The sequence below is a fragment of the Oncorhynchus nerka genome, linkage group LG3 (assembly GCF_034236695.1).
Source record: "Oncorhynchus nerka isolate Pitt River linkage group LG3, Oner_Uvic_2.0, whole genome shotgun sequence".
NCBI lineage: Eukaryota > Metazoa > Chordata > Actinopteri > Salmoniformes > Salmonidae > Oncorhynchus > Oncorhynchus nerka.
This window is the reverse complement of record NC_088398.1, coordinates 1,411,939-1,555,284: the sequence shown is the minus strand read 5'-3', so window position 1 is coordinate 1,555,284 and position 143,346 is coordinate 1,411,939. Positions and strand designations below refer to the sequence as shown.

The window sequence follows — 143,346 nt, the reverse complement described above, 5'->3', positions numbered from 1 at the left end:
TTTTTTAGATTGGTAAATTAGTCTAGCGGCCATCTATCTAAACTTAGCAATGATGGTTGAATACTGGCCAGGGGGCCCCCATTGATTTTCTTAGTCAATCTTATTCAGATATCATATTAAAAAGGGGTGTGGGGGGGTATGGATTTGGGTGCGCACACCCTTGAGCAACTGCGACCCCTCATGATGAGTTCAGATTGTTTATGACCCCCACCACCATGAAACTTGCCCATCTTTTCTGGCATGGGCACTCTCACCCGACTCCTTCTCCCTGAACCCCTGTCCACCCTTCTTCAGTCTTAAAAGGCAGTCAAAAGCACTTGTGGGATACAGACTGAGGGTACTGCCTCACTCCACCTTACACGCTCCGAACCACATCAGCTGATTGGCAGATGTTCCTGACCAACCGCGTGTGCAGGTATTTAGACTGTCTGATGAGCACTTAACTAGGTAAGGCCCTCCACTAATGAGGAGAATCCTAAAATTGTTTTAGGTTTTTCAGTAACAAATGTATGTTTTGTAGAGGTCCAGATGTGTTGGAATCCATTTTGATTATATGAAACATTACTAAAAAAAAATCTCCTAATATTTACATGGCTGAACTTTTTCAATAAATGTTTACAGGTGTAGATGAAGTGTGGTTATGCTTGTAGCTCAATCATGAATATCTGAAGCTCGTTAGTACAGGTTACCCTGTATTTGTTATCATCTGTTGTTAAATAAACAAATAGCATAAACAAATGTTATTATCAATGTAATTTAAATGCATTACTTTTATTTTCTTTATTATTTGTTGGTTAGATATATGACATTTAGAAATGTGTCACTTCAATGCAATTTCTTTTTCCAATCACTAAAGTCATATCAGGAAACACTAAAGTTCATTTACAGTGTGTTACAAATATATCACAAACCTAATAAATATACATGTCTTCTTTTCAAAAGTGAGAGATTTAACTGAAATTATTATTTATTTAGTCCCACAACAAGAACAAAATTCTGATTATTTGCTTACCTTAATCCAACATTAATCATTGACAATTTACCCCCATTAATCCTATTGGCTTTTCTGTGCTGCAGTTTTCCAACATTCTAATGTCTTTTGTCACAGCATTTACAATATGTTGACTCATAGTTATGCCTGTAAGAACTAACTCATGAAGAGGAGTCTGTAGTATTACTTTACTCACACATTTGGATAACAATATCCTTTAAATGATGTTTAAATCATTTTGTCTGGTCTAAGCAGGTTATTCAGTAATGTAATAATTATTCCAGGGGTTTGAACACTCATGTCTGGAACCATGTTGTGTAAATCTGGTGCTCCCAGATTTTGAATTTGTTACAATCAGTTCATATGAAGAATACTTTTAGTTTTGTGTGTTTTAGTTTTTTGTTTTCACATTTTAGTAAAGAATGTAGCGTCTTTTAAAAGAGTGTACAGCAATCGGATCCCTTTTTACACGGTGAGACAAGAAAATTAATTATTGCAATAAAACATTAGAATTTTCTTTCTTTTGGTACCTGAGTTATCCTTGTGTATTTGTCTTCATTTTTTACATGTGTTTTAATACAGCAAGTCCTATAATCAAGATGAATTTAGACACTATACACATGCAAATACACACACACATACAAATACACACACATGCAAATACACACCTTTATTTGTGGAAGACAGATATACATCAAATATAAACTCAACTCAATATTCCATTGGATTTCTCAGGTTACAATGAGCTTTCAAACCACAAGGTCATCTGAAGTTCCTGAGGTCTCAATAGGAACATACTCTTGTGCATTGAACATAATATTATTCGGCACTGTCACACCCTGATCTGTTTTCCTTGTGCTTGTCTCCACCCCCCTCCAGGTGTCGCCCATCTTCCCCATTATCTCCTGTGTACTTATACCTGTGTTTTCTGTCTGTCTGTGCCAGTTTGTCTTGTTTGTTCAAGTCAACCAGCAGTTTTGTCTCAGCGCCTGCTTTTCCCCAGTCTCTCTTGGTTTTGACCCTTGCCTGTCCTGACTCTGAGCCTGCCTGCCTGCCTGACCACTCTGCCTGCCCCTGACCCTGAGCCTGCCTGCTGTCCTGCACCTTTGCCCGACCTCTGGTTTACTGACCCCTGCCTGCCATTGACCTGTCTATTGCCTGCCCCTGACCCTGAGCCTGCCATTGACCTGTCTATTGCCTGCCTCTGACCTGTCTATTGCCTGCCCCTGACCCTGAGCCTGCCATTGACCTGTCTATTGCCTGCCCCTGACCCTGAGCCTGCCATTGACCTGTCTATTGCCTGCCCCTGACCCTGAGCCTGCCATTGACCTGTCTATTGCCTGCCCCTGACCTGTCTATTGCCTGCCTCTGACCCTGAGCCTGCCATTGACCTGTCTATTGCCTGCCCCTGACCTGTCTATTGCCTGCCTCTGACCCTGAGCCTGCCATTGACCTGTCTATTGCCTGCCCCTGACCCTGAGCCTGCCATTGACCTGTCTATTGCCTGCCATTGACCTGTCTATTGCCTGCCTCTGACCTGTCTATTGCCTGCCCCTGACCCTGAGCCTGCCATTGACCTGTCTATTGCCTGCCCCTGACCCTGAGCCTGCCATTGACCTGTCTATTGCCTGACCCTGAGCCTGCCATTGACCTGTCTATTGCCTGCCCCTGACCTTGAGCCTGCCATTGACCTGTCTATTGCCTGCCCCTGACCTGTCTATTGCCTGCCCCTGACCCTGAGCCTGCCATTGACCTGTCTATTGCCTGCCCCTGACCTGTCTATTGCCTGCCCCTGACCCTGAGCCTGCCATTGACCTGTCTATTGCCTGCCCCTGACCCTGAGCCTGCCATTGACCTGTCTATTGCCTGCCCCTGACCTGTCTATTGCCTGCCCCTGACCCTGAGCCTGCCATTGACCTGTCTATTGCCTGCCCCTGACCTGTCTATTGCCTGCCCCTGACCCTGAGCCTGCCCCTGACCTGTCTATTGCCTGCCCCTGACCCTGAGCCTGCCATTGACCTGTCTATTGCCTGCCCCTGACCCTGAGCCTGCCATTGACCTGTCTATTGCCTGCCCCTGACCCTGAGCCTGCCATTGACCTGTCTATTGCCTGCCCTGTTGGATTATTAAACTGTTGTTAATTCGACGTTGTCTACATCTGGGTCTTACCTTCAAACCTGACAGGAAGAGCCCTGATAACACAGTGACATTGTACACTCCTGGAAGCACTTCTCCTTCATACATCATAGGTTACCTCAAACATCTATACAGTATTTTATTTAGCTACAGTAGTTATTTATATTCCTATCAAGACATATATACAACCATGAATACAGCAACATGAACACCTACATCTAAATAACCTATTTGTTTGATAATAAATGTACAATAATATAGGTAGTAATGTATAGGACCAGATATCCAATATCCCTGGACATGAAGTCTAATTCCTCTTTTTTGATTGTTTATGCTGAACAGCACTGGTTCAACACTTCATGGATGTAGTTCCTTATATTTTAATGTTATTTTGTTTATCTCATTGTGAAGCTGAAGGCCATATCCACATTTAGAGAACAATACCAGTTTATAATATTTTTCTAAGAACATTTAATTTGAATGTCCATCTTCTACTTAAAATGTTACCTTCAAACTCAGGCCAGACTCCTCTCTGATTTCAGAGAGCAGTTTGACCACAGAAGGCTGTTTCTCTTGTTCCATGTGTATCAAAAGACTCCGTCTTTGACGGCTAACACTAAGGACTGTGCCTGTCTTCTGGATTCTGTGCTCCATGTACTTCAGACACAGGTGGAGTAGAGCTGGGGTGAGGGGGCATTGATGCTTTAGTTTTTTTTCGTAACCGCGGGAACCTTCAACCATTGGGAGTAACTTCCACAAGATGCCCAAGTCCTCAGGAAGCACCTGCTTTAGGATTGTGAAGTCTCTAGGGGGAGACTGAATTATGCCAACAGACTTCAGTGCTTTTTTAAAGAATTTCCAACTAATCGATAGTTTCCTGTCCAGGAAAACTTTGCATGGCAAGCTCTGTGGTGGTGTCTTGCTCCTTCCTTTGAACGAGGGTGCTAGGTATATCTGCAGACGGTTGGCAAGTATTGTGGCAAATATTTTGTACTTTCGGTTCAGTGACATATTGAATCCCTCTGGTATTTTCTTCTTCCTGAGTATTCCATTGTATTCATGCTTTAATGTCTCTGTTTCCATGAGGTCCTCTTCCCTTGATCCATTTGATGAGTTGGTAAGGGATTTCATTGCCACAAGGACTTCTGCCCCACTGATTCTTCCTGCTCTTCTGTCTAATTTGTCTCCTAACATCCTCAGGTTTTGATGAACATCTGTTAACATGCGTCTTATTTTAGGAACGAGGATCTTCAGAGACACAGGGTTGTGATCTGAAATCCCTGGGACTGTGTGAATCTCACAGCTCTGGCAACATGGGGCTTTGTCCTGTTGCATGAAGAACATATCTAACCGGGAGTGGCTGGTGTTCTGAGAGCGAGTGAAGGCTTGTTCATTTGGGTGTAGACTTGCCCAGATGTCCACTAGATTCCGTGAGGAGATGAACTTTTCCAGATGAGGCCTCAAGGCTGTGTGCTGTCTATGTTCAGATGCAGAGATCCTGTCAAAGTCAGGGTCAAGGACTGTGTTGAAATCCCCTCCAATCACTAAGATGCCTGTTATCATCTCCTGAAGATACTGGGACAGCCTCCCCAGTACTTGCTTGTCTTCCTTATGATTGTACACATTCACAAGAGTGAAGAGTTGATCATACATCTGACAGAACAGGACAATGTAGCCACCAGCGTAATCTTCATCATGGCAGATGTACTGATAGTGTGGTATGTCTTTATTCACCAGTATGGCCACTCCTTTGCTCCTCGGAGAGTAAACGGTAAAGTAAGAGGTCCAACCTCCCACTTCATTTATCTCATTGTAACCTTTAGGTCCAATATGAGTTTCTTGAAGGAAGATTACATCAGCTTTCTGTTTCTTGCCAAAGTTCATTATTTCAATCAACTTATTTGGGAGGCCTTTTGTTGGTTTAACACCACAAGTGTTCCAGGTGATGATAGAGAGACTATTTCCTGTAGATTGTGCCATAGTTCTTGGTGTTGCTAGGTTGGATTCTAAAACATAAAGATATCAGTTTGAGTTCATAATAAGCTGCTTTAAATCAGACTTTCCTCCTGCTAACCAAAAGATTCCACCAGATTCAGCAAGTACTTGCACGAGTACACACACAATTCACATGCTTTTCTTCAGAGATGTAAATATCTGCTTCTCTGCTTGTTACCTTACACATTAAATAATGGTCAAGTTCTACAGAGTTATCTCACCAACACATAAAAATATCATAACCTCACCTGTGTAGCGCTGATCCAGGTGTGTCTTCTCTGCCGTGCTGTATGACCTCAGATACTCAGGTGAGTCTATTTAAATACATGTAAATACAGTGGGGCAAAAAAGTACTTAGTCAGCCACCAATTGTGCAAGTTCTCCCACTTAAAAAGATGAGAGAGGCCTGTAATTTTCATCATAGGTAAACTTCAACTATGACAGACAAAATGAGAAAAAAAATCCAGATAATCACATTGTAGGATTTTTAATGAATTTATTTGCAAATTATGGTGGAAAATAAGTATTTGGTCAATAACAAAAGTTCATCTCAATACTTTGTTATATACCCTTTGTTGGCAATGACAGAGGTCTTCACAAGGTTTTCACACACTGTTCCTGGTATTTTGGCCCATTCCTCCATGCAGATGTCCTCTCGAGCAGTGATGTTTTGGGGCTGTTGCTGGGCAACACGGACTTATAACTCCCTCCAAAGATTTTCTATGGGGTTGAGATCTGGAGACTGGCTAGGCCACTCCAGGACCTTGAAATGCTTCTTACGAAGCCACTCCTTCATTGCCCGGGCGGTGTGTTTGGGATCATTGTCATGCTGAAAGACCCAGCCACGTTTCATCTTCAATGCCCTTGCTGATGGAAGGAGGTTTTCACGCAAAATCTCACGATACATGGCCCCATTCATTCTTTCCTTTACACGGATCAGTCGTCCTGGTCCCTTTGCAGAAAAACAGCCCCAAAGCATGATGTTTCCACCCCCATGCTTCACAGTAGGTATGGTGTTCTTTGGATGCAACTCAGCATTCTTTGTCCTCCAAACACGACAAGATGAGTTTTTACCAAAAAGTTATATTTTGGTTTCATCTGACCATATGACATTCTCCCAATCTTCTTCTGGATCATCCAAATGCTCTCTAGCAAACTTCAGACGGGCCTGGACATGTACTGGCTTAAGCAGGGGGACACGTCTGGCACTGCAGGATTTGAGTCCCTGGCGGCGTAGTGTGTTACTGATGGTAGGCTTTGTTACTTTGGTCCCAGCTCTCTACAGGTCATTCACTAGGTCCCCCCGTGTGGTTCTGGGATTTTTGCTCACTGTTCTTGTGATCATTTTGACCCCATGGGGTGAGATCTTGCATGGAGCCCCAGATCGAGGGAGATTATCAGTGGTCTTGTATGTCTTCCATTTCCTAATAATTGCTCCCACAGTTGATTTCTTCAAACCAGGCTGCTTACTTATTGCAGATTCAGTCTTCCCAGCCTGGTGCAGATCTACAATTTTGTTTCTGGTGTCCTTTGACAGCTCTTTGGTCTTGGCCATAGTGGAGTTTGGAGTGTGACTGTTTGAGGTTGTGGACAGGTGTCATTTATACTGATAACAAGTTCAAACAGTTACCATTAATACAGGTAACGAGTGGAGGACAGAGGAGCCTCTTAAAGAAGAAGTTACAGGTCTGTGAGAGCCAGAAATCTTGCTTGTTTGTAGGTGACCAAATACTTATTTTCCAGCATAATTTGCATAATTTCTGGATTATTTTTTTTCTCATTTTGTCTGTCATAGTTGAAGTGTACCTATGATGAAAATTACAGGCCTCTCTTGTCTTTTTAAGTGGGAGAACTTGCACAATTGGTGGCTGACTAAATACTTTTTTGCCCCACTGTATATGCCTGCATCCACACCCACATCTGCATCATATCAGCACCTATCATTAGATACATGTCATTGATAAGACGTATGTAATGCCACCTGTAAAACAGAGATACATAGTTTATTTAAGTTTCAATTTACAATCCAGGTTTTGAACAACTACCTTTAGTTTTGATCAAGCACATTATACGTCATTGTTGAAGTAGGAATTACTGCCAATGTCATCAAATATTACTATTATCATATATCATAATTATTACTCATAATTATGGCATCAAATACTGTCACGTCTACTCTCGCTCCTCCCCTCTGGCATTCGACATCGCCGGTCTACTAACCACTGGTCCTGGCAACCCATCTTTATACACACCTGCGTCTCATCAGTCAGATCAAATCAAATCAAATTATATTTGTCACAGGCTTACTTAAAAGCCCTTAACCAACAATGCAGTTTTAAGAAAAAAATACCTATAAAAATAAGTAAGTAAGTAAGTAACAAATAATTAAAGAGCAGCAGTAAAATAATAACTGCGAGGCTACAGAAAATGAGTCAATGTGCGGGGGCACTGGTTAGTCAAGGTAATTTAGGTAATATATACATGTAGGTAGAGTTATTAAAGTGACTATGCATAGAAGCTGGGGGGGTTAGAAGCTGTTAGAACCCTCTTGGACCTAGATTTGGCACTCCGGTACCGCTTGCTGCGCTGTAACAGAGAGAACAGTCTATGACTAGGTTGACTGGAGTCTTTTACAAACTTTTAGGGCTTTCCTCTAACACCGCCTGGTATAGAAGTCCTGGATGGCAGGAAGCTTGGCCCCAGTAATGTACTGGGCCGTACGCACTACCCTCTGTAGTGCCTTGCGGTCGGAGGTCAGGCAGTTTCCATACCAGGCAGTGAGTCAGGATTCTCTCGATGGTGCAGCTGTAGAACCTTTTGAGGATCTGAGGACCCATGCAAAATCTTTTCAGTCTCCTGAGGGGGAATAGGTTTTGTCGTGCCCTCTTCACGACTGTCTTGGTGTGCTTGGACCATGTTATTTTTTTGATGATGGGGACACCAAGGAACTTGAAGATCTCAACCTGCTCCACTACAGCCCTGTCGATTAGAATGGGGGCGTGCTCTGTCCTCCTTTTCCAGTAGTCCACAATCCTCTCATTTGTCTTGAGCACGTTGTGGGAGAGGTTGTTGTCCTGGCACCACACGGCCAGGTCTCTGACCTCCTCCCTATAGGCTGTATTGTTGTTGTCTGTGATCAGGCCTACCACTGTTGTGTCATCGGCAAACTTAATGATGGTGTTGCAGTCGTGCCTGTCCATGCAGTCATGAGTGAATAGGGAGTATAGGAGGGGACTGAGCACGCACCCCTGAGGGGCCCCTACGCACACCTGGTTCCAATTCTCCCTGATTAGTATGTGTATATATGTGCCCTCTGTTTCCCATTGTCCTTGTCGATTATTGTCCCATGTCCGTTGGTCTTGTGAGTACCTGTGCTCTGTTGTATCGGCTTTTGTGCTACATGTTATTGTGCACTTCCTATTACAGGTCTCGTCACATGTATTATTTAGAGGTTTACACCTCGCTCTTTTGTTTGGGTTACATCCCTGTGTTATATATATATATATATATTTATTTTGGTTTCGTCCCCGTCGTTTTCATGACGTACTTTATTTCCCTGCTGACCGGATGGGCGTTGGAGTGGGCTACGACCATCTGGAAGAGAGGAGAGGAGGAGCTGGGTTACTATGAGGGGTTCATGGCTCTGTTCAGGGGGGGTTGTCGACCATCAACTGGAGGGCAGAGAGGGGGTGCGCGCCTACTCCAACTACGGCAGGATGGCCAGACCACGGTGGACTACGTGGTCCTCACTCTAAGGGACTTGTTTGCAGTTCCTACCGCTTCCACTGGATGTCACCAGTCTTTGGAAATTGGTTGAGGTTATTCCTTTGTGTAATGAAGAAGTACGGCCATCTTGAATCAGTGTAACGTTATGTGTACTGTTTGAGAGTTGCGCAAGACTAGAAAGCATGCTTGAGTTTGTTGTCCACCTGTATTGAAAACAGATAGACCCGTCATCAATTTGATCGATTATTAACATTTAAAAATAGCAAAAGTTGTATTACAAAAGTAGTTTGAAATGTTTTGGCAAAGTTTACAGGTAACTTTTGAGATATTTTGTAGTGACGTTGCGCAAATTGGAAGCTGTTTTTTTCTGGATCAAACGCGACAAATAAATGGACATTTTGGATATATATCGACAGAATTAATCGAACAAAAGGACCATTTGTGATGTTTATGGGACATATTGGAGTGCCAACAAAAGAAGCTCGTCAAAGGTAAGGCATGATTTATATTTTATTTATGCGTTTTGTGTTGCGCCTGCAGGGTTGAAATATGCTATAATCTCTTTGTTTACTGTTGTGCTATCATCAGATAATAGCATCTTCTGCTTTCGCCGAAAAGCCTGACGTGTTGGCTGGATTCACAACGAGTGTAGCTTTAATTTGGTATCTTACATGTGTGATTTAGTGAAAGTTTGATTTTTATATCATTTTATTTGAATTTGGCGCTCTGCATTTTCCCTGACTTTTGGCCAAGTGGGACGCAAGCGCCCCCCCTATCCCAGAGAGATTAATTAGACATTTGTGGAATTGTTGAAAAACAAGTTTTAATGACTCCAACCTAAGTGTATGTAAACTTCCGACTTCAACTGTATGTACAGCAATAGATACATAGGATGGCCTTGACTAGAATATAGTAAATAGTGTGTAAGTATGAAAAAACGTCCCTTTTTCAGGACCCTGTCTTTCAAAGATAATTTGTAAAATTCCAAATAACTTCACAGATCTTCATTGTAAAGGGTTTGAACACTTTTTCCAATGCTTGTTCAATGAACCATAAACAATTAATGAACATGCACCTGTGGTACGGTCAACAAGACACTAACAGCTTACAGACGGTAGGCAATTAAGGTCACAGTTATGAACACTAAAGAGGCCTTTCTCCTGACTCTGAATAACACCAAAAGAAAGATGCCCAGGGTCCCTGCTTATCTGCGTAAACGTGCCTAGGCATGCTGCAAGGAGGTATGAGGACTGCAGATGTGGCCAGGGCAATAAATTGCCATGTCCGTTTTGTGAGATACCTAAGACAGCGCTACAGGGAGACAGGACGGACAGCTGATCATCCTCACAGTGGCAGACCAAGTGTAACAACACCTGCACAGGATCGGTACATCTAAACATCACACCTGAGGGACAGGTACAGGATGGCAACAACAACTGCCCGAGTCACACCAGGAATGCACAATCCCTCCATCAGTGCTCAGACTGTCCGAAATAGGCTGAGAGAGGCTGGACTGAGGGCTTGTAGGCCTGTTGTAAGGCAGGTCCTCACCCGGCAACAAACCCACCGTTGCTGGACCAGACAGGACGGGCAAAAGGTGTTCTTAATTGATGATTCGCAGTTTTGTCTCACCAGGAGTGATGGTCGGATTCACATTTTCGTCGAAGGAATGAGAGTGACACAGAGGCCTGTACTCTGGAGCGGGATCGATTTGGAGGTGGGGGGTCCGTCATGGTCTGGGGCGGTGTGTCACAGCATCATCGGAATGAGCTTGTTGTCATTACAGGCAATCTCAACGCTGTGCGTTACAGGGAAGGCATCCTCCTCCCTCGTGGTACCCTTCCTGCAGGCTCATCCTGACATGACCCTCCAGCATGACAATGCCACCAGCCATACTGTTCATTCTGTGATTGATTTCCTGCAAGACAGGAATGTCAGTGTTCTGCCATAGCCAGCGAAGAGCACGGATCACAATCCCATTGAGCACGTATGGGACCTGTTGGATCAAAGGGTGAGGGCTACGGCCATTCCCCCCAGAAATGTCTAGGAACTTACAGGTGCCTTGGTGGAAGAGTGGGGTAACATCTCACAGCAATTACTGGTAAATCTGGTGCAGTCCATGAGAAGGAGATGCACTGATGAACTTAATGCAGCTGGGGGCCACACCATATACTGACTGTTACTTTTGATTTTGACCCCCCCAGGGACACATTATTCCATCTCTGTTAGTCACATGTCTGTGGAACTTGTTCAGTTTATGTCTCTCTATTTGATGTGTTTGAAATGTTGTGGATCTTAATGTTTTTCCTCATAATCCTGGACTATCGGACCACCATTTCATTATGTTTGCAATCGCAACAAATATTCTGCTCAGACCCCAACCAAAGATCATCAAACGTCGTGCTATAAATTCTCGGACAACCCAAAGATTCTTAGATGCCGTTCTAGACTCCCTCCGCCTACCCAAGGACACCAGAGTACAAAAATCAGTTAACCACCTAACTGAGGAACTCAATTTAACCTTGCGCAATACCCTAGATGCAGTCGCACCCCTAAAAACAAAAACAAATTGTCATAAGGAACTAACTCCCTGGTATATAGAAAATACCCGAGCTCTGAAGCAAGCTCCCAGAAAATTGGAACGGAAATGGCGCAACATCAAAATGGAAGTCTTCCGACTAGCTTGGAAAGACAGTACCGTGCAGTATCGAAGAGCCCTCACTGCTGCTCGATCATCCTATTTTTCCAACTTAATTGAGGAAAATAAGAACAATCCAAAATGTATTTTTGATACTGTCACAAAGCTAACTAAAAATCAAAATTCCTCAGAGAGGATGGCTTTCACTTCAGCAGTGATAAATTTGTGAACTTATTTGAGGAAAAGATCATGATCATTAGAAAGAAAATGAAGGACTCCTTTATAAATCTGCATATTCCTCCAAAGCTCAGTTGTCCTGAGTCTGCACAACTCTACCAGGACCTAGGATCAAGGGAGACACTCAAGTGTTTTAGTACTATATCTCTTGACACATTGATGAAAATAATCATGGCCTCTAAACTTTCAAGCTGCATACTGGACCCTATTCCAACTAAACAACTGAAAGAGCTGCTTCCTGTGCTTGGCCCTCCTATGTTGAATATAATAAATGGCTCTCTATCCCCCGGATGTGTACCAAACTCACTAAATGTGGCAGCAGCTAAAGCCTCTCTTGAAAAAGCCAAATCTTGGCCCCGAAAATATTTTTCAAATTTCCTATTCCTCTCAAAAATCTTAGAAAACCTGTTGCGCAGAAACTTACTGCCTTCCTGAAGACAAACAATGTGTACGAAACGCTTCAGTCTGGTTTTAGACCCCATCATAGCACTGAGACTGCACTTGAGAAGTTGGTAATTTACCTTTTAATGGCATCAGACCAAGGCTCGGCATCTGTCCTCGTGCTGCTTTTGATACCATCGATCACAACATTCTTTTGGAGAAATTGGAAACCCAAATTGGTCTACAGGGACAAGTTCTGGCCTGGTTTAGATCTTATCTGTCGGAAAGATATCAGTTTGTCTCTGTAGATGGTTTGTCCTCTGACAAATCAACTGTAAATTTCGGGGTTCCTCAAGGCTCCGTTTTAGGACCAATATTGTTTTCACTATATATTTTACCTCTTGGTGATGTCATTCAGAAACATAATGTTAACTTTCACTGCCATGCGGATGACACACTGCTGTGCATTTCGATGAAACATGGTGGAGCCCCAAAATTGCCCTCCCTGGAAGCCTGTGTTTCAAACATAAGGAAGTGGATGGAGGCAAATTTTCTACGTCTAAACTCGGACAAAACAGAGATGCTTGTTCTAGGTCCCAAGAAACAAAGAGACCTTCTGTTGAATATGACAATTAATCTTGATGGTTGTACAGTCATCTCAAATAAAACTGTGAAGGATCTCGGCGTTACTCTGGACCCTGATCTCTCTTTTGACAAACATATTGTTTCAATGACAGCTTTTTTCCATCTACGTAACATTGCAAAAATCAGAAACTTTCTGTACAAAAATGATGCAGAAAAATGAATCCATGCTTTTGTCACTTCTACTGTAGGTTAGACTACAACAATGCTCTACTATCTGGCTACCTGGATAAAGCACTAAATAGACTTCAGTTAACGCTAAACACGGCTGCTAGAATCTTGACTAGAACCCCAAAATTTGATCATATTACTCCAGTGCAAGACTCCCTACACTGGCATCCTGTTAAGGTAAGGGTTGATTTCAAGGTTTTACTGCTAATCTACAAAGCATTACATGGGCTTGATCCTACCTATCTTTCCGATTTGGTCCTGCCGTACATACCTTCACATACGCTACGGTCACAAGACGCAGGCCTCCTTACTGTTTCTGAGCAAACAGCTGGAGGCAAGGCTTTCTCCTATAGAGCTCCATTTTTATGGAATGGTCTGCCTATCCATGTGAGAGACGCAGACTCGGTCTCAAACCTTTGTTTTTATTGAAGACTCATATCTTCAGCAGGTCATATGATTGAGTGTAGTCTGGCCCAGGAGTGTGAAGGTGAACGGAAAGGCTCTGGAGCAATGAACCGCCTTGCTGTCTCTGCCTGGCCGGTTACCCTCTCTCCACTGGGATTTTCTGCCTCTAACCTTATTACAGGGGCTGAGTCACTGGCTTACTGGTGCTCTTCCATGCCATCCCTAGGAGGGGTGCGTCACTTGAGTGGGTTGAGTTCATGACGTGATCTTCCTGTCCGGGTTGGCGCCCCCCCCCCCCTTGAGATGTGCCGTGGTGGAGATCTTTGTGGGCTATACTCGGCCTTGTCTCAGGATGGTAAGTTGGTGGTTGAAGATATCCCTCTAGTGGTGTGGGAGCTGTGCTTTGGCAAAGTGGGTGGGGTTATATCCTGCCTGTTTAGCCCTGTCCGGGGGTATCGTCGGAACGGGCCACAGTGACTCCCGACCCCTCCTGTCTCAACCTCCAGTATTTATGCTGCAGTAGTTTATGTGTCGGGGGGCTAGAGTTAGTCTGTTTATATCTGGAGTATTTCTCCTGTCTTATTCGGTGTCCTGTGCTCTCTCTAATTCTCTCTCTCTTTTTTTATCTTTTTCTCTCTCTCTTTCTCTCTTTCTTTCTTTCTCTCTCACTCAGAGGACCTGAGCCCTAGAACCATGCCTCAGGGGTACCTGGCCTGATGACTCCTTGTTGTCCCCAGTCCACTTGGCCGTGCTGCTGCTCCAGTTTCAACTGTTCTGCCTGTGGCTATGGAACCCTGACCTGTTCACTGGACGTGCTACCTGTCCCAGACCTGCTGTTTTCAACTCTCTAGAGACAGCAGGAGCGATAGAGATACTCTGAATGATCGGCTATGAAAAGCCAACTGACATTTACTCCTGAGGTGGTGACCTGTTGCACCCTCAACAATCACTGTGATTATTATTGTTGACCCTGCTGGTCATCTATGAACATTTGAACATCTTGGCCATGTTCTGTTATAATCTCCACCCAGCACAGCCAGAAGAGGACTGGCCACCTGGTTCCTCTCTAGGTTTCTTCCTCGGTTCTGGTTTTTCTAGGGAGTTTTTCCTAACCACCGTGCTTCTACACCTGCATTGCTTGCTGTTTGGGGTTTTAGGTTGGATTTCTGTACAGCACTTTGTGACATCAGCTGATGTAAGAAGGACTTTATAAATACATTTGATTGATGTCGGGTTTGAAAGACTTTTCATACACTCCCTCATGTACCATAGTACAAGCAGGGGTTGAGGTTTCATAAACTGAACTCAGAATGTTGTTATGTTTAGGTCTGCTTGTCTAAATGTAGGGAACAGGATGTCATTGGGGATACAGTCTGTCTGGTTTATATGATTAGAACCTCCTTGGCATTTTAATAGACCCTCTTATTCATAGCAATTTACATGAACAATTAGGGTTAAGTGCCTTGCGCAAGGGCACATCAACATGTTTTTCATCTAGCCAGCTCAGGGTTTCAAACCAGCAACCTTTTGGTTACTGGCCCAACACTCTTAACCACTAGGCTACCTGCCATCCCGGTTTGATATTTGAAAGGTAAATAGCAGCTTGTCGACTCCAGCCTGCTGCTTGATTTGCCTGACGGGATTTCCATAGAGGTGCTCCTCCCTCACTCTCTTTACATGCAGATCAGTATGTGATTTGCATAGACTCCTAAGTCTCGCTCCTCTAATTCTCTTTCTCCTTCTCTCTCTATACTCTCTCCCTCCTCTCCAGGTGATTTCAAACCACTGAGAATCCATTCATCCTGTGTGTTCAGCATCCCTCTCAGGACATGGAGTTGAATCGCTCTCTCATCAGCAGTTCGACTATTAGTTGTGCCTGTAAGCACTTACTCATGAAGAGGAGTCTGTAGTATTACTTTACTCACACATTAGTGTATCAATATGCTTTAAATACGTTTAAATCATTTTATCTGGTCTAAGCAGGTTATTTAGGAATGCTATGATTATTGCAACGCTGTAAACGCTGATGTCTGGAACCTTGTATAAATCTGGTGCTCCCAGATTTAGAGTTTATTACAATCAATTCATAGGGAAAAAAAATTAGTTATTTTTGTGTTATGTTTTCCAAATTTTTGTGAATTATGTAGTATCTTCTATGAAGGGTGAACTGCAATCTGAGCCCTTTTATACAAGGTGAGACGACAAAATAAATATGATTGCAATAAGACTGTTGAATATTCTTTCTTCGCTATTTGTACATTTTCCTGGTTTATTTCCTGGTGTCTTCATTTTCTTCTTCTTTGTTTTACTTCATCAAGTCCTATAATCAAGAGGAATTTAGACAATACACACACATGCAAATACACACCTTTATTTGTTGAAGACAGACATATTATGTACAATGTATGTTCATAACGAGACCTCACGGACTTCAGATTACCTTTAGGTTTCAAAGGCCATTTGTATTTAGGGGCGGCAGGTAGCCTAGTGGATAGAGCATTGGGACAGTAACTGAAAGGTTGTTGGCTCGAATCCCTGAGCTGACAAGGTAAAAATATGTTGTTCTTCCCCTGAACAAGGCAGTTAACCCACTGTTCCTAGACCATCATTGTAAATAAGAATTTGTCCTTAACTGTCTTGCCTAGTGAAATAAAAAAGTATTTGTATTAATCATGGGTCTAGGAGAAATGAAGGCAGTGATATACATTATAATCCCATTTAAACATGAAAATAAATTTTACAACAGATTTCACAATATATTAAGTGTGTACCCTCAGGCCACTATTCTACAACACACAATCCAGGTGTATGTGTGTAACCTGAGAAACTCAATGGTATATTAACCTGAGTTTATATTTTATGTACAGTCGGCAGAACCCTGATAAGACTGAGACATTGCATACTCCTGGGAGCACTTCTCCTTGATACATCATAGCTCATACTGTCACGTTCTGACCTTAGTTCCTTTGTTTTGTCTTTTGTTTTAGTATGGTCAGGGCGTGAGTTGGGTGGATTGTCTATGTTAGTTTGTCTATGATTTTCTATTTCTGTGTTTGGCCTGGTATGGTTCTCAATCAGAGGCAGCTGTCAATCGTTGTCCCTGATTGAGAACCATATTTAGGTAGCCTGTTTTCCATTGTGTTTTGTGGGTGGTTATTTTCTGTTTAGTGTTGTACCTTACAGGACTGTTCGTTGGTTGTTTATTGTTTTGTTTTCAGTGTTCATTAAAATATTTAAAATATGAACATTTACCACGCTGCACCTTGGTCCTTGTTACACATACATATATATAATATAATACAGTAATATGAGCATGTTTTAAAGATACACTTACATATATAAATGTATACATTTATATAGGATGTAACGTATAGCACCAGATATCCAATATCCCTGGATATGAAGTGTAATGGCTCTTATTTCATGGTTTATGATCTCATCTGATGAAATGTTAGTTACAGATAATACATGCTCTTTAGGACTGGTTCTGGGTTTGACCTTCACTTAGCTACTGTATCTTCTTAGTGGCTTTTATGAACTGATGCAACTAGTATGGAGGGCAACATGCTATGGTTTAAAATTCTTCATCGCCTCATAACGCACATTGTTGAATAGAAGTTATTAATGAAAGCATGCTTCTACATTATAATAACATTCAGAGCATTTTTTTTGTTGCCTTATTGCCAGATTCTGGCATAATAGAAATATCAGACAACGTATTAAAAGGCAGAGAACAAACCAGAGAACTTTAAAATTAAGTTTTATTTCATTTTATTATATTAGATCATTAGAGATAATTAGAGTTAGATAATATTTCACCAATTCATAAATGCAGGATACATGTCGCCCTCTGGCTGCGTTTAGACAGGCAGCCCAATTCTGTATTTTTTTTACACTAATTGGCCTTTTTTGACCAATCACGCTAAATCTTTTCACATCAGATCATTTTCAGAGCTTTCAGTTTTGATAATTTAAAAAAACATTAAATGCACTATACATAATGCAGGTTCAATGCTGTAACAACATAGAACAAAACCATTTAAAAAAGTCCTTTGATGGTAGTACTGCTTATCACATATTAACTGTCATTTATTCAAATTACTTTACTTTTATAAAATATTTCAAAAAATAGCCAACATTCGGTTAATTGCGCAGCACTAGTGACCAACTAGTGAAAAGACAAATTAGTTGACAAAATAACAGAAGTAGGCTGCCTGTGTAAACGCTGCCGATGTGGAATTAGTCAAGTACCATCAAACACTGTGTCCTTAAACAACATAATGGATTTTTAACCAATCTAACCTTTTCATTCATGAGCTACACATCACTAAGTATGTTTACACAGGCAGCCCAATTCTGATAATTTTCCACTAATTGGTCTTTTGACCAATCACATGAGACCTTTTCACGTCAGATCTTTTTCAGAGCTGATCTGATTGGTCAAAAGACCAGTTAGTGAAAAACAGAACCGAATTTGGTTGCCTGTATAAACGTAGCCTAACACAAAGTAGCCACAGAAGCCTACACCAGTGGTGTGTATTCATGGATGCCATCTAAAAAAAAACACTAAAATAAAATAAAAACAAACAATCATGTATCTTTAGTCTCTCTGTGTTTCATAATTTTCCTTCAATTCGCAAGAGGCTGAATATATCTTACAGGAGAAAGCATCCGAGCGAGCGAAACAGTGTCCCTCTGTCTCTCTACGTGTAGGCCATCTATCTGATGCTGTCTGGTCCACACGAGTATGAAATTGTTGCCGCCGTAACATTGAAGGCAAGGGAAGCCAGCGAGCATCTGGACTCCCTTGACTAAGAAAATATATTTTAAAAAATAGCTAATAGGGCCTCCCGGGTGGCGCAGTGGTTAAGGGTGCTGTACTGCAGCACCAGCTGTGCCATCAGAGTCCCTGGGTTCGCGCCCAGGCTCTGTCGTAACTGGCCGCGACCGGGAGGTCCGTGGGGCAACGCACAATTGGCCTAGCGTCATCCAGGTTAGGGAGGGCTTGGTCGGTAGGGGTGTCCTTGTTTCATCGCGCACCAGCGACTCCTGTGGCGGGCCGGGCGCAGTGCTAACCAAGGTGGCCAGGTACACGGTGTTTCCTCCGACACATTGGTGCGCGCTGTGTTAAGAAGCAGTGCGGCTTGGTTGGGTTGTGTATCGGAGGACGCATGACTTTCAACCTTCGTCTCTCCCGAGCCCATACAGGAGTTGTAGCGATGAGACAAGATAGTAGCTACTACAACAATTGGATACCACGAAATTGGGGAGAAAAAGGGGTAAAATTCAAAAAAATAAAATAAGAAATAGCTAATCAGCGTTGAGCTAAACTGAGCGAGCTCAACTGTGAATGGTCCTGGCGCACCAAAAAAAGTGTCAAATGAAGCCAGCTTGGATTTGGCATCACTCCTATCAAATCCCATTAAAAGCACACGTCATTGACAGAAAAGCTTGAATTGTTGCGCCTCGTTGTTGTCCTCCAGTGGCCAGCTAGCTAAAATTGTCCCTTTCCTAAATTAGCCATGGATAGAGATAGGGATTTGGACTTGTGGTTTTACTTAATTCTCTGTACTGGCCAATGAGTATAACGATGATTCTGACATTGTTGTACCCTTGGCCTGAGAGGATGAGTTCAATATGTAGCTAGATGTAGAAGGCTCATGTTAACTAGCTAACACTGCCCATGAATGGAAGTCATGCTAGGGAACAAGTATTTTAGCCAGGTAGCCTAGGACAACAAAAAATAAAAGTATGTAGTGTATGACAGTCATAGACTGTTTCATCCACATGAAAGAGAGGAGGATGGCATTGGAGTTTCTCTACAAGTAGGGTGAGTCTTGTGGTAACTCTGTGGTTCTAAATCAATAGTTGTTTAGTGGTCCGGAAATGTCAGAAACATTAACTTGCTTGACCATGCTGTAGGGGAAAGGGGGATACCTAGTCAATTGTACAACTGAATGCATTCAACTGAAATGTGTCTTCCACATTTAACACAATCCGTCTGAATCAGAGAGGTGCAGAGGGCTGCCTTAATCGACATCAACGTCTTCAGCACCTGGGGAACAGTGGGTTAACTGCCTTGCTCAGGGGTAGAAAGGCAGATGTGTACCTTGTCAGCTCAAGGATTCAATCCAGGAACCTTGCGGTTACTGGGCCAATGCTCTAACCACTAGGCCACCTGCCACCCTGTACATCATGGAACTGTCTGTTACTGTACATGCAATATGCTTTGTGGACTTCACTGGACAGGTTGCTATTCGGTTTTGTGATAAAACAAAGGTGTGGTTGAATCTATTCTGCCACTGTGTCTTCTTAGTGTCTCGGCCTTATGCTTATATATCACGGTGTCAAGGCATATGAACTAACAGGTTACAGAGAAAACAACACAATTATCACAACACATAGGTTGTAATATGGCTTTTTTCGAGGGCTTGGCTTCCTCAGTGATTTTACCAACGTACCGCTACTGGCCTATACTAGCCTTGAAGCGGTATCTGCCGCTAATCTTTTATTACAGAAATTATCACTCTAAGCCCTGATTTTATTCTGAATTTCAAGAGGAGTTTCAACAGACTTTGGGATATCTTATCCCTCTGTCTAGTATCCCTCATATAGATCAGGATTCCCCTTCTATGGTGGCAGATACTGGTGACCCAGTCTTTCTTAGATATCAGTACAGCAAGGTGTGTCAGTGAGAGCATGAGGATGGCTTGTGTGAGGGGACAGCCCGATCGCAGACATTTTATGCCGCCCGGAGTTTCTTTATTTTCTTTAATGGGAAGCAATTCCTTCAGCACCTCTTGGATACTAGAAAGCTTTATGGGCTCCAGTTTCTCCATCAGGGAGGGCCAGTTTATTAACTGTAGCACTTTGTTAAAAGTAACAATGAAACTTCTGTCCTTACACCTTATTTTTGTGCTTCAGATGAAAAATTATTTTGGAAAATATCAAGTAGTCAACATTAAAAAGGTGCTGGTTATTTTGGAAGAGCAAATGTTTTAATTGTTTAGTTATTGATTGTATCCAAGCATTAGATTGTAATTTATCTTTATGATCTCTGTCATTGGAAAGCAAAAGCGTTTGTAGTGGTCTGCTTTTAAAACATCTGGTGTTGGTTGTCCGGAGTTGTACAGGATTTCACGGCCATCATAGGATGCCGTTAGTGCTTCAGGTAGGCAGAGCAGAGAGAAACTGGCTCATGATCTGAAATCTTTCATTTTTTTTCCTAACTATCCCCTTGTAATTTCTACATCTTGCATATTTCACAACTGTGAACATGAAACTGCAGTCTCTTGAATAAAAAAAGAGTCTAATCTGGATTTGGATTCTGAGTTACCTTGGTTTCTCTTTAATTCTACATTGTTCTTTTGAGAGCGAGTATATTGTATTATCCCGGGGTGCCATCTCCTCCAGATGTCCACTAGCTTCAGAAAGGAAATTAATTCTTCAAGATAACATCTAAATGCTTTGTGCTGATGATTATCTAACGTGGAGCTCCTGTCACTTTTAGGGTCTAGCACTGTGTTGAAATCTCCTCTGACCACTAAGGTTCTGGGAGCAGTGTTTTCAAGATACTGACCCAGTCTCTTCAGGAGTGTGTGGTCATGATCCCCCTTTTACCCTTAGAACAGTCTCAATTCGTCAGGGCTCTACATACTGGACTCTACATGTTGACTCCAATGCTTCCCAAAGTCATGTCAAGTTGGCTGGATGTCCTTTGGGTGGTGGACCATTCTTGATACACACAAGAAACTGTTGAGTGTGAAAAACCCAACAGTGTTGCAGTTCTTGACAAAAACCAGTGGCCTGACACCTAATACCATTACCCGTTCAAAGCCACTTCAATATTTTGTCTAGCCCATTCACCCTTTGAATGGCACACGTACACAATCCATGTCTCAATTGTCTCAAGGCTTAAAATCCTTCTTTAACCTGTCTCCTCCCCTTGATCTACGCTGATTTGAAGTGGATTTAACAAGTGACATCAATAAGGGATCACAGCTTTCACCTTTATCTCATTGCGGATGTTGCCTATAATCCATGGCTTCTGGTTGGGGTAAGTACTTACGGTCACTGTGGGGATGACGTCATTGATGCACTTATTGATTAAGCCAATAACTGATGTGGTGTACTCCTCAATGCCATCAGAAGAATCCCGGAACATATTCCGGTCTGTGCTAGCAAAACAGTCCTGTAGCTTAGCATCTGCTTCATCTGACCACTTTTTTATTGACCAAGTCACTGGTGCTTCCTGCTTTAATTTTAGCTTGTACCCGGGAATCGGGAGGATAGAATTATGGTCAGAGTTGCTAAATGGAGGGCGAGAGAGAGCTTTGAATGTGTCTCTGTGTGTGGAGTAAAGGTGGTCCAGAGTTTTTTTCCCCTCTGGTTGCACATTTAACATGCTGATAGAAATTTGGTAAGACGGATTTAAATTTCCCTGCGTTAAAGTCCCCGGCTACTAGTAGCGCCGCCTCTGGGTGAGCATTTTCCTGTTTGCTTATGGCGGAATACAGTTCATTCAGTGTGGTCTTAGTGTCTGTGGTGGTATGTTGACAGCTACCAAAAATACAGATGAAAACTCTCTAGGTAGATAGTGTGGTCTACAGCTTATCGTGAGATACTCTACCTCAGGCGAGCAATAGCTCGAGACTTCCTTAGATATCATGCATCAGATGTTATTTACAAAAATACATAGTCTGCCGCTCCTCGTCTTACCAGATGCCGCTGTTCTGTCCTGCTCATACAGCGTATAGCCAGCCAGCTGTATGTTGATAATGTTGTCGTTCAGTCATAACTCTGTGAAGCATAAGATATTACAGTTTTGAATGTCTCATTGGTAGTTTAATCTTCCACGTAGGTCATCGATATTATGGAAGGAAGTGGGGGTTTATTCGATCGCCTACGAATTCTCAGAAGGCAGCCCGCCCTCTGGCCCCTTTTTCTCTGCCTTCTCTTCACGCAAATGACGTGGATCTGGGACTGTTCCCGGGAGAGCAGTATATTATTCACGTCGGGCTTGTCGTTCTCGTTAAAGGAAAAAAAGGATTCTGCCAGTCCGTGGTGAGTAATCGCAGTTCTGATGTCCAGATGTTCTTTTCGGTCATAAGAGATGGTAGAAGCAACATTATGTACAAAATAAGTAAAAAGATAGGTTACAAACAATGCAAAGAAACACGCTCTCCGCAGCCGATGTGAGTAAGACCTTTAAACAGGTCAACATTCACAAGGCCACAGGGCCAGACGGACTACCAGGATGTGTACTGCGAGCATGTGCAGACCAACTGGCAAGTGTCTTCACTGACATTTTCAACCTCTCCCTGTCTGAGTCTGTAATACCAACATGTCTTAAGCAGACCACCATACTCCCTGCGCCCAAGAACACTAAGGTAACCTGCCTAAATGACTACCGACCCATAGCACTCACGTCTGAAGCCATGAAGTGCTTTGAAAGGCTGGTCATGGCTCACATCAACACCATTAATCCAGAAACCCTAGACCCACTCCAATTTGCATACCACCCCAACAGATCCACAGATGATGCAATCGCTATTGCACTCCACACTGCCCTTTCCCACCTGGACAAAAGGAACACCTATGTGAGAATGCTATTCATTGACTATAGCTCAGCGTTCAACACCATAGTGGCCTCAAAGCTCAGCAATAATAAGCTAAGGACCTAGGGACTAAACACCTCTCTCTGCAACTGGATCCAAGACTTCCTGACGGGCTTCACCCAAGTGGTAAAAGTAGATAACAACACACACGCCACGCTGATTCTCAACACAGGGGCCCCTCGGGGGTGCGTACTCACTCCCTGTTCACTCATGACTACAAGGTCAGGCACGACTCCAACACCATCATTAAGTTTGCCGATGACACAACAGTGGTAGGCCTGATCACCGACAACGACAAGACAGCCTATGGGGAGGAGGTCAGAGACCTGGCCGTGTGGTGCCAGGACAACAACCCCTCCCTCAACGTGCTCAAGACAAAGGAGAGGACTGTGGACTACAGGAAAAAGAGGACTGAGCACGCCCCCATTCTCATCGCCGGGGCTGTAGTGGAGCAAACAAACATTTTCCAAGCACACCAAGACAGTCTTGAAGAGGGCACAACAAAATATATTCCCCCTCAGCTGACTGAAAAGATTTTGCAAGGGTCCTCAGATCCTCAAAAGGTTCTACAGTTGCACCATCGAGAGCATCTGGTTGCATCACTGCCTGGTATGGCAACTGCTCGACCCCTGACTGCAAGGCACTTCAGAGGGTAGTGGGTACGGCCCAGTACATCATTGGGGCCAAGCTTCCTGCCATCCAGGACCTCTATACCAGGCGGTGTCAGAGGAAGGACCTAAAAATTGTCAAAGACTCCAGCCACCCTAGTCATAGACTGTTCTCTCTGCTACTGTACAGCAAGCGGTAACGGAGTGCCAAGTCTAGGTCCAGAGGCTTCTAAACAGCTTCTACCCCCAAGCCATAAGACTCCTGAACATCGAATCAAATGGCCACCCAGATTATTTGCGTTGCCCCCCCCTTCTTTTATTACACCACTGCTACTCTCTGTTGTTATCATCTATGCATAGTCACTTTAATAACTATCTACATGTACATACTACCTCGACTAACCTGTGCCTCAGCACATTGACTCTGTACCGGTACCCCCTATATATGGTCTCGCTATTGTTATTTTACTGCTGCTCTTTAATTACTTGTTACTTTTATTTCTTATTCTTTTTCTTTTTTTTACTGCATTGTTGGTTAGGGTTAGTAAGTAAGGAGTTCACTGTAAGGTCTACACTTGTATATTCGGTGCATGTGACTAATAATATTTGATTTGAATAGATCTTCTGTCAGCTTGGCCACTGCTATGCTTTTTGAATGAAATACAGTGAAGAAAGATTTCCAACCCGGAACCTCCTCTAAAAGACTGCCATCCTCAGGCCCAACGTGTGTCTCCTGTAGAAACGCTACAGAAGAGTTTATATCCTCCAGCTGGTCTAGTACAGCATTCAGTTTCGGGTCATTATCTGAGGCTTGTCTGCGGGGTTTGATACCACAGGTGTTCCAGGTGATAAAATGAAGAGTAGACCCTGCTAAAGGGAGACTGATCGTTCTCTGTCTCTGATGAGGATTCCGATGAGTTCATATAAATTGATGAGTGTTTTATGAGCGATGGTTGAGGTTGTATTTGTGTCAGATCACTGACCTAGGTTGTTTAGCACCTTCTGGGCAACATGACGAAAGGAAACCGTTGGAGAAGAACAATATCATGGGGAGGAGAGGGACGTGATGTAATGTTGACATGCTGTTCGGTAGATCAAGACGTATATATTTATCCAGTAGAATGTATGAAAACTTGACTACAGAGCAGTGGGAAAAAATGCAGTGGATAAAGACAGAGCAACACACCTAAATGACACACAGCAGCTAAATCAGAATTTATCATTCAAGTAAGCATTACACACAGTATAGTGATGTACAGTAAGCCAGCCTTCTCGGGACAGAGGCCAGTATATTATTAACATCCAGATTTTAATATCCATATATCCTCAGAAACCTGTTAAATGAAATCCACAAATAACTCAACCAAAAATGATTGGAAATGCATAGACATTGTGCTATGAGTATTGCAGCTCCCTTGAGCTATTGTCCAGACTATAGTTTTTGTTTTCTTACAATGTACACACATCCCCCCCCCCCCTTATCTCTCTCTCCAAATGCATATAACAATCTTTTTTTAAACCCATCGTAATTGTTTGGTCAAAAACTCTATAATACATTATAAATATAATTGTAAAGTTTGTGTGCCTTCCCCTAAATAGCATATTTCTCTAACCCAGTGAAGGACTCACCTGAGTTGTTGATCCAGGTGTCCTCCCTGCCGTGCTGTATGACCCGTGATACCCAGTGAAGGACTCACCTGAGTTGTTGATCCAGGTGTCCTCCCTGCCGTGCTGTATGACCCGTGATACCCAGTGAAGGACTCACCTGAGTTGTTGATCCAGGTGTCCTCCCTGCCGTGCTGTATGACCCGTGATACCCAGTGAAGGACTCACCTGAGTTGTTGATCCAGGTGTCCTCCCTGCCGTGCTGTATGACCCGTGATACCCAGTGAAGGACTCACCTGAGTTGTTGATCCAGGTGTCCTCCCTGCCGTGCTGTATGACCCGTGATACCCAGTGAAGGACTCACCTGAGTTGTTGATCCAGGTGTCCTCCCTGCCGTGCTGTATGACCAGTGATACCCAGTGAAGGACTCACCTGAGTTGTTGATCCAGGTGTCCTCCCTGCCGTGCTGTATGACCCGTGATACCCAGTGAAGGACTCACCTGAGTTGTTGATCCAGGTGTCCTCCCTGCCGTGCTGTATGACCCGTGATACCCAGTGAAGGACTCACCTGAGTTGTTGATCCAGGTGTCCTCCCTGCCGTGCTGTATGACCCGTGATACTCAGGTGAGTCTCTTTAAATATGGAAAGTTGTGTGCAACCATATAAACCTCCACACCCACTTCTGTGTCATCAGATACTTTGTATTGTTAACTGTTAAAGCTCCATTACAGTCATTTATATGTCTATGTTGCATCTTACATGCTTAATGGGCAGACAAGTATGTCGTAGTGTTTTTAGTTTAGTTTGTTTCCTGAGAAAATGGCAAGACATTCTTTGAACACAAGTTCAGTGATATTTGTATTTAATTAGTTGTATAGATGTGGATAAAACGTCTAACATGTGAAGCCCCTACAGTTATTACTGGATAACTGATTATATGATTTCATAGATGAACAATTCAGTTTTAAGAAAAATAAGTGTAAAGAAAGAATTTGCTAAATAAACTGAAGTAAATCATGTAAATTAAAAAAGAAAAGCAGAATATGTTATTGTTGAAGTAGGAATTACTGCCAATGTGATCAAACAATTAGTATTTATTAAAGCCCCTTTCTTGTATTTTATAGAACATCTCACATTTATGTTTCTTAAACCTTTAGAAGAAATGCAAATCTGCAGGGTTACATTTGTCTCTGTGACTTTCCATTGTAAGGTGTAGGAGAGTTATATATAGTTATATTCTCCGATATTCATTTCACATTCCCACTAACTTCAAAGTATTTCCTTTGAAATGGTATCAAGAACATGCATATCCTTCCTTCAGGTCCTGAGCTACAGGCAGTTAGATTTGGGTTATGTCATTTGAGGAGGAATTGAAGAAAAAAAAAAGTCTGATCCTTAAGAGGTTTTAACCAACATCCACCTCTGGGTCATACCATGATGAAGATTAGTCATATGGAATTCCACCCAAACATAAAACAGATCCATATGAGTTTCTATTTTTAATCCAGGTTTTGGATCACAACCTTTTAGATTTGGTCGAGCAAATGATATGTTATTGTTGAAGTAGGAATTAGTGCCAATGTCATCAAATAATAGTTAAAGTCCCATGTCATTTATGGAACATCTCACATGTATGTCACTTAAACCTTTAGAAGTAAAGTTCTTGTTCTCTCTATTTAACCCTCCACAGTGTGAGGTGTAATGTAGAACTGTTGAATCCATTGTTTTGAGGGGGTGGGGAAGTGTGGAGTTCTCTTTTCTCTTGCTTTCAGAGTTAAGGAATGTCTCATGAGAATTGTGTGTGAACACTCAGACAAATGACATTATTTTCCTACAAGTTTAGTGATGGCAGAGCAGGATGTACAAGATAACTGGGTTATTATCTCATTATGATTCAATTAACCGTCTTGAGGTCCTGCCTATAAATTCACTATTATTATTGTGTCTCAAGTGTTACATGTACTTCTGTGATTCCCTTCACTTATTACATTAGAAATGTTGTTGTGTCATCCCTGTCTTGCTGTATGACCAGTGATACTCAGGTGAGTATCGAAGGTCGTGTGAAGCCATATAAACATCCACACCCACCTCTGCATCATCATGTTAACTGTTAACCCTGTGAGACCTAATGTTGCAAAAATACAATGTTTCATAAATTGCATCATGTACCAGTCCTAAATTAAAAGATTATGTCAAACACTACCTAATGCATCTCCTTAGACACAGATGTATCTCTTAGTAGTATTTGTTTTGTGTTGGTATGATTATTGTGGCATCCGTAGCCTCTGAAACGTTAGAAATTGTACTCTAAACTGACACCTCACTGGTCCCCAACACAAGCATATGTTGTAGGCTATCTATGCAAGTGCACTTGAAACATGTTTCCTGTCTTCTCAAGATATAATAATTATGTAGAAAAAACAAGTTGAGAAACAAACATTCTAAGCCAGAGCTAGCGGTGGTTTTGTAAGTGTTGTAAAAACGCAACATTGGGCTTAAGGTGTTGCTAAACTAAGCCAGGGCCACATTCATATGTTGATAAGTTACAGGATTGTTTCCCAACTCTCTCTTTGCGGCCCACACAGACATTTCACATCTTTGTTTTAATCCGAAACTGGGACACCTGTTGCAATTAGTGAACTAATCATCAAGCTTTTAACTAGCTGAGTCACATGTGCCAGTTTAGGACTAACTAGAGTCTATTTCTGCAGGCCCGCGGAAATCTAATTAGAAGAATAAAAAGTCCCCACCAAAATCCGTCAGTTTAAGCTGGAGATATCAGTTTTTTATACATGGACACCTGCTCGTCGAACATCTCATTCCAAAATCATGGGCATTAATATGGAGTTGGTCCCCCTTTTGCTGCTATAACAGCCTCCACTCTTCTGGAAACACTTTCAACTAGATGTTGGAACATTGCTGCGGGGACTTGCTTCTATTCAGTCACAAGAGCATTAGTGAGGTCGCGCACTGATGTTGGGCGATTAGGACTGGCTTGCAGTCTGTGTTCCAATTCATCCAAAAGGTGTTCGATGGAGTTGAGGTCAGGGCTCTGTGCAGGCCAGTCAAGTTCTTCCACACCGATCTCGACAAACCATTTCTGTATGGATCTCGCTTTGTGCACAGGGGCATTGTTATGCTGAACCAGGATCAGGCCTTCCCTAAACTGTTGCTACAATGTTGGACACTTAGAATCGTCTAGAATGTCATTGTATGCTGTAGCATTAAGATTTCCCTTCACTGGAACTAAGGGGCCTAGCCAGAACCATGAAAAACAGCCCCAGAACATTATTCCTCCTCCACCAAAATTTACAGTTGAGACTATGCATTGGGGCAGGTAGTGTTCTCCTGGCATCTTCCAAACCCAGATGACGCGTGATTCATCACTCCAGAGAACGCGTTTCCACTGCTCCAGAGTCCAAAGGCGGCAAGCTTTACACCACTCCAGCCAACGCTTGGCATTGCACAGGGTGATAACAGCACACACTAAACATCATAGTTTACCGGGGCAACTCTAGCAGGGCAGAACTTTAATGAACTGACTTGTTGGAAAGGTTGCATCCTATGACGGTGCCACGTTGAAAGTCACAGATCTTCAGTATGGGCCATTCTACTGCCAATGTTGGGCTATGGAGATTGCATTGCAGTGTGCTCGATTTTAACCAGTGTAAGGGAATTCTGCCCTATGTGCACACAAGTGACCACAGGAAAACGTATTTGATCAGAGGTTAGTATGTTTAATGAGGATTGCGACCCGGAGTTTAAACTTACAGCAATTTGCAAGCAAGACACTCAGTTCAAAAGATGCTGTTTTCCCTTTTTATCCCCTACTGAGGATCACCCCGCCCAGGGTGATGTCCCTTAACTTTAACACCATATAAGCTCCTAATTAATAGTTGCTAATACAAAGATGTTTCTGCTAGTCGGAGTTCAGCTTATTGTTATTTGCAGTTTGTTTAAACTATGGAAGAAGGATTGGGAAACTAAGACATGACTTTTGTACAGTTGATCTCTTCATGCACTTAAAATCTCTACCACTGATTCTTAATCTCAAGATAAAGCAAAACATGAATCATTGTACTTTTGTAATTACAGGTAGAATTGTAATGTACAGATATCATAACATTGCTTACACCAGGTATGCAGTTTTTATTTCGACTGTCGTTGAACACTTAACCAGGTGAGGCCCTCCATCAATGAGGAGAGGCTTAAAGCTGGTGTTTGTTTGAATGGAGGTTTTTATTTCAGTCAACACTAAACACCCTCCATCAATGAGGAGAGGCTTAAAGCTGGTGTTTGTTTGAATGGAGGTTTTTTATTTCAGCACAGTAAACACTCTGCTTTAGGTGTTTCAGTTAAATGTTGATATTTAGAGGTCCAGACATGTGTTGGCATCCATTTTGATTATTTGAAACATTCTGAAAAATCTCCACATTTTTACATGGCTGAACTTTTTTACAAATGTTTACAGGTGTAGATGAACTCAGTGAAGCTATGCTTGTAGTTCTACCAACAATAACTGAAGCTCTTTAGTACAGGTTACCCTGTATTTTCTTAAGTTATAAAATATATATTTTTTATCGTCTGTTCATTAAAACAAATAACATAAATGACTTACATTTTATTATCAATGCAATTTAAATTCATTATTTTTATTGTGTTATATCTCTTTATCTATTGGTTAGATATGACATTTATGAGTTTTACTTCCATTCAATTTCATTTTCCAATCACAAAAGTTATATCAGGGAACACTAAAGTGCACTTACCGTAGAAGTGTGTTAAAAATATCATAAAAATATACATGTTTTTTTGTTTTAAAAAAGTGCATGGGAGAATTAACTGAAATTATTGTTAATAATTACTTTACACACACATTTGGTTGTCAATATTCCTTAATGACAGTTAAATATTTTTTTCTGGTCTACGCAGGTTATTCAGGAATATAATGATTATTCCAGGGGTTTAAATACCTTGTTGTATAAATCTGGTGCTTCCAGATTTAATATGTATTACAATCAGTTCTTAGGAAAGAATAGTTGTTTTGTTTTTTCATTTTCAAATTTTTGTGAAGTAGGTAGCATCTTCTATGAAGAAAAGCTAATTATGTTATTGTTGAAGTAGAAACTACTGCCAATGTCAAACAATTATTATTTATTAAAGTTCCATTATTGTATTTTATAGAACATCTCACGTGAATGTTTCTAAAACCTTTAGAAGAAAGGCAATTTGGAGGGTTACATTTGTCTCTGTGACTTTCCATTGTAAGGTGTAATGTATAGTTGCGGCATCCTTGGTTTTGAGGAAGTCGGGCGTGTGAATTAAAAAATATATATTTTTGTCCTCCTTTCAGATTAAAACCTCTTGCTTCTACTCGGGACGCTTGCGTCCCAACTAGAGCTCTGGAAATGCAAATGCGCTACGCTAAATGCTAATAGTATTAGTTAAAACTCAAACGTTCATTAAAATACACATGCAGGGTATCGAATTAAAGCTACACTCGTTGTGAATCCAGGCAACAAGTCAGATTTTTAAAATGCTTTTCGGGGACAGCATGAGAAGCTATTATCTGATAGCATGCACCAATACACTACAACACAAAGGCCACGCAGGGGACGTAAACAAAATAATTAGCATTTCGGCGTTACACAAACCGCACAATAAAATAGAAAACAGTCATTACCTTTCACCATCTTCTTTGTTGGCACTCCTAGATGTCCCATAAACACTATTGGGTCTTTATTTCGATTAAATCGGGCCATATAAAGCCAAGATATCGTTATATGTAGACTGTGTGATAAACGAAAAAAACAGCGTTTTCACAACGTAACGTCATTTTTTAAAATTCAAAAAGTAGACGATAAACTTTCACAAAACACTTCGAAATACGTTTGTAATGCTACTTTAGGTATTAGTAAACGTTAATAAGCGATAAAAATCATCAGGAGGCGATGTAAAAATCATTAGCTGTCGTCTTGGAAAAAATTTCACGAGAGAGCTCTTCCAAATGATCTGGGCGGAGACTGGAGGTAAGTGGTTCCCCTGATTCGGTTCAACCAAGAATCAAAGATGATTCAATTCACAAGACTCTAGACAACATGGGGATGCTGTGGGAGTTGAATCCTCGGTCTTATCTAATTCGGCTCACTGTGAACAATTGCTGGAAGTGGCGCAAGGATATTTATTTCCATTTTCTGTGATCAGGTTTTCCTGCGCTTTCTGATGTAACGCACGTTATGTTATAGCCACAGTCGTGATTTAACCAGTTTTAAAAACGTCTGAGTGTTTTCTATCCACACATTCTAACCATATGAACGTACTATATTCCTGGCATGAGTAGCAGGGCGCTGAAATGTTGCGCGATTTTTAACAAAATGTTCAAAAAAGTAGAGGGTAGGAGCAACAGGAATTGTGTGGTCTTCTGAGAATGTGTGAACACTCAAGGACAAATGACATTATTTTCATATAAATTCAGTAATGGAAGTGCAGAATTTACTAGAAAACTGGATTTGATTCTTGATTCAGATATGATTAAATTAACTTTCTTGAGCTCATTTCTATAAATTCACTAAGTTCTCATGTGTTTGTTTAGTCTTTACAGGGACAATGGAGGATTAGTTTGTCTAAAGTGGTAAATGTTATTTTGTGATTATCTTTACTAATCACTGAGACAATGTTGGTGTGTCGTCTCTGTTGTGCTGTATGACTGGTGATACTCAGGTGCGTCTCTTTAAAGATTAAAGGTTGTGTGCATCCATAAAAACAGCCACACCCACGTCATCAGATCTTTTGTATTGTTAACTCTTAAAGCCACATTACAGTAATTGATGTTTCTGAAACCTATTAGGAGCATTTATAAATATTTCCTCTTCATTTGACTTTCCAGTGGGTTTTTGAATAGCTTAACTTTATTTAGAGCAAATATGAGGTATACTATTAATCATGCTGAATTAATAGACTGACAGGTGTGTTGTGATATTTTCTGTTTAAGTTTGATTTCCTGAGAAATGGCAAGACATTCTTTGAACACACGTTCAGTGACATTTCAATTAGTTGTATAGATCAGTGTCTAATGTTGTGTTCATAACCAAGTCGGAAGGTGGTTTTTACCATGACGTCATTTCTATAACTTCAAAAAGCTCGTGTTTGTTCAGTCTTTACAAGAACAATGGAGGACTGTTACACACAAACTGACCAATCGTTGAAGACGTTCTCAAGTACATGCACAATCAAAGACTTCTCAGCCCCATCTAGGCCGGTCACTGAGCCGTGACAATCTGAAGGACGTTGCAATTAGCAACTTCTGGATATATTTTGCTGTGTTAATGTTCTCAGTACAAAACATGAACCCCACAAATCCAATCTTTGAATTTTCTCATCAGTTTCAGAAAACTGGTATTGAATCTGTAAGCCATGCTGCATTTACTTTGAGTGAACCCTGTGATGTCTGGTTTGAAAGTCTTTTCAGAAACTCCTTCATGTACCCCAATACAAGCAGGGGTCTAGGTTGTATTAAGTGAACTCAGAACTGTGTCAAACCTGAGAGTATGAGAATACCTTTATGTGTAGAAACCAAAGCTAGACACTCGGTCACACCTCACATGAGACGGTTCAAAGAGCTCTCTCTCCCTCTTCTTCTCTCCCTCTCTTCATCCCCTTTAAAATGTGACACTTTGATACTGAACATCACATTTCCTGCATTCTGGTTGGTTGACTTTACATGCCGATCACTTTGTGATTTGCATAGACCCAAAGGTCTCGGTCCTCCAGATGATTTCTAACCACTGAGAATCCATTCATCCTGAGTGTTCAGCATCCCTCTCAGGGCGGGGAGCTGAATCGCTGTCTCATGCTGCCTCGTCTCCTCTTACACAGAGAGCCAGCATGCAATTGGATTAGAGACGTTCCTCTATAGAACACAAACACTATCTGAAGAAGGCTTACATCTGGAGACGTTAAGGCAATAACTCTCCACCAAATCAAAGTCTGTCAGATGTTTTCACACCTTTTCCACATAAACAGTGATCTAAAGTCAAGTTGTATCTGTTTTTCATGGCATCTGTTGTGTAAATGGCTGTTCCACTGGATGTCATAAGGTGAAAGCACCAATTTGTAAGTCGCTCTGGATAAGAGCGTCTGCTAAATGACTTAAATGTAAATGTAAATGTAAATAAATTCAGCAATATGCATTATGGGAAATCTGCAGGCTCCATCCCAGACAAATGGGAAAGATTGGCACCATCTAGCTCCTGTTTATGAGATGGTAAACTCTGAAAGTTGAACATTAAAGACTAGAGGGAATAAGGGTCAGCAGGGGAGAGGGAGTGATGAAGGAAAGGGAGGGATATGAGGATGGAGGAGAGAGAGGGTATGGGGTAGATCTTGGGGAAGAGGTGGACACCTGCTTCTCTGAAATAATTACATACTGAACACGTGCCACACACACACACACACTACATTTGTAATTGACAAGCATCTTAACCAATATAAAGTAATCACTCCAAATATACCTACATCATATTCCAGACAATCTCCTATCAAGTCCCACAATCTAACACCATTACCTTTATAATTGTAATATCTCATCTTATTGTCGCTCTTATTAATAATAATCTCATCACACCATAACACCCAGACCAGTGAAGTTGGGGGACACGGGAGTGAGACAGTGCAGAGAAGGTAATTGATGCTGTAACATTGTGTGAGGCCTGGGGAGGCCTCGTAAGCGACCCGCTTGATTAGATTGGCCTGTATCGATCCCTGCTGCCGGAGCATCGACTAATCTCTTGGCGGGGAGAGGGGAATCGATACGCCGGAATTCAGTCACACTTGAAAACAGAAAGGGTAATTTATTGTAATCAAAAAGCTAAATGAAAAACGTGAGAACAACGCTCCCGTGAGGTTGGACACTGAAACTACATCTTAGACCTACTGTAAAATGAATGCTGTCCCATCCTGAATCAACTGTTCTGTGTGAGAGAGAGACGTATTTAAAACCTTTCTTCTGCATGTTTTGCTTAAATTGCACAAATATTTCCATATAATTAGGAATTAGAATAACAGAATGGACATAAGGTCTTATGACACCATAAAAGGTCAGCCATTTTGGTCAGGGAGTCAGTCAACCATGTCCAAGCCAGTGTGATGTGAAGGTAGTGTAAAACAATGAATTTGAAGTTTATCTGCACGTTATGTTTAGTAGCTAGCTAGGCAACCAGCCATTTTAAGTGGAATGATTCAAATATTTGTTCTAATTAACTTCCAATAATATTCCAAAAAAGTTTAAAACTTTTCAGCAGATGTGGCATCACCTAGGTGGGTGCTACATGTTGGGCAGTGGAGGAGCAGTAGCTATGGAGGAGTGGGTCCTATGGAGGAACTGATCGTAGGAGAAGCAGATGTGGCATCACCTAGGTGGGTGCTACATGTTGGGCAGTGGAGGAGCAGTAGCTACGGAGGAGTGGAGGAACTGACTGTAGGAGAAGCAGATGTGGCATCACCTAGGTGGGTGCTACATGTTGGGCAGTGGAGGAGCAGTAGCTATGGAAGAGTGGGTCCTATGGAGGAACTGACTGTAGGAGAAGCAGATGTGACATCACCTAGGTGGGTGCTACATGTTGGGCAGTGGAGGAGCAGTAGCTATGGAGGAGTGGGTCCTATGGAGGAACTGATCGTAGGAGAAGCAGATGTGGCATCACCTAGGTGGGTGCTACATGTTGGGCAGTGGAGGAGCAGTAGCTACGGAGGAGTGGAGGAACTGACTGTAGGAGAAGCAGATGTGGCATCACCTAGGTGGGTGCTACATGTTGGGCAGTGGAGGAGCAGTAGCTATGGAGGAGTGGGTCCTATGGAGGAACTGATCGTAGGAGAAGCAGATGTGACATCACCTAGGTGGGTGCTACATGTTGGGCAGTGGAGGAGCAGTAGCTATGGAGGAGTGGGTCCTATGGAGGAACTGACCGTAGGAGAAGCAGATGTGACATCACCTAGGTGGGTGCTACATGTTGGGCAGTGGAGGAGCAGTAGCTATGGAGGAGTGGGTCCTATGGAGGAACTGATCGTAGGAGAAGCAGATGTGACATCACCTAGGTGGGTGCTACATGTTGGGCAGTGGAGGAGCAGTAGCTACGGAGGAGTGGGTCCTATGGAGGAACTGACCGTCAGAGAAGCAGATGTGGTGTACTGATGAAGCACTCTAGGCCTGTTTGTCAGACTGTCTGTTTCTCTCTGGCTCTACCATCGATGCCCCCTCCCCTGAAGCCACACTGCCTTTCCAATCCAAACTGCCTTACCGCCCAGCCTTTCTCCTGAAGCAACACTGCCGCCTTTCAATCCAAACTGCCTTAAATTCCAGCCTTTCGTCCGAAGCCAAAGGAATATTCAATCTCCATCTCTACCATCTAAATTTGTTGTTTGCTTATTCAGCTTTTTATGCACTGACATTATTTTCTGTAAAGAAAAGCACTATAAAAGTTCAATTATCATCAATTATTATTATTAATATTCCATACAAACAATGCAATCAATCCACAGCCATCCACTAGCTGGACTTAGAAGAGTTGTAAATGTAACAAGTATGAATAATGCATCATATTATAACACACAGCTTTCCAAGAAAACAAACATTGAAACATTTATGGTCTGTTTGCATACATTCTGGAAGATATACAGAAAATGTGTATAAAACCTACATAAATTGTAGGCCTAATTATACAGTAATTATATAACAATATTCTGGAACTTTGAGGGTTTATGACATAGCCCCTCTTGTAATTTAATAGGATCTCTATGGGTATGTCTTTGTCGTGGTATCACAGATGCATGCCTGTTTGAATGTAGATTAGACTACTTTGCAGTAGCTATAGTTCTTTTTAGATTGCACCATATACATTAAGGCCCATATGGATGAAATCACATCAAGCGATAGCAGACACCTGCATAGCTGATGTTTTGGCATGTTGGAGGTGGAACTGGGATGGACCAGTTAAAACAGTGAACAGCTGCTCTTGCGATCATTGTCACGAAGCCACACCCCCACCCCACTCACGTTAGAAGTTCAGAACCAGAAAGTGTAGGCTATATAGAAATAGACATGCTCAAATTGAAAAATCATGAAATGAAATGAGGTTTTCTATCATCCTAATTAAGGTGTAGATCAACCTACATCTCACACTCCAGTGTTCCAACAAATCTGCATGGGATTTCTGTTAATGCAGCTCTGTGCAGCCAATGCATGGGATTTCTGTTAATGCAGCTCTGTGCAGCCAATGCATGGGATTTCTGTTAATGCAGCTCTGTGCAGCCAATGCATGGGATTTCTGTTAATGCAGCTCTGTGCAGCCAATGCATGGGATTTCTGTTAATGCAGCTCTGTGCAGCCAATGCATGGGATTTCTGTTAATTCAGCTCTGTGCAGCCAATGACAATGTCAACTTTAGGTGTAATGCCAGGAGCTGCTTGTGGATTTACATTTTAGTCATTTAGCTGATGCTCTTATCCAGAGCAATTTAAAGGAGCAATTAAGGTTAAAGCGCTTTACTCAAGGGCACAGACAGATTTTTCTGAACCAACAACCTTTCAGTGACTGTTCCAATGCTTTAACTGCTAGGCTACCTGCCAAAACAAGCGCTGTGCAGATGTCGGCTAAAAAGGATCTGATAAAATAAACCCTCCCCTAAACCGGACGATGCTGGGCTAAACCCTCCCCTAAACCGGACGATGCTGGGCCAAACCCTCCCCTAATCCGGGCGACGCTGGGCTAAACCCTCCCCTAATCCGGGCGACGCTGGGCTAAACCCTCCCCTAATCCGGGCGACGCTGGGCTAAACCCTCCCCTAATCCGGGCGACGCTGGGCCAAACCCTCCCCTAATCCGGGCGACGCTGGGCTAAACCCTCCCCTAATCCGGACGATGCTGGGCCAAACCCTCCCCTAAACCGGGCGATGCTGGGCCAAACCCTCCCCTAAACCGGGCGATGCTGGGCTAAACCCTCCCTAATCCGGACGACGCTGGGCCAAACCCTCCCCTAAACCGGGCGACGCTGGGCCAAACCCTCCCCTAATCCGGACGATGCTGGGCTAAACCCTCCCCTAAACCGGGCGACGCTGGGCCAAACCCTCCCCTAATCCGGACGATGCTGGGCTAAACCCTCCCCTAAACCGGGCGATGCTGGGCTAAACCCTCCCCTAAACCGGACGATGCTGGGCCAAACCCTCCCCTAATCCGGACGATGCTGGGCTAAACCCTCCCCTAAACCGGACGACGCTGGGCCAAACCCTCCCCTAATCCGGGCGACGCTGGGCTAAACCCTCCCCTAATCCGGACGATGCTGGGCCAAACCCTCCCCTAATCCGGGCGACTCTGGGCTAAACCCTCCCCTAATCCGGACGATGCTGGGCCAAACCCTCCCCTAATCCGGGCGACGCTGGGCTAAACCCTCCCCTAATCCGGGCGACTCTGGGCTAAACCCTCCCCTAATCCGGACGATGCTGGGCTAAACCCTCCCCTAATCCGGACGACGCTGGGCTAAACCCTCCCCTAATCCGGACGACGCTGGGCCAATTTTGCGCCGCCTCATTAGTCTCCCAGCACTTCCCATGTGCCTCCACTGCAGTATACAAATATGCTATAATATACACTGCCAAAACATTAAGAACACCTGCTCTTTCCATGACATGGACTGACCAGGTGAAAGCTATGATCCTGTGTTGATGTCACATGTTAAATCCACTTCAATCAGTTTAGATGAAGGGGAGGAGACCGGTTAAAGAAGGATTTTTAAGCCTTGAGACAGATTGTGTATGTGTGCATTCAAAGGGTGAATGGACAAGAGTAAATATTGAAGTGCCTTTGAACGGGGTATGGTAGTGCCAGGCGCCCTGGTTTGAGTGTTAAGAACTGCAACATTGCTGGGTTTTTCACACAAGTTTCCTGTTTATCAAAAATGGTCCACCACCCAAAGGACATCCAGTTAACACAACTGTGGGAAGCATTGAAGTCAACATGGCATCCCTGTGGAACGTTTGACACCTTGTAGAGTCCATGCCCCAACCAATTGCAGCTGATCTGAGGGAAAATGGAGGTGCAACTCAATATTAGGAAGGTGTTTGTCGTGTAAAATCGTGAACAGAGGAATATTGTTAAAATGTACAACAGAATAATTACTCTCCCTCCCCCTCTCTCATCAGCACCTTCATAATCTTTTGCCAATAATTAATCAATAAGTAAACTTGTGACAGATTGATATTTTATTACAAACCATATAAATCCATATCTTTAGATTCTAAGCCACTCAGACATACACTCAGGCACATGTTTTCCATTCAGAAACACACACTTTTCCTTCAAAATTCCCTGATTCTGCGATCAGTCTCTGGTTCTTTGTCTGTTCCACTTTCCTCCATCTGTTCCCTCTTTCTTTCACTCTCCACGTCCTTCCTCCCCTCCTCTCTTCAGAAGTTGCCTGTATGTTCAGTTTTGTCTAATGGTTAAGGTTGGGATTTGAGGAGGATATGCTGATCCTAGGTCTGTCCCTACAAGCATCTCTTACCAGGAGCCCCAAACAGGAAGGGCGGAAAAAAGATCAGGACATGACGTTACAAACAAGGAAGTGACATCATTCACGTGAGTCGCGCTCCATTTCCTCATTCTCCAAGTGGTGGGCAGGTCTATAGCGGCTCACGCCCCTCCCATCCACCACTTGGAGGGCGGGGTTTCGGCAGGTGTTGTCCATGCTGCCCAATGAGGTGTACCTGTCAGGAGACGGACAGAGGACTCAGTCAGAGACTAGGACGGGGGAGTAGACAGTGAGAGGAAACAGAGAACATGCTTGATTAAGGTGTGTATGTCTTCTTACCCTTTATCATATAGAATACAGTAGGGCACATATAGAGTCCTCAGGAATGACCAGATATCATGATACGTCCAGTCCTGATGGAGAGAGGGAGGGAGACGAGAGAGAGGGAGGGAGGGAGGGAGAGAAACCAAGAAAGAAAGGGGAGAGAGAGACAGAGAGAGACAAGAGAGAGAGAGAGAGAGACAAAGAGAGGGAGGAAGAGAGAGAGAGAGAGGGAGGGAGACAAGAGGGGGGAGATAAGAGAGAGCATTAGAAGTATATCTCACCCGCTCAGAAAGGGAACATTGTAACATCATGTCTCACCAGCAGGGGGTTGACCCTCATGTAGTCCGGCCATCCAGGGTCAGTGAGACACATGGGTGTGAGTGTGTGTGAGTAGGGGTCACTCCTCCTGGTGCCCATACACACAGCTCTCAGCTCCGGCCTCCTCTCCTGTACCTCACTCAATGCCTGCCGAATACTGCCCTCCACTGAGAAAATCTCCAGGTCATATCTATGGGAGACAGGATGGAGCTCTGCTAAATAGTGAGCCAAAGTCTCTGTATAATAATACTGTAATACATTTTATTATCAGAGTTTTGCTCAAACTCAAAGATGCAATGCAGATCAAGCTACAACCATACACAGACCTGTTGGGGACAGAAAAAAAAGTACATAGCTAACAGAGGTGCAGCATATAGGGATTGAGGAAACGACCTAGCGATGCTAACGCTAACTACAGAGACCGATAGCTTACCTCTTTATTGTGTCCTGGAGGAATCTCTCCATCTCTGGGAAGGGAGAGACGATGCGAATGTACAGAGCCTTTACCTTGTCCTTACCCTCCGGATACCGCCTGTGAGGGAGGGGGGGAGAGAGAGAATAAATACGAGGTAGATTTTCCCAGTAAACAATCAATTCAGACAGGAGAACACAATATGGGTTAAAAGTCACATATCGTCTCATTCCTTCATTCTGTGTAGACAGAAAACTGTCTATTGCCTTCTCTCTCTCTCACCGTTTCAGTGCAGCGTAATATAGATGTAGAAGAGCAGTGCAGTCTTTGCCTCCATTGAAGCCCACACAGATCTCCCCTGCCGAATACTGATCCAGAGCAGTCTCTATGGTCTTCAGAGCGTTTGCCACTTTATCACCCAGTGGTGTGCCTATGGGAGATGGAGTTCATACAGACAGTTGGAATCATGGGAAATGTAGTCACTGATTTTTTATGGTTATTCTAGCTGTCCGTCCCTCCACCACCCTTCCCTCCTTTGCTCTCTCTCACACACACACACACCGCTGTTGGCCAGTGTGTAGACCTCCTCAGTAGCAATGGACACAGGGTCCGTGACCAGGGGAACCACACTGCCTTTGGGCATCTCCTCCAGCAGCTGAGCCCGGGCCTTCTCCACCTCCTCAGAGCTGTCTGAATCCAACACCAGCCTGACCCGGTGGTAGTTACTGAGCCAGTCAGGGTAGGAGCCCAGAGCCACCCTCTTCCCCCAGCCCGCCTGCAGGCGGGTCAGCACCGGGGCGATCAACGCCTCGTCTGCATCCACAAACACCTACAACACAACACGGGGAATACATAACATTATAGTAGGCATCCATTGCAGCAGTGGTCCTGTGCAGGCTTTGCTCCAGCCCAGCACAAACACAGCTGATTCAGCTCATCAAGGTCTTGATTAGTCCATAACTTGAGTCAGAGGTGTTAAATCTGAGATGGAACACAAGCCTGCACACCCTGTGGGTCTCCACGACCAGGAGTGAAGCGACGTTTGTCTGTTGAAAACGTCCTGTCGACTGTATTGTAGTGGAGTCAGATGGTTGGTCACCTCACCTCTCGTGTGTGGAAGGTGGTCCCTGAGCCAGCGAACAGGTGCTCCAGACCGTTGAAGGCTCTCTCCAACAGAGACGGGATCCCAGGGAAGATGTAGACGTTATGCACACTCACCTGGGAATGTCAGAGACGGAGTCAGAACCACGACCAGCATGACATCAAGCATCTCCAGACTCTTAAAGCCGGTGGCTCCAACGCACTCATATCTCCTATCATTCAAATATATTTTACCTGGTTTCAGACACTGACCATCAGGTAGAACGTTCATGTTTTCTACATGATATTATGTTACACCACAGCGTTGAAGTATACTCATTTCTGATTGGCTAGAAGGGCATTCTAGAATGGACATTAAAACCAGATAACTGGACAGTTGGAAAAGATATCGGGACGCCTTGCAATCAGTGCGCAATATGCGCCTACACATGCAGACCGTACTTGTTACAGGAAGCTAAACCAACAACTACACAAACTGAAATTGGATAAACTGTAAACGCAGGTCCAACGAGAAAGAAAAAAAACTTCGCTAGCTGGCATTGATTTGTTTTTGCAGAGACATGTTTTGGAGCATCTGATGACCTAACGTGGTGAGTGATGAACATGAATCTCTCTGGACCAATGTTCCCTCTAAACTGTGCATGTGCACAGGCGCGACACAGAAATATCAGTCTGCACAGAAAAGCACGAAATTGAATTTCAATTAACTTTCTATAATTTTTCCCACTTAGTTAACACTATGAATGTTTCCCTTTACTGTGGGAATTGTGATTGAATCAACACAATATTAGCCACTTTCAATGCAACATACTTAGTATCCAAAACTAATAACTATGCAAGAGATTTTTTGTTAGGCAGAACGCATCGGAGTAGGATTCTGTTGAATTGACATGCACTACTCAGTCCTTACTCTACACAGACCTGTGGCATAACCAATCAGAGCAGCAGTAGCCTATATGCAAATAGACCATTGCCATATATGGATCTGTACAAAAGCTGAAGAACATACGCACATCCAGGTACTATTCGCAGGTGAATTTATGGAAAACGCTGCACACTGCTCCCAAACAGTTTCACTAAGTGATGTCACTGAGTACTGCCCCTATATTTAGGACCTTCCACCCCCACATGGGATATGGAAGCCCGATGAAGACTTAAGGGAACGTTGTTATGAATAAAATCACCTGGGAGCCTGAGCAGCAGTGTGCGGCGTTATCCTTTTTGTTTTCCATATATGGATCTGTGCCATTCACTTTGAACTGGACTGTTTACAGCATAAGCAGTCGTGAGTAGATGAGCTTGTTTTGAGATCAAAAGTGTGAGCTGCCTTTAGCCACTTGTGCACATTTGTTCATATCCTCCGCTAGTTGAGTTATTAGTCCAGTTATAGATCATTTGTAGTCAGCAATGGGGGAGTGGTTGCTTCCTACAAGAGCACAACATGTGTACATGTCTAGACATCTTTGATATGCAAGTCAGGTAAAGAGCTTGTTTTGTCTTAAAGGGGCAGTGTTGTGTTTTGAGACCGGCTTGAATAAGATAATTAGCCAATAGGCAGAGGGAAGCATAATTTGTTTAATTCTCTGTAATAATGGTATGGGAATAATAATGCATTTTATTTTGTAAAGTGGTTTCTTGCATTAAACAAAGGGTATATAACAAAGTATTGAGATAAACTTTTGTTATTGACCAAATACTTATTTTCCACCATAATTTGCAAATAAATTCATTAAAAATCCTACGATGTGATTTGCTGGATTTTTTTTCTCATTTTGTCTGCCATAGTTGAAGTGTACCTATGATGAAAATTACAGGCCTCTCATCTTTTTAAGTGGGAGAACTTGCACAATTGGTGGCTGACTAAATACTTTTTTGCCCCACTGTAGCTAGCTTCTAGCCTAGTGTTTGATATGCAATACGATCTCCTCGTAATGAACAGTGTCGGGTGTCCTGACGAGAAGGCAAACTTTTCTAGCTATGCCAGGCAAAGTCGGGCATTACCAGCTCATTGTTATCGATTTACTCAAATGAAAGTCACTAGAAAACATCTACTTTGCTGTTATTCTGGCTGAAAAGTTTGTGACTGTGTTAGCCATAGCTAGGGATAAGAACGTTGGCAGTGAGCATGGCAACGGGACAAAGAACAAACAACTGGGTCACGTCCATAAATATCGAACTAATCATAACGAACAACTGGGTTGAGTCTGTAGCAACCAAAATAGGAGTATGAATTTGCTTATATAAGTGAAAATATAAAAAAAAAACATTTTATTTCTACTGGTAAATGTGTGCTTAGTATTGTTTTCATTGACAAATGTGGTATAAGCGGGATAAACAGCTTAAACAAAATAAACTTTGCTGTTATTCGGCTGCAGAGGTCGGGACTGTGTTGCTGTAGCTAGTTGGCTCCGCCTCATCCCGCTCTGCCGTCCATTGTTTCCAAGGTAATGTACAGAACGTGGGCGTTTATCCCTTACATGTTAAAGGAATCACATGATGCATTTTGCATCATAATGATGATGTGGCAAGTGACGTTTTACTTCTTGAAAGTCCAATATCTTGACTTGACTGCTAACATTCAAAGAATTTAGGGACTGTAATCAACAGTGGACTAATGAGGAAAAAATACCCAAATATATTTTTTGTTTAACAGTAGTCAGCCACTGACCAGTGGGTAGCGTAGTGGCTGTCCAGTCTGAGGGTCAGTGCCGTAGTTGAGCTTGGCCGAGCGGGGGACCATGGCTAGCTTCATGGCTGCATTCTCCCTATCCACCACCCCAAAGAACTCCTCCACCAAACGGGCCAGCTCCGGGTGGGCATGCAGTTCCTCCTCGAACGCCATGGCAACACCCTCGAAGGTGACGTCGTCGTGGGTGGGGCCTATTCCCCCAGAGGTGAGCAGGTGTGTGTACTGTGGGGCCAGGAGGGCCACCTCCTTAGAGATGACCTCCTGCTGGTCTGGGATTACTGTGACACGCTGGACACACACTCCCAGCTTCCTCAGAGCTCGCAACAGGAAGGCGCTGTTAGTGTCCACCGTGTGACCCTGAGAGAGAGTGGGGGCGTAGAGGGAGGGAGAGAGACTCTTTAGATTAGCTAACTCCTAAGAGATAGGGACTTGGGGAGGAGTTTCTTTTCAGAGATCAGGCATATTCCACTCAGTACCAAGTAGAGGTCCACCGATCGTGATTTTTCACAGCCGATACCGATTATTGGAGGACCAAAAAAAAGCCGATACCGATTAAAATCGGCCGATTTTTATTTCCTTATTTGTAATAATGACAATTACAACAATACTGAATGAACACATTTTTAACTTAATATAATACATCAATAAAAATCCATTTAGCCTCAAATAATGAAACATGTTCAATTTGGTTTAAATAATGCAAAAACAAAGTGTTGGAGAAGTAAAAGTGCAATATGTGCCATGTGAAAAAGCTAACGTTTGAGGTCCTTGCTCAGAAAATGAGAACATATGAAAGTTGGTGGTTCCTTTTAACATGAGTGGTTGGTGGTTCCTTTTAACATGAGACTTCAATATTCCAAGGTAAGAGGTTATCGGTTGTAGTTAATATAGTATTTATAGGACTATTTCTCTCTATACCATTTGTATATATACCTTTGACTATTGGATGTTCTTATAGGCACTATAGTATTGCCAGTGTAACAGTCAGACTGCCATCGCTCAGTCAGACTGCTCTATCAAATCATAGACTTAATTATAACATAACACGCAGAAATACGAGCCTTTGGTCATTAATATGGTCGAATCCGGAAACTATCATTTCGAAAACAAAACGTTTATTATTTCAGTGAAATACGGAACCGTTCTGTATTTTATCTAACGGGTGGCATTCCTAAGTCTAAATATTCTTGTTACATTGCACAACCTTCAATGTTATGTCATAATTACGTAAAATTCTAGCAAATTGGTTCGCGATGAGCCAGGCTGCCCAAACTGTTGCATATACCCTGACTCTGTGTACAATGAACGCAAGAGTAGTGACACAATTTCACCTGGTTAATTTTTATTTATTTGATCTTTATTTAACTAGGCAAGTCAGTTAAGAACAAATTCTTATTTACAATGACGGCCTAGGAACAGTGGGTTAACTGCCTGTTCAGGGGCAGAACGACAGATTTGTCAGCTCGGGGCTTGAACTTGCAACCTTCCGGTTAATAGTCCAACGCTCTAACCACTAGGCTACCCTGCCGCCCCAATAATATTGCCTGCTAACCTGGATTTCTTTTAGCTAAATATGTAGGTGTAAAAATATATACTTCTGTGTATTGATTTTAAGAAAGGCATTGGTGTTTATGGTTAGGTACAGTCCTCCAACGATTGTGCTTTTTTCGCAAATGCACATTTGTTAAATCATCGATTATATGCAACGCAGGACACGCTAGATAAACTAGTAATATCATCAACCATGTGTAGTTATAACTAGTGATTATGATTGATTGATTGTTTTTTATAAGTTTAATGCTAGCTAGCAACTTACCTTGGATTCTACTGCATTCGCTTCACAGGCAGTCAGTCTCCTTGTGGAGTGCAACGAGAGGCAGGTTGCAAGATTGGATTCCCCGAGCTGACAAGGTGAAAATCTGTCGTTCTGCCCCTGAACAAGGCAGTTAACCCACCGTTCCTAGGCCGTAATTGAAAATAAGAATGTGTTCTTAACTGACTTGCCTGGTTAAATAAAGGTATTTTCAAAATTATTATAATAAAAAATTTAAAAAGTCTACTAAATTGGCACCCAAAAATACAGATTTCCGATAGTAATGAAAACTTTAAATCGGCCCTAATTAATCGGACACTCGGATTAATCGGTCGACCTCTAGTAGCAAGCCCCCATCTCCAGTATCACCTTGAGTATCTCGTCCCCGATGATGAGGATGGCTGCTGTGACAGCACCCCCATTCCGTTGACAGGAGGTACCGCAGCTCTGGTGATTCTGGGCCATGGTTACAGTGGTGACCTGGACCTGGGCGGCCACTCGCCTCACAAGCACCGCTGCTCTACTCAGCCTGGACACAGCCTGCAGCATCCAGACCTGAGACAGAAAGAGTGGGGGAAGAGAAACAACTAGAGAGGGAGGCAGGGAAGGAGAGAGACATGGAGGGTGAGTTATGGAGTAGTAGAGGGAGAAAGAAGGGGAGAATGCTGTACATGCTTGTTCCAATAAGATCAAAATGTAGTCATTGGACACCAATAAGGAGAACAGCTGTTTGTCATCTTATTTGCATAAGACGGGAGGGTAGATCAGAGGAGTGTTACACAGGATTTCACCATAAATTATTGTCCAGTTAGCAACCTATTCTATTTGAAATCCAAGCATTAACTTGATGAAGTTATGGTGGCTGAAATGTATGTTGCTGTCTAAGTTCAAGATACATGTCTGCTGTAGTTATAAGCCACCTGCCTATCGAGAGTAAAGGGTGATTTCACCACGGTCACTCGGCGAGGAACAAGCCAGCCCCATCCACAACCATTGCATTGGACCAGAGACGGAAACATCCCACTCGCAAATTTTTTGACGGTTCATATTAGGTCAATGAACTAAGCAAACCAGATCTAGCAGCTAACCCTAAAGCAGACCGGAACTATGACAACTGTTTTCAAAGGTAAACGGCCTGCGTAAGATATCTTCATTTATCCACCATATTTGATTAGACATCATAGGCTAACAGCTAGCTAGATACCCCCTGCGCAACGTCTGAATGTAAACATGATCATTAGTTTAATGGCAACGTAATACACTTTCTACTGATTATAATGTATCTCTGCTGTGACAATAGATAGTAACAATCATGTGTTTGATAACCTGTGTAATCAACAGACAAGTGCTTACCCTAAAGTCGCATACGTCCTCGTTATGTATTAGCCGACAAAACTGCATGCCCTTCAAACACTGGGTGGCTCTGGCGAGCCAATCAGGAGCAGTAAAAGTGCCATCTCTGAATCCAAAAAGCCAATGAGCTGTATAAGAAGGTGGGACGGAAATTGACCACGCTATTTGTGTAGCGGAAGTACAGGGTGTGCAGTGTTCCACTGATATCATGTTTTGTCTAGAAGGGATACAACTTTTTTTCGTAGTAGGTTTAGTATAACGTGAGCAGTAGGTTATGAGAACTAGGTCAAGGTTAGGAAAAGAGTTAGGACTAGCTCAAATAAAAAATACTTTTGATGTCAAATGTCACAACCTTATCTCTTCTAGACAAGACCCTGATAACATACACCCGGAGTATGCCTACAATATTATTTTATGATTATAACATTATTATTATATTAGCCTCGACCAAGCAAAACACGTGTTTTAAGCCTATCCACAACAGAGATTACAATTCTTACATTGATGTGTGATAAACCATAAGAAAAACAATAGGTAGGTGGTAGAATGTACCCTTTGTAGATATGCAGACAGTCTTTTGTAGCTGGTAGAGCATGGCGCTTGGGTTGTAGGTTCGATTCACACGTTGGACCAGTACAATTAATATGCACTCACTACTGTAAATCGCTCTGGATCGTCTCATAAATTTAAATGTTTTTATTTTCTAGTACTGTCAAATACAAATATTAAGCTGTGCGTGTGCGAATATGGTATCTACCAGCAGAGGACTCCATTGAACAGTATTCACTATGCATAAATGACTGGTCTTCATGGAATTATCTAGAGTATAGGCTATTTATCATATTTTAACTATTCAATAAGGGCCTATTCTATTATTGAACAGGCAAAACAATTGAATAGAGTTGAGTTGTTGAGTTTAATTGAAAAATGGGATAGAATAAAATATAGGACTGTGGAATATAATTGAGTGTAATAAAATAGAAAATAACGGAATATAATAAAATACAATATAACGTTATTTGGCCTCAGTGATCCAATCATAAACATTATGATCTGCTATCCTGGTTTGTTCTCGTGCTCCTCGGTCAAGAAAGTTGTAGCCTATAACGTAGGCATTACAGTTGCACTATGCAAATAATAATGTGTGACTCAATAAAGACTGTGTGTATGTGGTTTAATGTCAGTTTACTCGGTTATACCGTAGGCTGGATTGTTATTGTGGGAAATTATCGTTTTTCGCAACCCCTTTCTGTCAAGGCCGCTCAACCGCGGGCCAGGTGCAGAGAACCACACAAACTGAGTGGCACTAGCGGCCAAGGCAAATGACATTACCATTTGTTCGCGGAAGTGGCTTTTTTGTGTTGGTAGAAAGGGGGCGGTGGGGGAGGAAAGGAAGAGAAACTAAAGAAGAAAGTTTCAGCCCTCTTTCTAAAGAAATTCATATGCACACTGTACGACAGCTGGCGTTTTGAACCTTCACATTCAGCCACTTGTGTAATTAAGTTAGAGGTAGGCCTACGGGACAACAACAGCTGGGAGAAAACAAGAGGCACAAAAGGGACAAGGAGGAAGATAGCTGGTAAGTTCTCCTGACAAAAGTTCACCACACTTCTCTGGGCATGGTTTGGGCTTGAATATTAAGGGCTGCGTGTTGTAACGTTTTAGGACATTGGAATACTAAAGCAATAACATTGTCTGACAGATGAATATTATTTGCTGTAGGCCGAGTGTAGGCAACCTAGGCTATTACTTTTGTTGTGCCATCTGTTCGATGTTGGCGAAACAGTCGTGCTAAAAAAATAACTCGTCTAGTAAGACTTCTGAGTTCAGTTTGGCCGTACTACGAAAAAATGTATCGAGTTATTGTAACATTGCGAAATATAGCCTAGAGATACAAAGTAACTAGCATAGGCCGCACATTAAACATTGTATCCATTCAACAGAAGTCGCAAATAGCCGTGTTGTCACTTTTGGGTGTTTTCAAAATCAAGTGGTTTGCTGCATAGGCTACTAGAAATAGTCAGTTCTGTAGGCCTGGGTCCCTGGGATATCATTACTTTCCTCACAACAAGTTGTCCAACTCTGTCATTTAAACTGTTCTGGTAACACTTTATAGACCTACATGAGTACTAATACTGTAACAAGAAAAGTAACCGCACTGTTTGTATTGAGGTGTTGTTTACGTACTACTATAGCAATATGCGGTTTTGTTTGTTTTTCTACACGTGGAACAGGAACTGACCACTATTCCGTTTATGTAAACTCCACAAGGCCTACTATGCAATGGAAACTATGCTACTGTTCTTACTATGTAAAAACACGTTAATGCAAGGCTATTACTAAATGAATCCCAGTGTTACCGCACAGGTTTAGAGAAACCGAATCTAAAGTCTTAGACTAAACAGGCTGGTTTTGGCTTTCTGTAAATGCTCTAGTTCTTTTTCAGCGACCTAATCAGAAGTTCACATTTCTGTGATGTGCAATATAGATCATTAGTATATTGTCAAGATGGCATTTTCATGGAGATGATTTAATGTTTCAATAGGTCTAGGTTCTATATTGTCATGGAAGTGACAAGACAACAAGTGACAAGACAACAATGATAATTTAAATAATCTGTAACAAGCCCTGACTAAAACAATACTCTGTAGTTGGATACGTGCCATACTGTCACGTCTCTCGTCAGACGGCATGGACCAAAGCGCAGCGTGGTAAGTGTCCATGATTTTTATTGATCAAAACACTCGAACAAAGTGAAAAAATGAACAGTTCTGTAAGGCAAATAAACTATACAGAAAACAACTTCCTACAAAACTGTAAGGGTTTTCTGGTGAAAGAGAAGCGGACCAAAAAGCAGCATGGTGGTTATTCATGTTCTTTAATTTATAAAGAAACTACACATGAGATAACTAACAAAAACAACAAACGTGAGAAAACCTAAAACAGTCCCATCTGGTGCAAACACAGAGACAGGAACAATCACCCACAAACACACAGTGAAACCCAGGCTACCTAAGTATGATTCTCAATCAGAGACAACTAATGACACCTGCCTCTGATTGAGAACCATACTAGGCCGAAACATAGAAATACTCAAATCATAGAAAAACAAACATAGACTGCCCACCCAACTCACGCCCTGACCATACTAACTAATTACAAAACACAGGAAATAAAGGTCAGAACGTGACAAAAACACAGGTGGAGAAAAGGCTACCTAAGTACGATTCCCAATCAGAGCCAACGGTAGAGGGCTGCCTCTGATTGGGAACCACACTCGGCCAAAAACAAAGAAATAGAAATAAAGAAACTAGAATTCCCACCCTAGTCACACCCTGGCCTAACCAAAATAGAGAAAAGCCTCTCTATGGCCAGGCCGTGACACATACAGAACATTCAACAACAAGCTGTGATGCTGGGCCCTTCATAAGCATATGATTCGGGCTGCATTGGTGTGGCCAGAAACGTAAACACACACAATTGTTATGGTTACCTACACCTCAGTCTGAGATGGGACTACTGTTGTTAGACAGCTGGCCTGGTCCTGAGCCCTATACTACGTATGTGGTTTGAGGAGTTGGCGAGGTCACTTTGGTCAACTCTGAGTTCAACTCGGGATAACTGGTACCACGACAGTGGCTCACCTTTTAGCCAGGTACATTTCTATGGCAACAAATCCAGAACTAACCTGCACCTGGGCAGGCTTACTCAGGGTTAACTCCATGTATCTTGAATGAAGTGTCACGAGTTAAAGACCAATAAAATCAAGTAAAACGTGTGTATAACTTAATACGATTATTATATCGATAGGAGTGGGGGAAAGGTGCTCGTGTATTGATAAGCACACTAAAGAAGTTATTAACTATAATGAAATAAAGACAGCCCTTCAACGAGCCTATTTTACACCACAGCCTGCTGAATGTGCAGCATAACTCTTTTCATTTTGCACAAATGAAGACGTGGCACTGACTCGCCCATGGATGGATGTTTCAGCCTTGTCTCAATGAAAAGTTTGGCCTTCCACCAGACACGTGTGACATGCATGCACAGTTACAAGCCTGCTAGAGTTAGCAGCAGGCATATAAGCAATATCCACTGTTGTAATACGGATGAAGCCTGAGCTGGAATGTGACTAAAGCTGGCTAGCTTTGGAAAACCCTGAGTAAATCTAAGTTTAATCATAGTATACCACTCTGATGGTTTGGAGACACCCCAGACAGACAGGAGTCAGGGATGGAGTGGATAGAGGTAGGCTTGTGTCTGAACAGACTGCTTCATAATATGCCCAGCTCCCATATCACACTCTCACACACTCCTTAAACTCACTGTCAGTGGGTTATCTCTCTGATGGTGACGAAGAGGAGGAAGGCTTGACTGACTGCTGCATGGCTGGGCCTGGGGATAATACACTCTGAGAGACAGACATGTCAGTGATAGAAATGTACACACACACACACTACCAACTAATCAATTAATCTATCTGTCAATCAAAGACATCCTGTCTGACAGAGCTTCACAATCCACCTCAGACCCTCTCAATCAAACCGGGTCTGCCCAATCTAATGCAGACCCTCTCAATCAAACCGGGTCTGCCCAATCTAATGCAGACCCTATCAATCAAAAGCAGAACCAATCAGTCCTGTCTGTGTGATAAGCTTGGCTGGGTGATACCTTTCCTTAACTCCCTTTTGATTTGTCAGACAGGTGTGTGTATCTCCACTCAAAAATAAGTGTGTGTGAGCGCGTGCACATATGCATGTGTGCGGACGTGTGCCAGCACTTAGTTCCAATTGGCAACAGTCTTGGATTTCACTCAGCGTCAGTTTGTATATCAATATGAGGCTATGTCTGACATGTAGCTCACTGCCAGAGAAAAAGCCAAGCAGCTGGCTAGATACTGCTCTGTTTTAGCTGGCTAGATACTGCTCTGTTTTAGCTGGCAAGATACTCTTTCAGCTGTTGTGAGCAGCAGCTTATCTGCATCAAGAAGAGGTTTTGTTTCCATGGTTTTAAGAACATTCATATGTATGACCTTTGACTTATTTGGGTCCTTCACTGTAACACTTAATTGTGGACCCAAATAGTTTTCAGTGTGTGTGTGGAAACACTGTAGGAGCAGTTATCTGGGTCTCAGTGTGTGGTTGTCCGTCCCTTACAACGTAGCGGAAGAGATGGTGATGCCTGAGCTCCACTTCCTGCCCTGCAGCCCTGGTCTGCCTCCTACTCACTTCACATAGACACTTAAGACTACATGCTGAGCTGCAGACAGATTCACTCCCACATAGTTTACATTTAAGTCATTTAGTAGTTTAAATGTAACTAAAGGCCTACTAGTATTTACTTGATGCACTTAATAACTGTAAATGGCATATATAATAATCAAGTCCCAAAGTAATCATTATGATACCACTATTCATAGATTCATAGATTTTTTTATGATACAAAACAGGGAGCTTTATCAGGGTTGCACATGCTTCGTACTCAGGCCCGTCATATACTGGTGCTTCCTGTCGATCACATTTGATCAGCACATTTAGAGAGGGACATTCCTAATGTCTGATGTTATTAACAGGAGTACATATGAACAGGGAGCGAATGGAACTCCTGTCCACTGAATGGAAGCGAATGAAATGAATAGAATGGTTAGCTCCCGTACTTCCTGGTCTCCTTTATGACATCTCTGTGCCTAATCCTGTTTTCTGCCATCCTAGGTTCATGGCATTGGGCCTGTGTGGTGTGCCCTCTGTGTGGGAGGTTTGTGAGGTTAAAAGGGAACTGTTTCAGTCTCACATCCTGCTCTGGCCCAGAGGCTACAGTTTCCAGGGATTACTTATTGTTTCTCTGTAAAGTGATACACTCTAAGAGTTCCCTATGGTGTGCAGTCTGTGTAGTGTTACACACTAATAGTTCCCCTGGCTGGCTGGCTGAGCTTGTATTCAGAGCAGTGGTGAAGGAGTTCTCTGTCTACCATATCAGTATGTTTGTGAATAAAGTGATACGACTCTGAGTTTCTTCAGTCTTTGTGCTGTTGTCTTGAATTATCCAATTTATTTGGGCCATAACTTGTGTAGGGTAGGCTATGAGTCAGAGCGAGTCTGTATAGATTTGGACAGGACAGATCTGTCCTGTGTGTTGTAAAGTATTGGTCTCCGTTAAGGCCTGTTGTTCTGGACAGTGAGGTGTGTGCGCGTGCGTTTGTGTGTACAGCATTTATGGGGCCCTGTAGAATTGGTTAATATTCATCAAAGCAGCAACACAGAAGGGAGAGGGACATGGGGAGAAGAGATGGAGAGAGACTGATGGGAGATATCTTGTTATTCAGTCAATTCTCGCAGTCACTGCCCTGAGAATTTTTGATTGATATATATATGACAGCTTTGCACACTCTTAGTGAAGACATCAAAACTAATAACACCATTATTCTACAAATTAGAAAATAGTAAAAATAAAGAAAATAATGAGTAGGAGTGTCCAAACCTTTGACTGGTACAGTATATACATTTTTACACCCAGGGTAAAACACTCACTAGTCAATTATTAGGTACACCCATCTAGTACCGGGTCCGACCCCCTTTGCCTCCAGAACAGCCTGAATTCTTTGTGACATTCTACAAGGTGTCGGAAACGTTCCACAGGGATGTTGGTCCATGTTGGCGTCATGTGCTCATGCAGTTGCTGCAGATTGACAGTGGTACATACATGCTGTGAACAGCCCGTTCCATCTCCTCCTAAATATGTTCTATTGGGTTGAGGTCTGTGGACTGACCCGGCCACAACAATAAACTGAACTGGCTGTTATGTTCCAGGGGATGTTTCCACTCCTCAACTGTCCAGTGTTGGTGACCGCGTGCCCACTGGAGCCACTTCTTCTTGTTTTTAGCTGATAGGAGTGGAACCCGGTGTGGTCAGGACAGGGGGCAGGCAGAATGAGAATGTGTGTGTGTTTGAGTAGCTAAGTAATTGAGTCGGCAATAAAACAAACTTTACCTTCAGACTGTCTGTCCTTTTTTAATAGCCAGGCAGCGGCACACATTCCAGCAAATAAACACCTGTTTCAAATAAATGCTGTGTCTAAATGTAATTGTTTACGAGTGAACTTCAGTGAGTACAGTAAAGATAAAGGAGAGTCATGGATGAGACGGCAGTGTGGTTTGACATGGTCGGCTCAACTACGGTGGATACAAGAGGTGCTGAAACGTGAAATCGGGGGGTGTATGATGGGCAGGCTAGTCTTTGCGTGTCTGATCTGTGATGGATTTGTTATTACAATGTTTATACTGGTCACAAACAGTGTGGTAGTCTTTTCAACATTTTATTGAGCAAGAGCTGTGTGCGTTAAGGAAATAGACGCCTGGCTGGATTAAAAGCCTGTCTCTAATAAGCGCCGGTGGTGTTCAGTGATTAAAGCAAATAAACGCCTGGGATAGTAATTGAAGTTTTACAGTATTTGGTATTGAAGGATAGAGGAAGGGACAGACTTGGAGAACCTGAGAGGAAAAGAGAACATCAATGAGAGACAGAGCAGACAAAAGAGAAAGGGAAACAGAAAGTCTAGGAAGGAGAGTGGACAGAGTTAGAATAAAATGAGGAGAGAGGAAGGGAGAGCGAAAAAGAGGGCGAGAGTTTCAGGTTGTTTCCCCCTATCTGTTTCTCTCATGTAGAACTGTTAACTGGTCTGGTCGGCTGGTTGGGCCTGCTGAAAGCCTGGCTAATCTAATGTCCACATCACCCCCTAATATACGCTCAATAACCTGAATATTTCTGGACATGTTCGGTCACATTCACATCACCTGACAGGTTATATGTTGTGCGTGTGTGTAAACATATGACTGATTTTGGGAAGGAAAGCTGTTGTCTGTATTTATTTGACTAGTCCCTGAAAGTAATTCCTTTCATTCCACAATGTGTGTCTGAACATGCTCAATATACACTCACACACACACAGTCTTTGGTATGTGGGGATACAAAAAGAGCTTGCCTAACGTGTGTGTGTGTGTGTACCTTTGCGCTCACCTGAACAAGGAGGTCACATGACTCTCTCCACAGTTGATCCTGGGAGCAATGCATGCTCCAAGCCAAGTGTTTGTGAGGGGGATCATTTAGGAGAACTATGATTCGCTACATGTACAACACTCAGTGATTGGTTAAGAGTGTGTGTACTAGAGGTCGACCGATTATGATTTTTCAACGCCGATACCGATTGTTGGAGGGCAAAAACAGCCGATGCCGATTAATCTGCCAATTTTCACGTCCATAAATATCGAACTAATCATAACGAACCACTGGGTTGAGTCTGTAGCAACCAAAATAGGAGTATGAATTTGCTTATATAAGTGAAAATATCAACAAAAACTAAAAAACATTATTTCTGCTTAGTATTGTTTTCATTGACAAATGTGGTATAAGCGGGATAAACAGCTTAAACAAAATAAACTTTGCTGTTATTCGGCTGCAGAGGTCGGGACTGTGTTGCTGTAGCTAGTTGGCTCCGCCTCATCCCGCTCTGCCGTCCGTTGTTTCCAAGGTAATGTACAGAACGTGGGTGTTTATCCCTTACATGTTAAAGGAATCACATGATGCATTTTGCATCATAATGATGATGTGGCAAGTGACATTTTACTTCTTGAAAGTCCAATATCTTGACTTGACTGCTAACATTCAAAGAATTTAGGGACTGTATCAACAGTGGACTAATGAGGAAAAAATACCCACATATATTTTTTGTTTAACAGTAGTCAGCCACTGACCAGTGGGTAGCGTAGTGGCTGTCCAGTCTGAGGGTCAGTGCCGTAGAGGGAGGGAGAGAGACTCTTTAGATTAGCTAACTCCTAAGAGATAGGGACTTGGGGAGGAGTTTCTTTTCAGAGATCAGGCATATTCCACTCAGTACCAAGTAGAGGTCGACCGATCGTGATTTTTCACCGCCGATACTGATTATTGGAGGACCAAAAAAATCCGATACCGATTAAAATCGGCCGGTATTTATTTATTTATTTGTAATAATGACAATTACAACAATACTGAATGAACACTTATTTTAACTTAATATAATACACCAATAAAATCAATTTAGCCTCAAATAAATAATGAAACATGTTCAATTTGGTTTAAATAATGCAAAAACAAAGTGTTGGAGAAGTAAAAGTGCAATATGTGTCATGTAAGAAAGCTAACATTTAAGTTCCTTGCTCAGAACATGAGAACATATGAAAGCTGGTGGTTCCTTTTAACATGAGTCTTCAATATTCCCAGGTAAGAAGTTTTAGGTTGTAGTTATTATAGGACTCTTTCTCTCTATACCATTTGTATTTCATATACCTTTGACTATTGGATGTTCTTATAGGCACTTTAGTGTTGCCAGTGTAACAGTATAGCTTCCGTACCTCACCTCGCTCCTACCTGGGCTCGAACCAGGAACACAACAACAATAGCCACCCTCGAAGCAGCATTACCCATGCAGAGCAAGGGGAACAACTAGTCCAAGTCTCAGAGCGAGTGACGTTTGAAACGCTATTAGCGCGCACCCCGCTAACTAGCTAGCCATTTCACATCGTTACACCAGCCTAATCTCGGGAGATAATAGGCTTGAAGTCATAAACAGCAGAGCTGCTGGCAAAATGCATGAAAGTGCTGTTTGAATGAATGCTTATGAGCCTGCTGGTGTCTAAGATCGCTCAGTCAGACTGCTCTATCAAATCATAGACTTAATTATAACATAATAACACACAGAAATGCGAGCCTTTGGTCATTAATATGGTCGAATCCGGAAACTATAATCTCGAAAACCAGACGTTTATTCTTTCAGTGAAATACAGAACTGTTCCGTATTTTATCTAATGGGTGGCATCCATGAGTCTAAATATTCCTGTTACATTGCACAACCTTCAATGTTATGTCATAATTACGTAGAATTCTGACAAATTAGTTCAGAATGAGCCAGGCAGCCCAAACTGTTGCATATACCCTGACTCTGCGTGCAATGAACGCAAGAGAAGTGACACAATTTCACCTGGTTAATATTGCCTGCTAACCTGGATTTCTTTTAGCTAAATATGCAGGTTTAAAAATATATACTTCTGTGTACTGATTTTACGAAAGGCATTGGTGTTTATGGTTAGGTACACGTTGGAGCAACGACAGTCCTTTTTCGCGAATGCGCACTGCATCGATTATATGCAACCCGGTACAAGCTAGATAAACTAGTAACATCATCAACCATGTGTAGTTATAACTAGTGATTATGATTGATTAAGTTTAATGCTAGCTAGCAACTTACCTTTGCTTCTTACTGCATTCGCGTAACAGGCAGGTTCCCATGAGGCAGGTGGTTAGAGTGTTGGACTAGTTAACTGTAAGGTTGCAAGATTGAATCCCTGAGCTGACAAGGTAAAAACAAGGTAAAAAAAAAAATCTGTCGTTCTGCCCCTGAACAAGGCAGTTAACCCACTGTTCCTAGGCCGTCATTGAAAATAAGAATGTGTTGTTAACTGACTTGCCTAGTTAAATAAAGGTGTAAAAAAAATGGCTAAATTGGTGTCCAAAATTACAGATTTCCGATTGTTATGACAACTTCAAATCGGCCCTAATTAATCTGCCATTCCGATTAATCGGTCGACCTCTAGTGTGTACCATGTGCGCTTTGGTGTTTTTAGGGTTACAGACACTCACAGGCAGTCAGTGTTGTCCCATGGAATACGTGGTAAGAACTTGAGAGACACACACAGGCATATGGGTTGCTGGTTGCGCCTCCCACTGTCAGTATCTCCCTGTTGTAAAGGACATTGTTTATTTGTCTGTCTAAGCCATTTAGAGGTGTGTGTGTGTGTTACTGGTATAGGGCCTGGTGTGGGGTTGCTGGGTGTGCATTCAACAATCACTCTGTATACCGCTGTGATCTGTATGGTGAACGGTGTCATCACACTGTGGGTGTGCGTTCAACAATCACTCTGTATACCGCTGTGATCTGTATGGTGAACGGTGTCATCACACTGTGGGTCTGCGTTCAACAATCACTCTGTATACCGCTGTGATCTGTATGGTGAACGGTGTCATCACACTGTGGGTGTGCGTTCAACAATCACTCTGTATACCGCTGTGATCTGTATGGTGAACGGTGTCATCACACTGTGGGTGTGCGTTCAACAATCACTCTCTCTGTGGGCAACACTTTGTAACGCTGAGGTGTTGACGTGGGTTCTGTTGTTCTCTCCCTGATTCTGTCTCTCTAGCGGTTCTGCAGTTCTAGATCTTCTTCTGTGTTTCTGTCTGAATCTCGGTTCTCATCACTGGAAGTTCTCACTTGGTCCACTGATCACTTTGGTTTTCTCTTTTCTTTCTAAGACTTGAAGAATATGTATCTTGACTGCCACATCAAGTGTATTGTTTCTGTTGTTACTGTCCTGTTTGTGAGATAATAACCTGTTCTTTACCAGCGGTGAACTCGTGGTACAGTAGCTGCTTGGCATTGCCAGGTTAAATGTCCATATTTGGCCGTATACATCAATGTTATTCACAATGCCCTCAAATCAGCCTGCATCTCTGGTCTGTGTGGTCTGTCTGTCTGGTCTGTCTGGTCTGTCGAGAGAGAGACTCTCCCCTCCCTCTCTTCCTCTGTCTGTTTCCCTCCTTTTTTCTCTTTCCCTCCATCTCAATTCAATCCATCTCTCCCTCTGGTTCTCCGGTTACCAAACAGGAATAAGGGGGAGGAGCCTTTTAGAGGGGAAACAGCCCATTTGGGCTCTACTATTACATTTACATTTACATTTAAGTCATTTAGCAGACGCTCTTATCCAGAGCGACTTACTATCTCCATCCCTCTCTCCTTCCCCTCCTCCATCCATTCCGTTGTCCTTCCCCTAGTGTGTGTGTGAGCGAGAAAGGGAGTGAGCAATGCTCAGTGCACACGCATGCATATACTGTTAAATGATTTAGACTGCAAAGTGGGAGAGGGGAAAAGGGGAGGAGAGGGGAAGGAGGGAGGGAAAGGGAAGGAGGGAGGGAAATGGAACGAGAGAGGGAAAGGGAAGGAGGGGTGAGTGGATGAGACAGCAGCAGCGCATGAGCGAGAGAGAGAGAGAGGCGGCATCACCCAGACAGACAGAGAGGGAGAAGAAGAGGATAGACAGCGGGCTCGTCTCTCCCTCAGACAGAGCTGGAAGGAAAGCAAAGGGGAATGAGAGAGCGAAGCAAGAGGAGGAGAGGAAGACAATGAAGGAGTGCCGTTGTTCAGCCCTGCCGTTCTGCTGTTTCACATTCAGCTGAGAGGAGGAGGACAAGCTGAGGAGAGGATAGATGGAGAGGATATGAGATCTGGCAATGACTTAGTGATTTAAACGAGTGGAAGAGAGGAGAGAGCGAGGGTGTTTAAACATGAATATGGTTCTGATGTGAATATGGAGCTCTGTTAATACCATGCTACGGATAATTACCTCTACTCTGTCTAACCCAAAATAAGGAACAATTGTTTTACATTTTTCATTCACTCTTGAAGCAAAGGAAGAGTTCTCAAGAATTTATTCACAACTCAAAGCAACCCCAAAACAATTTTTGTAGTAAAATAAACAATTATAGGTGGAAAAAAACCTGCTCTGCAGATTATTATACAATCACCACCTTTGTCGTTACTTACCTAACAGTTAGGACTGTATAGGAAAACATTCAGGATGTTGTTATGCAATTTTTTTCTAAAGTGTTAGCTATTGTGATAGTAAAGTTTATTGATATTAATATTGACTATCATATATGAAAGTATTTCATCCTCTGAAGCAATATATGTTGTGTTAATCCATGTGTCCTAGCCAGAGTCTGGAATCAGCCAGGTTGGGATGTCAACATTGATTTGGTTTTATGGCCGGTGCGACGTGGGCCAAACTTTGATCATTTCCTGAGTGGTATTGATCCCTCCAGGAGTCTCTGGCTGGCCGACCGGCTGTGGTTTCTATAGTTAGATGTTAAAGACCGTAATGGGTCAGTCTCAGCTCTGCTTAGCTGCTCCTGGGCTCTGATTTGTGGAAGCAGTCTGTTATCTTGTTGTCTGAGATGTTTCTGCCGCTGTCAGGATTTCTCAATATAGATCCTGAGCAGGCTTCTCTTCTAATGTTTGTTGCCACGGCAACTTGCATCCGCTGCAGTCGGAGACAGACTGAGATGTAAACCAGGAGAAACAGTCCAGACAGGACCAGACTAGTGGTGGGGTGGTGATAACCAGGAGAAACAGTCCAGACTACTGGTGGGGTGGTGACGACCAGGAGAAACAGTCTAGACTACTGGTGGGGTGTTAGTGTGTAGAACCTCTAACCTATTTATGTAAATGTAGGCTCTGTCTAGAATTCTAGACTGAAATTGATGCAGTGTTCTTGCTGGTTTGCCATGAGGTATATCTCTCATTCTCTCTCTTCAACTTCTGCCGTGCCATCTTTGCTGGTAACTAGCGTCCTGACCGGGACAGGTGGTATACCAAGCCGATGTCAGAAATTATTAATCTGGATTATAATCAGATAATTCTACATGTGGACATATCATTCACTTTGTACAGCTGTGGAACTATGTAGTCTTAACTGGTATCATCAACTGTGTGTTGTTTATGTGTTAGTGTAGTGGTGACTTTCTCTACTTGTGTGTGTTTTCTATCTGTGTGTAGGAGAATCAGGACATCTGTTCAGGTAGAGGGCGCTGTACTCTGCACTCGTCTGACCTACACTGTGTTTTATTCTGTGCACTAATATCTGGCAGGGCGAGGGTTAAACCTGCTGTACTAGCATTTACTAGTGTTAACCTATGTTTGCTAAGTGACCCGTTGGCTATGTTTGTGACATCTCGTCACTGTTAGCGACTGGTTCTGTCTGTTGCTAGCGTTTCACAATTGAACGCAACTCTATACGTTCATCTGTGTTGACATTTATATTTGAGTCATTTAGCAGACACTCTTTTCCAGAGCGACTTAGAGTTGTGAGTGCATACTTGTTCGTACTGGTCCCCTGTAGGAATCGAACCCACAACCCTGGCGTTGCAAGCCTAATGCTCCACCAGGTGAGCCACACGGGACGCGTTGGCTACAGCCACTAATTGACCGTCGCGATCTGACCATCTAGCCTGCATTTAGCATTCCACTGGTAGTGCTACAGCACTAGGACAAATAGACATTTAGAGCATAGACTATAATGGAAGACTTTTGTAGTTATGCAAAGACAGTTAGGCTGTGTTAAGAGCCTGCCATAGGCTGTCGTAAGACCTTAATAGCCCTTCATAGCCCCTACATAGCACTTCATAGCTAATCCCAGTCTGTATCCTGATGTGTTCTGGTGCTCTCTGTCTGGGAGGAGACGTTAGCTAGCGAGTGCTGTGTCAGACCCTCTGGTGCTAGACTGGTGTGATCGAGCGAGCGTCCCTCTGTCTGTTGCTAGGCAGCCAAAATCAAACGGCTAGCTGGTAGCCCTCTGCTTCCAAACATACAGGGCTTTAGCCGTTAGCGCTTGTTGTTGAAAGTCAACTTTCTCTGGTATCATCGTGTAACTCTTGGTGCCAAATTGTCAATCTGTTACAAAGTTTTATCTCAGTGGGTCAAACCTGGCAGAGTAATGGTTAGAACATGTGTAAAGTGCTGGAAATAACACTGATATGTGAGCTGACAAGCCCCTGGAGTTATATGCCAGGTTCAACCTCCACTATTCAGTCCTGTGAGCTGACAAGCCCCTGGAGTTATATTCCAGGTTCAACCTCCACTATTCAGTCCTGTGAGCTGACAATTCCCTGGAGTTATATTCCAGGTTCAACCTCCACTATTCAGTCCTGTGAGCTGACAAGCCCCTGGAGTTATATTCCAGGTTCAACCTCCACTATTCAGTCCTGTGAGCTGTGTCTTGTGGCTGGAGACTGTTCATGTTAGACATCTTTAGTTTTCTCTTTGGATGGACTATGCAGATTGTTCGGATTGTAGTTAGCTCAGTGTTTCTAGTTAGGTTAGTACTGGACCGTACTGTGCAGTGTTAAGAAATACACATGCTTCTCCCAGGTAACTGACTATTGGCTTGGCTTGTTTAAACAAGACTGTTTCTGTGGAATCGATAAGGAGAGAGAGAGGGGAGGGAGGTTTAATTAAGTGTAATGACTGGGTGAGGGAGTTCTCTAACAAGCCTCCAGTACCATTCAGGTCTCATTATCACCAAAACAATCGCACCGGTGGTGTCATCAGACAATGACCTACATTCTCTCTTGTTACATCATCACTGTGTGTGTCACTGTTTCTGTAACCAGAAAGAGGCAACTTCTCCAACTCTAGGACTTCTGATGCTATGGTGCTCCAGAACGTATCCACTCTAACCAGGGCAGCAATGTTCTAGAACAGCTCTACCTACGGTTTTAGCCATATCAGAAACTTCAGTCAGGGACAAGCCCAGCATCTGGTCTTTTTCTTATCTAGTGTTGTCTGTTACTAGGTTATGTGCATTGTATAGACTCTGGCTGTAGTTACAGAGTGAGTGTGGAGAGAGACAGACAATCTTTGAAGTAGAGGGACTGTTTAAGAGGACAGTCTGGAGAACGGGAAAGGAGACGAGGAGGGGGGGGAGGGGGAGCGAGAGATCATTTGGAAGAGAAGGCAGGAAGTGGTGGAGCGAGAGAAGGAGGAAGTGCAGCGGCTACTGAGGGAGGCACAGAAAACAGTGTGGAGGAGGAGAGAGGGATTCCAGGAGAGGATAGGAGAGGACAAGCTGAGGGGAGAGAGAAGCGCAGAGAGAGGGAGAGAGACTGTACAGGAGGTGATCTGGAGGAAGAGAGAGGAAGAGGGGGAGAAAGCCAAGGCCATCCAGAGAGGACACGAGACCATCTGGAGGAAGAGAGAGGGGGAGTGAGGAAAAGGGAGAGGGAGTGAAAGAGTACAGAGGAGGAAGAGTTCAATTACTTAGGAGTATTCTCCAGCAGCCTTGGAACCTGAAAAACAAAGCTGCTCACAGAAGAGAAAGAGGGATAAAGAGAGAGAGGAATAAAAAGCAGGAGGGATAGAGAGATTTTCCCTGGCAGAATTGGTGTTTGGCCATAGATCAGCAGGTCTTAACAGAACTTTGCTATATTAAACTCTGCAGATAATCTTACTCTGTTGTATCGACCCTTCACTGCTGTGTCTTGGCAGTGTGTGTGTGTGTGTGTGTGTGTGTGTGTGTATCAGCACTGTGTGTGTGTGTGTGTGTCGGCCCTATATGTGTGTGTCCCTTCTGATCTACTCGTTGGCAGCTGATAGGGATTTTATGGGCCCGTGTCAGGCAAGAGAGGCTAGTGAGCTACTGCCCCGACAGACACGCTGAAACGCGCACACACACACACCACAGACTCACACACGCTGTGCCATTTACAGGCAGTAGAGTAGGTTTCTACTCCAACACATGCTAACAGACACATGAGGGTAGGCCCCTTGATGCAGTAACTCATACCACCTGAGTGTCTGTGTCAATAGACAATCACATTCTGAGGTTGTATGTGGAATCTCCATGGTGCTCAAAGATGAACAACTGGACTTAAGTGCCATGCTACATTAGTTGACATGCTGATGTGCTCAAACAGCATTTTTCAGAACAGGTGCTACATACTTGATCACAAAAATCCTTTTTGATTCTGTCTATTGGAAAGTGGCATTCATTTCTGTGGATTGAAAGTCATAAAATGTTGTAAGACTGATAGTGTAGACACCAAACAACTGAGTATCACTCCATCAGTGTGCTGGGTTAGACTCTTAGAGAGTGATACCCTCTGATCTTCAATCGCTCCTCTTGCTGCTCTCCTCTGTCTTGTAGATGAAGGTGTTTCTTGCGCAGTGTCTGCTGCACTGCCTGACAATGACGGGAGGATATAAAACGGGGCGGACGGATGGACAACGGTCACTGAGAGGGAAAGAAAGACCCGTGTGTTTTTGAGCGAGAGACTGATAATACAGAGAAAGAGAGAATGAACCACCATTGTTGTTTAGACTGAATCACACCAGTGTGTGTGGACTTGTTAGAGAAACACTGAAATAACATCGAACATCTCAGATCCATGATGGAGCTGGTCCCTAAAACTAAGTACACTCACTTCCGGAGTGAATCTCTCAGTTCGAATGACGATACCAACTCCAACCCTTTCTCCCTCCCCCCTTCCACCGCCGCAACCCCCCTCACCCCTCCTGGGCTACCCTCCTCCCTCTCCTCCTCCTCTCTCACCCCCATCCTCCCCCCTTCCTCCCCCCGCCGGGCCGAGAACAGCCCCACCACGCTCTGTTCCTTCTTCCCCAGGATGGGAGCCCTTCGCCTGGGCATCTCTGCTACTCTACTCCCAGGCCTCAAGGTCTCCAGCAGGCCTCAGCAGGCTCAAGCCCCCATGGGGTCTTCAGGGGGTAACAGTTCCAGCTCTCCCACTCCTCACCCCCCTCCCTGTCTAACAGCCCCCTCTCCCCTCCATCGCCCCCCTCTGCAGGATATGAACCGGCTGGGTGGGGCGTCCAGGAGGGCGCGGGTGGAGGGGGGGCAGCTGGGGGGAGATGAGTGGACACGCCACGGCTCCTTCGTCAACAAGCCCACCAGAGGATGGCTACACTCAGACCATGTGGTCAGCACCACTGGGGTCGCCTACTCAGTACGGGTAAGAGTTGGTTGTTCTCTGTTTTTCAGTTTGTAGGATGTAGGCCTATAGGCTAGTACTTGCATATTTCTTTAACTTTCCATATCTGTCAATTTTTCTGTTGCTCTCTCAAAATGATCTCTTGTCTGTCCATCTTTCCATCTGTGTCTGTTTCCATCTTCCCCTCCGGTCAGTGTGGGTGTTCTGGAGGAAATGGAATCCTAGTTCATATGAGTTCCTTTCCTGTTTCCTGTGTAGTGTATAGGCTGTGTGGAGAGGAGTGCTGTAGGATGTGGCATCCCTGTTCATATGCGTCTCCTCTTTATTTCCTGTGTAGTATATGGGCTGTGTGGAGGTGCTACAGTCTATGAGGGCGCTGGACTTCAACACCAGAACTCAGGTCACCAGGTGAGAACCTCCAATTGTTCGAGGGATAGTTCAACCAATTACAAAATGTCATATTGGTTTCGTTACCCTGTAAGCGGTCTATGGAAACATTATGACAATCAAAATCCTCCGGAAGTATCTAAAATTGATTGTGAAGCTCAACAAAGTCACTTATAGATGATTTGAACATGATGTGCGGAAAATGCTAATGTCGGTACCATGACTTGAATGGGATTTGTGCAACAATTGCTAAAACGTTAGCATTTGGAAACAGTGCCAGGAAAACTAAACCAAGGGATGGATTGCTGTCATACCTTGTCCTTAGACTGCTTACAGGGTAAGGAAACCAATGTGTTATTTTGTCATTTGGGTGAACTAACCGTTTAAGCTGTTGTTTAAGGCGAATGATCAAGTTACTGCACGCAGATGTACTGTGGTTAGGTAGTACAAAACAGAGCCATGTAGTTAGAGCTAAGTGTTGTATAGGGCTCTGGTTCAAAACAGAGCCATGTAGTTAGAGCTAAGTGTTGTATAGGACTCTGGTTCAAAACAGCCATGTAGTTAGAGCTAAGTGTTGTATAGGGCTCTGGTTCAAAACAGAGCCATGTAGTTAGAGCTAAGTGTTGTATAGGGCTCTGGTTCAAAACAGAGCCATGTAGTTAGAGCTAAGTGTTGTATAGGGCTCTGGTTCAAAACAGCCATGTAGTTAGAGCTAAGTGTTGTATAGGGCTCTGGTTCAAAACAGAGCCATGTAGTTAGAGCTAAGTGTTGTGTAGGGCTCTGGTTCAAAACAGCCATGTAGTTAGAGCTAAGTGTTGTATAGGGCTCTGGTTCAAAACAGAGCCATGTAGTTAGAGCTAAGTGTTGTGTAAGGGCTCTGGTTCAAAACAGAGCCATGTAGTTAGAGCTAAGTGTTGTATAGGACTCTGGTTCAAAACAGAGCCATGTAGTTAGAGCTAAGTGTTGTATAGGACTCTGGTTCAAAACAGAGCCATGTAGTTAGAGCTAAGTGTTGTATAGGACTCTGGTTCAAAACAGCCATGTAGTTAGAGCTAAGTGTTGTATAGGACTCTGGTTCAAAACAGAGCCATGTAGTTAGAGCTAAGTGTTGTATAGGGCTCTGGTTCAAAACAGAGCCATGTAGTTAGAGCTAAGTGTTGTATAGGACTCTGGTTCAAAACAGAGCCATGTAGTTAGAGCTAAGTGTTGTATAGGACTCTGGTTCAAAACAGAGCCATGTAGTTAGAGCTAAGTGTTGTATAGGACTCTGGTTCAAAACAGAGCCATGTAGTTAGAGCTAAGTGTTGTATAGGACTCTGGTTCAAAACAGAGCCATGTAGTTAGAGCTAAGTGTTGTATAGGACTCTGGTTCAAAACAGAGCCATGTAGTTAGAGCTAAGTGTTGTATAGGACTCTGGTTCAAAACAGAGCCATGTAGTTTGAGCTAAGTGTTGTATAGGACTCTGGTTCAAAACAGAGCCATGTAGTTAGAGCTAAGTGTTGTATAGGACTCTGGTTCAAAACAGAGCCATGTAGTTAGAGCTAAGTGCTGTATAGGGCTCTGGTTCAAAACAGCCATGTAGTTATAGCTAAGTGTTGTATAGGGCTCTGGTTCAAAACATTGCAAATCACAAAATGTACTCTTACTAGCTACCTCCTTTTCACATAGAAATGCATTATTTATCTCCAGTTCATATCCCCCAGTTCTCTTTTTTGCCCTGTTATATTTTGGTCCCTAGCCGCTACCCATTCCGTGTTGGCCAATCTGAAAGGACTGTATAGGTTTAACAGTATTGTGTGTGTGCCTACCGCCCTCACAACCTCTAAATTAGCATGTTCTGGAATCCTGCTGGTTTCCTTCTGGTTTCTATAGTGATGTTTGTATCCATGGTGAGGATGAGTGTGGTTGTCAGGATGATCAAGTCTGTGTTACATGTTGCCAGATTTCATCTAATCTGCTGCACAGTGTGAAATCCGCACAAGTGTGTTACAGAGAGATTCTCACACGTGTTGTTGTTTCAGAGAGGCTATCTCAGTGGTGTGTGAGGCAGTGCCTGGAGCCAAAGGAGCCCAACGCAAGAGAAAGGTACACCAATATACACACACACAGAGTATTATTTATTTATGTGTTAAGTGGAGGGCCGTGGTCAGGGCGTTGTTGGATCTGGATTTAGCTGGATTGACCACTCTGTGGTCAGTGGTACTTCCAGGTAATTACCTCTGTCTCCCTCTTTCTCTCTCACTGTCTCTCTCACACATGTTCCTAGGCCGTCATTGAAAATAAGAATTTGTTCTTAACTGACTTGCCTGGTTAAATAAAGGTAAAAATTAAAAATTAAAAAAAACATGTACACACTGCCCCTTGTATGAGGGAGACTTGTGACTAAGTTGGGGGGGCATTCCTGTAAAACTTAATGCATCCACCCAAACACTACATAAAACAGCTATATACACAACAGACTGGTTTGGCTAAATCATGTCTGGCCCTGGGAGACTGTGGGGGACTGTGTGAGACTGTGGGAGACTTGACTAGGACAAGCTTCAGTGGCAGCCTGCAGCCAGCTGTTCTTCTATATACACACATACACACACACACACACACACACACGGCTCAGACATGCTTCTCCCTCTCTATTGCCTTCACACACACACACACACACACACACGGCTCAGACATGCTTCTCCCTCTCTATTGCCTTCACACACACACACACACACACACACACACACACACACGGCTCAGACATGCTTCTCCCTCTCTATTGCCTTCACACACACACATTCTTCTCTGTATATTGTACAGTACGTTTACTATGTTCTGTTGTTATCCTTTAGAATATCTTGTGTTTCATCTTCCTTATTGGTCAAATCTTCCTTCCCCTGTTGGCCTTCTGTTTAACATGAATGTCCCTCCCCCTCCAGCCGTCGTCTCGCTGTATGACGTCCATTCTGGGGAAACGTAACCTGCAGTTTGCTGGGATGACCATCAGCCTGACGGTCTCTACCAGCAGCCTCAACCTGCTGGCCTCTGACTGCAAACAGGTGACACACACACACAAGCACACTCGGGCATGGATCCTGAATGAGTGTTTGTTGTTATTGATTTATCTGGGTTTGTTATTACAGACTGTTACATGGTGTTAATTACATCATCCAGTCAGTTAGGTATTTCGTATACACTATATCTAACTGTCAATGGAACCAACCCCTACTGCTGAATGGAGAGACATGATCTCTCTCTCTCTTTTCACAGATAATAGCAAATCATCACATGCAGTCCATCTCTTTCGCTTCTGGAGGAGACCCAGTGAGTCATACAGCCCTCTCCCTCGCTCACCACACTATCCATCCTCTATACCCACTCTATTCATTGCTCTGCCTCTGTCCACCCATCTACTTCTCTCTCTCTCTCTCTCCTACTCTCTCTCTCTCTCTCTCTCTCTCTCTCTCTCTCCCTGCTTCACTCTGTCCACCCATCTACTCCTCTATGCCCCTCTCTCTCTCTCTCTCTCTCTCTCTCTCTCTCTCTCTCCCTGCTTCACTCTGACCACCCATCTACTCCTCTATGCCTCTCTCTCTCTCTCTCTCTCTCTCCCTGCTTCACTCTGTCCACCCATCTACTCCTCTATGCCTCTCTCTCTCTCTCTCTCTCTCTCTCTCTCTCCCTGCTTCACTCTGACCACCCATCTACTTCTCTATGCCTCTCTCTCTCTCTCTCTCTCTCTCTCTCTCTCTCTCTCTTTTCTGCTTCACTCTGACCCATCTACTCCTCTATGCCTCTCTCTCTCTCTCTCTCTCTCTCTCTCTCTCTCTCTCTCTCCTGCTTCACTCTGTCCACCCATCTACTCCTCTATGCCTCTCTCTCTCTCTCTCTCTCTCTCTCTCTCTCTCTCTCCCTGCTTCACTCTGACCACCCATCTACTTCTCTATGCCTCTCTCTCTCTCTCTCTCTCTCTCTCTCTCTCCCTGCTTCCCTCTGACCACCCATCTACTTCTCTATGCCTCTCTCTCTCTCTCTCTCTCTCTCTCTGCTTCACTCTGACGACCCATCTACTCCTCTATGCCTCTCTCTCTCTCTCTCTCTCTCTCTCTCTCTCTCTCTCCCTGCTTCACTCTGACCACCCATCTACTCCTCTATGCCTCTCTCTCTCTCTCTCTCTCTCTCTCCCTGCTTCACTCTGTCCACCCATCTACTTCTCTATGCCTCTCTCTCTCTCTCTCTCTCTCTCTCTCTCTCTCTCTCTCTCCTGCTTCACTCTGACCACCCATCTACTCCTCTATGCCTCTCTCTCTCTCTCTCTCTCTCTCCCTGCTTCCCTCTGACCACCCATCTACTTCTCTGCCTCTCTCTCTCTCTCTCTCTCTCTCTCTCTCTCTCTCTCTCTCTCTCTGCTTCACTCTGACGACCCATCTACTCCTCTATGCCTCTCTCTCTCTCTCTCTCTCTCTCTCTCTCTCTCTCTCTCTCTCCCTGCTTCACTCTGTCCACCCATCTACTCCTCTATGCCTCTCTCTCTCTCTCTCTCTCTCCCTGCTTCACTCTGTCCACCCATCTACTCCTCTATGCCTCTCTCTCTCTCTCTCTCTCTCCCTGCTTCACTCTGTCCACCCATCTACTTCTCTATGCCTCTCTCTCTCTCTCTCTCTCTCTCCCCTGCTTCACTCTGACCACCCATCTACTCCTCTATGCCTCTCTCTCTCTCTCTCTCTCTCTCTCTCTCTCTCCCTGCTTCACTCTGTCCATCCATCTACTCCTCTATGCCTCTCTCTCTCTCTCTCTCCCTGCTTCACTCTGACCACCCATCTACTTCTCTATGCCTCTCTCTCTCTCTCTCTCTCTCCCTGCTTCACTCTGTCCATCCATCTACTCCGCTATCCCTGTCACGCCGCCTCTCCATCTTGCTCCGTCCATCTTTCTTTTCCTCTATCCATCTCTCTCTGTATTCCATAGCTCCTTTCCTCTTTTCCTCCTTCCTTTGTCTTCATCCACGTCAGTGGAACTCCCTGCCTCTCTTCCTCAGACATGTATTCTTTCTCTTCCAGCACTTCCTCCTCATCTCTTCCTCCTCCTCTCTTCTTCCTCTCTAGTTAATTGTGTTTCAATAGCTCTTCCTCTTCTTCCTCTCTAGATCATGGTGTGTTAATTGCTCTTTCTCTTCCTCCTCCTCTCTTCTTCCTCTCTAGTTCATTGTGTTTCAATAGCTCTTCCTCTTCTTCCTCTCTAGATCATGGTGTGTTAATTGCTCTTTCTCTTCCTCCTCTCTTCTTCCTCTCTAGTTCATTGTGTTTCAATAGCTCTTCCTTTTCTTCCTCTCTAGATCATGGTGTGTTAATAGCTCTTCCTCTTCCTCCTCTCTAGATCATTGTGTGTTAATAGCTCTTCCTCCTCTAGATCATGGTGTGTTAATAGCTCTTCCTCTTCCTCCTCTCTAGATCATTGTGTGTTAATAGCTCTTCCTCCTAGATCATTGTGTGTTAATAGCTCTTCCTCTTCCTCCTCTAGATCATTGTGTGTTAATTCCTCTTCCTCATCTAGATCATTGTGTGTTAATAGCTCTTCCTCTTCCTCCTCTAGATCATTGTGTGTTAATAGCTCTTCCTCCTCTAGATCATTGTATGTTAATAGCTTTTCCTCTTCCTCCTCTAGATCATTGTGTGTTAATAGCCCTTCCCCTTCCTCCTCTAGATCATGGTGTGTTAATAGCTCTTCCTCTTCCTCCTCTAGATCATGGTGTGTTAATAGCTCTTCCTCTTCCTCCTGTAGATCATGGTGTGTTAATAGCTCTTCCTCTTCCTCCTCTAGATCATGGTGTGTTAGTAGCTCTTCCTCTTCCTCAACTCTAGATCATGGTGTGTTAGTAGCTCTTCCTCTTCCTCCTCTCTAGATCATGGTGTGTTAGTAGCTCTTCCTCTTCCTCCTCTCTAGATCATGGTGTGTTAATAGCTCTTCCTCTTCCTCCTCTAGATCATGGTGTGTTAGTAGCTCTTCCTCTTCCTCCTCTCTAGATCATGGTGTGTTAATAGCTCTTCCTCTTCCTCCTCTAGATCATGGTGTGTTAGTAGCTCTTCCTCTTCCTCCTCTCTAGATCATGGTGTGTTAATAGCTCTTCCTCTTCCTCCTCTAGATCATGGTGTGTTAATAGCTCTTCCTCTTCCTCCTGTAGATCATGGTGTGTTAATAGCTCTTCCTCTTCCTCCTCTAGATCATGGTGTGTTAGTAGCTCTTCCTCTTCCTCAACTCTAGAGCATGGTGTGTTAGTAGCTCTTCCTCTTCCTCCTCTCTAGATCATGGTATGTTAGTAGCTCTTCCTCTTCCTCCTCTCTAGATCATGGTGTGTTAATAGCTCTTCCTCTTCCTCCTCTCTAGTTCATTGTATTTTAATAGCTCTTCCTCTTCTTCCTCTCTAGATCATGGTGTGTTAATTGCTCTTTCTCTTCCTCCTCCTCTCTTCTTCCTCTCTAGTTCATTGTGTTTTAATAGCTCTTTCTCTTCCTCCTCCTCTCTTCTTCCTCTCTAGTTCATTGTGTTTTAATAGCTCTTCCTTTTCTTCCTCTCTAGATCATTGTGTGTTAATAGCTCTTCCTCCTCTAGATCATTGTGTTAATAGCTCTTCCTCTTCCTCCTCTAGATCATTGTGTGTTAATAGCTCTTCCTCTTCCTCCTCTAGATCATTGTGTGTTAATAGCTCTTCCTCTTCCTCCTGTCCAGATCATTGTGTGTTAGTAGCTCTTCCTCTTCCTCATCTCTAGATCATGGTGTGTTAGTAGCTCTTCCTCTTCCTCCTCTCTAGATCATGGTGTGGTAATAGCTCTTCCTCCTCTCTAGATCATTGTGTGTTAATAGCTCTTCCTCTTCCTCCTCTAGATCATTGTGTGTTAATAGCTCTTCCTCTTCCTCCTCTAGATCATTGTGTGTTAATAGCTCTGCCTCTTCCTCCTCTAGATCATTGTGTGTTAATAGCTCTTCCTCTTCCTCCTCTAGATCATGGTGTGTTAATAGCTCGTCCTCTTCCTCCTCTAGATCATTGTGTGTTAATAGCTCTTCCTCTTCCTCCTCTAGATCATTGTGTGTTAATAGCTCTTCCGACTAAACGTCTTTGCTTCCTTCTCTCTTCCAACTCACCCACTCTCCCCTTTTCTCCTCACCCTCCTCTTCATATTTCCCTCTCATTTACCCCTCCCACCCTCTCTTCCTCCTCCCCATCCCCCTCTTCTCTTTTCTCTCCCTCAGGACACAGCAGAGTATGTAGCATACGTGGCCAAAGACCCAGTCAACCAGAGAGGTGAGACTCAATGTCATCCCTCCAATAGATTTATCCAGCAGCACATCCAGTCCTTGTTCAGTACCTTACATCGTCACCCTCCAATAGATTTATCCAGCAGCACACCCAGTCCTTGTTCAGTACCTTACATCAATGTCATCCCTCCAGTAGATTTATCCAGCAGCACACCCAGTCCTTGTTCAGTACCATACATCAATGTCATCCCTCCAATAGATTTATCCAGCAGCACATCCGGTCCTTGTTCAGTACCATACATCAATGTCATCCCTCCAATAGATTTATCCAGCAGCACATCCGGTCCTTGTTCAGTACCTTACATCAATGTCATCCCTCCAATAGATTTATCCAGCAGCACATCCAGTCCTTGTTCAGTACCTTACATCAATGTCATCCCTCCAATAGATTTATCCAGCAGCACACCCGGTCCTTGTTCAGTACCTTACATCAATGTCATCCCTCCAATAGATTTATCCAGCAGCACATCCGGTCCTTGTTCAGTACCTTACATCAATGTCATCCCTCCAATAGATTTATCCAGCAGCACATCCGGTCCTTGTTCAGTACCTTACATCAATGTCATCCCTCCAATAGATTTATCCAGCAGCACATCCGGTCCTTGTTCAGTACCTTACATCAATGTCATCCCTCCAATAGATTTATCCAGCAGCACATCCGGTCCTTGTTCAGTACCTTACATCAATGTCATCCCTCCAATAGATTTATCCAGCAGCACATCCGGTCCTTGTTCAGTACCTTACATCAATGTCATCCCTCCAATAGATTTATCCAGCAGCACATCCGGTCCTTGTTCAGTACCTTACATCAATGTCATCCCTCCAATAGATTTATCCAGCAGCACATCCGGTCCTTGTTCAGTACCTTACATCAATGTCATCCCTCCAATAGATTTATCCAGCAGCACATCCGGTCCTTGTTCAGTACCTTACATCAATGTCATCCCTCCAATAGATTTATCCAGCAGCACATCCGGTCCTTGTTCAGTACCTTACATCAATGTCATCCCTCCAGTAGATTTATCCAGCAGTACATCCAGTCCTTGTTCAGTACCTTACATCAATGTCATCCCTCCAGTAGATTTATCCAGCAGCACATCCGGTCCTTGTTCAGTACCTTACATCAATGTCATCCCTCCACTTTGTTGCTTTTATGTATTTTGTTTGGTTGCTTTTTGTGCTATTGCTTTGTCTGCATGCTACATGTTGCTTGTCCTATATTATTCTGTGTGTGCTCACTGCTCATTGATTGTCTATATTGTAATTGTTTTTAATAACCTGCCCAGGGACTGCAGTTGAAAATTAGCCAGCTGGCTAAAACCGGCACTTTTACTGAAACATTGATTCATGTGCACTGTCCCTGTAAAAATAAACACAAACTCAATATATTTATCCAGCAGCACATCAAATCCCTGTTCAGTACCTTTCTTTGGACAGTGAGGCAGTGCCAATATTCTGTTTCCTTACCTCTGTTGTTTACCCTCCTCTCTGCTTCCTTTCTGTCCAGCGTGTCATATCCTGGAGTGTTCGGAGGGCTTGGCCCAGGAAGTCATCAGTACCATAGGGCAGGCCTTCGAACTACGCTTCAAACAGTACCTGAAGAACCCCCCCAAACTGGTCACCCCCCATGACAGGTGTGTGTGTGTGTGTGTGTGTGTGTGTGTGTGTGTGTGTGTGTGTGTGTGTGTGTCACTCCTGAGTTCTAACTCCTCTTCCCTTTCTCAGGATGGCTCCGTTTGATGGCTCAGCATGGGAGGAAGAGGAAGATGAGGGAGCACCGCCCCCTGCAGATGTTCCGTACTATAATAACTTCCCCGGGAAACAACCTCCTCCTGGGGGACTGGTGGACATGAGGGCCCGCCCTGTGGCTACGCTGGTGAGATATATATTACATACACACACACACACATCAAGTAATTGTTAGTCAATTGTATTGAATCCAGACTGCAGCTCCAGGAGAGAGAGGGCACTTCGGTATGTAGGCTAATCATCTGACCCAGTCTCACATCACGGCAGGCCTTAGTCTTCCACTCTCTCTGGCACTCTCCTTATTCACCTCACAGTGTGTGTGTGTCTCGTCAGATGATCAGTGTAATGTATGTTTTTCCATCTGTATCTTAATTGCTTCTGGTGTGTGTCTTTTCAGCCCTATGGACAGCCGGGTCAGAATGATATTCACAAGCAGCCGCTTCCCCCTCTACCAAGTGAGCCATCCCTCTCACTCTCTCTCTCTCACACACACACACACACTCACACACACACACACACACACACACACACACACACACTCAGCTAAAGGATATGAGGTGACACAATACAATGACTTGCAGTGAGAGAATGACACGGACACAGTGAGAGGAAATGAGTCAGATTGACCTTGTGTGTGTTGCTCTCGGACAGTGTGTGTTGCTCTCGGACAGTGTGTGTTGCTCTCGGACAGTGTGTGCTGCTCTCGGACAGTGTGTGTTGCTCTCGGACAGTGTGTGTTGCTCTAGGACAGTGTGTGTTGCTCTAGGACAGTGTGTGTTGCTCTAGGACAGTGTGTGTTGCTCTCGGACAGTGTGTGTTGCTCTAGGACAGTGTGTGTTGCTCTAGGACAGTGTGTGTTGCTCTAGGACAGTGTGTGTTGCTCTCGGACAGTGTGTGTTGCTCTCGGACAGTGTGTGTTGCTCTCGGACAGTGTGTGTTGCTCTAGGACAGTGTGTGTTGCTCTAGGACAGTGTGTGTGTTGCTCTAGGACAGTGTGTGTTGCTCTAGGACAGCTCTAGGACAGTGTGTGTTGCTCTAGGACAGTGTGTGTTGCTCTAGGACAGTGTGTGTTGCTCTCGGACAGTGTGTGTTGCTCTCGGACAGTGTGTGTTGCTCTCGTCGGACAGTGTGTGTTGCTCTCGGACAGTGTGTGTTGCTCTAGGACAGTGTGTGTTGCTCTCGGACAGTGTGTGTTGCTCTGTGTTGCTCTCGGACAGTGTGTGTTGCTCTCGGACAGTGTGTGCTGCTCTCGGACAGTGTGTGTTGCTCTCGGACAGTGTGTGTTGCTCTAGGACAGTGTGTGTTGCTCTAGGACAGTGTGTGTTGCTCTCGGACAGTGTGTGTTGCTCTAGGACAGTGTGTGTTGCTCTAGGACAGTGTGTGTTGCTCTAGGACAGTGTGTGTTGCTCTCGGACAGTGTGTGTTGCTCTCGGACAGTGTGTGTTGCTCTCGGACAGTGTGTGTTGCTCTAGGACAGTGTGTGTTGCTCTAGGACAGTGTGTGTTGCTCTAGGACAGTGTGTGTTGCTCTAGGACAGCTCTAGGACAGTGTGTGTTGCTCTAGGACAGTGTGTGTTGCTCTAGGACAGTGTGTGTTGCTCTAGGACAGTGTGTGTTGCTCTCGGCTCTCGGACAGTGTGTGTTGCTCTCGGACAGTGTGTGTTGCTCTCGTCGGACAGTGTGTGTTGCTCTCGGACAGTGTGTGTTGCTCTAGGACAGCGTGTGTTGCTCTCGGACAGTGTGTGTTGCTCTCGGACAGTGTGTGTTGCTCTAGGACAGCGTGTGTTGCTCTCGGACAGTGTGTGTTGCTCTCGGACAGTGTGTGTTGCTCTAGGACAGCGTGTGTTGCTCTAGGACAGTGTGTGTTGCTCTCGGACAGTGTGTGTTGCTCTCGGACAGTGTGTGTTGCTCTAGGACAGTGTGTGTTGCTCTAGGACAGTGTGTGTTGCTCTAGGACAGTGTGTGTTGCTCTCGGACAGTGTGTGTTGCTCTCGGACAGTGTGTGTTGCTCTAGGACAGTGTGTGTTGCTCTCGGACAGTGTGTGTTGCTCTAGGACAGTGTGTGTTGCTCTAGGACAGTGTGTGTTTCAACTGGTCTCTGTGTTCCCATAGGGGTGTTGTGACGTGAATACCATTAATGCGATAACAATTATTTAATCAAATCAATTTACTACGTTTAAATGATTATGTGATTAAATTAATGCTGTAACAATTAACTCATTAGTAGTTGTACGTCCTTAGTAGTTGTAGTAGGTTTCATCTAACTCCATCTCCTCCCACTGGACTTCCTCTCATCACCATGTCCTTAGTAGTTGTAGTAGGTTTCATCTAACTCCATCTCCTCCCACTGGACTTCCTCTCATCACCATGTCCTTAGTAGTTGTAGTAGGTTTCATCTAACTCCATCTCCTCCCACTGGACCTCCTCTCATCACCATGTCCTTAGTAGTTATAGTAGGTTTCATCTAACTCCATCTCCTCCCACTGGACTTCCTCTCATCACCATGTCCTTAGTAGTTGTAGTAGGTTTCATCTAACTCCATCTCCTCCCACTGGACTTCCTCTCATCACCATGTCATTAGTAGTTGTAGTAGGTTTCATCTAACTCCATCTCCTCCCACTGGACTTCCTCTCATCACCATGTCCTTAGTAGTTATAGTAGGTTTCATCTAACTCCATCTCCTCCCACTGGACTTCTTCTCATCACCATGTCCTTAGTAGTTGTAGTAGGTTTCATTTAACTCCATCTCCTCCCACTGGACTTCCTCTCATCACCATGTCATTAGTAGTTGTAGTAGGTTTCATCTAACTCCATCTCCTCCCACTGGACTTCCTCTCATCACCATGTCATTAGTAGTTGTAGTAGGTTTCATCTAACTCCATCTCCTCCCACTGGACCTCCTCTCATCACCATGTCCTTAGTAGTTATAGTAGGTTTCATCTAACTCCATCTCCTCCCACTGGACCTCCTCTCATCACCATGTCCTTAGTAGTTATAGTAGGTTTCATCTAACTCCATCTCCTCCCACTGGACTTCCTCTCATCACCATGTCCTTAGTAGTTGTAGTAGGTTTCATCTAACTCCATCTCCTCCCACTTCCTCCACTGGACCTCCTCTCATCACCATGTCCTTAGTAGTTATAGTAGGTTTCATCTAACTCCATCTCCTCCCACTGGACCTCCTCTCATCACCATGTCCTTAGTAGTTGTAGTAGGTTTCATCTAACTCCATCTCCTCCCACTGGACCTCCTCTCATCACCATGTCCTTAGTAGTTGTAGTAGGTTTCATCTAACTCCATCTCCTCCCACTGGACTTCCTCTCATCACCATGTCCTTAGTAGTTGTAGTAGGTTTCATCTAACTCCATCTCCTCCCACTGGACCTCCTCTCATCACCATGTCCTTAGTAGTTGTAGTAGGTTTCATCTAACTCCATCTCCTCCCACTGGACTTCCTCTCATCACCATGTCCTTAGTAGTTATAGTAGGTTTCATCTAACTCCATCTCCTCCCACTGGACTTCCTCTCATCACCATGTCCTTAGTAGTTGTAGTAGGTTTCATCTAACTCCATCTCCTCCCACTGGACCTCCTCTCATCACCATGTCCTTAGTAGTTGTAGTAGGTTTCATCTAACTCCATCTCCTCCTACTGGACTTCCTCTCATCACCATGTCCTTAGTAGTTATAGTAGGTTTCATCTAACTCCATCTCCTCCCACTGGACTTCCTCTCATCACCATGTCCTTAGTAATTGTAGTAGGTTTCATCTAACTCCATCTCCTCCCACTGGACTTCCTCTCATCACCATGTCCTTAGTAGTTGTAGTAGGTTTCATCTAACTCCATCTCCTCCCACTAGACTTCCTCTCATCACCATATCTGCTGGTGAGAAGAATTTCTAAACGGATGCCTCAGATTTATACAGTGTCGTGGAAATTTCCTCTATTTACCAAATCATGGGAGCAAACCACACACACAAGTCAGAGTTAGTTATCAAAGTCCATCTTTAATTATATGAGCTCTATCACAATCCTGTGACTCTCAGATAAATTCAGTGTCTCTCCATGAATTCTCTGAGAGCCCCTTCCACATTGCAATAGCATTTTGACTTTCAACAGTTCAGTATCTCTAATGAAAAGTTGAGAGTACCAACACAATGGCAAATGGGATCCTTTATAGCAAAGATACACAGGACAAGACAGCATTGGCATAATTCATTGTTCAGCTTTGTCTCCTTTCTCAAACTCAGAACCATAAACCAATACTCCATATCAACAGGCATATATCAAATCCATCCTATCTTGACAAGATCACAGAGACACACTGACTGGCACACAGACATTGTGGAGCCAAGAGATACACGCTTGATGATCCCTTGACCTCTCCCCTCTCTCCGGCCCATGCAACTTAGTCTTGACATAGAACAGATACTGCAACCATGCCACAGTATTATACAAAAATAACATTCTTATGAGAAGTAACTTACAAACATATGATGAATATAAAACATCTTACCTATGTTACCAACAAATTCTGATTATTCCCCAACAACATCCTGTGAATTATCTGGGTTCTTCTATCTGTGACATCGCAGAACAGATATTCTATATAGCTGTTCTACTCTAAATGTTTCCCATCCCTGAACACCTCCCAGGTGATACTGACAGACAGTTATGTGATTAAACTCCTCTGATTGGTTGTTTCAGTGGGAGCAAAGGAGGGAGGGCGGGACCTGTGTGATGACCCCTCATACGTCAATGTGGATAAACCCCGCCTCGCAACAGCTGCAGCCAATGGCAATGCTCACAGAGATGCGTTCGACATGAGTGAGTCCCAGTTGGCCCTATCAGCTAGAGTCTGTATACAATACATCAACTGGCCCTGCAGTCTATAGCAGTCACTATCAATCATCTCAGATAAGACTAATTAGAATGGTTATCAGCTATATTGCAGTAATTACACTACAGTAGAAGTCATTAGTTTTTTCATTTGGGTTTGGACATAGGGGAAATTAGAATATTGTTATCCTGAATGTATCAAGAATTAATCTGGTCTGGTCATATGGTTTCAAAACGTCTCTCTCGCTCTGCCCTCTCTCCTTCTCCCCTCAGAGCCTTTTGATGATTCCCTGGGTGTATCAGGTCTGGGGGTCTCAGCGGCGCCCCCTCTGGTGGAACAGCTGCAGTGCGAGGCCTGGTTCCACGGCAGCCTGAGTCGCAGGCAGGCTGAGAGACTGCTGACCCGTGACGGAGACTTCCTGGTCCGAGAGTCAGGCACCACCCCTGGACAGTACGTCCTGACTGGACAACAGGGGGGTCAGCCCAAACACCTACTACTGGTCGACCCAGAGGGAGTGGTGAGTTGGGAGGGAGAGGTGTCTGAGTTAGAGCGAGCCACCCGAAGCCTTCCCACTTATCAGCTGTGACGTGATATGTTTTGTGACCCTCTCTCTTTCTCTGTGTGTGTGTGTGTGTGTCTGTCTGTGTGTGTTGTCCAACTACTCAGGTACGTACCAAAGACCACCACTTTGAGAGTGTGAGCCACCTGATCAGTTACCACATGGACAACAGACTGCCCATCGTATCAGCAGGCAGTGAGGTGTGTCTGCAACAACCAGTGGAGCACAGGGCCTGAACACACACACGCAGAAATGCAACACACACACACTCTCAGAAACACTACACACATAAGCAGTGCTGACAACATTAAGGAAAGCCAAAAAAAACACCTCTAACTCTTTCTGCCAAAATCATTTGCTCTCTGCTTTTCCTCACACCCTTCTCTCCTCCTTGACGACTCACTGTTACCTCCGTGATCCCTCCTTCTGTTCATCCTTCCGTCATCGAGGTCCACTCCCTCCATCCCTCCAAAGAACGTGGGAGTAACACCTAGGAACACTTTATTTTCCTTCTCATCGGGACAGAAATGAATACAATTTAGTAAAAAAATGGAGCATTATTAATTAAATCATGCCATTCATTCAGAAATGATTATATCATAGTAAAGGACTATGCACCTTGGAGGGGAGGAGTGAAACGTAGAGAAAGGAATGGAGGGAGAGGTCTTGATCCAGACATGGCAGAGGAAACAGTTTCTCTCACCGTCACAGAAGCACTCCAAAGACTTGTCTGATGATTGGACTCATCAGAGAGCTCAGACATGGATCCTCCAATCAAATATCAGTGGAACACAGGAACAGCCAATCAAATATCAGTGGAACACATGAATAACCAATCATGACTGAGATCAGGCCTCCTGTTAATATGCATTGACATTTTTGTGTCCACACCAATCAGGGCCCTCGCTTACCATCAAGCCACTTCCAATAAAATACCTTTCATCTTTGACCATTGACCCTGAGTGATACCTGATGATGTCACGGAGGACGTCTCTGTATGCAAAAAGAGGGTTGCTATACCAACAGCCATTGTCTCCGTCTGTCCAAATATGGACAAGGTTTCTTTCCGGCCTCCGAAGGTGGAGTTTGATAAAAGGATGTCCGACATCCGCCTGTCTGTCTGCATGGGACTGGTCTCCCTGTCTGTCTGCATGGGACTGGTCTCCCTGTCTGTCTGCATGGGACTGGTCTCCCTGTCTGTCTGCATGGGACTGGTCTTTCCTTTCTGTCTGCATGGGACTGGTCTTACCTTTCTGTCCTGATCATGACAAAGAAAGTGGACTTGGTTGGACTGGGGCAGCAGAAACCATGGAGATGACTCCTACACCAACATACAGTGTGCTAGTCTGTATCTGTCATGTGTACTTTCATTGGGAGTATAGTGTCTTTACATAGAGAGGGATGGAGAGAAGACTGGGAAGGGGCAGGAGGCCAGGGGGAGGTTCCACATCTAGAGATGTCATCAGACCTAGACACGATGTCATCTGAAAGAGCTCAAAACCAATTCTACGACGATGTCACAGTCAACCCAAATGCGGCTGTCACAATTTAATCGGTGCTGTGTTGGAATCGTAGTTCGGATTAATGCCAATATTTTCTTGCTTTTCAATGGATTTGTTGTTAATATCTGCTTGCCTTGACAATCTATGGCCATGTCTCTGTCTGGACGGGTGGGGAGTGGAGAGGTTGGGGGGCATACTGGATGAAGTGTGTTTAATGCCGAAAGCGTTCGGTCCAGAGCATTCAAAGCATAGATTTTATCTCCTCCCCAAATGTGCTGCAACACTTGGTCAGGAGATTAGCTTTTAGCGTTAGCATTAGCGTAAGCATTAGTGTGTGATGTGTTTCTTGTCAGCTCACTGCAGGGAAAACTGCAGTGTTGTTCACAACAAAATCTGGGAGCTTCGCGAACGTTGGTCAGACGTTGGACTTTGACGTGTTGTTTTCCTTGGAATTAGAAGATGGTAGAGGGAGAGAACGTGGAGGAATCATCCTCTCCCTCCTTCTCTTCATGATATGTTTTGTATCTTTTACTCGTGCCTTGTTTCTTCGATGCAGTCACCTCACTCCAGTGCAGTCTGTCACCTAATGTACTGTGCTTATTGTACAGTCAGTTGATGTACTTAATCCAAATGTAGTGGACCGTTGGATCCTGTCACATGGTCTCTCAGTCCATCAAAGACTCTGCAAAAAGGACACTGACTCTCACCACCCAGGTCCAGTGATGCCAATCCGCTCCTCTATTGCACATTCATTCTTACTTCCTGTTGTCACTTGTTGTTGTCACGGTTGCTTGATGTCGCAGCTCTCATTAGAGGGATTTCCACTCCACCTGTAAATAACATCAGATCTGATTGGTTGGTTTGAGTTCTTGGTTCTGAAATGAAAGTCTTTATTGTTTAGATGTTATTAATAACATGGGTGGGACAGAACCAGATACTGTATTTCACATGTAATACCCACGGAATACTTTTCTCTCTGAATCTAATTCATTTTGATTCTAGCCAATGAACCATGTCCAGGTTTTTGAGGGAGGCTGAAACCAAACTGTAAATGTGGAAGTGAAGAGTAAACTGGGATCTGCCACCTGCTGTACAAAATATTTCTGTCTCATCAGTAGGGTTGCAAAATCCTGTGGTTTTCCAGAAATCCTGGTTGGAGGATTCACGGAATTCCTGTTTATTCGCTTGTGTAATTCTAGGATTATTTTAACCAGGATTTCTGGGAAACTGGGGAATTGTTTTATTCATCTTTCTCATCGTGCTTGTGTGTGTGTTGTGAGAGAGGATGTGTGGATGATCAGAGTTTATGGTTGGGAGTGTAGGGGGTTGTGTAGTTCTTACATGGTGGCACTTGTGCTCTGTGTGTGAGGCCTTTGCTTCATTCTGTCACAAACACACAGACTGTTAGACACAGACTGTTTAAGTGACTATAGGTCCTGGATAGGCAACAAGAAAACAAGTATACAAACCCCAAGGTGTGTGTGTAAAAGGAATCATCTATCCTCTACATAATTTGTGAAACATTCTAGCGTTGTCATTGTTCATCACAGTTGCCTTTGTTGCATGGAAATCATTTTTTTTACAGTTTCTATATTGTTGTTTTGATGTACTTTTTAATTTGAGTTTTGAAAGCCAAAGGGTTATTTTCAATTAGCCTTCACAAATATATTGATTTAATTTTTTACTTTTTACAGTTCTGTTGTAATGCTCTTGTTCTTTTGGGGGAAAATACATCTGTTTACACCTGTACCTGAAATCACAGATTGCATATAAATGCATATGTCATGAATCTTTCTTGGTGAGTTTGGCTTTAAAATGCAGTTTCTGGATTTACACTTTCGTCTCCTGTGATGTGTTTTCTAAAATGTTGATTCATAACTATTAAATAGAACATATCCCCTTTACTTATTTATTCTGCTAAATACAGGTGAGGACGATATATTGTTTTAATTGAAGTTATACACTTCGAGGAGACGATCAAGGAGATTATGAGAGGACAAGGAAAGAGACAGGATCGGGCAGGAAGAAGTTACTTGAGTTACCACAGGGGGGTTAGAGGCTAGTTGAGTTACCACAGGGGGAGGTAGAGTCTAGTTGAGTTACCACAGGGGGAGAGGTAGAGGCTAGTTGAGTTACCACAGGGGGAGGTAGAGGCTAGTTGAGTTACCACAGGGGGAGGTAGAGGCTAGTTGAGTTACCACAGGGGGAGGTAGAGGTTAGTTGAGTTACCACAGTGGGGAGGGTAGAGGCTAGTTGAGTTACCACGGGGAGGTAGAGGTTAGTTGAGTTACCACAGGGGGTAGAGGCTAGTTGAGTTACCACAGGGGGGTAGAGGCTTGTTGAGTTACCACAGGGGGAGAGGTAGAGGCTAGTTGAGTTACCACAGGGGGTAGAGGCTAGTTGAGTTACCACAGGGGGAGAGGTAGAGGCTAGTTGAGTTACCACAGGGGGTAGAGGCTAGTTGAGTTACCACAGGGGAGGTAGAGGCTAGTTGAGTTACCACAGGGGAGGTAGAGGCTAGTTGAGTTACCACAGGGGAGAGGTAGAGGCTAGTTGAGTTACCACAGGGGAGGTAGAGATTAGTTGAGTTACCACAGGGGGGTAGAGGCTAGTTGAGTTACCACAGGGGGAGGTAGAGGCTAGTTGAGTTACCACAGGGGGAGGTGAGGCTAGTTGAGTTACCACAGGGGGAGGGGGTAGAGGCTAGTTGAGTTACCACCGGGGAGGTAGAGGCTAGTTGAGTTACCACGGGGTGTAGAGGCTAGTTGAGTTACCACAGGGGAGGGGGTAGAGGCTAGTTGAGTTACCACAGGGGGAGGGGTAGAGGCTAGTTGAGTTACCGCAGGGGGAGGTAGAGGCTAGTTGAGTTACCACAGGGGAGAGGTAGAGGCTAGTTGAGTTACCACAGGGGGAGGTAGAGATTAGTTGAGTTACCACAGGGGGGGGTAGAGGCTAGTTGAGTTACCACAGGGGGAGGTAGAGGCTAGTTGAGTTACCACAGGGGGAGGGTGAGGCTAGTTGAGTTACCACAGGGGGAGGGGGTAGAGGCTAGTTGAGTTACCACCGGGGGGAGGTAGAGGCTAGTTGAGTTACCACGGGGGGTAGAGGCTAGTTGAGTTACCACAGGGGAGGGGGTAGAGGCTAGTTGAGTTACCACAGGGGGAGGGGGTAGAGGCTAGTTGAGTTACCGCAGGGGGAGGTAGAGGCTAGTTGAGTTACCGCAGGGGGAGGTAGAGGCTAGTTGAGTTACCGCAGGGGGAGGTAGAGGCTAGTTGAGTTACCACAGGGGGAGAGGTAGAGGCTAGTTGAGTTACCGCAGGGGAGGTAGAGGCTAGTTGAGTTACCACAGGGGGAGGTAGAGGTTAGTTGAGTTACCACAGGGGGGGGGGTAGAGGCTAGTTGAGTTACCGCAGGGGGTAGAGGCTAGTTGAGTTACCGCAGGGGGTAGAGGCTAGTTGAGTTAACGCAGGGGGTAGAGGCTAGTTGAGTTACCACAGGGGGTAGAGGCTAGTTGAGTTACCGCAGGGGAGGTAGAGGCTAGTTGAGTTACCACAGGGGGAGGTAGAGGCTAGTTGAGTTACCACAGGGGGAGAGGTAGAGGCTAGTTGAGTTACCACAGGGGGAGGTAGAGGTTAGTTGAGTTACCACAGGGGGGGTAGAGGCTAGTTGAGTTACCGCAGGGGGTAGAGGCTAGTTGAGTTACCGCAGGGGTAGAGGCTAGTTGAGTTAACGCAGGGGGTAGAGGCTAGTTGAGTTACCACAGGGGGTAGAGGCTAGTTGAGTTACCGCAGGGGGAGGTAGAGGATAGTTGAGTTACCACAGGGGGGAGTAGAGGCTAGTTGAGTTACCACAGGGGGAGGTAGAGGCTAGTTGAGTTACCGCAGGGGGAGGTAGAGGCTAGTTGAGTTACCACAGGGGGTAGAGGCTAGTTGAGTTACCACAGGGGGTAGAGGCTAGTTGAGTTACCGCAGGGGAGGGTAGAGGCTAGTTGAGTTACCGCAGGGGGAGGTAGAGGCTAGTTGAGTTACCGCAGGGGGGGAGGTAGAGGCTAGTTGAGTTACCGCAGGGGGAGGTAGAGGCTAGTTGAGTTACCGCAGGGGGGGAGGTAGAGGCTAGTTGAGTTACCGCAGGGGGGGAGGTAGAGGCTAGTTGAGTTACCACAGGGGGCAGGTAGAGGATAGTTGTGCCTCTACATTAAGTGCCAAGGTGTACAGTAGGGTCTGGGGTTAGAGAACGTGCATTGGTGCAGGGTCCATGTCAGCAAATGTTCTATATTCATACCTCTGGTGATAACATGTCCTATAGCTGCCATTCTCAGAATCATTTCAACCTGGACGATGACCACCACGCAGTCATCCAACAATATAGAAATCAGAATAGTGGGGCTTACTTATTTCAACCTGTTCAGAACACAAAACACATATTACCAGATGAGAGAAACAATAGACAGTCACTGGACAAAGAGAGGAGGCATATTGTGCGCTTTTACAGTAGAGCTGCATTGAGCAGGTGATACTGGAACTATCCTGAGGGGTGTACCGTAGGTGTGGTGGATAGATTATGCTTTACATAGGGAGAGACTGTTCCAGACTGGCAAGAACCCTAGAGATGCAGAGAGAGAGCTGGAGGGAGGGAGAGAGAGAGGGATGGTGGGGTGCAGAACACACCCAGAGCCAGCGAACAAAATGTTTCATAACCAGGGGTGACTGGTGTGTCTGTGTTCCAGAGTGTAGAAGAATAGAATAGAGAAAGATCAGGAGCTGAGAGAACACCCCCTGGTGTTGGTAGTGTTGATGTCACTATAGGAGGAGCTCTCTGGACAGGAGCTCTCTGGACAGGAGCTCTCTGTCCACTCACACCCAGTCCAACCCTGGTCTTCTCCTCTTCCTTTCCTCCTCTACTCCTCTGGGATTGACCTGACCCCTATTCCTCTCATCTCCCATTTCTATCATTTCTTCCACCTGTCCTCCGTGTGGAGCAGTGCCACAGAGCCATGCACCCCCAGCGTCCTCTCCCCCAGGCCATGCCCTCCTCCCTCGGGCAGAACCTGCGTGACATGGCCATGGGCCTAGGCAGAGGGAAGAACTTCCTTGGTGGGAACATTGCCTACGGCTTCATCCAGTCCCTCAAGGAGTGCGTCTACTTTGTACTCTGCTGCTGGTGCATCAAGGAGATACTGGACTGACTGACTGAGACACTACGAGAGGGAGAGAGGGGCACGAGGGTGAGGTTCTATTTCCTGCGTGTCTCTGGATGTGTTTCTCTCTTCCTCCTTTTCACTCTTTCTCCTCTGTTTTTCTCTCACCAGCTAAGATGTTAAACACAGCGTGTGAAGCGGTGTAAGTATGAGTCTTGTCATTACATACAGTAGATACTGTACATAGTTTGACTCCAAAATAGAAGACGTTTGCCAAACTGTTTTCTGACAACATCATTTCCTTTCAGCTACATGTTACCTGTAAAATATTCTACCAAGTATGTAGGACTGTGTAGTATGTTATGGTTTACATGTTGTACTATATGGCCCTGGTGTGTGGATTTGCTCCTCTTAGTGCCCATGATGCAGTTCTGTATTCCTGTCTGGAGGCTTGGGAAACTGATGTGCTGCCTGGTGTATCAGAGGATCTCTGTTATTCTCTGATCCTGAGTCAGTCGGTCTGGAGACCTGCAGTGTGTGTGTGTGTGAAGCATCGTCTTAACACCAATCTGCTGATCCTAGACCTGTGGAGAAACCAAACCTGTGCGGCAATGGACATGGCTTTTGATGCTGCTTAGGTCACATTTAATTTCACATTTTATTCATTTCTGTACAGTCTTAATTAATATGCAAGGAATAAACTATGTAATATCTGATTTTGTTTGTGTGTGCTAACCAGAGTCAGGTGGTGTGTGTGTGTGTGAAACAAAAAAGTAGAGCCTGACATCTGCCAATGTCATCATAGTGTCAGGTCGCACCACTCATCATCGGAAAAGCATTGCGTATGGTATATTTTGTATACCCACTCTTTTCACCTGCGTGTGTCAATCAATCTGAAAGTGTGCCCATTGAGCGACACGAGAGAGCGATTATCATTGGCGAGTTGGGCAAGAAGGGGTGGGACGTGAGAGAATGCCCTTCCCGGTTGGACAAGAGAGAGTGGCTCACGCAAGTGTCAAAGAGACTCTTCCAAGTTCCGAAATTGGATGCATTCAATTAATTTGGCAGAAAGGGATTGATACACGATTGCCATTTATAAGGAAAACATCGCGTTCAGAGGTAAGTGGAGTAGAAAATGTAATGTTACTTTGTGTTCTTGTTACCATTTTGTCGTTAGATGTTAGTGTTCTCGACAGAAACAGTAACTATCTGGATTTTCGGTGGACGGGATTAAAGTTTTCCATAGTAGGTTGGCAGATAAAACCTGTTATCTTTAATTGAATAGTACATGTTTTTATAACAGATGTAGTAAAGTTTCAGTATTATTTAGTTCTATATTGTGTTACCAGCGATGGTCACAATGTTTCAATCGATTATGTTTTTTTCATGGTTCATCAGTGGAGAGACGGTGTGACAGTTGTTGACATTTCAGAGTACACACCTTTGTCGACACTGAGATGGCTAACATGCAAATGAGGTGTCAGGGAGCTTAGGTTGAACACTTGTTTAAACATTTTACAGCCTAGCATCGACTAGACAAGGCCAGCAGTGTAACGTTGTGACCATTTTTGGTCATTTTCTTTCGCCGAGACACAGATAAAGATATATAACAGGCTGTTGGCACACAGACTGAAGAGGCATGTGACAACGCAAAAATAAATGTCATTTCAGATGAAAGAGAATGAGAGAAACTCGTTTCAAAGCACATCCTCTATTACCCAGGACTATTTAAGCAAATATAAAGAGGATAAAGTGCAGTTTGCAGTGGACGCCTGTATAGGCCAAGTGTGCTACCACTGGCGCCGAAGCGTTTGTTCATTTGTGAAGTTGATGGGTCAAGAGTGTGGTGCGTCTCAGAAGATCACTACTCTGTCGAGAGCTCCATGGCTGCCAAATTAATACACCACTTCAGAGGTTTTGTCTAGAAGGGATACAGTTTTAGTCAAAATGTACTTTTCTTAGCAGGTGTAAAATAATTTAGGCGAATGAAAATAGCAGGTTAGGTGAACTAGGTTAAGATAAGGAAAATGTTTAGGAGTTAGTTCAAATGCAACTTTTGACTTCAATTTGACAAAAGCCGTATCCCTTCTAGACATGACCCACTTCAGAGAGCGAGTATGGAAGAATGAGGGAATCTTTCATTGACACCACATTTTTTACAAATGTTTTTTTTTCTTTAAACAAGCTAGGTTTATTTTATATTGAATTCTAGGCTACTTGCTATAGGTCTAGAGAACATTTTACTATTTACAGTGGCTATTTTAACATGTACATCTTGGTGGGGCAAAACAAATACATATATATATATATATACCAACAATACATTAATTGCACTATAGTGGTGACAAATAGTGCTTTCTTTTCAGCACCATGGAATGAATCCTTACCACTGCTACACCTGGCTATCAGCGGAGTCTTGTCTGGCAGCGACAGTTAATTCAGCCTCATTTACTGTCTTTTATAAAGACATAGCTGATTTGGCTGACTTGCTTAAGGATCAGCGCCCTGTCAAAGGGACAGTTGTAAATCATGCAGGAAATTATGTCAATTATGTCAAGAACGCAGATTTTAGAGAAAAAACAAATGTCGGTACATATATATTTTTTTATTACACCTTTATTTAACCGGGTAGACGAGTCGGGTACAAGTTCTCATTTATAACTGCGACCTGGCCAAGATAAAGCAAAGCAGTGCGACACCAAACAACACAGTGTTACACATGGAATAAACAAACGTACAGTCAATAATACAATAGAAAAAGTATTGATACAGTGTGTGCAAATGAGGTAGGATAAGGGAGGTAAGGCAAAAAATCGGCCATAGTGGCAAAATAATTACAATATAGCATTTGAACATTGGAATGATAGATGTGCAGAAGATGAGTGTGCAAGTAGAGATACTGGGGTGCAAAGGAGCAAAATAAATAACAGAATGGGGCTGAGGTAGTTGGATGGCCTATTTACAGATGGGCTATGTACTGGTGCAGTAATCTGTGAGCTGCTCTGACAGCTGGTGCTTAAAGTTAGTGAGGGAGATATGAGTCGCCAGCTTTAGTGATAAAAAAATAAAATAAATTGCAGTTAATTCTAGTCATTGGCAGCAGCGAACTGGAAGGAAAGGCGGCCAAAGAGGAATTGGCTTTGGGGGTGACCAGTGAAATATAACTGCTGGAGCGCCTGCTATGGGTGGGTGCTGCTATGGTGACCAGTGAGCTGAGATAAGGCGGGGCTTTACCTAGTAGAGACTTGTAGATGACCTGGAGCCAGTGGGTTTGGAGACGAATATGAAGTGAGGGCCAGCCAACGAGAGCATACAGGTCGCAGTGGTGGGTATTATATGGGGTTTTGGTGACAAAACAGATGGCACTGTGATAGACTGCATCCAATTTGCTGAGTGGAGTGTTGGAGGCTATTTTGTAAATGACATCGCTGAAGTCGAGGATCGGTAGGGTGGTCAGTTTTACGAGGGTATGTTTGGCAGCATGAGTGAAGAATAATTTTTTGTGAAATAGGAAGCCAATTCTAGATTTAATTTTGGATTTGATATGCTTAATGTGAGTCTGGAAGGAGAGTTTACAGTCTAACCAGACACCTAAGTATTTGTAGTTGTCCACATTTTTTTGGTTTCATCTGACCATATGACATTCTCCCAATCTTCTTCTGGATCATCCAAATGCTCTCTAGCAAACTTCAGACGGGCCTGGACATGTACTGGCTTAAGCAGGGGGACACGTCTGACACTGCAGGATTTGAGTCCCTGGCAGCGTAGTGTGTTACTGATGGTAGGCTTTGTTACTTTGGTCCCAGCTCTCTGCAGGTCATTCACTAGGTCCCCCCGTGGGGTTCTGGGATTTTTGCTCACCGTTCTTGTGATAATTCTGACCCCACGGGGTGAGATCTTACGTGGAGCCCCAGATCGAGGGAAATTATCAGTGGTCTTGTTTGTCTTCCATTTCCTAATAATTGCTCCCACAGTTGATTTGTTCAAACCAAGCTGCTTACCTATTGCAGATTCAGTCTTCCCAGCCTGGTGCAGGTCTACAATTTTGTTTCTGGTGTCCTTTGACAGCTCTTTGGTCTTGGCCATAGTGGAGTTTGGAGTGTGACTGTTTGAGGTTGTGGACAGGTGTCTTTTATACTGATAACAAGTTCAAACAGGTACCATTGATACAGGTAATGAGTGGAGGACAGAGGAGTCTCTTAAAGAAGAAGTTACAGGTCTGTGAGAGCCAGAAATCTTGCTTGTTTGTAGGTGACCAAATACTTATTTTCCACCATCATTTGCAAATAAATTCATTAAAAATCCTACAATGTGATTTTCTGGATTTTTTTTCTCCTCATTTTGTCTGTCATAGTTGAAGTGTACCGCCGATGAAAATTACAGGTCTCATCTTTTTAAGTGGATAACTTGCCCAATTGGTGGCTGACTAAATACTTTTTTAGGACCCCTGAATGACGGGTCGCCACTGCCTCTTTAAATGATCCACAGTTAAGACAGTGACGCTCCTTCAGAATGCGTGTGCATGTTTGATTGATTCACCAGGGCACTGTTCGCTCTTTCTGTCATGGAGTCTATCTCATTGGCTCTATATTTAGCTAGGCTAATATCTATATTTAAGTCATTCCGCGATATGCTCCACAATGCTCTGTTGGCCCGAGGCGACATTCAGCAGGCTTCTCATGGGAAGACTCTGATTAGAAGACCTAAATGACTGTGGGACAGAGAAGAGACATGGGGGACTAAAGTGTGTCATGCTGTGATCTGACAGAAGTGGCTTGATTGAAGATGGTGTCAGACACAATGACAATAATAACCCGTGTAGCCTAAAAAGTCTAATTTAATAGAACATACTTTTGAAAGTAGACAGGACACCTTTTTTCTAGGCTTAAAATAAACATACTAATGCATGTATGCAGTTTATTGCGTCGTTTTAGAACCCTGTCCAGTATTTTCAGTCAGTTGGTTTCTGCCCCAGTAATTTCAGCCAGAGTGGAGGTGCCTCCTGCACTGCCTGGCCAGACATAGAATCACAATGACTAGAATGGACTGGTTCTCTAAAATCCACCATCTACCGAATGACAATAGAATTTGCCATTTTGTGCATGTGTAGTAGAACTTTGAGAAAGGCACAATAAAAAAAGATTATGTGGTAGGCATCAATTAGTCGAACATTAAATAAATACTGGGCCTTCCTGCACCTAATATGGCTCCTGGTGTAGGCCAATCCACTGCTTCTTTGGGAATGTCTGTTCTACTAATTCTACAATGGCACGAGCCATAGTAACCCCTGTCTCTGCCAAAGCATGCGTCAGCCAGTCAGAAGCCAGGGTAGCCACAATGCTAGCAACACACACTATACTACTAATGAAGGACTGAATACACTCACAGGAGTGTGCACTTCATGTACACACAAACACTTCCTGTGCATGTAAAAACAGAGGATGTAAATGAGGAGTTTAAGCAACAGAATGAGGAGTGGAACAGTACTGTAGTATACTGATGCTGTAGGGCCTTCAGTAGCAGAATGAGGACAACACTGTAGCATACTGATGCTGTAGGGCCTTCAGTAGCAAAATGAGGACAACACTGTAGTATACTGATGCTGTAGGGCCTTCAGTAGCAGAATGAGGACAGTACTGTAGCATACTCATGCTGTAGGGCCTTCAGTAGCAGAATGAGGACAGTACTGTAGCATACTGATGCTGTAGGGCCTTCAGTAGCAGAATGAGGACAACACTGTAGCATACTGATGCTGTAGGGCCTTCAGTAGCAGAATGAGGACAACACTGTAGCATACTGATGCTGTAGGGCCTTCAGTAGCAGAATGAGGACAACACTGTAGCATACTGATGCTGTAGGGCCTTCAGTAGCAGAATGAGGACAACATTGTAGCATACTGATGCTGTAGGGCCTTCAGTAGCAGAATGAGAACAGTACTGTAGCATACTGATGCTGTAGGGCATTCTGATGCTGTAGGGCATTCAGTAGCAGAATGAGGACAGTACTGTAGCATACTGATGCTGTAGGGCCTTCAGTAGCAGAATGAGGACAACACTGTAGCATACTGATGCTGTAGGGCCTTGAGTAGCAGAATGAGGACAGTACTGTAGCATACTGATGCTGTGGGGCATTCAGTAGCAGAATGAGGAGTAGAACAATACTGTAGCATACTGGTGCTGTAGGGCCTTCAGTAGCAGAATGAGGACAGTACTGTAGCATACTGATGCTGTAGGGCCTTCAGTAGCAGAATGAGGACAGTACTGTAGCATACTGATGCTGTAGGGCCTTCAGTAGCAGAATGAGGACAGTACTGTAGCATACTGGTGCTGTAGGGCCTTCAGTAGCAGAATGAGGACAGTACTGTAGCATACTGATGCTGTAGGGCCTTCAGTAGCAGAATGAGGACAGTACTGTAGCATACTGATGCTGTAGGGCCTTCAGTAGCAGAATGAGGACAGTACTGTAGCATACTGATGCTGTAGGGCCTTCAGTAGCAGAATGAGGACAGTACTGTAGCATACTGGTGCTGTAGGGCCTTCAGTAGCAGAATGAGGACAGTACTGTAGCATACTGATGCTGTAGGGCCTTCAGTAGCAGAATGAGGACAGTACTGTAGCATACTGATGCTGTAGGGCCTTCAGTAGCAGAATGAGGACAGTACTGTAGCATACTGATGCTGTAGGGCCTTCAGTAGCAGAATGAGGACAGTACTGTAGCATACTGATGCTGTAGAGCCTTCAGTAGCAGAATGAGGAGTGGATTATTGAAAGTCAACAATTCTTAATCTTAGGTCTTCTGAGATCTCATTTGTTTGAGGAATGGTTCACTTCGGGCAATGCTTCTTGTGAATAGCAAACTCAAATTTTGTGAGTTTTTTTTATAGGGCAATGCAGCTCTAACCAATATCTCCAATCTCATCTCATTGATTGGACTCCAGGTTAGTTGACTCCTGACTACAATGAGCTTTTGGAGAAGGCCTTAGCCTAGGGGTTCACATACTTTTCAAACCTACACTGTGAATGTTTAAATTATGTATTCAATATAGACAAGAAAAATACAATTTATCAGTTTATAAGCACACTGTTTGTGTCTTGTTGTGACAGATGAAGATCAGATCAAATGTTATGACCAATATGTGCAGAAATCCAGGTAATTCCAAAGGGTTCACATACTTTTTCTTGCCACTATTATGTTTGACTAAAATAATAATTTCAAACCTTGCTTAGCTTTGTGTACAACCACGTGTCTCTCTGTTATACATGGGAATACTTACAACAGACTTATTGAATTCAAATCTCTTGGAGCTGATTTCCTGGTGTTTTTACAGTCTTTTTAGTATCTGTACATAAAGTCTATAGCAACACTATTCAGGCCCTGGGGGCCTCTGCAGTACTGCTGCCTTTCTCCTCTCCCTCTGGCCCTTACTCTGGCCCTTACTCTGGCCCATACTCTGGCCCTTACTCTGGCCCTTACTCTGGCCCTTACTCTATCAATGTAATGTAATCGCCCATGACAGGCACACACTTGGTTTCCCAGGTTTAAATCAGTCGAAAGAAAGAATGAAAACCAGAACTGTGGACCTTGAGGCCAGGATTTCAATAGGCCTAAGTAATATCTATAGCCTGTGCTGAAGTACTGTGTCTGACTTGCAGGTGCTGGTCAGAGCCACGAGGGGGCAATGTCTGACAGCAGTGGTGCTGCCAACAGCAGTAGCTGGACTGTCCTCACAGCTGAGGTATGCTCTCTTTAAACTTTAGTGTGTGTGTGTGCGAACTGCAGAGTTTACAAAAGTTTCAGTTTTGAACATTTTGTTTTTCAAATGGGATTAATGTGTCACCATATGGGTCAATTAAATAATGTGTGTCTCAGGAGATTGTTGCTGAGACACTGAGGCCTGTAGCGGAGGGAACAGAACACCATGAAGATACACCCAGTCATACTGCTGCGGGGAAACCTACAGGTACACCCAGTCATACTGCTGCGGGGAAACCTACAGGTACACCCAGTCATACTGCTGCAGAGAAACCTACAGGTACACCCAGTCATACTGCTGCAGAGAAACCTACAGGTACACCCAGTCATACTGCTGCAGAGAAACCTACAGGTACACCCAGTCATACTGCTGCAGAGAAACCTACAGGTACACCCAGTCATACTGCTGCAGAGAAACCTACAGGTACACCCAGTCATACTGCTGCAGAGAAACCTACAGGTACACCCAGTCATACTGCTGCAGAGAAACCTACAGGTACACCCAGTCATACTGCTGCAGAGAAACCTACAGGTACACCCAGTCATACTGCTGCAGAGAAACCTACAGGTACGCCCAGTCATACTGCTGCAGAGAAACCTACAGGCTACGCCCAGTCATACTGCTGCAGAGAAACCTACAGGTACGCCCAGTCATACTGCTGCAGAGAAACCTACAGGTACGCCCAGTCATACTGCTGCAGAGAAACCTACAGGTACGCCCAGTCACACTGCTGCAGAGAAACCTACAGGTACGCCCAGTCACACTGCTGCAGAGAAACCTACAGGTACGCCCAGTCACACTGCTGCGGAGAAACCTACAGGTACGCCCAGTCACACTGCTGCGGAGAAACCTACAGGTACGCCCAGTCATACTGCTGCGGAGAAACCTACAGGTACGCCCAGTCATACTGCTGCGGAGAAACCTACAGGTACGCCCAGTCATACTGCTGCGGAGAAACCTACAGCTACGCCCAGTCATACTGCTGCGGAGAAACCTACAGGTACGCCCAGTCATACTGCTGCGGAGAAACCTACAGGTACGCCCAGTCATACTGCTGCGGAGAAACCTACAGGTACGCCCAGTCACACTGCTGCGGAGAAACCTACAGGTACGCCCAGTCACACTGCTGCGGAGAAACCTACAGGTACGCCCAGTCACACTGCTGCGGAGAAACCTACAGGTACGCCCAGTCATACTGCTGCGGAGAAACCTACAGGTACGCCCAGTCATACTGCTGCGGAGAAACCTACAGGTACGCCCAGTCATACTGCTGCGGAGAAACCTACAGGTACGCCCAGTCATACTGCTGGGAGAAACCTACAGGTACGCCCAGTCATACTGCTGCGGAGAAACCTACAGGTACGCCCAGTCATACTGCTGCGGAGAAACCTACAGGTACGCCCAGTCATACTGCTGCGGAGAAACCTACAGGTACGCCCAGTCATACTGCTGCGGAGAAACCTACAGGTACGCCCAGTCATACTGCTGCGGAGAAACCTACAGGTACGCCCAGTCATACTGCTGCGGAGAAACCTACAGGTACGCCCAGTCATACTGCTGCGGAGAAACCTACAGGTACGCCCAGTCATACTGCTGCGGAGAAACCTACAGGTACGCCCAGTCATACTGCTGCGGAGAAACCTACAGGTACGCCCAGTCATACTGCTGCGGAGAAACCTACAGGTACGCCCAGTCATACTGCTGCGGAGAAACCTACAGGTACGCCCAGTCATACTGCTGCGGAGAAACCTACAGGTACGCCCAGTCATACTGCTGCGGAGAAACCTACAGGTACGCCCAGTCATACTGCTGCGGAGAAACCTACAGGTACACCCAGTCATACTGCTGCGGAGAAACCTACAGGTACACCCAAAGTATACTCCAGCACTTTGGATTTGAAATGAGGTTAAAGTGCAGACTCAAGCTTTGATTTGAGGGTATCTTCATACATCTTGGGTGAACTGTGTAGAAATAACAGCACTTGTTGTACCCCTAGTATAGGGAACAAATTAACTTCTCTAGTAAAGTAGTCAAACGTTTAGTATTACATAAAGCGTGAGACTTGTTGGATCCATTTTCTGTTTGTTTTGTGTTTCAGATCATTTTTTGCCCAATAGAAATGAATGGCAAATGAATGAATTGTATAATTTTTTGGTCACTTTTATTGTCAAATAAGAATATAATATGTTTATAAACACTTCTACATTAATGTGGGAGCTGCCAAGATAACGGATTGTCCTGAATGAATTGTGAATAATGATGAGTGAGAAAGTTAGATGATCAAATATTCCCCCCCCCCCCCAAATGCTAACCTCCCCTGTTATTGTAATGGTGAGAGATTAGCATGTCGTGGGGGTATGATATAAAATGCTAACCTCTCCTGTTATTGTAATGGTGAGAGATTAGCATGTATTGGGGGTATGATAGAAAATGCTAACCTCTCCTGTTACTGTAATGGTGAGAGATTAGCATGTATTGGGGGTATGATATAAAATGCTAACCTCTCCTGTTATTGTAATGGTGAGAGATTAGCATGTCTTGGGGGTATGATATAAAATGCTAACCTCTCCTGTTATTGTAATGGTGAGAGATTAGCATGTCTTGGGGGTATAATATGTGTGTCTAACTTTCTGACTCCTCATTATTCAGGACTATCCATAATCATGGTAGCATCCACATTCATGTAGAAGTGTTTTGAAGTGTTTATTTACAATAAAAGTGACTACAAAATGACACTACATTATTTACCATTCATTTCCATTGGGCACAACAACATATGAAACACAACCAGAACAAACTGCAAATGCATCCAACAAGTTTGTAGAGTAACACGCTTACTGCAATCATTGTGTGCTAGGAATATGGTACCAAATACTAAACTTTAGACTAATTTAATACACATAACATAAATTAATTTGTCCCAGTACTTTTGGTCCCCTAAAATGTGAGGACTATGTACAAAAAGTTCTGTAATTTCTCAATGGTATGGATGAATATACCCTCATTAAAGTTGAGTCTGTACTTTAACCTCAGTCACCGTATCATTTCAAATCCAAAGTGCCAGAGTACAGAGCCAAAACGACAACAAAACATTCACTGTACCAATACTTTCGGAGCGTATTGTAATGCCACATGAGAACCTACAGGTACACAACACATATTGCAACAGTGGGGATTTTAGCATGAAAATCTTGTTGGGGCAAACTCAAAAAAATATATTTTGATTCATACCAATAAAGCCACTAAACAACACTACACAATACATCAATTGCTATATAATGGTGACGAGCAGTTCCCACAAACTGTTAGGTCCTACATAAAGCTGTCCTAACAGCAGAGCGTTCTTTTCAACACCATGTAGTGAATCCTTACCACTGCTACACATGGCTATCAGCTGGGTCTTGTCTGGCAGCGACACAGTTTATTCAGCCTCATTTACTGCCTTTAAAAAAACAGCTGATATGGCGGACTTGTTTAAACAAATGTGGGTCTACTGACAATTAAGCTGTACAAACTTGTGCCATAAGGGAACGATGAGCGGATAAGAATCAATCTGTAATTTTGATTAAGACATTAATGAGCGAGCTAAAATGGATGTAGTCAATAACTTTGTTCAGCACTTTTGAAATATACAGTGACAGAATTCATAACATGGGCTGTTCTTACAGTGTTCTCCCTGTACACCAAGTCAGAACCGTAGGATCAATAAAGTGGGCATGTAAGCAGACAATGAAAGCTCTTACAATATTCAGTGACTACATTTCTCTAAAACAGGCTATAGGCACAAGTCAGAACAGTAGACTAAATTATGAGGGGGAAAGTTACCAAATCTATTAGGGTGAGGCACATGAGCTACTAATAGCTTCCTACACAACATACTTAGCTGGAGTATACATATCTCCCTGGCATATTACATCATTTATGCAGCAGCATACAAGACATGTTTGGACTCACATTGTTCTGCTCACTTGAACAGGAAGGTGGTGCAGCGGTCCATCTTTTGGGCAAACTTTCATCAAAGTCTGGCATTCTCGGGCCTCCCGGGTGGCGCAGTGGTTAAAGTACTGCAGCGCCAGCTGTGCCATCAGAGTCCCTGGGTTCGCGCCCAGGCTCTGTCGTAACCGGCCGCGACTGGGAGGTCCGTGGGGCGACGCACAATTGACCTAGCGTCGTCTGGGTTAGGGAGGACTTGGTCGGTAGGGATGTCCTTGTCTCATCGCGCACCAGCGACTCCTGTGGCGGGCCGGGCGCAGTGCGCGCTAACCAAGGTTGCCAGGTGCACGGTGTATCCTCTGACACATTGGTGCGGCTGGCTTCCGGGTTGGATGCGCGCTGTGTTAAGCAGTGCGGCTGGTTGGGTTGTGTATCGGAGGACGCATGACTTTCAACCTTTGTCTCTCCCAAGCCCGTACGGGAGTTGTAGCGATGAGACAAGTTAGTAGCTACTACAACAATTGGATACCACGAAATTGGGGAGACTTGTTTTAAAAGTCTGGCATCTGGATTTATGGTGCTTTCAAGAAAACTGGGAACTCTTTTTTTTTTTTTTTTTTTTACACCCCAGAGTTCCCACTTGTCTTGAACTCACTCAAGTCTGAGATTTCCCAGTTCCGTAATCTGCCGTGTTCAAAACAACGTGGCAGATTTCGGAACTGGGAAATCTGACTTGAGTGAGTTTATCCTTTTAAGCTTGGAAAAGAGACCATTAAACCCACACCCTCTCCACTGAATAGCAGGCTAGTGATTTCTTTGCAATGCTTGCAGGTAGCCACTGATTCCTTCCAAACCACTCATTGTTGAATTTGTGATTTCCTACTTGTTGTGTAATGTTTGTCCAATGGCCAAATTGCAACGATAGATTTTGTATAGTTTCCCTTCATATGACAATAATTGAAAATGATTTGCCAGTACATTGTCGACCTGACTCATGATGACTGTTGCTAGATAAGATTTTGAAAGTATCATGTTGACATGATCAGTCCAATCAAAGCTACGGTAGATAGTGTATTCGGAAAGTATTCAGACCTATTGACTTTTTCCACATTTTGTTACATTACAGCCTTAGTTTAAAAAATATATATATATATTTTAAAATATCTACACACAATACCCCATCATGACAAAGCAAAAACGTTTTTTATTTTAGCAAATTTATGTGTCACATTTACATAAGTATTCAGATCCTTTACTCAGTACTTTGTTGAAGCACCTTTGGCAGTGATTACAACCTTGAGTCTTCTTGGGTATGACGCTACAAGCTTGGCACACCTGTATTTGGAGAGTTTCTCCCATTGTTCTCTGCAGATCCCCCTCAAGCTCTGTCAGGTTGGATGTAGAGTGTCGCTGCACAACTATTTTCAGGTGTCTGCAGAGATGTTCGATCGGGTTCAAGTACGGGCTCTGGCTGGGCCACTCAAGGATATTCAGAGACTTGTCCTGAAGCCACTCCTGTGTTGTCCGGGCTGTGTGCTTAGGGTCGTTGTCCTGTTGGAAGATGAACCTTCCCCCCAGTCTGAGGTCCTGAGTGCTCTGGAGCAGGTTGTCATCAAGGATCTCGCTGTACTTTGCTCCGTTCATCTTTCCCTCGATCCTGACTAGTTTCCCAGTCCCTGCAGCTGAAAAACATCACCACAACATGATGCTGCCACCACCATGCTTCACCGTAGGGATGGTGCAAGGTTTCCTCCAGACGTGACACTTGGTATTCAGGCCAGAGAGTTCAATCTTGGTTTCATCAGACCAGAGAATCTTGTTTCTCATGGTCTGTGAGTCCTTCAGGTGCCTTTTGGCAAATTTCAAGTTGGCTGTCGTGTGCCTTTAACTGAGCAGTGGCTTCCGTCTGGCCACTCTACCATAAAGGCCTGATTGGCGGAGTGCTGCAGAGATGGTTGTCCTTCTGGAAGGTTCTCCCATCTCCACAGAGGAACTCTGGAACTCTGTCAAAGTGACCATAGGGTTCTTGGTCACCTCCCTGACCCAGGCCCTTCTCCCCTGATTGCTCAGTTTGGCCGGGCAGCCAGTTCTAGGATGAGTCTTGGTGTTTCCAAACGTCTTCCATTTTAGAATTATGGAGTCCACTGTGTTCTTGAGGACCTTCATTGCTGCAGAATCTCCCTGTATATTTTACGTTGACAGTGTCCCCATGAGTGACACAACACTGACCCAATCACGACCCAACTAGAGAACACTTCCAACCCCTTCGCTCTGTATTTTCCGCTGGCTGCCCCACCACCACAGAAAGCGCTGAGCCTGGCAAAAACACCTGCATTTTGGAGCTGCGTTACTCAAGAAATCTAAAAAGATACCATGTTTGTATGCAGCTTTATTAACTCATTGTTTGCAAACTGATATGTGAAACGTATTAATGCCAAAATAACATACAAAACAGGTGGGGCTCTGCCCTGCCGTGAATGATGGGTAGCAACTGCAATAGTATAACCTACAGGCACTAATACTGTTATACTACTTAACCTCTAACATGTCTGTCTGTCTATCAGAGAGTAGGCCTGGGGAGGATGCCGTGTCTGCTGAAGAGTCTCACTCTGTGAAGCTACAGCAGGTTAGAGATCCATCTCTATTGACACCCCACCTAGGATCATATCTAGCTAGAGGAAACACTGACTGGTCTTGGACACTAACAGTTGTTTCACATCCATCCCCAGGAGACCCAGGAAACACAACCACAGAGAGACAAGGATTACACCCCTGTTGTAGAGAGTCCCACCCATGACCTTCCTTTTGACCCTGCCCCTGACTCCACCTCTGCTAGTGTTGCTCCTCTGAGCTCTCTGTTAGAAGTCCTCGCCCCCACAGGGCTTGACTCAGATACACACAGCCAATCCAGAAGCCTCCCTGGGAACCCAGCCCCTCCCATCTCTGACCCTGATTCGTTCTCTGACTCCTACACCCACATTAGCTCCTCCCCCGACCTTGAAGAGCCCCCAGCCTTGCTGCTCAACACTGAGCCACCGGAAGAGGTGGGGCTTGTACAGGAAGCGGAGGGGTATATACAGGATGTGCATCATCATTATGAGGAAGGCCTTGGGCAGGAAGAGGAGGAGTCTGATCTGTCTGAGGTCAGGGCCAAGACAGGTGAGACACAAGGCATCTGTCTGGAGCACCGTAACAACATTAGCTTCACTGTCACTTCTCCTTAAAATGTAGTTTGTGTGAACTGTCCCTTTAACGCTAATGTTCAGTGGCTATAACTCCTCTCTTTCTCCCTGGGCCAGACTCCCATCTGGAAGCGGAGGTGGTGGGGGAGGAGGAGGAAGGGGTGTCAGGGGTGAGGAGGAGGAGGGGGTCTCTCCTGGCGGCTCTGGAGCGGATCGGAAGGGAGGAGGAAGAGGAGGAGGAGGATGAGTTCCGGATTCCGCAGCAGAGGGAGCAAGAGGAGACTGGTTTCTCTCTCAACAAGTGCATCCTAGGAGCTGTCATACTGCTGGGCCTCGGAACCATCTTCTTCTCAGGTGTGTGTCTCTGCAGTTTCTGTTACTATGGTAACATACAATATTGTTACCTTTAAGTGACCTGTGTACAACCTACACACGCCTGTATGTCACCTGTGCCTGTCTCTTCTTGACGGTAACACGATGTGCTTCACATAATGATGAATGATTAGACTAAAGGGATTTGTCCCCCACATCACAGCTAGTCAGTAGTGTGTTGGTTGAAGTCGTGGTCGCAGATAAAGGTGTATCTGAGACTGTATTATTTCTACAGGTGTCTTCATGGACTTGGATGATGGTAGGGTGTGTGTGTGTGTGTGTGTGTGTGTGTGTGTGTACCAGAGGAAAAGAGGAGTGTTATGCGATTAACACTCACATGCTTGGTTGACAGTGCTCTCCATGCTTTCCCAAGATGCACTGCTCTCTCTAGATCTACACTGTATATAATATTACTATTCAATGAATGTTAGAAATTGATATTCGCTGAATGATTTAGTTTTTTCACCCCTGTGTAACTGAAGGGTTACTTAGCCAATTACAAATGACAAGTGCACGTTGATAATGATAACGTGCGTGTGTGTGTGTGTGCTGAGGGGGCTTTGTGCAGGTGAATGTTGCCTGCCCATCCTCATGACACCATTTGAGTGTGTTTTGATGCATCATGTTGTTTCTCAATGCTTTGATGAGGAAGCTCCTGACATGCACTGATGCACTGTGTTGCATTCCATCCTTGTGTGTTGTTGTCATGGTGATAGTGCATCCTAGTGTTTGTGTTTGAGTGATGTGTATTGTCCCCAATGATATATGTATTCTGTGATATGTCTGTGGTTGTCTCCATTGTCTTTATGATGCATTATACTTGTTATAACTGTGATATAATGCATTGTAACATTCTGTGTCAGTGTTGTGATGCGTTATAACAGCTGTTGTCCTTCCAGAGGGGGACTATGATGCCAGGGAGCTGAGAGAAACAGAGGTGGTGGGAAAACAGGTCAGCCTCTTTCTCTCGATCTTATCCCCTCTAACTTCAACATTCAAGTGGTAGTCTGTGTGTGTGTGTAATGTTTGTCTGTGTGTGTGTGTAATGTTTGTCTGTGTGTGTGTAATGTTTGTGTGTGTGTAATGTTTGTGTGTGTGTGTAATGTTTGTCTGTGTGTGTGTAATGTTTGTCTGTGTGTGTGTGTAATGTTTGTCTGTGTGTGTGTGTGTAATGTTTGTCTGTGTGTGTGTGTGTAATGTTTGTCTGTGTGTGTGTGTAATGTTTGTCTGTGTGTGTGTTATCAAAGGAATGGCTGAATCCTGAGGTTCCTCTTCCACCACCTGTAGAAGTTGACAGTACAGACCAACTGAATAAACTGGCTAAAGAAGACCCACGGATAGCTGTACTGCAAGCCCAACTCCTGGTAGGCCCCTCGCTGTGTCTCTCTCTCTCTTCCTCTCCCCCTCTCTTTCTTTCTGACCTAATGTACAACTGTGTGTGTGCTGCCTATATTCTCAAGGGGTCCTCTTTGGTGTGTTTTAAAAAAAATCAGGCACAGAAAGAGGAGCTAAAAGTAGCACAGAAGGAGGCGGAGGATGGAGGGAAGGAGAGAAAGAAGAGGGAGGAGGTGGAGAAGGAGCACGGTAGGATGAAGAGAGAGATGATGTCGCTCCCTGTCCTTCAGAAGGAGAACGAGAGGATGAAGAGAGAGCTGGAGTCTGTTCCTGTCTTACAGAAGGATCTAGAGACACTCAGAGCCACAGTAACTGAACTAAAACACGGCACAGGTACTAAGGTGTAGACCTGGCTTCAAATACTATTTAAAATCATTTACAATACTGTACTTTAGCAGGGGTTGATTGAGAATGCATGGCACAATAAAATTGTCTTAACTGCAAGCCCCGCCCACCTGGTATACCAGGCATGCTAAAGCGATCCCTAAAAGTAATTGGAAGATTTCCAGTAGTATTTGAACCCACAGGTCTGTGTAGGAGAGAGGGAGGGGAGTAGGGAATGTGTAGGGGAGAGGGAGGGGAGTAGGGAATGTGTAGGGGAGAGGGAGGGGAGTAGGGAATGTGTAGGGGGAGAGGGAGGGGAGTAGGGGGAGAGGGAGGGGAGTAGGGAATGTGTAGGGGAGAGGGAGGGGAGAGGGAGGGGAGTAGGGAATGTGTAGGGGAGAGGGAGGGGAGTAGGGAATGTGTAGGGGAGAGGGAGGGGAGTAGGGAATGTGTAGGGAGAGGGAGGGGAGTAGGGAATGTGTAGGGGAGAGGGAGGGGAGTAGGGAATGTGTAGGGGAGAGGGAGGGGAGTAGGGAATGTGTAGGGGAGAGGGAGGGGAGTAGGGAATGTGTAGGAGAGAGGGAGGGGAGTAGGGAATGTGTAGGAGAGAGGGAGGGGAGTAGGGAATGTGTAGGGGGAGAGGGAGGGGAGTAGGGAATGTGTAGGGGAGAGGGAGGGGACAAGGGGAAAGCGCTAGCTAGTGACACTAATAGCCACAGTGACTGATCTAAACACATACACACACACACACACACACACACACACACACAAACACAAAAATATCTAATTCTCTTCATTTCTTTCCGTAGCCAAGGATGCAGCTCCACCTCCAGTCTCTGCCTCTGTCCCGCCCCCCTCTGGCCAAGCTGGGGATGACAGCCAGAACACAGCAGGAACGATGGAGAGGGAGGGCAAGAAACCAGGGAAGGGAGTGAAAAAAGAGTTGAAGGAAGAGGAGACTGATTGTAATAAGGGAGGGAAGACTGATTGTAATAAGGGAGGGAAGACGGATTGGAATAAGGGAGGGAAGACGGATTGGAATAAGGGAGGGAAGACGGATTGGAATAAGGGAGGGAAGACGGATTGGAATAAGGGAGGGAAGACGGATTGGAATAAGGGAGGGAAGACGGATTGGAATAAGGGAGGGAAGACGGATTGGAATAAGGGAGGGAAGACGGATTGGAATAAGGGAGGGAAGACGGATTGGAAGGTAGAAAAAGAGTGGAGAAGTGGAAAATATGACCAGGAGAAAGAAGAAAAAGAGGAGAAAGAGTGGAAGAAGAAAGAAGACAAGAAGGGAGAATGGAAGAAAGATAAATCTAGCAGAGGGGATGAGGGCAAACCATGGAAGGACAGAAGAAACAAGGTGGAATGGAAGGAGAAGAGTGAGAAAAAAGACTGGAAGGTGGAGAAAGATTGGAAAAAGGAAAACCCTGAAAGATGGAGTGATAGCAAGGAGTGGAAGGGAGAGAAGAATGGAAAAGAGGAGAAAAATCTGAGAAAAGGAGGTTGGAACGAGGGCAGGGATGAGTGGAAGGGAGAGAAGAATGGAAAAGAGGAGAAACATCGAAGAAAAGGAGGTTGGAATGAGGGCAGGGATGAGTGGAAGGGAGAGAAGAATGGAAAAGAGGAGAAACATCTAAGAAAAGGAGGTTGGAATGAGGGCAGGGATGAGTGGAAGGGAGAGAAGAATGGAAAAGAGGAGAAACATCTAAGAAAAGGAGGTTGGAATGAGGGCAGGGATGAGTGGAAGGGAGAGAAGAATGGAAAAGAGGAGAAACATCGAAGAAAAGGAGGTTGGAATGAGGGCAGGGATGAGTGGAAGGGAGAGAAGAATGGAAAAGAGGAGAAACATCTAAGAAAAGGAGGTTGGAATGAGGGCAGGGATGAGTGGAAGGGAGAGAAGGAGTGGAAGAAAGACAAGGATGACTATAAGGACCTTGGCAAAGGATGGAAGGAGAGAGGAGAGAAAAGGGAGTGGAAGGGAGAGAAGGATTGGACAAAGAAAGACGTCAGTAAAGAGTGGAAGAGTAAGGACAACAGGAGAGAAAATGAGTGGTCTGATGGAAATAGAAAGATGGAAGGATTGAAGGAGGAGAGAAACGGTGGGAACTGGAAAAAGGACAGAGGGAATGACAAGTACGAGAAGGACCACCACCACCACCACTACTCTAAGGAAGGGCAGAAAGAGAAAGAGATGAGAATGAGAGAAAAGGGCCCTCCCCAAACCCACCGAAGACCCCCCCTTGAGCAACCTGACTACTGGAGTTACCAGAGAGAACGACTGCAGCACAAACCCAACCCTCAAACCCACTGCAGTTCAGTGGAGGCCTGCGCCCAGGCAGAGGGGCTGCTCCCTGTCACCATGCCGGAGTTTGAGGCCCTGCTCCTGGGTTACCTGGTCAAGGCAGAGATGGTGGGGGTGGAGGCCTCCAAGAGGGAGGAGCTCAGTAAGCTAACCAAGGAGTTCTTCAGTGACGGAGTGTTCGTTCACGACCAGATGAGCTTCAAGGACTTTGTGGAGGATGTGGATGACATCTTAGAGGATATGGTGGAGGATGAGGAGGTAGAGGAGGAGATGGATGACTTTGAGGAAGAGGCAATGAACAGGTTTTCAGTTCCAGGGGGAGGAGAGAGGGAGAAGTGGAAGAAGGATAGTGGGAGAGGTGTGATGGAGTGAGAAAGGGAGTCAACGCATGTCAGGAGGAGCGGAAAGATAAAGATGGAGGAAAATAGATGGATGTGCTGCAAGGTAGAATTTAGGAGGAGCAACACACACATATATATATATATATATACTGCTCCAAAAAATAAAGTGAACACTAAAATAACACATCCTAGATCTGAATTAATGAAATATTCTTATTAAATACTTTTTTCTTTACATAGTTGATTGTGCTGACAACAAAATTACACAAATTATCAATGGAAATCAAATTTATCAACCCATGGAGGTCTGGATTTGGAGTCACACTCAAAATTAAAGTGTAAAACCTCACTACAGGCTGATCCAACTTTGACGTAATGTCCTTAAAACAAGTCAAAATGAGGCTCAGTAGTGTGTGTGGCCTCCATGTGCCTGTATGACCTCCCTACAACGCCTGGGCATGCTCCTGATGAGATGGCGGATGGTCTTCTGAGGGATCTCCTCCCAGACCTGGACTAAAGCATCCGCCAACTCCTGGACAGTCTGTGGTGCAACGTGGCGTTGGTGGATGGAGCGAGACATGATGTCCCAGATGTGCTCAATTGGATTCAGGTCTGGGGAACGGGCGGGCCAGTCCATAGCATCAATGCCTTCCTCTTGCAGGAACTGCTGACACACTCCAGCCACATGAGGTCTAGCATTGTCTTGCATTAGGAGGAACCCAGGACCAACCGCACCAGCATATGGTCTCACAATGTGTCTGAGGATCTCATCTCGGTGCCTAATGGCAGTCAGGCTACCTTTGGCGAGCACATGGAGGGCTGTGCGGCCCCCTAAAGAAATGCCACCCCACACCATGACTGACCCACCGCCAAACCGGTCATGCTGGAGGATGTTGCAGGCAGCAGAACGTTCTCCACGGCGTCTCCAGACTCTGTCACATGTGCTCAGTGTGAACCTGCTTTCATTTGTGAAGAGCACAGGGCGCCAGTGGCGAATTTGCCAATATTGGTGTTCTCTGGCAAATGCCAAAGCACAACCCCCACCTGTGGACATCGGGCCCTCATACCACCCTCATGGAGTCTGTTTCTGACCGTTTGAGCAGACACGTGCACATTTGTGGCCTGCTGGAGGTCATTTTGCAGGGCTCTGGCAGTGCTCCTTCTGCTCCTCCTTGCACAAAGGCGGAGGTAGCGGTCCTGCTGCTGGGTTGTGGCCCTCCTACGGCCTCCTCCACGTCTCCTGATGTACTGGCCTGTCTCCTGGTAGCGCCTCCATGCTCTGGACACTACACTGACAGACACAGCAAACCTTCTTGCCACAGCTCGCATTGATGTGCCATCCTGGATGAGCTGCACTACCTGAGCCACTTGTGTGGGTTGTAGACTCCGTCTCATGCTACCACTAGAGTGAAAGCACCGCCAGCATTCAAAAGTGACCAAAACATCAGCCAGGAAGCATAGGAACTGAGAACTTGTCTGTGGTTATCACCTGCAGAACCACTCCTTTATTGGGGGTGTCTTGCTAATTGCCTATAATTTCCACCTGTTGTCTATTCCATTTGCACAACAGCATGTGAAATTTATTGTCAATCAGTGTTGCTTCCTAAGTGGACAGATTGATTTCACAGAAGTGGGATTGACTTGGAATTACATTGTGTTGTTTAAGTGTTCCCTTTATTTTTTTGAGCAGTGTATATACTACCGTTCAAAAGTTTGGGGTCATTTAGAAATGTGTGTCTTTTTAAAATAAGATTGATCAGAAATACAATGTAGACATTGTTAGTGTTGTAAATTACTATTGTAGCTGGAAACTGCTGATTTTTTTATGGAATATCTACATAGGCGTACAGAGGCCCGTTTTCAGCAACCATCACTCCTGTGTTCCAATGGCATGTTGTGTTAGCTAATACAAGTTTATAATTTTAAAAGGCTAATTGATCATTAGAAAACATTAGTGTCTAGTTTGAGAAACGGATGCCTCGCAAGTCCTCAACTGGCAGCTTCATTAAATAGTACCTGCAAAACACCAGTCTCAACGTCAACAGTGAAGAGGTGACTCCGGGATGCTGGCCTTCTAGGCAGAGTTGCAAAGAAAAAGCCATATCTCAGACTGGCCAATAAAAAGAAAAGATTAAGATGGGCAAAAGAACACAGACACTGGACAAAGGAACTCTGCCTAGAAGGCCAGCATCCCGGAGTCGCCTCTTCACTGTTGACGTTGAGACTGGTGTTTTGTGGGTACTATTTAATGAAGCTGCCAGTTGAGAACTTGTGAGGCGTCTGTTTCTTAAACTAGACACTTCAATGTACTTGTCCTCTTGCTCAGTTGTGCACCGGGGCCTCCCACTCCTCTTTCTATTCTGGTTAGAGCCAGTTTGCGCTGTTCTTTGAAGGGAGTATTACACAGCGTGGTACGCGATCTTCAGATTCTTGGCAATTTCTCGCATTGAATAGCATTCAATTCTCAGAACAAGAATAGACTGACGAGTTTCAGAAGAAAGCACTTTGTTTCTGGCCATTTTGAGCCTGTAATCACAAATGCTGATGCTCCAGATACTCAACTAGTCTAAAGGCCAGTTTTATTGCTTCTTTAATCAGTACACTAGTTTTCAACTGTGCTAACATAATTGCAAAAGGGTTTTCTAATGATTAATTAGCCTTTTAAAATTGAATTAGCTAACACAGGAGTGATGGAACACAGGAGTGATGGTTGCTGATAATGGGCCTCTATACGCCTATGTAGATATTCCATTAAAAATCAGCCGTTTCCAGCTACTAGTCATTTACAACATTAACAATGTCTACACTGTATTTCTGATCAATTTGACATTTTAAAGGACAAAAAATTAGCTTTTCTTTCATAAACGAGGGCATTTCTAAGTGACCCCAAACCTTTGAACGGATATATAGATATAGATATATGTTATACACACACACAGTCTTGTATATCTAACCTTGTATAACTAATCCATTCAAAATCCTGTACCCTAACATTAATCCTTAAACCTAGCTCCTAACCCCAAAACTAAACCTAGCTCCTAACCCCAAAACTAAACCTAGCTCCTAACCCTGAACTTAATTCTAACCATAACACCAATTCTAACCTTAACCCTAAATCCCCTAGAAATAGCATTTGACCTTGGGGACTAACAAAATGGCCCCAGTTGGTCAAATTTGTTTGTTTACTATTCTTGTGGGGACTTCTGGTCCCCACAAATATAGTGACACACACACACACACTATCTACTAATGTCTTTAATCTTATGCTATTTTCCATTTCAACAGTTTAAAAGTCTGAATGAATAATGTATTACACACAAACACACACACCTCAGGCATTCATTTCAGAGGGATCTGTGAAGTTGTTGATGGGAGTAGAGAGAGAGACTAGCAGGCCAGTGGCACTGAGGAAACAGAGGTCCGTCCAGCAGTCTTAACATAGCTAGTCGGAGGGGACTAGAACTTGTCTCTCAATGGCCAATCCCAAATCAGCCCCTCGCCTAACCTCTTACTGTCCCCAAGCACATAGGAAACCAAACCACCCAGGATCGCTAGCCTAGAAAAGTGATGTAACACTTGTCTGTTTCATAAATAGGAGTGTGTTTCCGCTGTAGATTACACTATGCATTGTGCACTGCCAAGTTAACCCTTTCACTGGCGGCATGTAGCGTTGGTAGCTTTCATTCATGTCAATCATTTCTGTTAACTTATTTATTAATAACTCTATTTCTGTTTGTGAGACGTGGTCTTTAAAAGTCATTAAAGGATAGATTTACAAAGTGACTGAAGTACTGAGGAGGAGTGAATGTAACGTGATGGTGATGCAGGTCTTTATTTTCATGGCAATGTTCAACAGGTTGTAAATAGTGCACTAAAACAACACACACTTACAAAACATTTGAATGATATATTCTATTTCAAATTAAGTAGAGGATTTGATAAATGTCAGAAGGCACATTAACTTGCTTTGGAGACCATGTAATATGATGACCAGGCATCCATCCCTTTGGATAAAGAGGGAATGTATTGAAAACACTAAAACGTCTTTACTTTTGGTTATGTTGCAACAGTTATTAGGAAGCAAAATGCTCATGGCACTTAAGATAAGGATTGTCTTCAGGAAAGAAAACAGTTGGATGTTGTTGTTCAACTAATTTACAGTCCTGTATTTACTTAAATAGTAGAATGATCATTAGAATATCCACCTAATGACAACTTATTATTTTTTTTTAAAAAGTTCATTTTAAGAGTTTCTAATTCTGTTTAATTCTTTGAGATACGTGCCAAAAGGTATGACTGTTACCATAGTTTCATAGTAAATACCTGGTAGATACCAGATGAAGCAGGGCTGTAAAATAAGGTCTGACTGATGCCCTATGTTTACATGATGGTAACTGTGTAAGTCTGATGATTGACAAGCCCAGATCCACTCATTAAAACATTGATTGAACAGACATTCAAGTTGAACCACGTGGGCCTACAGAGGCATTGTTGAAAACTCCACTTTGTGTGATTTAAATGTGCAAATGTAACATGGTACGATTGTGATAAAAGCAACCTAATAAATGAAGCTTTGACCTTCTGAAGAACAGTTGTCATGTTGTTGTGTCCAAAATGTCAGCTTTATGCCGACTGATAAGTGGTGAGAGGTGAGAATGAAAAGTATTGCTGTTCTGTCCGTTACAGGTCTGGTAATTAACTTTCAGCACTTCACAGCAACAGAGAACCTCTATCTGACTATTTTAAACCTACACAACAACTTTTGCAGTAAAGACATTGTTTTCACTTCCCTTTTCTCAAGACATATTTAAAGGTTGTTCTCTAGTATTCTGCACAAGACTGTAGCGGTCTAGGTGTCGACAGAAGTACAGGCTTCTCCCTCCATAGAAGCACAGAGGTCTGGCAGGAAGACAAGTTTTTAAACACGGAACACTGAGGTGAGCTGTCCTACTTCACTTTGACTGTCCTACTTCACTTTGACTGTCCTGTTCTTCACTTTGACTGTCCTACTTCACTTTGACTGTCCTACTTCACTTTGACTGTCCTGTTCTTCACTTGTATAGTCCATTTTGGTTTCCTATCAGCTGGTATGGACTTGGAATTTATTGATTGTTAATTAGGTGTTTGTTATGAGGATTATGAAATTACTGTATGCCATGTAGTTGTAATAAAAAGTGTGCTGTAACATAAATATTCTGTGTTTCATTTAGGTCTAACACCAAGAATGACGTTTGTGTTTTGGGTGTGGAGGCCCGGTGTGAGTGTGCTGCTGCTCTTGTGTGTGTGTGACGGAGCAGAAGGGGTGATCAGGCGTCACTGTGACTGCTATGAGGAGGATATGTATGTACAGAAAGACCTCGGAGGGTTCATACAGTGTTCCCTTAAGCCTGGCCTGGGACCCTATGCTGAGTGCACAGAGATCACTGACCTCAGGTAGGTTCCATACAACCAGGACAATAGAACAGAGATCACTGACCTCAGGTAGGTTATATACAACCAGGACAATAGAACAGAGATCACTGACCTCAGGTAGGTTACATACAACCAGGACAATAGAACAGAGATCACTGACCTCAGGTAGGTTACATACAACCAGGACAATAGAACAGAGATCACTGACCTCAGGTAGGTTATATACAACCAGGACAATAGAACAGAGATCACTGACCTCAGGTAGGTTACATACAACCAGGACAATAGAACAGAGATCACTGACCTCAGGTAGGTTACATACAACCAGGACAATAGAACAGAGATCACTGACCTCAGGTAGGTTACATACAACCAGGACAATAGAACAGAGATCACTGACCTCAGGTAGGTTACATACAACCATGACAATAGAACAGAGATCACTGACCTCAGGTAGGTTACATACAACCAGGACAATAGAACAGAGATCAGCACTATACAATATTACATCATCATACAGTCTAGTCTGCCTCATTCCTCAGTCTGCCTCATTGCCTGCATCCGTAATGGGTCAGCGGTCAAACGACCTCCACTCATCACTGTAAAACGCTCCCTGAAACACTTCAGCGAGCAGGCCTTTCTAATCGATCTGGCCAGGGTATCCTGGAAGGATATTGACCATATCCCGTCAGTAGAGGATGCCTGGTTATTTTTCTAAATGCCTTCCTCACCATCTTAAATAAGCATGCCCCATTCAAGAAATTTAGAACCAGGAACAGATATAGCCCTTGGTTTTCTCCAGACCTGACTGCCCTTAACCAACACAAAAAGATCCTATGGCGTTCTGCATTCGCATCGAACAGTCCCCGTGATATGCAACTTTTCAGGGAAGCTAGAAACCAATATACACAGGCAGTTAAAGCCATGGCTAGCTTTTTCAAGCAGAAATTTGCTTACTGCAACACAAACAAAAAAAAGTATGGGGACACTGTAAAGTCCATGGAAAATAAGAACACCTCCTCCCAGCTGCCCACTGCACTGAGGATAGGAAACACAGTCACCACCAATAAATCCACTATAATTGAGAATTTCAATAAGCATTTTTCTACGGCTGGCCATGCTTTCCACCTGGCTACCCCTACCCCGGTCAACAGCACTGACCCCTCACAACAACTCGTCCAAGCCTTCCCCATTTCTCCCTCTCCCAAATCCAGTCAGCTGATGTTCTGAAAGAGCTGCAAAATCTGGACCCCTACAAATCAGCCAGGCTAGACAATCTGGACACTTTCTTTCTAAAATGATCTGCCGAAATTGTTGCTACCCCTATTACTAGCCTGTTCAACCTCTTTCATGTCGTCTGAGATTCCCAAAGATTGGAAAGCAGCTGCGGTCATCCCCCTCTTCGAAGGGGGGACACTCTTGACCCAAACTGCTACAGACCTATATCTATCCTACCCTGCCTTTCTAAGGTCTTCGAAAGCCAAGTCAACAAACAGATTACCGACCATTTAGAATCCCACCATACCTTCTCCGCTATGCAATCTGGTTTCAGAGCTGGTCATGGGTGCACCTCAGCCACGCTCAAGGTCTTAAACGATATCTTAACCGCCATCGATAAGAAACAATACTGTGCAGCCGTATTCATTTATCTGGCCAAGGCTTTCGACTCTGTCAATCACCACATCCTCATCGGCAGACTCGATAGCCTTGGTTTCTCAAATGATTGCCTCGCCTGGTTCACCAACTACTTCTCTGATGGAGTTCAGTGTGTCAAATTGGAAGGCCTGTTGTCCAGGCCTCTGGCAGTCTCTATGGGGGTGCCTCAGGGTTCAATTCTTGGACCCACTCTCTTCTCTGTATACATCAATGAGGTCGCTCTTGCTGCTGGTGAGTCCCTGATCCACCTCTATGCAGACGACACCATTCTGTATACTTCTGGCCCTTCTTTGGACACTGTGTTAACAACCCTCTAGACGAGCTTCAATGCCATACAACTCTCCTTCCGTGGCCTCCAATTGCTCTTAAATACAAGTAAAACTAAATGCATGCTCTTCAACCAATCTCTGCCTGCACCTGCCCGCCCCTTCAACATCACTACTCTGGACGGTTCTGACTTACAATATGTGGACAACTACAAATACCTAGGTGTCTGGTTAGACTGTAAACTCTCCTTTCAGACTCGCATCAAACATCTCCAATAAATCTAGAATTGGCTTCATGTTTCACAACAAAACATCATTCACTCATGCTGCCAAACATACCCTTGTAAAACTGACAATCCTACCGATCCTCGACTTTGGCGATGTCATTTACAAAATAGCCTCCAATACCGTACTCAACAAATTGGATGCAGTCTATCACAGTGCCATCTGTTTTGTCACCAAAGCCCCGTATACTACCCACCTCTGCGACCTGTACGCTCTCGTTGGCTGGCCCTCGCTTCATACTCGCCGCCAAACCCACTGGCTCCAGGTCATCTACAAGACCCTGCTAGGTAAAGTCTCCCCTCATCTCAGCTCGCTGGTCACCATAGCAGCACCCACCTGTAGCACGTGCTCCAGCAGGTATATCTCTGGTCACCCCATAACCAATTCTTCCTTTGGCCACCTCTCCTTCCAGTTCTCTGCTGCCAATGACTGGAACGAACTTTAAAAATCTCTGAAACACTTATCTCCCTCACTAGCTTTAAGCACCAGCTGTCAGAGCAGCTCACAGATTACTGCACCTGTACATAGCCCATCTATAATTTAGCCCAAACAACTACCTCTACTACCCCTACTGTATTTATTTAGCTCCTTTGCACCCCATTATTTCTATCTCTACCTTGAACATTCTTCCACTGCAAATCTACCGTTCCAGTGTTTTACTTGCTATATTGTATTTACTTCGCCACTATGGCCTTTTTTGCCTTTACCTCCCTTATCTCACCTCATTTGCTCAGATTGTATATAGACTTATTTTTCTACTGTATTATTCACTGTTTGTTTTATTCCATGTGTAACTCTGTGTTGTTGTATGTGTCGAACTGCTTTGCTTTATCTTGGCCAGGTCGCAATTGTAAATGAGAACTTGTTCTCAACTTGCCTACCTGATTTAAATAAATAAAAATAGTTTGTAGTCAGATACGCTCTGTGGGTAAACAGACAGTGGGAGACCTGTCTTGAAAAAGGCCTTGTACAGTGGGGAGAACAAGTATTTGAGAGACTGCCGATTTTGCAGGTTTTCCTACTTTACAAAGCATGTAGAGGTCTGTAATTGTTATCATAGGAACACTTCAACTGTGAGAGAATCCAGAAAATCACATTGTATGATTTTTAAATAATTCATTTGCATTTTATTGCATGGCATAAGTATTTGATGCATCAGAAAAGCAGAACTTAATATTTGGTACAGAAACCTTTGTTTGCAATTACAGAGATCATACGTTTCCTGTATGAAACTTTGACCAGGTTTGCACACACTGCTGCAGGGATTTTGGCTCACTCCTCCATACAGACCTTCTCCAGATCCTTCAGGTTTCGGGGCTGTCGCTGGGCAATACGGACTTTCAGCTCCCTCCAAAGATGTTCTATTGGGTTCAGGTCTGGAGACTGGCTAGGCCACTCCAGGACCTTGAGATGCTTCTTACGGAGACACTCCTCCATACAGACCCAGATCCTTCAGGTTTCGGGGCTGTCGCTGGGCAATAGGGACTTTCAGCTCCCTCCAAAGATGTTCTATTGGGTTCAGGTCTGGAGACTGGCTAGGCCACTCCAGGACCTTGAGATGCTTCTTACGGAGACACTCCTCCATACAGACCCAGATCCTTCAGGTTTCGGGGCTGTCGCTGGGCAATAGGGACTTTCAGCTCCCTCCAAAGATGTTCTATTGGGTTCAGGTCTGGAGACTGGCTAGGCCACTCCAGGACCTTGAGATGCTTCTTACGGAGACACTCCTCCATACAGACCCAGATCCTTCAGGTTTCGGGGCTGTCGCTGGGCAATAGGGACTTTCAGCTCCCTCCAAAGATGTTCTATTGGGTTCAGGTCTGGAGACTGGCTAGGCCACTCCAGGACCTTGAGATGCTTCTTACGGAGACACTCCTCCATACAGACCTTCACCAGATCCTTCAGGTTTCGGGGCTGTCGCTGGGCAATAGGGACTTCCAGCTCCCTCCAAAGATGTTCTATTGGGTTCAGGTCTGGAGACTGGCTAGGCCACTCCAGGACCTTGAGATGCTTCTTACGGAGACACTCCTCCATACAGACCCAGATCCTTCAGGTTTCGGGGCTGTCGCTGGGCAATAGGGACTTTCAGCTCCCTCCATAGATGTTCTATTGGGTTCAGGTCTGGAGACTGGCTAGGCCACTCCAGGACCTTGAGATGCTTCTTACGGAGACACTCCTCCATACAGACCTTCTCCAGATCCTTCAGGTTTCGGGGCTGTCGCTGGGCAATAGGGACTTTCAGCTCCCTCCATAGATGTTCTATTGGGTTCAGGTCTGGAGACTGGCTAGGCCACTCCAGGACCTTGAGATGCTTCTTACGGAGACACTCCTCCATACAGACCTTCTCCAGATCCTTCAGGTTTCGGGGCTGTCGCTGGGCAATAGGGACTTTCAGCTCCCTCCATAGATGTTCTATTGGGTTCAGGTCTGGAGACTGGCTAGGCCACTCCAGGACCTTGAGATGCTTCTTACGGAGACACTCCTCCATACAGACCTTCTCCAGATCCTTCAGGTTTCGGGGCTGTCGCTGGGCAATAGGGACTTTCAGCTCCCTCCATAGATGTTCTATTGGGTTCAGGTCTGGAGACTGGCTGGGCCACTCCAGGACCTTGAGATGCTTCTTACGGAGCCACTCCTCCATACAGACCTTCTCCAGATCCTTCAGGTTTCGGGGCTGTCGCTGGGCAATAGGGACTTTCAGCTCCCTCCAAAGATGTTCTATTGGGTTCAGGTCTGGAGACTGGCTAGGCCACTCCAGGACCTTGAGATGCTTCTTACGGAGCCACTCCTCCATACAGACCTTCTCCAGATCCTTCAGGTTTCGGGGCTGTCGCTGGGCAATAGGGACTTTCAGCTCCCTCCAAAGATGTTCTATTGGGTTCAGGTCTGGAGACTGGCTGGGCCACTCCAGGACCTTGAGATGCTTCTTACGGAGCCACTCCTCCATACAGACCTTCTCCAGATCCTTCAGGTTTCGGGGCTGTCGCTGGGCAATAGGGACTTTCAGCTCCCTCCATAGATGTTCTATTGGGTTCAGGTCTGGACACTGGCTGGGCCACTCCAGGACCTTAAGATGCTTCTTACGGAGCCACTCCTCCATACAGACCCAGATCCTTCAGGTTTCGGGGCTGTCGCTGGGCAATAGGGACTTTCAGCTCCCTCCATAGATGTTCTATTGGGTTCAGGTCTGGAGACTGGCTAGGCCACTCCAGGACCTTGAGATGCTTCTTACGGAGCCACTCCTCCATACAGACCCAGATCCTTCAGGTTTCGGGGCTGTCGCTGGGCAATAGGGACTTTCAGCTCCCTCCAAAGATGTTCTATTGGGTTCAGGTCTGGAGACTGGCTAGGCCACTCCAGGACCTTGAGATGCTTCTTACGGAGCCACTCCTCCATACACACCTTCTCCAGATCCTTCAGGTTTCGGGGCTGTCGCTGGGCAATAGGGACTTACAGCTCCCTCCATAGATGTTCTATTGGGTTCAGGTCTGGAGACTGGCTAGGCCACTCCAGGACCTTGAGATGCTTCTTACGGAGCCACTCCTCCATACAGACCTTCTCCAGATCCTTCAGGTTTCGGGGCTGTCGCTGGGCAATAGGGACTTTCAGCTCCCTTCATAGATGTTCTATTGGGTTCAGGTCTGGAGACTGGCTAGGCCACTCCAGGACCTTGAGATGCTTCTTACGGAGCCACTCCTCCATACAGACCTTCTCCAGATCCTTCAGGTTTCGGGGCTGTCGCTGGGCAATAGGGACTTTCAGCTCCCTCCATAGATGTTCTATTGGGTTCAGGTCTGGAGACTGGCTGGGCCACTCCAGGACCTTGAGATGCTTCTTACGGAGACACTCCTCCATACAGACCTTCTCCAGATCCTTCAGGTTTCGGGGCTGTCGCTGGGCAATAGGGACTTTCAGCTCCCTCCATAGATGTTCTATTGGGTTCAGGTCTGGAGACTGGCTAGGCCACTCCAGGACCTTGAGATGCTTCTTACGGAGCCACTCCTCCATACAGACCTTCTCCAGATCCTTCAGGTTTCGGGGCTGTCGCTGGGCAATAGGGACTTTCAGCTCCCTCCATAGATGTTCTATTGGGTTCAGGTCTGGAGACTGGCTGGGCCACTCCAGGACCTTGAGATGCTTCTTACGGAGCCACTCCTCCATACAGACCTTCTCCAGATCCTTCAGGTTTCGGGGCTGTCGCTGGGCAATAGGGACTTTCAGCTCCCTCCATAGATGTTCTATTGGGTTCAGGTCTGGAGACTGGCTAGGCCACTCCAGGACCTTGAGATGCTTCTTACGGAGCCACTCCTCCATACAGACCTTCTCCAGATCCTTCAGGTTTCGGGGCTGTCGCTGGGCAATAGGGACTTTCAGCTCCCTCCATAGATGTTCTATTGGGTTCAGGTCTGGAGACTGGCTAGGCCACTCCAGGACCTTGAGATGCTTCTTACGGAGCCACTCCTCCATACACACCTTCTCCAGATCCTTCAGGTTTCGGGGCTGTCGCTGGGCAATAGGGACTTTCAGCTCCCTCCATAGATGTTCTATTGGGTTCAGGTCTGGAGACTGGCTAGGCCACTCCAGGACCTTGAGATGCTTCTTACGGAGCCACTCCTCCATACACACCTTCTCCAGATCCTTCAGGTTTCTGGGCTGTCGCTGGGCAATAGGGACTTTCAGCTCCCTCCATAGATGTTCTATTGGGTTCAGGTCTGGAGACTGGCTAGGCCACTCCAGGACCTTGAGATGCTTCTTACGGAGACACTCCTCCATACAGACCCAGATCCTTCAGGTTTCGGGGCTGTCGCTGGGCAATAGGGACTTTCAGCTCCCTCCATAGATGTTCTATTGGGTTCAGGTCTGGAGACTGGCTAGGCTACTCCAGGACCTTGAGATGCTTCTTACGGAGCCACTCCTCCATACACACCTTCTCCAGATCCTTCAGGTTTCGGGGCTGTCGCTGGGCAATAGGGACTTTCAGCTCCCTCCATAGATGTTCTATTGGGTTCAGGTCTGGAGACTGGCTAGGCCACTCCAGGACCTTGAGATGCTTCTTACGGAGACACTCCTCCATACAGACCTTCTCCAGATCCTTCAGGTTTCGGGGCTGTCGCTGGGCAATAGGGACTTCCAGCTCCCTCCAAAGATGTTCTATTGGGTTCAGGTCTGGAGACTGGCTAGGCCACTCCAGGACCTTGAGATGCTTCTTACGGAGCCACTCCTCCATACAGACCTTCTCCAGATCCTTCAGGTTTCGGGGCTGTCGCTGGGCAATAGGGACTTTCAGCTCCCTCCATAGATGTTCTATGGGGTTCAGGTCTGGAGACTGGCTGGGCCACTCCAGGACCTTGAGATGCTTCTTACGGAGCCACTCCTCCATACAGACCCAGATCCTTCAGGTTTCGGGGCTGTCGCTGGGCAATAGGGACTTTCAGCTCCCTCCATAGATGTTCTATTGGGTTCAGGTCTGGAGACTGGCTAGGCCACTCCAGGACCTTGAGATGCTTCTTACGGAGACACTCCTCCATACAGACCCAGATCCTTCAGGTTTCGGGGCTGTCGCTGGGCAATAGGGACTTTCAGCTCCCTCCATAGATGTTCTATTGGGTTCAGGTCTGGAGACTGGCTAGGCCACTCCAGGACCTTGAGATGCTTCTTACGGAGCCACTCCTCCATACAGACCTTCTCCAGATCCTTCAGGTTTCGGGGCTGTCGCTGGGCAATAGGGACTTTCAGCTCCCTCCATAGATGTTCTATTGGGTTCAGGTCTGGAGACTGGCTAGGCCACTCCAGGACCTTGAGATGCTTCTTGGAGCCACTCCTCCATACAGACCTTCTCCAGATCCTTCAGGTTTCGGGGCTGTCGCTGGGCAATAGGGACTTTCAGCTCCTCCATAGATGTTCTATTGGGTTCAGGTCTGGAGACTGGCTAGGCCACTCCAGGACCTTGAGATGCTTCTTACGGAGCCACTCCTCCATACAGACCTTCTCCAGATCCTTCAGGTTTCGGGGCTGTCGCTGGGCAATAGGGACTTTCAGCTCCCTCCATAGATGTTCTATTGGGTTCAGGTCTGGAGACTGGCTAGGCCACTCCAGGACCTTGAGATGCTTCTTACGGAGCCACTCCTCCATACAGACCTTCTCCAGATCCTTCAGGTTTCGGGGCTGTCGCTGGGCAATAGGGACTTTCAGCTCCCTCCATAGATGTTCTATTGGGTTCAGGTCTGGAGACTGGCTAGGCCACTCCAGGACCTTGAGATGCTTCTTACGGAGCCACTCCTCCATACAGACCTTCTCCAGATCCTTCAGGTTTCGGGGCTGTCGCTGGCAATAGGGACTTTCAGCTCCCTCCATAGATGTTCTATTGGGTTCAGGTCTGGAGACTGGCTAGGCCACTCCAGGACCTTGAGATGCTTCTTACGGAGCCACTCCTCCATACAGACCTTCTCCAGATCCTTCAGGTTTCGGGGCTGTCGCTGGGCAATAGGGACTTTCGGCTCCCTCCATAGATGTTCTATGGGGTTCAGGTCTGGAGACTGGCTGGGCCACTCCAGGACCTTGAGATGCTTCTTACGGAGCCACTCCTCCATACAGACCCAGATCCTTCAGGTTTCGGGGCTGTCGCTGGGCAATAGGGACTTTCAGCTCCCTCCATAGATGTTCTATTGGGTTCAGGTCTGGAGACTGGCTAGGCCACTCCAGGACCTTGAGATGCTTCTTACGGAGACACTCCTCCATACAGACCCAGATCCTTCAGGTTTCGGGGCTGTCGCTGGGCAATAGGGACTTTCAGCTCCCTCCATAGATGTTCTATTGGGTTCAGGTCTGGAGACTGGCTAGGCCACTCCAGGACCTTGAGATGCTTCTTACGGAGCCACTCCTCCATACAGACCTTCTCCAGATCCTTCAGGTTTCGGGGCTGTCGCTGGGCAATAGGGACTTTCAGCTCCCTCCATAGATGTTCTATTGGGTTCAGGTCTGGAGACTGGCTAGGCCACTCCAGGACCTTGAGATGCTTTTTTACGGAGCCACTCCTCCATACAGACCTTCTCCAGATCCTTCAGGTTTCGGGGCTGTCGCTGGGCAATAGGGACTTTCAGCTCCCTCCATAGATGTTCTATTGGGTTCAGGTCTGGAGACTGGCTAGGCCACTCCAGGACCTTGAGATGCTTCTTACGGAGCCACTCCTCCATACAGACCTTCTCCAGATCCTTCAGGTTTCGGGGCTGTCGCTGGGCAATAGGGACTTTCAGCTCCCTCCATAGATGTTCTATGGGGTTCAGGTCTGGAGACTGGCTGGGCCACTCCAGGACCTTGAGATGCTTCTTACGGAGCCACTCCTCCATACAGACCCAGATCCTTCAGGTTTCGGGGCTGTCGCTGGGCAATAGGGACTTTCAGCTCCCTCCATAGATGTTCTATTGGGTTCAGGTCTGGAGACTGGCTAGGCCACTCCAGGACCTTGAGATGCTTCTTACGGAGCCACTCCTCCATACAGACCTTCTCCAGATCCTTCAGGTTTCGGGGCTGTCGCTGGGCAATAGGGACTTTCAGCTCCCTCCATAGATGTTCTATTGGGTTCAGGTCTGGAGACTGGCTGGGCCACTCCAGGACCTTGAGATGCTTCTTACGGAGCCACTCCTCCATACAGACCCAGATCCTTCAGGTTTCGGGGCTGTCGCTGGGCAATAGGGACTTCCAGCTCCCTCCATAGATGTTCTATTGGGTTCAGGTCTGGAGACTGGCTGGGCCACTCCAGGACCTTGAGATGCTTCTTACGGAGCCACTCCTCCATACAGACCCAGATCCTTCAGGTTTCGGGGCTGTCGCTGGGCAATAGGGACTTTCAGCTCCCTCCATAGATGTTCTATTGGGTTCAGGTCTGGAGACTGGCTAGGCCACTCCAGGACCTTGAGATGCTTCTTACGGAGCCACTCCTCCATACAGACCCAGATCCTTCAGGTTTCGGGGCTGTCGCTGGGCAATAGGGACTTTCAGCTCCCTCCAAAGATGTTCTATTGGGTTCAGGTCTGGAGACTGGCTGGGCCACTCCAGGACCTTGAGATGCTTCTTACGGAGCCACTCCTCCATACACACCTTCTCCAGATCCTTCAGGTTTCGGGGCTGTCGCTGGGCAATAGGGACTTTCAGCTCCCTCCATAGATGTTCTATTGGGTTCAGGTCTGGAGACTGGCTAGGCCACTCCAGGACCTTGAGATGCTTCTTACGGAGCCACTCCTCCATACAGACCTTCTCCAGATCCTTCAGGTTTCGGGGCTGTCGCTGGGCAATAGGGACTTTCAGCTCCCTCCATAGATGTTCTATTGGGTTCAGGTCTGGAGACTGGCTAGGCCACTCAGGACCTTGAGATGCTTCTTACGGAGCCACTCCTCCATACAGACCTTCTCCAGATCCTTCAGGTTTCGGGGCTGTCGCTGGGCAATAGGGACTTTCAGCTCCCTCCATAGATGTTCTATTGGGTTCAGGTCTGGAGACTGGCTAGGCCACTCCAGGACCTTGAGATGCTTCTTACGGAGCCACTCCTCCATACAGACCTTCTCCAGATCCTTCAGGTTTCGGGGCTGTCGCTGGGCAATAGGGACTTTCAGCTCCCTCCATAGATGTTCTATTGGGTTCAGGTCTGGAGACTGGCTGGGCCACTCCAGGACCTTGAGATGCTTCTTACGGAGCCACTCCTCCATACAGACCCAGATCCTTCAGGTTTCGGGGCTGTCGCTGGGCAATAGGGACTTTCAGCTCCCTCCATAGATGTTCTATTGGGTTCAGGTCTGGAGACTGGCTAGGCCACTCCAGGACCTTGAGATGCTTCTTACGGAGACACTCCTCCATACAGACCTTCTCCAGATCCTTCAGGTTTCAGGGCTGTCGCTGGGCAATAGGGACTTTCAGCTCCCTCCATAGATGTTCTATTGGGTTCAGGTCTGGAGACTGGCTAGGCCACTCCAGGACCTTGAGATGCTTCTTACGGAGCCACTCCTCCATACAGACCTTCTCCAGATCCTTCAGGTTTCGGGGCTGTCGCTGGGCAATAGGGACTTTCAGCTCCCTCCATAGATGTTCTATTGGGTTCAGGTCTGGAGACTGGCTAGGCCACTCCAGGACCTTGAGATGCTTCTTACGGAGCCACTCCTCCATACAGACCTTCTCCAGATCCTTCAGGTTTCGGGGCTGTCGCTGGGCAATAGGGACTTTCAGCTCCCTCCATAGATGTTCTATTGGGTTCAGGTCTGGAGACTGGCTAGGCCACTCCAGGACCTTGAGATGCTTCTTACGGAGCCACTCCTCCATACAGACCTTCTCCAGATCCTTCAGGTTTCGGGGCTGTCGCTGGGCAATAGGGACTTTCAGCTCCCTCCATAGATGTTCTATTGGGTTCAGGTCTGGAGACTGGCTGGGCCACTCCAGGACCTTGAGATGCTTCTTACGGAGCCACTCCTCCATACAGACCTTCTCCAGATCCTTCAGGTTTCGGGGCTGTCGCTGGGCAATAGGGACTTTCAGCTCCCTCCATAGATGTTCTATTGGGTTCAGGTCTGGAGACTGGCTAGGCCACTCCAGGACCTTGAGATGCTTCTTACGGAGCCACTCCTCCATACACACCTTCTCCAGATCCTTCAGGTTTCGGGGCTGTCGCTGGGCAATAGGGACTTTCAGCTCCCTCCATAGATGTTCTATTGGGTTCAGGTCTGGAGACTGGCTAGGCCACTCCAGGACCTTAAGATGCTTCTTACGGAGCCACTCCTCCATACACACCTTCTCCAGATCCTTCAGGTTTCGGGGCTGTCGCTGGGCAATAGGGACTTTCAGCTCCCTCCATAGATGTTCTATTGGGTTCAGGTCTGGAGACTGGCTAGGCCACTCCAGGACCTTGAGATGCTTCTTACGGAGACACTCCTCCATACAGACCCAGATCCTTCAGGTTTCGGGGCTGTCGCTGGGCAATAGGGACTTTCAGCTCCCTCCATAGATGTTCTATTGGGTTCAGGTCTGGAGACTGGCTAGGCCACTCCAGGACCTTGAGATGCTTCTTACGGAGCCACTCCTCCATACACACCTTCTCCAGATCCTTCAGGTTTCGGGGCTGTCGCTGGGCAATAGGGACTTTCAGCTCCCTCCATAGATGTTCTATTGGGTTCAGGTCTGGAGACTGGCTAGGCCACTCCAGGACCTTGAGATGCTTCTTACGGAGACACTCCTCCATACACACCTTCTCCAGATCCTTCAGGTTTCGGGGCTGTCGCTGGGCAATAGGGACTTTCAGCTCCCTCCATAGATGTTCTATTGGGTTCAGGTCTGAGACTGGCTAGGCCACTCCAGGACCTTGAGATGCTTCTTACGGAGACACTCCTCCATACAGACCCAGATCCTTCAGGTTTCGGGGCTGTCGCTGGGCAATAGGGACTTTCAGCTCCCTCCATAGATGTTCTATTGGGTTCAGGTCTGGAGACTGGCTAGGCCACTCCAGGACCTTGAGATGCTTCTTACGGAGACACTCCTCCATACAGACCTTCTCCAGATCCTTCAGGTTTCGGGGCTGTCGCTGGGCAATAGGGACTTCCAGCTCCCTCCAAAGATGTTCTATTGGGTTCAGGTCTGGAGACTGGCTAGGCCACTCCAGGACCTTGAGATGCTTCTTACGGAGACACTCCTCCATACAGACCCAGATCCTTCAGGTTTCGGGGCTGTCGCTGGGCAATAGGGACTTTCAGCTCCCTCCATAGATGTTCTATTGGGTTCAGGTCTGGAGACTGGCTAGGCCACTCCAGGACCTTGAGATGCTTCTTACGGAGCCACTCCTCCATACAGACCTTCTCCAGATCCTTCAGGTTTCGGGGCTGTCGCTGGGCAATAGGGACTTTCAGCTCCCTCCATAGATGTTCTATTGGGTTCAGGTCTGGAGACTGGCTAGGCCACTCCAGGACCTTGAGATGCTTCTTACGGAGCCACTCCTCCATACAGACCTTCTCCAGATCCTTCAGGTTTCGGGGCTGTCGCTGGGCAATAGGGACTTTCAGCTCCCTCCATAGATGTTCTATTGGGTTCAGGTCTGGAGACTGGCTAGGCCACTCCAGGACCTTGAGATGCTTCTTACGGAGCCACTCCTCCATACAGACCTTCTCCAGATCCTTCAGGTTTCGGGGCTGTTGCTGGGCAATAGGGACTTTCAGCTCCCTCCATAGATGTTCTATTGGGTTCAGGTCTGGAGACTGGCTAGGCCACTCCAGGACCTTGAGACTTCTTACGGAGCCACTCCTCCATACAGACCTTCTCCAGATCCTTCAGGTTTCGGGGCTGTCGCTGGGCAATAGGGACTTTCAGCTCCCTCCATAGATGTTCTATGGGGTTCAGGTCTGGAGACTGGCTGGGCCACTCCAGGACCTTGAGATGCTTCTTACGTGCCACTCCTCCATACAGACCCAGATCCTTCAGGTTTCGGGGCTGTCGCTGGGCAATAGGGACTTTCAGCTCCCTCCATAGATGTTCTATTGGGTTCAGGTCTGGAGACTGGCTAGGCCACTCCAGGACCTTGAGATGCTTCTTACGGAGACACTCCTCCATACAGACCCAGATCCTTCAGGTTTCGGGGCTGTCGCTGGGCAATAGGGACTTTCAGCTCCCTCCATAGATGTTCTATTGGGTTCAGGTCTGGAGACTGGCTAGGCCACTCCAGGACCTTGAGATGCTTCTTACGGAGCCACTCCTCCATACAGACCTTCTCCAGATCCTTCAGGTTTCGGGGCTGTCGCTGGGCAATAGGGACTTTCAGCTCCCTCCATAGATGTTCTATTGGGTTCAGGTCTGGAGACTGGCTAGGCCACTCCAGGACCTTGAGATGCTTCTTACGGAGCCACTCCTCCATACAGACCTTCTCCAGATCCTTCAGGTTTCGGGGCTGTCGCTGGGCAATAGGGACTTTCAGCTCCCTCCATAGATGTTCTATTGGGTTCAGGTCTGGAGACTGGCTAGGCCACTCCAGGACCTTGAGATGCTTCTTACGGAGCCACTCCTCCATACAGACCTTCTCCAGATCCTTCAGGTTTCGGGGCTGTCGCTGGGCAATAGGGACTTTCAGCTCCCTCCATAGATGTTCTATTGGGTTCAGGTCTGGAGACTGGCTAGGCCACTCCAGGACCTTGAGATGCTTCTTACGGAGCCACTCCTCCATACAGACCTTCTCCAGATCCTTCAGGTTTCGGGGCTGTCGCTGGGCAATAGGGACTTTCAGCTCCCTCCATAGATGTTCTATGGGGTTCAGGTCTGGAGACTGGCTGGGCCACTCCAGGACCTTGAGATGCTTCTTACGGAGCCACTCCTCCATACAGACCCAGATCCTTCAGGTTTCGGGGCTGTCGCTGGGCAATAGGGACTTTCAGCTCCCTCCATAGATGTTCTATTGGGTTCAGGTCTGGAGACTGGCTAGGCCACTCCAGGACCTTGAGATGCTTCTACGGAGCCACTCCTCCATACAGACCTTCTCCAGATCCTTCAGGTTTCGGGGCTGTCGCTGGGCAATAGGGACTTTCAGCTCCCTCCATAGATGTTCTATTGGGTTCAGGTCTGGAGACTGGCTAGGCCACTCCAGGACCTTGAGATGCTTCTTACGGAGCCACTCCTCCATACAGACCTTCTCCAGATCCTTCAGGTTTCGGGGCTGTCGCTGGGCAATAGGGACTTTCAGCTCCCTCCATAGATGTTCTATGGGGTTCAGGTCTGGAGACTGGCTGGGCCACTCCAGGACCTTGAGATGCTTCTTACGGAGCCACTCCTCCATACAGACCCAGATCCTTCAGGTTTCGGGGCTGTCGCTGGGCAATAGGGACTTCCAGCTCCCTCCATAGATGTTCTATTGGGTTCAGGTCTGGAGACTGGCTGGGCCACTCCAGGACCTTGAGATGCTTCTTACGGAGACACTCCTTAGTTTTTTTTTGTTTGTTTAAAAAAAATGTTTTTATTAACAACAAATCAATACATAAAGCACATGAGGGAAAAAAGTATTTAATAAGAATATTTCATTCATTCAGATCTAGGATGTGTTATTTTAGTGTTCCCTTTATTTTTTTGGAGCAGTGTATATAAGAATCCATCACTAATCTTATCTTTCTTTATCTCAGGACTGGGCTGGAGGAGGTGTTTCCTGATGTGCGTTCTCTTTGTATCCTTCACTCCTCCTCCTCCCTGCCTGCAGACTCCTTCTCTCACATTCCCCTCCTGGAGCACCTCTATTTGGATGGCTCACACCTGGCAAAGGTGTGTGTGTGTGTGTGTGTGTGTGTGTGTGCGTGTGTGTGTGTGTGTGTGTGTAGCTGTTATGCATTGTTTCAGCCCATACTTTTAATCCTAGATGTGTGTGTATCCCCTTTTTTCACAGGTGACCTCAGGGGCCTTCGCTGGTCTGCCCAAACTAAGGTTCCTCCACATCCTCGTCTCCTCCTCCTGGGGGGGAGTGAACGTCACTCTGGAGCCAGGGGTGTTCCAGGGCCTGTCTAGCCTGGAGGAGCTCACCCTGGCTGGTATGAGTCTGGCCCTGGCCCCCCCTGCTCTGCTGGATCCCCTGGTACGGGTGAGGAGCCTGAGGGTGGACAGGGCTGGAGCGAGAGACCTGGGGGAACTGTTCTGTCTCCTCTCCCCTGGGATGGAGAAACTAGAGACCCTGGAGCTGCCTGGCAGCATGGTCAGCTCCATCCAGAACGGAGGCTGCTCTGGATCCAATCCGTGGCCCACAGTGCTCCTGTCCAGGATCCGGATCCTGGATCTGAGTGGAAACCCGGTGCGAAGGGTAGAGCCGAAGTCTCTGTCTGTCTTCCAGAACCTGTCCAGTCTGTCCCTGTCTGTGGTGGATGTCTGGGTGGGCCAGCTGTGGGGGTCTGGCATGGGGAGGGTTAACAAGCTCTACCTGTCCAGTTACACCTTGAGACAGTTCACCCCCAGCCTGTCTGACCTGTGTACTCTGGTAGTAAAACATGGAGTGGAGTCCTTGAATCTGCACCTGGCCCTGATCACAGCCTTCACCGCAGAGGTCATGAAGAGGTGAGTGGCTTTAGAATGGTCTAGTTCCCTCAAACTCAACTCTGGACCTCAAAGCCAGGACCACTGCATTTTATTACTTGTTCCCCTCTAATCAGGGACTGATTTAGAACTGGGACACCAGGTGTGTGTAATTAATGATCATCTAGAACAGAAAGCAGCAGGCTCTGGACCTCGTGGGGTTAGAGTTGGGTACCCCAGGTCTAGTCTAGGGTTTTCTGGGGGCCTGGTTTCTGATCTGACTCATCAGACTCAAAGGATTTGGATAAAGCATAAACAGACTGGTAACCAAGCAGTTGTCATATATAATCATAGAATAACAAGCATAAACAGACTGGTAACTAAGCAGTTGTCATATATAATCATAGAATAACAAGCATAAACAGACTGGTAACTAAGCAGTTGTAATAAATTATAATAATACATTAATATATGCCATTTAGCAGACACTTTTGTCTACATCACCAACAAACTAACATGGTCCAAACACACCAAGACAGTAGTGAAGAGGGCACGACAAAACCTATTCCCCCTCAGGAGACTGAAAAGATTTGGCATGGGTCCTCAGATCCTCAAAAGGTTCTACAGCTGCACCATCGAGGGTAGTGCATACGGCCCAGTACATCACTGGGGCCAAGCTTCCTGCCATCCAGGACCTCTATACCAGAGGAATAGAGGAATGTCCTAAACCCCCCCCACCCTCACAACGCTGGTCTCCTCTGTTGTTATAATATGTGCATAGTCACTTTAATAACTCTACCTACATGTACATGTTACCTCAACTAACCGGCGCGCCCACACATTGACTCTGTACCAGTACCCCCTGTATAGAGTCTCGCTATTGTTATTGTACTGTTGTCTTTAATTACTTGTTACTTTAATTTCTTATTCATATTTTTTTTTAACTGTAGTGTTGGTTAGGGGCTCGGATGTAAACATTTCACTGTAAGGTCTACACCTGTTATATTCGCCGCATGTGACTAAACAATTTGATTTGGAAGCGACTTACAGTCATGCGTTCATACATTTTACGTATGGGTGGTCCCAGGAATGGAATCCACTATCCTGCCGTTACTAGTGCCATGCTCTACCTACTGAGCTACAGCACTCCAATTGATCGTTTGAATGTGAAAATTAATTCCCATGTCTATGAACAACAAATGAGCACAGGAACAGATCTGTCAACCAGGCTAATGTTGTAATATGCTAACCCTGACTCTGTAGGTGTGGTCCTGGTCTGAGGCAGCTGTCTGTGACTTCTGAGGATCTGTCTGGTATGGACCTGGGGTTCTGGACTGGTACCGGTCAGATACAGGGTCTGATGATGGTCCTGACCAAGCTGACCAATGCCTCGTTCTGCTCAGCAGGGGGAGGGAGGGTGTGGAACCTCACCTCTCTCATTCTCCATGAGAACCACCTCACTGAGATCACCACTGATCAGGTCAGTCAGTCTGTCACTTCTGTTTAATGTCTATACCTCAATTAACTGACATACAATAACTTTGCTGATAAATGTATTTGACTTGAGATATTTGTATGATGTTATATAAAATCAGTATGGCGATGAGTATGATGTTTGTCATGATCATTCTCAGTTCTCCTGTATGCCCCTGCTGGAGCGTTTGGATCTGAGTGGGAACCATATCTCCTCCCTGGCCCACCGGGCTCTCCAAGGGATGCCGCTCCTCCGCGTCCTCGACCTCACCCACAACAAAATCTCCATGCTGGGAGCAGACGACTTTGAGGGTCTGCCTGCTCTAGAGGTCAGAACAGGATATTTGTGTTGATGTGCTAAATGCTATATGTTTGGAGGGGAAACAGATTTTGGTAATCAATTATTGATGATGTGACTGTAGGTTCTCCTCCTGGAAGGGAACAAGATCTCAGGGGGCATCGCTCATGGGGTGTTCCGTAGACAGCATCGACTCCAAGACCTCAGCCTGGGAGAGATAGACATTATCTACCAGCTCTACCTCAACATGCTGTTCCTGGGCTTCCCCACCAAGCTCCAGCACCTCCTCATCGACACAGGCCCAGGAACCTACCTCACCGTAGGCCATGTTCCCGCCCCTGAGTTCCCCATGGTCCTGGAGCTCAGAGGGAAGATGATCCAGTCCTCTGACTGTGAAAACAAAATGTTCCCCATGGTCCGAGAGCTGAAGGTGGGCCAGGATGAGGAGTTACTCTGTGTTGTATCTCAATGTGATGTCTAGCAGTGATCTTCAACCATGGTCCTGGCGAATGTAAAGGTGTGCAGGCTATTGCTCCATCCTCCAGTACTAACACACTTCCCACTGGGCAAAAACTAATTGAATCAATGTTCTTTCCACATCATTTCAAGCAACAACAATATACAGTGCCTTGCGAAAGTATTCGGCCCCTTTGAACTTTGCGACCTTTTGCCACATTTCAGGCTTCAAACGGGGCGGCAGGGTAGCCTAGTGGTTAGAGCGTTGGACTAGTAACCGGAAGGTTGCGAGTTCAAACCCCCGAGCTGACAAGGTACAAATCTGTCGTTCTGCCCCTGAACAGGCAGTTAACCCACTGTTCCCAGGCTGTCATTGAAAATAAGAATTTGTTCTTTAACTGACTTGCCTGGTTAAATAAAGGTAAAATTTTTAAAAAAATAAAAAAATAAAACAAAGATATAAAACTGTATTTTTTTGTGAAGAATCAACAACAAGTGGGACACAATCATGAAGTGGAACAACATTTATTGGATATTTCAAACTTTTTTAACAATTCAAAAACTGAAAAATTGGGTGTGCAAAATGATTCAGCCCCCTTAAGTTAATACTTTGTAGCGCCACCTTTTGCTGCGATTACAGCTGTAAGTCGCTTGGGGTATGTCTCTATCAGTTTTGCACATCGAGAGACTGACATTTTTTCCCATTCCTCCTTGCAAAACAGCTCGAGCTCAGTGAGGTTGGATGGAGCGCATTTGTGAACAGCAGTTTTCAGTTCTTTCCACAGATTCTCGATTGGATTCAGGTCTGGACTTTGACTTGGCCATTCTAACACCTGGATATGTTTATTTTTGAACCATTCCATTGTAGATTTTGCTTTATGTTTTGGATCATTGTCTTGTTGGAAGACAAATCTCCGTCCCAGTCTCAGGTCTTTTGCAGACTCCATCAGGTTTTCTTCCAGAATGGTCCTGTATTTGGCTCCATCCATCTTCCCATCAATTTTAACCATCTTCCCTGTCCCTGCTGAAGAAAAGCAGGCCCAAACCATGATGCTGCCACCACCATGTTTGACAGTGAGGATGGTGTGTTCAGGGTGTTGCTTTTACGCCAAACATAACGTTTTGCATTGTTGCCAAAAAGTTCCATTTTGGTTTCATCTGACCAGAGCACCTTCTTCCACATGTTTGGTGTGTCTCCCAGGTGGCTTGTGGCAAACTTTAAACAACACTTTTTATGGATATCTTTAAGACATGGCTTTCTTCTTGCCACTCTTCCATAAAGGCCAGATTTGTGCAATATACGACTGATTGTTGTCCTATGGACATAGTCTCCCACCTCAGATGTAGATCTCTGCAGTTCATCCAGAGTGATCATGGGCCTCTTGGCTGCATCTCTGATCAGTCTTCTCCTTGTATGAGCTGAAAGTTTAGAGGGACGGCCAGGTCTTGGTAGATTTGCAGTGGTCTGATACTCCTTCCATTTCAATATTATCGCTTGCACAGTGCTCCTTGGGATGTTTAAAGTTTGGGAAATCTTTTTGTATCCAAATCCGGCTTTAAACTTCTTCACAACAGTATCTCGGACCTGCCTGGTGTGTTCCTTGTTCTTCATGATGCTCTCTGCGCTTTTAACGGACCTCTGAGACTATCACAGTGTAGGTGCATTTATACAGAGACTTGATTACACACAGGTGGATTGTATTTATCATCATTAGTCATTTAGGTCAACATTGGATCATTCAGAGATCCCCACTGAACTTCTGGAGAGAGTTTGCTGCACTGAAAGTAAAGGGGCTGAATAATTTTGCACGCCCAATTTTTCAGTTTTTGATTTGTTAAAAAAGTTAGAAATATCCGATAAATGTCGTTCCACTTCATGATTGTGTCCCACTTGTTGTTGATTCTTCACAAAAAAATACAGTTTTATATCTTTATGGTTGAAGCCTGAAATGTGGCAAAAGGTCGCAAAGTTCAAGGGGGCCGAATACTTTCGCAAGGCACTGTATCTGTGATGACGATGAAATAAAGTGGAAAACTGATTGGATTTGCAAAAAGTCATCAACCTAAGAACATTTAGTATGTTCTTCATCAATCTTTTAACCTAAATCTAATGACATGGTGACATTTGTTGTTGATTTCATGTTCAATTCACATTAGTTCACAACTCAACCAAATGATGTCTGTGCCCAGTGGGTTGGTTCACCTGATCAACTTATGTCAAGCTGTAGTTCCACAGGACCAGGATTGAAGAACACTGCTTTATAGCTAAGCAGCAGATCTTGTACAGGAAAATGTATCATACTGGTAGCTAGCCAGATAAGTTTCTGCTACCGCCAATTCATGTTATTGTCATGCCTCAACGACGTTGTGCTGAAGGACTTGGTTGCAGCAGACACTGATCTGGCTAGCTACCAGTAATTGTCCTGTAATCTTAGTAATACAAATATTCTGAAAATAGGTGGGCGAGGGGACAAAATTTGACTGCAACAACATTTTCCTGGCCCCCTACTTCCTCAACCTGGAGTCGTTTGAGTTCTCAGCCAACCCTGAGAAGTTTTCCACCCCCTACACCACCATCAACCAGCTTCGAAAGCTGAAGAGGCTCAAACTGACCAACCTCAACTTCTCCAACCACACAGACCCCAGTGTTACCTTCAGGAACCTGACGGAGCTCAGGAGCCTAGTGCTGATCAACTGTCGACTCAACTTCCTCACCAGGGTATTAACTAGCTATTGGTCCATCAATCGAATCATTCATTGATTGATCGTTTTTCCAACCGCTTTTAGTTTCATGCCTACTGATAATGACCCTGGTGTCTCTACCTTGACATCCTTAGATACTTCTAGTGATGGCATCACGTGTTACTGCCAATGCTGTCTTCCACATTACTGTAGCTCTCAATTCAAAGGGCTTTTTTGGCATAGGAAACATATGTTTACATTGCCAAAGCAAGTGAAATAGATAATAAACAATAACAAATTAACAGTAAACATTACACTCACAAAAGTTTCAAAGAAATAGAGACATTTCAAATGTCATATTATGGCTATATACAGTGTTATAACGATGTACAAATAGTTAAAGAACAAAAGGGGAAATAAATAAACATAAATATGGGTTGTACAACCCCTTTTCTTGTGGAAACAGTTCACAAATCTTGCTGCTGTGATGGCACACTGTGGGCAGTGTCTCCTCTTGAGAACCAGGTCTGCCTATGGCGACGTTTCAATAGCAAGGCTATGCTCACTGAGTCTGTACATAGTCAAAGCTTAATTTCATTTTGGTTCAGTCACAGTGGTCATGTATTCTGCCACTGTGTACAGTCTGTTTAGGGCCAAATAGCATTCCAGTTTTTTGGTAAATTCTTTCCAATGTATCAAGTAATTATCTTTTTGTTTTCTCATGATTTGGTTGGGTCTAATTGTGTTGCTGTCCTGGGGGTCTGTTTTTGTGTTTGTGAACAGAGCCCCAGGACCAGCTTGCTTAGGGGACTCTGGGTTACTTTCTCTGTAGGGTCTGTTTTTGTGTTTGTGAACAGAGCCCCAGGACCAGCTTGCTTAGGGGACTCTGGGTTACTTTCTCTGTAGGGTGTGTTTGTGTTTGTGAACAGAGCCCCAGGACCAGCTTGCTTAGGGGACTCTGGGTTACTTTCTCTGTAGGGTGTGTTTGTGTTTGTGAACAGAGCCCCAGGACCAGCTTGCTTAGGGGACTCTGGGTTACATTCTCTGTAGGGTCTGTTTGTGTTTGTGAACAGAGCCCCAGGACCAGCTTGCTTAGGGGACTCTGGGTTACTTTCTCTGTAGGGTCTGTTTGTGTTTGTGAACAGAGCCCCAGGACCAGCTTGCTTAGGGGACTCTGGGTTACTTTCTCTGTAGGTGATGGCTTTGTTTTGGACGGTTTGGGAATCACTTCCTTTTAGGTTGTTGTGGAATCTCTTTTCTGGATTTTGATCATTACTGGGTATCGGCCTAATTCTGCTCTGCATGAATTATTTGATGTTTTACGTTGTACACAGATGATGCTTTTGCAGAATTCTGCATGCAGTCTCAATTTGGTGTTTGTCCCATTTTGTGAATTCTTAGTTGGTGAGCGGACCCCAGACTTCACAACCATTGATTCAAGTATTTTAAAGCCAGTTCATAATTGGGATATCGAATTTTATGTTCCTTTTGATGGCGTAGAAGGTGCTTCCTTGCCTTGTCTCTCAGATCGTTCAGAGCTTTGTGGGAGTTACCTGTGGTGCTGATGTTTAGGCCGAGGTAGGTATATTTTGTGCTCTAGGGCAACAGTGTCTAGATGGAATTTCTTTTGTGGTCCTGGCAACTGGACCTTTTTTGGAACACCATTATTTTGGTCTTACTGAGATTTACTGTCAGGGCCCAGGTCTGACAGAATCTGTGCAGAAGATCTAGGTGCTGCTGTAGGCCCTCCTTGGTTGGGGACAGAAGCACCAGATCATCAACAAAAATTTGACTTCAGATCTCTCTGTCTCTTTCTCATTACTGTATCTCTATCTCCCTCTGTCTTTCTCTCCCTCCCTCACAATGTCATTACTGTATCTCCCTCTCTCTCCTTCTCATTACTGTCTTTCTCTCCTTCTCTTTCTTTCACCCCCCTCTCTCCCTTTCTCTTTTCCTCCATCTTTCTTTCCCTCCCTTCCTCTCTCCAGTCCATGTTTACAGACCTGGTGTCTCTACGTGTTTTGAGGCTGTACAGTGAGAGCCCTCTGATCCTGTTGGAGGGGGTCTTCATTCCCCTGCTGTCTCTCTCCACGCTGGTCTTTGACCAGGTCGACTTCCGCTGTGACTGCTCCAACGGCTGGCTTCTGGACTGGGCTGACAACTCTCGCAAAACACAGGTAGAACAAGTTCCGATCCAACTAAAGTTCTGATAACATATAGATTATTGTTGATTAATTACAGGTAACAGGTTTTTACTAGGGATCGTGTATTTATGTTTGATTTCTGGTCTTTAACGGGTGCTGTGAACAACAAATTATATTGATTAGAATCTTTCAACAACAGTCAATTTATAGATTTTTGATAATTGACTATAAGAGGTGAAGTTGATACAGTATATTGATTACAGATGATTAATGATTGATTGGTTATGGACTCAGGTGGTGCTCCTGCAGCGACAGCAGTGCATCTGGCACTACCAACGACTCAACTTCCTGTCCACCATGGAGCGCCTCTGCCAGACCGAAGACGACTTCCTGTCCTACGTCTCCACAACGGCCACTGTGTGCACCCTCCTGTGCTTGGCGCTAGGATACCGCTTCCTCCGCTGGCCCTGTGTCGTTCTATTCTTTCGTCTGAGAGGATGGGTGGAGCGACGTGTGGGGAGGAGGTGGTGGAGGAGGAATAGGAGGATGGGGGGACAGTGGGAGGAGCTGATAGAGGGAGAGGAGAAGGAGGAAGAGGAGGTGAGGTATGATGCGTTTGTGTCGTTCAGCAGTGGTGACGAGGCGTGGGTACTGGGAGAGATGGCCCCGATGCTAGAGGAGGGGGAGCCACGACTACGACTGTGTCTGCACCACCGAGACTTTGAGGTGTGTGTGTGTGCGGGCGAGTGCGCGCTTTGACATGCAAGTGTGTGTGAGAATAGAGAATATGGGGCTATAATGGTACAAAGTACAACCACAAATAAATTAGATTTCATTGATAAACAGCACCCAGCCTGTTGTGTCCTGTCCCAGGTAGGGAAGGGCATCGTGGATAACATCGCTGAGAACATCTACTGCAGTAGGAGGACAGTGTGTGTGTTGACCAGACGCTACCTGAGGAGTGACTGGTGTGGCCTGGAGATGAGAGTGGCCACACACCGCCTGTTGTCTGAGCACAGCCACAGACTCATCCTCATCTTCCTAGAACACATCTCCCCCTTCGAGCTGTCCGCCTTCCACAGGTAACACACCAACTCATCTCTTGAATGGACTGAACTTCGAATGGAATACATTGTATATGAACAGAAATGATATGAACAGTAGTGATATGAACAGTAGTGATATGAACAATAACAAAATGAACAGTAGTGATATGATGTACTGGGTGTTTGTGTTGCAGACTGGCTAAGCTGGCCAGAACCCGGACCTACCTGGACTGGCCCCAGGATGAGGACGAGAGGGTAACGTTCTGGGAGCGTTTACGACGAAACATTGCAGAGAGAGACGCAGACGAACTGGTGAGAGAAGGGGTCAGATCAGACATGGCACCATTTGTCCTGCTGCTCTCATGAAAGTAATCTATTTCTACCTGAAGTGTAACTACTCCACTGTAATGAGTAACTTTGTAACTCAGTTACACAGAAGGTCAACCTGACCCTAGCACTGTTACAGTATATAACATACTGTATGTGTTTTCAAATGTCCTTTCATTCTACGTTCATTTTGCAGCATGATCCTCCGGAAGCATCCTGAAGTCATCTGCATGTTCCACCTGATGTTCTACGTTTAGAGAGAGAGAGTGTTCGCTACTGATCTCAGATTAGGGTGCCGTCAAAGGACTCCTTTCTGGACTTTGTTTTAGCATAATATTTTAACATTGATTTCTTTGCCTTCCATTTATCAGACTTTCTTATCCAGAGCGACTTACTGGGTTAAGTGCCTTGCTCAAGGCCACGTCGGCATATATTTCACTTAGTCGGCTCCTGGATTTGAACCAGTAACCTTTCGGTTACTGGCCCAATGCTCTTAAACGCTAGGCTACCTTTCCTTTGTCTCTTTTCTTTCATTCACTGATTGTTCAATGAACTGTTCTTGGATCTGTGCTGTGTGTATTTGAGCACAAAGACAACATTAATATGCTAAACATTCTCCCATGGAAACAACACATTTCTATTGGTTAGATATTGTTTCCAGTATATGACCATTTGTTTTAATACATGTTGCACTCTGTAACTCATTGATGTGATTTTATAGCTTTATAGTGCAACACTCCTCCCATCTAAAGCAGAGACCCACATAGTATAGCTGCTGTCTCAGCTATACTGACTAAAATGTGTGTGTGCATGCTTGCAAGAGTCCTTGTCTGTGTGTGTGTTTGAAAGTGGTGTATGCTGTCTACCTGCCCTCTCCTCAGTAAGTCCCAGGGCCTGTTGGTTCTAACCCTCTGCAGCAGAAGGACAGTGTCTTGTCATCACTAGGCATCCATTGCTACAGGCTGAGAGATGAGGGTTAATAAGCCATCCTGGTCTGTGTGAGAGCTGCTGACTAATCATGCTGATGATGCATTTCTACAGTGTTGTGTGAATAAATGGGGACGTGTCTTTTTAAGATTTGGAATAGTCTAAACCTTCAGACAAAGCCCTGTGTGTGTGTTTCATTTTCAAATCCAAAGATAATAGAGTCGTGTTGGACGTATGTTTTTGTAGTTATATCCTCATCGCTGTGTTTGCTCAATTATTAAACGGACATTCAACTGCAATGGAATGAAACTGTGCATTTCCTGTGAGTGTGTGAGCATGAATGTATACGTGCATGATGTCACATCAAACCCCTCACTCAGTGGAGTTGGATTCAGACTCCTGTGTCTCATTAGTTAATGAGGTTAATTAGTTGTGAGGTTAATGTCAGATATAGCTGGACTAGGAGAGGAGATGTCATTCATGCCAGAGGGTGGGAATAATTTGCTACCCTTTGACTCTGGTCAGAATGAGAGACTCGCGTAACTACACTCACAATAAAACTGACTTTATAACACTGATGTTAGATTTGAATCAAGACCGGCTCAAATCAATAGAATATTCTAAGGCAAAGGGCGAAACATGCAATACACAATCCCTCATTTCTGCTGCTGATGAAGTTGATTTGTCCTGCCCAAAGCTAAGTAAACCAAAAGAGCTGTCCTGAGAGGTTTTAGTATAAGCATAGTGACTTAACATTCATATGGCAGCCAGACAGGAAACCTGAGTGTTGCATCAGCTGATATTGCATCAATGAAATCATCACTCTACGTTAATATGGTGGTCTATTTAGTCCACCAGGTTCTGCACACACTTCCATGATGGCTGCCACACACAAGCTATGCGCTGGTGTTATTGCTGTCTGTTTTCTGCTTACCCACCAGCCACCACAGCCTCCACCTGTTAGGTTCTGTGTTTCCTTCCTGCAGGGTGACTGGTATAGCACACCTTGCTCTCTGCCTGTAATTATTATTAGCGTAACATTATGCATGCCCTAGCAGTGAGCTACCATGGAGGAGCAGAGCCTAACGCCTAGACTAACGTATTGTAATCTTTAATAATAAATGGTTAAATGAACACGTGTGGTTTCCTGTCTGAAGGTGAGGGCTTTTCAGTGTTGTATAAATCCTATAATCACGTCATGGAAAGAAACCAGTGGTCAGTGTGGGGTCATTTAGCTTACACTATTACAGACACCTTAACCTTGAAGTGGACAGAATGTACGCCATGACATGAGAAACATTTACACGAGATGGGAGGGGGCTTGATTTTAGGAAGAGGAGGTGAGTATAAGAGCGGGAAAGAGAGAGAGAGAAACTTACCTTCACACGTACCACCTCAACACAGTCACCACCTCAGCCACCGGCAGCAGTGTCCAGGTGAGTTAATCATTCTAATCTACCTCCATATTTCTCTATAAGTTGAATATACATCTTTTATCTCCCTCTCTGTTTCTATCTACTGTCCTCCCGTCTCTTTCTCTCCTCCTCTGTAACACTTGCTGTTTTTACTCAATGCCGTCGTTGACCTGACTTGGTCTGTAGTATTTTATCTACGTATTTATGATTTTTCAGTTCAATAACCTCTCCTCTGCGTCTGTGTTGTATTCTGTTTAGTCCCATTAGAACACGACCTCTTCTCCATTCTTCCTCTCTGTCAGCTCTGTGTCTGTATTGTATTCTGTTTAGTCCCATTAGAACACGACCTCTTCTCCATTCTTCCTCTCTGTCAGCTCTGTGTCTGTATTGTATTCTGTTTAGTCCCATTAGAACACGACCTCTTCTCCATTCTTCCTCTCTGTCAGCTCTGTGTCTGTGTTGTATTCTGTTTAGTCCCATTAGAACACTACCTCTTCTCCATTCTTCCTCTCTGTCAGCTCTGTGTCTGTGTTGTATTCTGTTTAGTCCCATTAGAACACTACCTCTTCTCCATTCTTCCTCTCTGTCAGCTCTGTGTCTGTATTGTATTCTGTTTAGTCCCATTAGAACACGACCTCTTCTCCATTCTTCCTCTCTGTCAGCTCTGTGTCTGTGTTGTATTCTGTTTAGTCCCATTAGAACACTACCTCTTCTCCATTCTTCCTCTCTGTCAGCTCTGTGTCTGTATTGTATTCTGTTTAGTCCCATTAGAACACTACCTCTTCTCCATTCTTCCTCTCTGTCAGCTCTGTGTCTGTATTGTATTCTGTTTAGTCCCATTAGAACACTACCTCTTCTCCATTCTTCCTCTCTGTCAGCTCTGTGTCTGTGTTGTATTCTGTTTAGTCCCATTAGAACACGACCTCTTCTCCATTCTTCCTCTCTGTCAGCTCTGTGTCTGTATTGTATTCTGTTTAGTCCCATTAGAACACGACCTCTTCTCCATTCTTCCTCTCTGTCAGCTCTGTGTCTGTATTGTATTCTGTTTAGTCCCATTAGAACACTACCTCTTCTCCATTCTTCCTCTCTGTCAGCTCTGTGTCTGTATTGTATTCTGTTTAGTCCCATTAGAACACTACCTCTTCTCCATTCTTCCTCTCTGTCAGCTCTGTGTCTGTATTGTATTCTGTTTAGTCCCATTAGAACACTACCTCTTCTCCATTCTTCCTCTCTGTCAGCTCTGTGTCTGTATTGTATTCTGTTTAGTCCCATTAGAACACGACCTCTTCTCCATTCTTCCTCTCTGTCAGCTCTGTGTCTGTGTTGTATTCTGTTTAGTCCCATTAGAACACTACCTCTTCTCCATTCTTCCTCTCTGTCAGCTCTGTGTCTGTGTTGTATTCTGTTTAGTCCCATTAGAACACTACCTCTTCTCCATTCTTCCTCTCTGTCAGCTCTGTGTCTGTATTGTATTCTGTTTAGTCCCATTAGAACACGACCTCTTCTCCATTCTTCCTCTCTGTCAGCTCTGTGTCTGTATTGTATTCTGTTTTGTTCCATTAGAACACTACCTCTTCTCCATTCTTCCTCTCTGTCAGCTCTGTGTCTGTATTGTATTCTGTTTAGTCCCATTAGAACACGACCTCTTCTCCATTCTTCCTCTCTGTCAGTGATGGAGTCAGCCATTGGTGTACTCGTGTCCCAGTTCAAGGCGTTTGCTGGAAGTGATGGATCCTCAGACACACTGAGCAGAGATGAGTTCCAGAGCCTGGTCAAAACACAACTCCCCAACTTCGTTAAGGTAATTACATGTTAATTTTACTGTGGTAACGTTTGAGTAATACTATAATAACCAGTGATCGCAGGCTTTTATTCCAGTCCAGCTATAATACAACTGATTCAGCTTGATGATTAGTGCTGGGCTGTAACAAAAGCGTCCCCCCTTTAGCTCTCTAGGAGCAGGGTTGGTGAGCCACAACATCAGTTTGTGGTCCACTTCATTTCCTCTAGATGGGGACATAGACTGCACAGATGCCTCTCGTCCTTCCAACCTCTGCCTCCTGTGGTATATCAGTATGGCCATGCTAAAATAGACATTTGCATTTGTGCTTGTAAAGTGCTGTACCGCCATCCTTTATAGAATGGCCAAATAGTGACACCCATCAAATAGCTTCATTTCCTTGTTCCCTTCTCATGACCACAGATGGTAGAAAGGTATCTTCTCGTAACATGGCTTTTCTGACAAGCACAATCAGATCAGTGGTTCTGAATCTGAGAAGAGGAAAGGAAGCCTCTTAACTAGTGATTCTGACGGCCCTTATTGCCCCCCTGTAGAACGCTGATGACCCAGCTGTCATCGACCGACTTATGGACTCAATTGACGAGAACAACGACGGAGAGCTCACCTTCCTGGAGTTCTGGCAGCTGATTGGACGACTAGCAAATCAACACGGCGGCTTTATCCAATAGGATGTCTCCATGTCTTGTTCTGTTACTACCATATGATTACAATGATAACTTATTCTAGTGGTATGATTATCCCCAGGTTGCGTTTCTAAATGCTCAAGTGTTTGCTAAAGCTATGGAGGATTGGTCCAGCAAAATAAAACATGGATGAATCATACAACTATAGTATCTATGACTACCTGACCTTACTCTCTCTCTCTCTCTCCCTACCTCTCTTTCTTTCTTTCTCTCTCCTCTCTCTCCCTACCTCTCTTTCTTACTCTCTCTCTCTCCCTACCTCTTTCTTACTCTCTCTCCCTACCTCTTTCTTTCTCTCTCCTCTCTCTCCCTTTCTGTTGCAGCCAGAATTCCCTACTTGTTTTGAAAGTATAATTATATCTTGCCAAACTAATACTGCACACACACACACACACACACACACACACACACAGAGAGAGAGCAGTGATGGCATCGGACTGTGTCTGCATTGTCTGTGTAAATGTAGAACTTGGTGTGTAAGTAGAATTTATTCTGGCCCTGTTGTGAATGAGACTGCTAGTGTTTTCCAGGAGGTTGTACCTCTTGCCAAATGAACAGAAGGCTGTAGAAATGAAAGAGAAAAACACCATTAAGTGTATAGGCACTAGGCAGGAGTAAAGAATTGTGGACATAGCCTGGATGGCAGTCTTACTGCTTCAGCCAATGATGATTGCTATGATGTTTGGTATGGCAGCAGGGAAGGAGTTGGGTAAAGCAGCACAATATCTGGCTCCCAGGCTAGGGAGAATCAGTAGCAGTGAGTGTGTAAAATCAATGGGGAAGCCAAGACAGAAAAATAAAAGCCATATTACAACCTATGTGTTGTGATAACTGTGTTGTTTGCTCTATAACCTGTTGTTAGTTCATATGCCTTGACACAGTGATATATAGGCCTAAGGCCGAGACAATAAGAAGACACAGTGATATATAGGCCTAAGGCCGAGACAATAAGAAGACAGTGATATATAGGCCTAAGGCCGAGACAATAAGAAGACACAGTGATATATAGGCCTAAGGCCGAGACAATAAGAAGACACAGTGATATATAGGCCTAAGGCCGAGACAATAAGAAGACACAGTGATATAGAAGACAATAGTGACACAGTGATATATAGGCCTAAGGCCGAGACAATAAGAAGACACAGTGATATATAGGCCTAAGGCCGAGACAATAAGAAGACACAGTGATATATAGGCCTAAGGCCGAGACAATAAGAAGACAGTGATATATAGGCCTAAGGCCGAGACAATAAGAAGACACAGTGATATATAGGCCTAAGGCCGAGACAATAAGAAGACACAGTGATATATAGGCCTAAGGCCGAGACAATAAGAAGACACAGTGATATATAGGCCTAAGGCCGAGACAATAAGAAGACAGTGATATATAGGCCTAAGGCCGAGACAATAAGAAGACACAGTGATATATAGGCCTAAGGCCGAGACAATAAGAAGACACAGTGATATATAGGCCTAAGGCCGAGACAATAAGAAGACACAGTGATATATAGGCCTAAGGCCGAGACAATAAGAAGACAGTGATATATAGGCCTAAGGCCGAGACAATAAGAAGACAGTGATATATAGGCCTAAGGCCAAGACAATAAGAAGACACAGTGATATATAGGCCTAAGGCCAAGACAATAAGAAGACACAGTGATATATAGGCCTAAGGCCGAGACAATAAGAAGACACAGTGATATATAGGCCTAAGGCCGAGACAATAAGAAGACACAGTAATATATAGGCCTAAGGCCGAGACAATAAGAAGACACAGTGATATATAGGCCTAAGGCCGAGACAATAAGAAGACACAGTGATATATAGGCCTAAGGCCGAGACAATAAGAAGACAGTGATATATAGGCCTAAGGCCGAGACAATAAGAAGACACAGTGATATATAGGCCTAAGGCCGAGACAATAAGAAGACACAGTGATATATAGGCCTAAGGCCGAGACAATAAGAAGACACAGTGATATATAGGCCTAAGGCCGAGACAATAAGAAGACACAGTGATATATAGGCCTAAGGCCGAGACAATAAGAAGACACAGTGATATATAGGCCTAAGGCCGAGACAATAAGAAGACACAGTGATATATAGGCCTAAGGCCGAGACAATAAGAAGACACAGTGATATATAGGCCTAAGGCCGAGACAATAAGAAGACACAGTGATATATAGGCCTAAGGCCGAGACAATAAGAAGACACAGTGATATATAGGCCTAAGGCCGAGACAATAAGAAGACACAGTGATATATAGGCCTAAGGCCAAGACAATAAGAAGACACAGTGATATATCGGCCTAAGGCCGAGACAATAAGAAGACAGTGATATATAGGCCTAAGGCCGAGACAATAAGAAGACAGTGATATATAGGCCTAAGGCCAAGACAATAAGAAGACACAGTGATATATAGGCCTAAGGCCGAGACAATAAGAAGACACAGTGATATATAGGCCTAAGGCCGAGACAATAAGAAGACACAGTGATATATAGGCCTAAGGCCGAGACAATAAGAAGACACAGTGATATATAGGCCTAAGGCCAAGACAATAAGAAGACACAGTGATATATAGGCCTAAGGCCAAGACAATAAGAAGACACAGTAATATATAGGTCTAAGGCCGAGACAATAAGAAGACACAGTGATATATAGGCCTAAGGCCAAGACAATAAGAAGACACAGTGATATATAGGCCTAAGGCCGAGACAATAAGAAGACAGTGATATATAGGCCTAAGGCCGAGACAATAAGAAGACAGTGATATATAGGCCTAAGGCCGAGACAATAAGAAGACAGTGATATATAGGCCTAAGGCCGAGACAATAAGAAGACAGTGATATATAGGCCTAAGGCCGAGACAATAAGAAGACAGTGATATATAGGCCTAAGGCCGAGACAATAAGAAGACAGTGATATATAGGCCAAAGGCCGAGACAGTGGCAGAATAAATTCAACCAAACTTTTTTCCCCCCCGGATAGCGACCTCTGTCCAGTGAAGTCCACAAAGCATATTGCATGTACAGTAACATCACCTACAGCATGGTAAAGCAAGTTAATGTTTTAGACATTTTTGGACTACTAAACAACTATTGATTTAGAACACCGGAGAGTTACTGCAAAT

The 143,346-nt window shown here is 45.0% G+C and overlaps 5 protein-coding genes across 16 annotated transcripts; 4 read left to right on the top strand and 1 right to left on the bottom strand.

The window, feature by feature from the left end:
- Positions 1-38,376: 38,376 nt before the first annotated feature.
- On the bottom strand, positions 38,377-46,785 carry LOC115119085 (FAD synthase-like). 3 transcript variants are annotated; one of them, XM_065007000.1, is made up of 11 exons: positions 46,679-46,785; positions 45,695-45,912; positions 45,329-45,472; positions 43,492-43,869; positions 40,827-40,940; positions 40,284-40,551; positions 40,005-40,152; positions 39,744-39,842; positions 39,311-39,500; positions 39,008-39,081; positions 38,377-38,903 (listed from the first exon to the last, which is right to left on the bottom strand). In XM_065007000.1, exons 2-11 carry the CDS (start codon positions 45,872-45,874, stop codon positions 38,768-38,770), a joined length of 1,731 nt encoding a protein of 576 aa, XP_064863072.1. In that variant the 5' UTR covers positions 45,875-45,912; positions 46,679-46,785; the 3' UTR covers positions 38,377-38,767. The 3 variants fall into 3 exon arrangements, with proteins under 3 accessions (XP_064863072.1, XP_064863077.1, XP_029503686.1); XM_065007005.1 differs by lacking the exon at positions 43,492-43,869; XM_029647826.2 differs by lacking the exon at positions 45,329-45,472.
- A 1,187-nt stretch (positions 46,786-47,972) lies between these two features.
- Positions 47,973-86,446, top strand: LOC115125349 (SHC-transforming protein 1-like). Of its 6 annotated transcripts, none has more exons than XR_010460461.1 (16): positions 47,973-48,257; positions 63,940-64,285; positions 64,602-64,672; positions 66,674-66,737; positions 67,574-67,693; positions 67,905-67,958; positions 71,883-71,934; positions 73,456-73,582; positions 73,674-73,824; positions 74,095-74,152; positions 78,400-78,519; positions 78,805-79,049; positions 79,199-79,291; positions 85,575-85,817; positions 85,902-85,932; positions 86,146-86,446. XR_010460461.1 is itself a non-coding variant. In XM_065006996.1 (15 exons), exons 2-14 carry the CDS (start codon positions 63,941-63,943, stop codon positions 85,776-85,778), a joined length of 1,704 nt encoding a protein of 567 aa, XP_064863068.1. In that variant the 5' UTR covers positions 47,973-48,257; position 63,940; the 3' UTR covers positions 85,779-85,817; positions 85,902-86,446. The 6 variants fall into 6 exon arrangements, 3 of the variants coding, with proteins under 3 accessions (XP_064863068.1, XP_064863071.1, XP_064863064.1); XR_010460464.1 differs by having other exon boundaries at positions 47,982-48,257; positions 64,121-64,285; XM_065006996.1 differs by having other exon boundaries at positions 85,902-86,446.
- Positions 86,447-86,682: 236 nt separating this feature from the next.
- On the top strand, positions 86,683-107,339 carry pbxip1b (pre-B-cell leukemia homeobox interacting protein 1b). Its single transcript, XM_065006990.1, has 12 exons — positions 86,683-86,849; positions 93,383-93,465; positions 93,600-93,690; positions 99,981-100,042; positions 100,146-100,575; positions 100,716-100,952; positions 101,206-101,229; positions 101,870-101,922; positions 102,218-102,334; positions 102,464-102,698; positions 103,499-103,654; positions 103,763-107,339. The coding sequence occupies exons 2-12, from the start codon at positions 93,409-93,411 to the stop codon at positions 105,367-105,369; spliced, it is 3,069 nt and encodes a 1,022-aa protein (XP_064863062.1). The 5' UTR covers positions 86,683-86,849; positions 93,383-93,408; the 3' UTR covers positions 105,370-107,339.
- A 41-nt stretch (positions 107,340-107,380) lies between these two features.
- On the top strand, positions 107,381-136,616 carry LOC115126659 (toll-like receptor 13). Of its 5 annotated transcripts, XM_065006981.1 has the most exons (13): positions 107,381-110,275; positions 110,549-110,771; positions 126,091-126,226; positions 126,348-127,006; positions 128,228-128,444; positions 128,599-128,766; positions 128,860-129,165; positions 131,650-131,910; positions 133,862-134,050; positions 134,312-134,743; positions 134,891-135,099; positions 135,258-135,375; positions 135,587-136,616. In XM_065006981.1, exons 2-13 carry the CDS (start codon positions 110,563-110,565, stop codon positions 135,608-135,610), a joined length of 2,928 nt encoding a protein of 975 aa, XP_064863053.1. In that variant the 5' UTR covers positions 107,381-110,275; positions 110,549-110,562; the 3' UTR covers positions 135,611-136,616. The 5 variants fall into 5 exon arrangements, with proteins under 5 accessions (XP_064863053.1, XP_064863055.1, XP_064863054.1 ...); XM_065006983.1 differs by lacking the exon at positions 110,549-110,771; XM_065006982.1 differs by lacking the exon at positions 131,650-131,910.
- Positions 136,617-137,611: 995 nt separating this feature from the next.
- Positions 137,612-141,034, top strand: LOC135563750 (protein S100-A11-like). The gene is made up of 3 exons (XM_065006988.1): positions 137,612-137,753; positions 139,403-139,533; positions 140,067-141,034. Exons 1-3 carry the CDS (start codon positions 137,627-137,629, stop codon positions 140,199-140,201), a joined length of 393 nt encoding a protein of 130 aa, XP_064863060.1. The 5' UTR covers positions 137,612-137,626; the 3' UTR covers positions 140,202-141,034.
- Positions 141,035-143,346: the final 2,312 nt, after the last annotated feature.

Bases quoted from the DNA above. Each gene is read 5' to 3' on its own strand.
- LOC115119085 (XM_065007000.1), bottom strand. From the start codon at position 45,874: ATGCTGCAGGCTGTGTCCAGGCTGAGTAGAGCAGCGGTGCTTGTGAGG. The intron at 40,552-40,826 runs GTGAGGTGACCA...GTTGTGTTGTAG, and splicing joins CCACCTTCCACACACGAGAG to GTGTTTGTGGATGCAGACGA. The intron at 39,082-39,310 runs GTGAGACATGAT...TCTCTCCATCAG, and splicing joins TGAGGGTCAACCCCCTGCTG to GACTGGACGTATCATGATAT.
- LOC115125349 (XM_065006992.1), top strand. From the start codon at position 63,704: ATGATGGAGCTGGTCCCTAAAACTAAGTACACTCACTTCCGGAGTGAA. The intron at 67,694-67,904 runs GTGACACACACA...CTCTTTTCACAG, and splicing joins TGGCCTCTGACTGCAAACAG to ATAATAGCAAATCATCACAT. The intron at 74,153-78,399 runs GTGAGCCATCCC...TGGTTGTTTCAG, and splicing joins GCCGCTTCCCCCTCTACCAA to TGGGAGCAAAGGAGGGAGGG.
- pbxip1b (XM_065006990.1), top strand. From the start codon at position 93,409: ATGTCTGACAGCAGTGGTGCTGCCAACAGCAGTAGCTGGACTGTCCTC. The intron at 93,691-99,980 runs GTACACCCAGTC...TCTGTCTATCAG, and splicing joins TGCTGCGGGGAAACCTACAG to AGAGTAGGCCTGGGGAGGAT. The intron at 101,230-101,869 runs GTAGGGTGTGTG...TTGTCCTTCCAG, and splicing joins CTTCATGGACTTGGATGATG to AGGGGGACTATGATGCCAGG.
- LOC115126659 (XM_065006978.1), top strand. From the start codon at position 110,563: ATGACGTTTGTGTTTTGGGTGTGGAGGCCCGGTGTGAGTGTGCTGCTG. The intron at 127,007-128,227 runs GTGAGTGGCTTT...CTGACTCTGTAG, and splicing joins ACCGCAGAGGTCATGAAGAG to GTGTGGTCCTGGTCTGAGGC. The intron at 135,100-135,257 runs GTAACACACCAA...TTTGTGTTGCAG, and splicing joins GAGCTGTCCGCCTTCCACAG to ACTGGCTAAGCTGGCCAGAA.
- LOC135563750 (XM_065006988.1), top strand. From the start codon at position 137,627: ATGGGAGGGGGCTTGATTTTAGGAAGAGGAGGTGAGTATAAGAGCGGG. The intron at 137,754-139,402 runs GTGAGTTAATCA...CCTCTCTGTCAG, and splicing joins CCACCGGCAGCAGTGTCCAG to TGATGGAGTCAGCCATTGGT. The intron at 139,534-140,066 runs GTAATTACATGT...GCCCCCCTGTAG, and splicing joins AACTCCCCAACTTCGTTAAG to AACGCTGATGACCCAGCTGT.